At 49.7% G+C, this 135,247-nt stretch overlaps 1 protein-coding gene and 1 pseudogene across 1 annotated transcript; both read right to left on the bottom strand.

The window, feature by feature from the left end:
• Positions 1–56,729: 56,729 nt before the first annotated feature.
• LOC148685811 (spermidine synthase pseudogene) lies at positions 56,730–58,458 on the bottom strand (annotated as a pseudogene).
• A 2,545-nt stretch (positions 58,459–61,003) lies between these two features.
• On the bottom strand, positions 61,004–111,941 carry LOC148685812 (maestro heat-like repeat family member 5). The gene is made up of 17 exons (XM_088669669.1): positions 111,914–111,941; positions 95,375–95,425; positions 93,760–93,875; positions 78,385–78,501; positions 77,418–77,519; positions 74,098–74,238; positions 69,576–69,695; positions 68,812–68,891; positions 68,473–68,626; positions 67,779–67,874; positions 66,766–66,870; positions 66,159–66,294; positions 65,235–65,353; positions 64,559–64,708; positions 63,099–63,253; positions 61,273–61,390; positions 61,004–61,171 (listed from the first exon to the last, which is right to left on the bottom strand). The coding sequence occupies exons 1-17, from the start codon at positions 111,939–111,941 to the stop codon at positions 61,004–61,006; spliced, it is 1,956 nt and encodes a 651-aa protein (XP_088525795.1).
• Between the last annotated feature and the right edge of the window lie 23,306 nt (positions 111,942–135,247).

Raw genomic sequence — 135,247 nt, forward strand, 5'->3', positions numbered from 1 at the left:
TCAGAAAGCATTCACGACACTGCCGGAATTTTGTCTATTTTAATTGATTTTAGTTTCTGTTCTCTTCCATCCCGGCAAATTTAAATTGATTGCTGTTCCAGCAGCCTGAGAATTTAAATGGATTGCTTTCGTTGTTGCCCAGTCAGTTACACCCCTCTGCTTATACTTAGGTTCAGGACATTACACGGGTTTAATGTTATTTACAAGGCCATTTAATTTTTACCATTTAATTCCAATGGTGTGTTAGCTTCCTGCAGTGTTTCTCGATTTATTTAGTCCTCCTCCTGTAGGGGCTTATGCATTGCAGGTTTGATTCCCATGTGGGACAGCTGCTTATTCCTGCATTGCAGGGGGTTGGACTAGATGACCCACAGAGTCCCTTCCAAATCTACAGTTCTATTGAACTCATTTTCCCAGCATACATATACTTTACTGTCTTTTTAATCAAAGCAACCTTGTGGCACCTTAAAAAAATTCAAGGTGTGGTCTCCTTTCTGAAAAGTAAAGGGTCCCACCCCCACCTTCAAGGGGCAGAGGGAATGAAATGCTTTTTTAAAGGGACCTACTAAAGCTGGTGGGGTAAAACATGTTCACTTAGAATAGCAGTTCTGCCCTAACTATGTCTACTCAGAAGTAAGCCCCATTGAACTCAATGGGACTTGCTCCCAAGTAAGTGGGGTTTAAGATTGCTGCTTCTCTGTTCAAATGGGAGTTTTTATTGCATCATCATGGGACAACCCCCGTGCATGTTTCCAGAGAGATAAGTAAGTCCTGCTGTGTTGGATGTGAGGCCTGATCTTTTGGGAATACAGTTGAGGATTGCTGAATCTGCAAAATTCCTACTGCCGCTTCCTGGAGAGTAAGGCCCACTGAATTCCACAGGGCCTACTTCTGAGAAGACATGGTTAGGATTGCAGCATTCAAGGTATTTGGTAGTATTCGGATTCAGGGAAAAACAGGTTTGATTGGCAGGGGAGCAATAAAACAAAGCTGGTACGTTGCATTTTTTAAGGGTAGTATTTTGTGTTTGTGTGTAACCTCCTCTTTGCCACTTCAGTTGTGGAGAGTGTGAGAGAACCTGACTTGCAATGGGCAAAACGGAAGGTGAGGAGGCCACAGTTTTCCAGTAACAATTGGCCAGCCTGATTGTGCAAGTCCAAGGAAGAAGAGGCAAGCCTGCTCTTTCCTCCCAGCCCTACTGCCAGGAGAATTGCTACTTCTCTTTTCCTTTCTCTTGTGGGGCTTTGCCTTTCAATAGCTGCCTAGCAGGCAGGAATGCTACGGTTCACCATTCCTTCAAGCAAGGGGACTGACTGCACCTGTTGAGTTTCTGGCTGCAAGAAACTTAACCCAGAAGGTGGCAGCCTGCATCTCTTGAGTGCATTCAAAAGAGAATTCTTTCTTCTCCTTGGATCCCATCCTTCCTGCCAAGGAGCTTCCCTGTGTCCCCACCCACATTGAATTCTAACAAAAACAATAATATGAAGCAGGTTAGGTTGCACTGTAGTTCAGCTGCAATAATTGAGGGTGGATTTGAACTCTGACCTCCTTGGTCAAAAAGTCTTCTGCGTGCTACATTAACTCTGTTTTAGAACCATTCACATTTAAAGTTGTGGGTTTCAAGTTTCCAGAACAGCTTCACCCACATTAGCTTGGCAATTTGGGCACCAGACCCCCCCCCTGTAATATTGACCAGTTCTGTACTATATGCAGAGTGTGTTGAGAGGAAGAGCGCCGTCAAAGGTAACACGGGGGGGGGGGGGAGGTGAGGCTCCCTTGGGTGCTTTACATGCCACTCAACAGAGTGGGGGGGTCACACAAATTTTTTTTGCACCCGGGTACCAGTTTACCTTGCTACTCCCCTGCTCTAAGGTACTACTGGACTATTTATATATATATTTTTCTATATTTCAGCTGCGTCAGACCAACACGGCTACCTACCTGAATCTAGACAATTCAACAGTTGGTCTGTGAGCCTTTAGAAAAGGCTCTCCTATACTGAGATGCTTAAATGTTTCTTGGGTTGCCCTTCAGTCTTCCTGCCACTTGCCACCTTTTCCTGCCTCTCCAGTGTGTCCTGCCCCACCCTTTCAGAACCCCTGTGCTGGGGGGGGGTCCCCCTCCAACTCCACCATTCTACAATCCCAGAGGGACCCTTCCCAGGTAAGAGCCAGGCCCAGAACCTGGCTGATGCTCAGTTTTGGGACAGTTTTGGGACCCTTTATTTCACTAGGCAGACCTCCCCAACATCTGTGCCTGTGCACGACTCTCCCGGCTCAGCGAAATGTCCGGCGACCGATCTGGATAAGTGCTTCCTCCCTGCCCTTTTCTGCCCACCAGGCTGCTGCTCTGCTCTTGGCTCTCAAAGGTTCAGGGGGACCGGCTGACCCACAAGATTGCCAAAGCTCACCTGCTTCCACTCGGCTGCCTCCTTCAGTGGAATCGGCACTATTCCAGGTGCCCCATAATCCCTGTCCGGCATTTGCAAGATCTTGATCTGTTGGTGTGGCAGCACCTGCCCTGTGGAACTCCCTGCCTCTTGAGATCAAGCAGGTGCCTTTGCTGCACTCTTCTGAGCACCTGCTAAAATCATCCTTGTCTAGGCCAGCCAGCCTGAATGTTAAGAAATGCTGGTGTGAATGTTAATCCATTTTAACTTGTTGTGTGTCTGCCTGATTTTCCTGTTTTATCTTTTCGTAACTGCTTTGATGTTGATGTTGTTGTTTTTAGAAAACAAAAACAGTGTATAAATTTTGTGAACTAAATAACGGGTCCCCATTTGTCAGCTCCCTTGCTGTGCATATGTGTGTGTGTGTGTGTGTGTGTGTGTGTGTGTGTGTGTTGTGTGTTTGTGTGAAGCTAGAGCAGCTGCTTTGCATTCAGAACATGCAAGTTTCAGTCCCCTGTCTGAAATTTGGGAGAGCTGCTGCCAGTCAGTGGAGGAAATATGGAGCTAGATTAGAGGGAAGGACCCAGCTGGAGGGGAAAGGGTGGTCTGGAGCACCAGGCTTCTCCTCAGTATTTTAAAATGACAGTTGTTTCTAGTGGTTGGGAGGGGAAATATAACACCGCTGTGCGTCCTTGGCTCCATTTCTCAGATGCAGCAGCCCCCCCCCTCTTCTTTGCCAGAAGTCCTGCCTTTTGGGTCAGAAGGCTGGTTGTGGGGGGAATAACACAACACAGTCTTCTTGAAAAGTAAGAACAACATTTTACTCTCATTCAGGGGACAGCAATAATATTGTGGTTACATGTAGCATCCCAGGGATTTATTGTAATCTGTTTAGTACAGATCTGGCCAAAAGGGCATCCTGCATTCCTCTTTGGCAACATCCTTCCTACCATAAAGATCCAAAGTGCCTTTGACGTAGATCTGCTATCTTTCACAGGTTCCTGTGTGTTTTACTGCTTTACAATTTCCTGCCTCTGTTCACATGCTTTGTAGTATTTAATTTTGGATTGCCACCTTGATTATAATAAAAATAGCCTGCAGGGGGAGGAGAGGACTTCATTCTTGTTCTCTCTCTCAGGGCTTCTTGCTGGTCAAAAGCTCTCTTTGTCTGTCTTTCTTTTCCCCTTTTCCTATACTCATGAGTAGACTCCCACAGTTACAGTGCAAAGAAGTGTGAGCTACATCAGCCTTTCTGCTTGTGGGCTCCATCCTATGTGAAGGTTGAGCCATGTGCTGGCTAAGAGCCAGGAGAGCCCAAGAGGAAAAGAGGAGGAGCGTAAGGGTCCAAGAGAGAGATGGTTGGGTGGCCAGCCCTTTTATTGGGTTAGCTAGGGACATGCCCACCTACCTGGTCACATACAGGGGGAGGTCATGCACAAGAAGTCCTCCCTGTCTGGAGCCACATTCCCCTGGGGGTCCATTCCAGGCAACAAGAAAAGGTTGTACTTGACTGCTATAGTAGGATCAGATCTAAAATGACTGATCCTCTTTTTTTTTTTGCATAATCAAACTTTATTGAAAAGTAATGTCTTACAGAAAATTTACAGAAGAAAAAAAAAGAAGAGAGGAAAAAAGAAAAGAAAAAATGAAATAAAATAAAAAACATTATCATTTCATCATCTAAGTATCTAATACATCAAAATTCTGCCATTGACTTCCCATCACCATCTGCAACTTGTCTCCTTTATATTCTTTATGTACTGACATTCCTCATCATAATCTTATTATTTTTTTGTACATAATAAAGCTTATTCTACCAATTTGTCTGAGTGTTTGTTATATGCCCATCAATTCAAAACTGCCATGAAGATTCCTTTCCTATTATCAATTTCTTGCATATAATTCCTAAATTTTTCCCACTTTTCCATAAATGCCTGTTTGGATTTTCCCTTTAAACTATCAGTTAGCTGAGCCATTTCCATAAAACCCAATAGCTTAACTTGCCACTCGCCAACTGTGGGGATTTTATCTCCTTTCCAGTTGGCAGCTATCAGCAGGCGGGCTGCCGCCGTCGCATACAGGAAATGCTCTCTGTATTTTACTGGCAGATCTGTGTTCAGGATTCCGAGGAGAAAAGCCTCTGGCTTTTTTGTGAAGTTGATCTTAAGCATTTTTTTCAGCTCCTCATATATCTGATTCCAAAACACTTTAATTTTGCGGCAGGTCCACCACATATGTATCATATCTCCTTTTGCCTCTCCACATCTCCAACATACATTTGCAATGCTTTTATACATTCTAGACAGTCTGGAGGGCGTAAGATACCACCGGTATAACATTTTATACATATTTTCTTTAATCGTATATGATACCGTAAATTTCATATTGTGTTCCCACAGCTTTTCCCATTCCTCCATCATAATTGCATAGCCAAAGTCCTGGGCCCATTTTATCATGACTTCTTTCACTGCTTCGTCCATTACTTCCAGCTCAAGCAGGAGGTGATACATTTTAGATATTGTCTTATTATTACTATTCATCAGATCTTTTTCTAATCTGGACATTTCTGAATTGAATCCTATTTTTTTGTCCTCCTTAAAAGCTTCATTTAATTGATGGTAATCTAACCAACTTACTAATTCATTTTTAACTTCATCATATCCTTTTAATTTAAATTGTTCGTCCTCCTTTATCAGCAGTGATCTATATGTAGCCCATTTGTCCTTATTAGTTTTTTTCCTCACCGCCTTGGCTTCCACCGGCGAAATCCATAAAGGAGTTTTTGGCTCCAAAAGATTTTTATATTCCACCCACACTTTATAAAGGGAACCTCTTATTATGTGGTTACTAAACCCTTTGTGTACCTTAGTCTTGTCATAATGTACATATGCGTGCCAGCCGAACCTTAAATCAAATCCTTCTAAATCCAGCTGACTGGTTCTCTGGAGCAGAAACCAGTCTTTTAACCACGTGAAGCAGGCCGCTTCATAATATAAATTCAGATCGGGGAGACCGAATCCTCCCCTCTCTTTTCTGTCTATAAGCAACTTGTGCTTTATTCTCAGCCTTGCTCCGTGCCAAATGAATCTGGAAATTTCCTTCTGCCATTCTTTTATACATCCTGTATTGCGTATTATTGGGATGTTTTGAAACAGAAAAATCAGTTTTGGTAATATGCTCATTTTTATTACCGAAATCCGTCCCAGAAATGATAATATCAGTTTGTTCCAATTTATCAAATTTCTTTTAATTTCTTCCCATACTTTGGTATAGTTGTCTTGATATAAATTAATATTTTTTGGAGATATCCAGATTCCTAAGTATTTGATTTTGCCACAAAACTTTAGTTGAGTTAACCGTTCAATTTCAATTTTCTCATCCATTGATAAGTTTTTAGCCAGCATTTTAGTTTTGGTGTTATTTAATTTGTACCCCGCCACCTTGCCGAATTCCTCTATTATTTCTAACATTTTCCTTATGCTTTCCTTTGGGTTCTCCGTCGTGACTATCAGATCGTCCGCATAGGCGCGTAGTTTGTACGTCCTCCTACCGAGTGTTACTCCTGTTATTTCCTTTTCTTCTCTGATTTTGTTATTTAGTATTTCCATCACTAGAATAAAAATTAGAGGGGACAGGGGGCAACCCTGTCTGGTCCCTTTATGTATATCACACTCGTTAGAGATATTATTATTTACCAATAATCTTGTCCTTTGTGTGGTGTATATTGCTCTAATTCCGTTACAAAAGAGCTTCCCAAACTCCATTTGCTCCATAGTGGCCCTCATAAATTTCCAAGAGATTTGGTCGAACGCCTTTTCGGCGTCGACCGCTATTAGGACTCCTGGCTTGTCAATTTTCATATCTAAATATTTGATAATATTAATAATATTTCTGATGTTATGTTGCATTAATCGTTTAGGGAGAAAGCCCGCCTGGTCCTCATGAATTATTGTTGTTAGTACATTCTTTAAACGGTCAGCTAAAATGGAAGCAAACAACTTGTAATCGTTATTAAGTAACGAAATTGGTCTGAAGTTTGATGGTAGAGATAAGTCTGTTCCCTGTTTGGGAATTAGAGTTAAATAACTTTCTCCCCATGTTAGAGGCATTTCACCATTTTCTAATACGTTATTCATTATCTCCTTTAATGGATCTGTAACGGTTTCCTCAAGCCTTTTATAATATATTGCCGATAGCCCGTCAGGACCTGGACTCTTCCCTAATTTAGCTTTTTTTATAGCTTGGCTAATTTCAAATGTAGTGATCCGTGCGTTAAGATCTTTAATATACTCCTTGGGAATTTTCCCCAAATTATTTTTTTCCAGATATCCTTTTACTTCTTCATCAGTTTCTTTACCTTCACTATATAATTCCCGATAGAAGTCCAAGAAAATCTTTTCAATCTCTTTTGGGTTAGAAGTGTAATTATCTCCCTGTTTCATTTTATTTATAACTCTCTCATTTTGTCTGTTTTTTAATTGCCAGGCAAGTAACTTGCCTGGCTTATTGGCTTGTTCGAAATTCTTTTGCCTCAACATTTTTATTTTCCACTGGATGTCTTCTTCTAAAATCATTGAGTACTGTGTCTGTAGTATTTTTACATTTTGTTTAATTTTTTCATTCTTTGGGTCTTTATCGAGGTCCACTTCATATTTCCTTATTTCATCCCTGAGTTTTTGTATCTTTTTTTCCTTTTCTTTCTTTTGAATTGCGCTCTGATTGATAAAGAATCCTCTTATCACTGCCTTTCCGGCATCCCATACTGTCGTGATAGGGGTTTCTTTATGCAAATTAAATTTAAAGAATTCTTGAAGAGTCTCTTTAGCTTTCTCAATTATTACCTCATCATACATTAGGGATTCATTTACTTTCCATCTTTTAAATCCAGACATTCCTTTATTTATCCAAACAAGTACAGGGTTATGATCCGATAAGGTTCTGGGCTGAATTTCGGCTTTAGCGATACTTACTGTCAGTTCATTAGGAATCCAAATGGCATCGATCCTGCCTGAGGTCTTATTCGGCTCGGAAAAGTGTGTGTACTCTCTTTTCATTGGATGTTTTGTTCTCCATGCGTCCTTCATATGTAATGTTTCCATCGCTTGGGAAAATATAACCGGTAATTTACTTTGCTTAGAGCTCTTGCCATTCTTTTTATGTGATCTGTCTATATCAGGTGCGATAACCCCATTTAAATCTCCCAACAAGATTGTCTTCTCTGCCACGTATTCTATTAGTTTTTTCTCCAATTTTTGGTAAAATTTCTTTTGTCTCTTGTTTGGTGCGTATATTCCAATTATTACGATCTTTTCTCCTTGTGATGTGATTTCAATGATTACTATCCTCCCTTCCAAATCTTTAAATAACAATTTGGGTTCCAAATAATTTTTGGCATAGATCACCACACCCCCTTTTTTCTTAGTATTATGAGCAGAAATAAATTCCTGCCCTAATTTTTTGTTGGAGAGCACTCTTATATGTTTCTGCATTACGTGGGTTTCCTGAAGACAGATCACATCGATTTTTTGCCTAATTAGTTCATGTTCTACCTTATTTCTTTTTGTCTTTTCATTCAGTCCATTCACATTCCAAGTCAAAAATTTAAGGTTCATTCCTCTATTATTTTTATTTTTATTTTTTATATTTTTAATATTATATTCCCCCCCCTTTTTTTCCCCGATTGCTTTTATTCACTTTATTATGAAGAAAGATAATAGTTTAAAATAAAGAAGAACGATTCACCAAACTACAAATCAGAACCAAATGAAAATATACCAGTTTCAACTCCTGGTTGAATGATTACAATAATAAAGACTTAAAACACAAAAATCCACCTCTCTAGCTCTCTTCCACTTCTACTGGGTATCAGAATCCGAATCCTCCCCTCCTCCACTTGCCCTTCTCACTTTTCCTAATTGTTTCGCATATTTTCTCCAATATTTCGCTGCGTCTTCTGGCACCATGAACTTTCGTCTTTTACCTTTAAAGAAAAACGAAAACCCCTCTGGATATTCCCATCGATGGGTTATCGTTTTCCCTCTCAGTGCTTCTACGTATGGCTTGAATTTTTCCCGTTTTTTCAAGAATCTGGAAGGTATATATTTATGAATAATTACATCGCTCTCATCAATTTGTAATCTTTTTTTGTTACTCATTTGCAGGACTTTATCTCTAATATCTAACGTTTTGAAGGTTACCAAACAATCCCCCGGCCAATTATTTTCCTTTGCAACCTTTGATCTTATTCTAAAAGTCCTGTCTATATGCTGTTCCATTTCATGTTCGCTAATTTCTAACCATTTGGCAAGCTCTAAAGTCACTTTCTTTCCAATTTGCTCATCCGGTTTCTCTGGTATAGCTCTTAATCTCAAGGTGTTCTCTCTTCTATGCATCTCAATCATAGAGACTGCGTCCATCACAGCCTCATGTGTTTGTTTCATTTCAGCCATCTCCTTCCTTACCCGTTCCCCCTCCCTCTTCAATTCCCTGTTTTCATTCTGTAATTTCCTCACTGACTCTTCTAAGCTTATAGTCTTGCCTTTTAGATCTTGCACTATTGTCGTAAGCTCTGCATTTTTTCCCCCAATTCATTCATCTTCTCACTTAATTCTGTTACAATCTTAGCATTCCCGTCTATCTTTTCCCCAAAACTATCCAATTTTCCATTTACATCTTTTTTCATATCGACAATGTCCCTTTTTAAACTTAAAATTAATTCTTTCACGTCCAAATTTGCATCCATATCTGCTCCTGACCCTCTTCTAGCTTGGTTGCCAACGTTCCCTGTTAATGCAGAAGTTGCCAATTTTTTGTTGACCCCCTCTCTTTGGGATCCCATATCTCCCCAACACTCCTTGTGTATATATATATAAACCGGCAACAAAAAAGAAAAGAGAAGAAAGAGGAATGTGAAGTCAAAATCAGGGTGTGTGTGTGTTCACAATGCAGTCTTTTTGGTTTGGCAATGCTTAAAACAAAGAGCTAACCAAAAAATAATTAGTCACAATATATCCGCTGTTAACAGAAGTCTTTAACTTCCTTGACTGTTGGCTGCTCCTCTTGTCCTCTTGCTCACCCAGCAAACTGCTCCAAGAAAAGTTTTTGTTTATTCTCTGGGTGGAGGCTATGGCTGTGAGTTATATAAATTTTAGGTTATTGGATGCCTTATTACCATCTTCCTAGAGGTGGCGCTCTTTCTAAATAGCGTTGTCCTGAGCAAAGATTTTTTCTTGTTCCCGCTGTGACTCAGCAGTTCAGATAAAGTCACTTGCCAATATGATATCCTGTTTAGCCAATAACAAGGAAAAGTTCAAGAAAAGGAAAAGGTTCAAGAATCTTTTAAGCTCTTCTCATAACTGTTCCTCCAAATTCCTTCTTAAGTGCCAGAAATTCCTCCCCAAAATTATTTTCAATACGATTCAATCTCATATGTTTCAGTCATGGTAAGCTTTGGAGGGGAGTAGTATCTTTTACAGTTCAGTCATTTTAAGTCCATCCCATCCGACAGAACTCCAGTGAAAAGAAAGATAATACCTTTCTCAGGAATTACTGCTACAATGTTGTTATCCCGCTTTGTCCTTACCCTCCGTTGACTGCTACAAATTCTCAGGGATTACTGCTACAAATGTGTCTACCGTTCTTCAGGCAGCCCAAAGAGCGAAAAGAGTAACTGTTTTCTTGCAATCTTTGATGTTGTTGAGTTGGTTTTTAAGCAAAGCGGAACGCTGCAGAGGTGATTTCGTGCACCGCCATTAAATTAGCTTGCCGACCTTCTCTTTCTCCCTATAATTCACCGCTTCCCTCGGTCTTTCAAAAGACCTCCGGGCTTGGGAGAGCTGCGTATTACCTTAGGTCGGGTAATTCCCTTGGAGGTTTCACCGCTTGCTTGCTTCGGGTTTTCCTGGCTTTCTCGGCTGGGGCGGGATCTTAAGGTAGGCGTCCCGGGGAGGTTCCTCTCCACCGCGCTTGTCCGCTTGGTGCCGGAGCTTCCCCGACGCTGCTGCCGATCAGTTAGGTCTGGAAACCCTCCACGACCTTTTTGGAGGGGGGCTTTGAAGCCCAATGCCCCCCCTGTCCGCCCTTTTCGAGTGCGCTAGCGAAGAGCGACCCGCCGGCGCGTCCGAAGCTGATCCGCGGGAAACCGGAAGTCTAAAATGACTGATCCTCTTGTTGCTTCTCCCACTTTCTGGACAATGAAGTTGTCTGCAAGGCCAGTGAGGAATCTCTTTGACCTTATACTCTTGGCTGAGTTTGACATCCAACAAATATCAGGATAGTTGGAATCCCCCATTACTACTATCTCACTTCCTTTTGAATGCTTGGCCATCTGTTTCAGGAAGGCATCATCTGTGTCCTCAGTTTGGCTTGGGGATCTATAGTAAACTCCCACAATGAGATCACTGTTATTTTCCTCTCCCTTAATTTTGACCCAGATACTCTCAATATGGCTTTGAAGTTTTAAATCCTGGATCTCTTCACAGGTATACACATCCCTGACATATAACGCTACTCCTCCTCCTTTCCTGTTTGGTCTATTTCTCTTAAATAGATTGTATCCTTCTATTACTACATTCCAATCATGAGACTCATCCCACCAGGTTTCAGTGATGCCTATTATGTCGTATTTAGTTTGCTGTACCAAGAGCTCAAGTTCATCTTGTTTCTTTCCTATGCTCTGTGCATTAGTATACAGACATTGAAGACCATTGATCATTCCCCCATGTCTCTTATTTAAGGATTTTTTCCTCCCACCACTAAGTCTGTGTGCTGTTTGCTCCATTTGGTCCTTGACATTTGGATGATCATCTTCAGCACTTGGTAGACTCCTACCTTCAGGACCACTCTCTCCCCCCCCCCACACACACATAAGTCAGTTTAAAGCCCTCCTGATGAGGTTTTTGAGTCATGGCAAAAACATTCCTCCCAACTTTTGTGAGGTGCAGCCCATCACTTGCCAGAAGTCCATCTTCAAGAAACTGCAGACCGTGATCTAAGAATCCAAACCGTTCCAGCTTGCACAATTTGCGAAGCCAGTTGTTCCACTTCCCCTATTTTCCCCTCTCTCCCTGGGCCACGTTGTTCAAGTGGGAGGACAGATGAGATGACAATTTGTGCATTTAATTGCTTCAACTTCTTGCCCAGAGCCTCATAATCACTTTTGATCTTCTGAAGGCTATGGCTTGCAGTGTCATTGGTTCCCACGTGGACCAAAAGGAAGGGGTATTTGTCGGTGGGATTTATGATTCCTTTCACCTGTTCTGTTACATCTTGGATCTTGGCTCCAGGGAGACAGCACACCTCTCGAGACGTCTTATCAGGCCCACAGATCACTGCTTCTGTACCCCTCAGTAGGGAATCCCCTTTCACCACTACACGCCTCCTCATAAGCTTGGTCAGGATTATTCCATGTGCTCTCCCTGCCAAAGTCACCTGCATACTCTATCTTAAAGCTGAACCTGGCAAAGAATTATTCCCACCTGACCTGCCTCTGATTTACCGTATTTTTTGTTCCATAAGACGCACCTTTTCCCTCCTAAGAAGTAAGAAGAAATGTCTGCGTCTTATGGAGCAAATGCATGGTCCCTGGAGCTGAATTGCCATGGGGCTAAAGGCAGATCGTGCTTTTTTAAAAAAGAAAAAAGAAAGAGCTAAAGGCTAACAAGAGGGAATGAGCGCATTGAAAGGAACCCACTCAGCAGCTGATTGCAAGAGATCGGGGAGGGAGATAAGAGAGCTAGCTCCCTTCCCGGCCCCTTGCCTAGGCCTCAATTGTTGTCTGCAGAGGGAGACATGTGACTGGCTGATTAGATTATCTGTCTGGAAACTGTAGAAATGGGTCCCTTTCCTAGAGAAGCTGCAGAACTGTGAGTTGAACCCCATAAAAACAGGATTCCCCCCCCCTTTGCAAGGAAACTAAGCAACTTTGAGCTGATCCTAAAAAATGGAGCTTTCCCCCTTTGCAAAAAAGATGCACAATTCCACAGTTTCTATCTTTTGTGGTTCTGGCCCTTTGTGGTTCCACATGTATCAGATACTCCTTTGAGGCAAAAACCTTCAGCCTTTAAAAAGTTGCTTGCGCCTCTAAGGTCCAAATGAAAGGTTTCTTGCCTCGCAAGCAATCTGTGATAGGTGCAATTATTTGTGAGTAACTGGGCACAAATTTACAGTAATAATTGCTAAAACCCAGAAGTCTTTGCATGTCCTTCTTCGTCTTGGGCTGCTGCATGGCTCACCTCTGCTCTGCCGTTGCGAAGAGGAAGAGAGACTTCCGGAATGCTGTCAAGGTGTGATGTTCCCTCTTCACAGTAACGCTCCAGTACACTCAGCATGATATTGACAGACTTTATTACATACTAGCTGGCCCTCAGAACCCTCCCCTGCTACTGACGAAGCAGCGCATTCTGGCTCTTCCCTGATGTACTAGTTCGCTGGATGTCCAAACATAGTCTGTTCTTGCTGCTGATTGATTTGGCTCTGAAAAGTGAGTACTGCAAATTGTTTTTCTAATGGGTGTCTTCATCTCCAAACATCTACCAGATTACAACTTTCTACTAAGGAGAATAAAGTTTTGGGTAAATTTCCTTCTTTTGATCTCATTTTTTCCCTTAATCTGTCCATTTCTAACAAGACTACCCAATTCATGTCCCCCATTATATATATTTTTTGATCAACATAGTCAAACAATTTCTCTTCTAAAGGTTTGTAAAATTCAGTCTTACAGCCGTTTGGTACATAAATTCCGACAATTAACAAGCCACGTGACTTGTACTGCAATCACCTTACCTTCCTTTCCTTGAAGATTTCATAGAATCATAGAGTTGGAAGAGACCGCAAGGGCCATCCAGTCCAACCCCCTGCCAAGCAGGAAACACCATCAAAGCATTCCTGACAGCTGGCTGTCAAGCCTCTGCTTAAAGACCTCCAAAGAAGGAGACTCCACCACACTCCTTGGTAGCAAATTCCACTGCCGAACAGCTCTTACTGCCAGGAAGTTCTTCCTAATGTTTAGGTGGAATCTTCTTTCTTGTAGTTTGAATCCATTGCTGCGTGTCCACTTCTCTCGAGCAGCAGAAAACAATCTTTCTCCCTCCTCTATATGACATCTGTGACAAATTGAAGCACTTTTAAAATGTTTATTTCTGCCCGGCTGGCAAAGAGTTAACCCACCTCCAGCCTGACTGACTTAGAACTCTGATGGGGGCGGGGACTGGGCCCGGTTTGAAAGGAGGGAGTGTCGGTTTGGTCAGTGAGGAGGGAGAGGGAGGAAGGTGTGGTGTGGTTTTATGTGGTGGCTTGTATGAAGACAGTTAAGAGGCTAGGAAAACTTAAAGTTAAATGTTTGACTGAGTTTATTTTGTACAACTGGAACAAAGCTAATTAATAAATGACACGTTAAAGAATCACTTATGTTTTTAACACAATAAAACTTCATCTCTGTTTTTGCCAACAAGAGGTCCGTCTGTATTTTTCCAGCGAGGTACCAGGACTCACAGCCGTGGTGACTCAAGAGAGGGCAAAACTCACCTCAGGCAGGGAGGTGGTGGTTTGTGTCCTGAAGTTACACGGAGGAGGCTTAGAAGGGTAACCTGAGGTGCCAAGAAGTTGCCAGAGTGCATAGGGCAAACTTCTACAGTGGGGGAATCCAACTGAGGGAGACCCTTTACTGGAGGCAAGAGGTTATTCCTGGGGGACAGCCTAGAGTTTCTTAAGGTACCAGGCCACGCAAGCTGGAAGGCTCTCCTTACTAAGAAACCCATTAGTAAAAGGGGTTTATATTTTTGAGGCGTCAGGAGAAGAGGGTGGGTGTTTTCCCCTCTGGATTCCTGTGTCGCAGTGATAGTAAGAGAGAGTGGGACACGGGTCGTCACAACATCCTTTAATATATTTGAACATGGCTATCATATTACCCCTTAACCTTCTCTTCTCCAGGCTAAACATACCCAGCTCCCTAAGCTCTTCCTCACATAAGGCATCGTTTCCAGGCCTTTGACTATTTCGGTTGCCCTCCTCTGGATTTCCCATGCTTCAAATTTTTGTTTTATATACAAAACCACCCCCCTCTTCTTACTCCTATCTGAAGATATAAATTCATTCACTAGTGTTTTATTAACCAAAATTCTTCTATGTTTTCTAGCTACATGAGTCTCTTGTAAACAGATAATGTCCAAATTCTTTTTCAACAAAACATGCCCAATTTTATTTCTTTTATTTTTATTGTTTAAACCATTAATGTTTTAATGTCCACAATTTTAATGCCATCTTGGTTTCCTTGAATTTTTGTTAAAAGAAAAGAGAAAAAATCTTTAAACATCTTCTTCTTCCTCCTTATTATCTTTATTATCTTCTTCTAGGTTTGGGGTGGCTGCTGCTGGGTCTTCTTCCTTGCCTAGCTCTTTGTATCTTCTCATAAATTTCTTTATGAGAAATAGTAGAATGAGACTCTTTCCGGGAATTCGCATTTGAATTCAATCTTGTTTTTTCTCAGTATTTGTGTCAGAGTCTTAGGACGCAGACAAGTCAGTGCGCTGAAGAGCAGCAGTTAGGGCCAGACGCAGCTGAGGTAGGCAATCCAGGTCAAGCCAGCAGTCAGGGCCAGGTGAAGCCGAGGTACGCAATCCAGGTCAAAGTCAGCATTAAGGGCCGGATGAAGCCGAGGTAGGCAATCCAGGTCTAAGTCAGCAGTCAGGGCCAGGTGAAGCCGAGGTAGGCAATCCAGGTCAAAGTCAGCAGTCAGGGCCAGACGAAGCCGAGGTAGGCAATCCAGGTCAAAGTTGGCAGTCAGGGCCAGATGAAGCCGAGGTACGCAATCCAGGTCAAGCCAGCAGTCAGGGCCAGATTAAGCCGAGGTACGCAATCCAGGTCAAAGGCAGCAGTCATGGCCAGGTGAAGCCGAGGTAGGCAATCCAGGTCAAAGTAGGCAGTCAGGGCCAGATGAAGCCGAGGTAGGCAATCCAGGTCAAAGTAGGCAGTCAGGGCCAGATGAATCCGAGGTGGGCAATCCAGGTCAAAGTCAGCAGTCAGGGCCAGGTGAAGCCGAGGTACGCAATCCAGGTCAAAGTCCGCAGTCAGGGTCAGATGAAGCCGAGGTACGCAATCCAGGTCAAAGTCCGCAGTCAGGGTCAGATGAAGCCGAGGTACGCAATCCAGGTCAAAGTCAGCAGTCAGGGCCAGATGAAGCCGAGGTAGGCAATCCAGGTCAAGCCAGCAGTCAGGGCCAGGTGAAGCCGAGGTACGCAATCCAGGTCAAAGTCAGCAGTCAGGGCCAGATGAATCCGAGGTAGGCAATCCAGGTCAAAGTCAGCATTAAGGGCCGGATGAAGCCGAGAAATGCAATCCAGGTCAAAGTCGGCGGTCAGGGCCAGATGAAGCCGAGGTAGGCAATGCAGGTGAAAGTCGGCAGTCAAGGCCAGATGAAGCCGAGGTAGGCAATCCAGGTCAAAGTCAGCAGTCAAGGCCAGATGAATCCGAGGTAGGCAATCTAGGTCAAGCCAGCAGTCAGGGCCAGATGAAGCCGAGGTAGGCAATCCAGGTCAAAGTCAGCAGTCAGGGCCAGGTGAAGCCGAGGTACGCAATCCAGGTCAAAGGCAGCAGTCAGGGCCTGGTGAAGCCGAGGTAGGCAATTCAGGTCAAAGTCGGCGGTCAGGGCCAGATGAAGCCGAGGTAGGCAATCCAGGTCAAAGTCAGCAGTCAGGGCCAGATGAAGCCGAGGTAGGCAATCTAGGTCAAGCCAGCAGTCAGGGCCAGATGAAGCCGAGGTAGGCAATGCAGGTCAAAGTCGGCGGTCAAGGCCAGATGAAGCCGAGGTACGCAATTCAGGTCAAAGTCGGCGGTCAGGGCCAGATGAAGCCGAGGTAGGCAATCCAGGTCAAAGTCAGCAGTCAGGGCCAGATGAAGCCGAGGTAGGCAATCCAGGTCAAAATTGGCAGTCAGGGCCAGATGAAGCCGAGGTACGCAATCCAGGTCAAAGTAGGCAGTCAGGGCCAGATGAAGCCGAGGTATGCAATCCAGGTCAAAGGCAGCAGTCATGGCCAGGTGAAGCCGAGGTAGGGAATCCAGGTCAAAGTAGGCAGTCAGGGCCAGATGAAGCCGAGGTAGGCAATCCAGGTCAAAGTCAGCAGTCAGGGCCAGGTGAAGCCGAGGTAGGCAATCCAGGTCAAGCCAGCACTCAGGGCCAGGTGAAGCCGAGGTAGGCAATCCAGGTCAAAGTCAGCAGTCAGGGCCAGATGAAGCCGAGGTAGGCAATGCAGGTCAAAGTCGGCGGTCAGGGCCAGATGAAGCCGAGGAACGCAATCCAGGTCAAAGGCAGCAGTCATGGCCAGGTGAAGCCGAGGTAGGCAATCCAGGTCAAAGTCAGCAGTCAGGGCCAGACGAAGCCGAGGTAGGCAATACAGGTCAAAATCAGCAGTCAGGGCCAGATGAATCCGAGGTAGGCAATCCAGGTCAAAGTCAGCATTAAGGGCCGGATGAAGCCGAGAAATGCAATCCAGGTCAAAGTCGGCGGTCAGGGCCAGATGAAGCCGAGGTAGGCAATGCAGGTCAAAGTCGGCGGTCAGGGCCAGATGAAGCCGAGGTAGGCAATGCAGGTCAAAGTCAGCAGTCAAGGCCAGATGAATCCGAGGTAGGCAATCTAGGTCAAACCAGCAGTCAGGGCCAGATGAAGCCGAGGTAGGCAATGCAGGTCAAAGTCAGCAGTCAGGGCCAGGTGAAGCCGAGGTACGCAATCCAGGTCAAAGGCAGCAGTCAGGGCCAGGTGAAGCCGAGGTAGGCAATCCAGGTCAAAGTCAGCAGTCAGGGCCAGACGAAGCCGAGGTAGGCAATACAGGTCAAAGTCAGCAGTCAGGGCCAGGTGAAGCCGAGGTACGCAATCCAGGTCAAAGTCAGCAGTCAGGGCCAGATGAAGCCGAGGTACGCAATCCAGGTCAAAGTAGGCAGTCAGGGCCAGATGAAGCCGAGGTACGCAATCCAGGTCAAAGTAGGCAGTCAGGGCCAGATGAAGCCGAGGTACGCAATCCAGGTCAAGCCAGCAGTCAGGGCCAGATGAAGCCGAGGTACGCAATCCAGGTCAAAGGCAGCAGTCATGGCCAGGTGAAGCCGAGGTAGGCAATCCAGGTCAAAGTAGGCAGTCAGGGCCAGATGAAGCCGAGGTAGGCAATCCAGGTCAAAGTCAGCAGTCAGGGCCAGGTGAAGCCGAGGTACGCAATCCAGGTCAAAGGCAGCAGTCATGGCCAGGTGAAGCCGAGGTAGGCAATCCAGGTCAAAGTAGGCAGTCAGGGCCAGATGAAGCCGAGGTACGCAATCCAGGTCAAGCCAGCAGTCAGGGCCAGATGAAGCCGAGGTACGCAATCCAGGTCAAAGTCAGCAATCAGGGCCAGAAGAAGCCGAGAAACGCAATCCAGGTCAAGCCAGCAGTCAGGGCCAGATGAAGCCGAGGTAGGCAATGCAGGTCAAAGTCGGCAGTCAGGGCCAGATGAAGCCGAGATAGGCAATGCAGGTCAAAGTCGGCAGTCTGGGCCAGATGAAGCCGAGGTAGGCAATCCAGGTCAAAGTCGGCGGTCAAGGCCAGATGAAGCCGAGGTAGGCAATGCAGGTCAAAGTCGGCGGTCAGGGCCAGATGAAGCCGAGATAGGCAATGCAGGTCAAAGTCGGCAGTCAGGGCCAGATGAAGCCGAGGTAGGCAATCTAGGTCAAGCCAGCAGTCAGGGCCAGATGAAGCCGAGGTAGGCAATGCAGGTCAAAGTCGGCGGTCAAGGCCAGATGAAGCCGAGGTAGGCAATTCAGGTCAAAGTCGGCGGTCAGGGCCAGATGAAGCCGAGGTAGGCAATCCAGGTCAAAGTAGGCAGTCAGGGCCAGATGAAGCCGAGGTAGGCAATCCAGGTCAAAGGCAGCAGTCATGGCCAGGTGAAGCCGAGGTAGGCAATCCAGGTCAAAGTAGGCAGTCAGGGCCAGATGAAGCCGAGGTACGCAATCCAGGTCAAGCCAGCAGTCAGGGCCAGATGAAGCCGAGGTACGCAATCCAGGTCAAAGTCAGCAGTCAGGGCCAGATGAAGCCGAGAAACACAATCCAGGTCAAGCCAGCAGTCAGGGCCAGATGAAGCCGAGGTAGGCAATGCAGGTCAAAGTCGGCAGTCAGGGCCAGATGAAGCCGAGATAGGCAATGCAGGTCAAAGTCGGCAGTCTGGGCCAGATGAAGCCGAGGTAGGCAATGCAGGTCAAAGTCGGCGGTCAGGGCCAGATGAAGCCGAGATAGGCAATGCAGGTCAAAGTCGGCAGTCAGGGCCAGATGAAGCCGAGGTAGGCAATCTAGGTCAAGCCAGCAGTCAGGGCCAGATGAAGCCGAGGTAGGCAATGCAGGTCAAAGTCGGCGGTCAAGGCCAGATGAAGCCGAGGTAGGCAATTCAGGTCAAAGTCGGCGGTCAGGGCCAGATGAAGCCGAGGTAGGCAATCCAGGTCAAAGTAGGCAGTCAGGGCCAGATGAAGCCGAGGTAGGCAATCTAGGTCAAGCCAGCAGTCAGGGCCAGATGAAGCCGAGGTAGGCAATCCAGGTCAAAGTCAGCAGTCATGGCCAGGTGAAGCCGAGGTAGGCAATCCAGGTCAAAGTAGGCAGTCAGGGCCAGATGAAGCCGAGGTAGGCAATCTAGGTCAAGCCAGCAGTCAGGGCCAGGTGAAGCCGAGGTAGGCAATCCAGGTCAAAGTCAGCAGTCAGGGCCAGATGAAGCCGAGGTAGGCAATGCAGGTCAAAGTCGGCGGTCAAGGCCAGATGAAGCCGAGGTAGGCAATGCAGGTCAAAGTCGGCGGTCAGGGCCAGATGAAGCCGAGGTAGGCAATCCAGGTCAAAGTCAGCAGTCAGGGCCAGACGAAGCCGAGGTAGGCAATCCAGGTCAAAGTCGGCAGTCAGGGCCAGATGAAGCCGAGGTACGCAATGCAGGTCAAAGTCGGCAGTCAGGGCCAGATGAAGCCGAGGTACGCAATCCAGGTCAAAGGCAGCAGTCATGGCCAGGTGAAGCCGAGGTAGGCAATCCAGGTCAAAGTAGGCAGTCAGGGCCAGGTGAAGCCGAGGTAGGCAATCCAGGTCAAAGTCAGCAGTCAGGGCCAGATGAAGCCGAGGTACGCAATCCAGGTCAAAGGCAGTAGTCATGGCCAGGTGAAGCCGAGGTAGGCAATCCAGGTCAAAGTTGGCAGTCAGGGCCAGATGAAGCCGAGGTACGCAATCCAGGTCAAGCCAGCAGTCAGGGCCAGATTAAGCCGAGGTACGCAATCCAGGTCAAAGGCAGCAGTCATGGCCAGGTGAAGCCGAGGTAGGCAATCCAGGTCAAAGTAGGCAGTCAGGGCCAGATGAAGCCGAGGTAGGCAATCCAGGTCAAAGTAGGCAGTCAGGGCCAGATGAATCCGAGGTGGGCAATCCAGGTCAAAGTCAGCAGTCAGGGCCAGGTGAAGCCGAGGTACGCAATCCAGGTCAAAGTCCGCAGTCAGGGTCAGATGAAGCCGAGGTACGCAATCCAGGTCAAAGTCCGCAGTCAGGGTCAGATGAAGCCGAGGTACGCAATCCAGGTCAAAGTCAGCAGTCAGGGCCAGATGAAGCCGAGGTAGGCAATCCAGGTCAAGCCAGCAGTCAGGGCCAGGTGAAGCCGAGGTACGCAATCCAGGTCAAAGTCAGCAGTCAGGGCCAGATGAATCCGAGGTAGGCAATCCAGGTCAAAGTCAGCATTAAGGGCCGGATGAAGCCGAGAAATGCAATCCAGGTCAAAGTCGGCGGTCAGGGCCAGATGAAGCCGAGGTAGGCAATGCAGGTGAAAGTCGGCAGTCAAGGCCAGATGAAGCCGAGGTAGGCAATCCAGGTCAAAGTCAGCAGTCAAGGCCAGATGAATCCGAGGTAGGCAATCTAGGTCAAGCCAGCAGTCAGGGCCAGATGAAGCCGAGGTAGGCAATCCAGGTCAAAGTCAGCAGTCAGGGCCAGGTGAAGCCGAGGTACGCAATCCAGGTCAAAGGCAGCAGTCAGGGCCTGGTGAAGCCGAGGTAGGCAATTCAGGTCAAAGTCGGCGGTCAGGGCCAGATGAAGCCGAGGTAGGCAATCCAGGTCAAAGTCAGCAGTCAGGGCCAGATGAAGCCGAGGTAGGCAATCTAGGTCAAGCCAGCAGTCAGGGCCAGATGAAGCCGAGGTAGGCAATGCAGGTCAAAGTCGGCGGTCAAGGCCAGATGAAGCCGAGGTACGCAATTCAGGTCAAAGTCGGCGGTCAGGGCCAGATGAAGCCGAGGTAGGCAATCCAGGTCAAAGTCAGCAGTCAGGGCCAGATGAAGCCGAGGTAGGCAATCCAGGTCAAAATTGGCAGTCAGGGCCAGATGAAGCCGAGGTACGCAATCCAGGTCAAAGTAGGCAGTCAGGGCCAGATGAAGCCGAGGTATGCAATCCAGGTCAAAGGCAGCAGTCATGGCCAGGTGAAGCCGAGGTAGGGAATCCAGGTCAAAGTAGGCAGTCAGGGCCAGATGAAGCCGAGGTAGGCAATCCAGGTCAAAGTCAGCAGTCAGGGCCAGGTGAAGCCGAGGTAGGCAATCCAGGTCAAGCCAGCACTCAGGGCCAGGTGAAGCCGAGGTAGGCAATCCAGGTCAAAGTCAGCAGTCAGGGCCAGATGAAGCCGAGGTAGGCAATGCAGGTCAAAGTCGGCGGTCAGGGCCAGATGAAGCCGAGGAACGCAATCCAGGTCAAAGGCAGCAGTCATGGCCAGGTGAAGCCGAGGTAGGCAATCCAGGTCAAAGTCAGCAGTCAGGGCCAGACGAAGCCGAGGTAGGCAATACAGGTCAAAATCAGCAGTCAGGGCCAGATGAATCCGAGGTAGGCAATCCAGGTCAAAGTCAGCATTAAGGGCCGGATGAAGCCGAGAAATGCAATCCAGGTCAAAGTCGGCGGTCAGGGCCAGATGAAGCCGAGGTAGGCAATGCAGGTCAAAGTCGGCGGTCAGGGCCAGATGAAGCCGAGGTAGGCAATGCAGGTCAAAGTCAGCAGTCAAGGCCAGATGAATCCGAGGTAGGCAATCTAGGTCAAACCAGCAGTCAGGGCCAGATGAAGCCGAGGTAGGCAATGCAGGTCAAAGTCAGCAGTCAGGGCCAGGTGGAGCCGAGGTACGCAATCCAGGTCAAAGGCAGCAGTCAGGGCCAGGTGAAGCCGAGGTAGGCAATCCAGGTCAAAGTCAGCAGTCAGGGCCAGACGAAGCCGAGGTAGGCAATACAGGTCAAAGTCAGCAGTCAGGGCCAGGTGAAGCCGAGGTACGCAATCCAGGTCAAAGTCAGCAGTCAGGGCCAGATGAAGCCGAGGTACGCAATCCAGGTCAAAGTAGGCAGTCAGGGCCAGATGAAGCCGAGGTACGCAATCCAGGTCAAAGTAGGCAGTCAGGGCCAGATGAAGCCGAGGTACGCAATCCAGGTCAAGCCAGCAGTCAGGGCCAGATGAAGCCAAGGTACGCAATCCAGGTCAAAGGCAGCAGTCATGGCCAGGTGAAGCCGAGGTAGGCAATCCAGGTCAAAGTAGGCAGTCAGGGCCAGATGAAGCCGAGGTAGGCAATCCAGGTCAAAGTCAGCAGTCAGGGCCAGGTGAAGCCGAGGTACGCAATCCAGGTCAAAGGCAGCAGTCATGGCCAGGTGAAGCCGAGGTAGGCAATCCAGGTCAAAGTAGGCAGTCAGGGCCAGATGAAGCCGAGGTACGCAATCCAGGTCAAGCCAGCAGTCAGGGCCAGATGAAGCCGAGGTACGCAATCCAGGTCAAAGTCAGCAATCAGGGCCAGAAGAAGCCGAGAAACGCAATCCAGGTCAAGCCAGCAGTCAGGGCCAGATGAAGCCGAGGTAGGCAATGCAGGTCAAAGTCGGCAGTCAGGGCCAGATGAAGCCGAGATAGGCAATGCAGGTCAAAGTCGGCAGTCTGGGCCAGATGAAGCCGAGGTAGGCAATCCAGGTCAAAGTCGGCGGTCAAGGCCAGATGAAGCCGAGGTAGGCAATGCAGGTCAAAGTCGGCGGTCAGGGCCAGATGAAGCCGAGATAGGCAATGCAGGTCAAAGTCGGCAGTCAGGGCCAGATGAAGCCGAGGTAGGCAATCTAGGTCAAGCCAGCAGTCAGGGCCAGATGAAGCCGAGGTAGGCAATGCAGGTCAAAGTCGGCGGTCAAGGCCAGATGAAGCCGAGGTAGGCAATTCAGGTCAAAGTCGGCGGTCAGGGCCAGATGAAGCCGAGGTAGGCAATCCAGGTCAAAGTAGGCAGTCAGGGCCAGATGAAGCCGAGGTAGGCAATCCAGGTCAAAGGCAGCAGTCATGGCCAGGTGAAGCCGAGGTAGGCAATCCAGGTCAAAGTAGGCAGTCAGGGCCAGATGAAGCCGAGGTACGCAATCCAGGTCAAGCCAGCAGTCAGGGCCAGATGAAGCCGAGGTACGCAATCCAGGTCAAAGTCAGCAGTCAGGGCCAGATGAAGCCGAGAAACACAATCCAGGTCAAGCCAGCAGTCAGGGCCAGATGAAGCCGAGGTAGGCAATGCAGGTCAAAGTCGGCAGTCAGGGCCAGATGAAGCCGAGATAGGCAATGCAGGTCAAAGTCGGCAGTCTGGGCCAGATGAAGCCGAGGTAGGCAATGCAGGTCAAAGTCGGCGGTCAGGGCCAGATGAAGCCGAGATAGGCAATGCAGGTCAAAGTCGGCAGTCAGGGCCAGATGAAGCCGAGGTAGGCAATCTAGGTCAAGCCAGCAGTCAGGGCCAGATGAAGCCGAGGTAGGCAATGCAGGTCAAAGTCGGCGGTCAAGGCCAGATGAAGCCGAGGTAGGCAATTCAGGTCAAAGTCGGCGGTCAGGGCCAGATGAAGCCGAGGTAGGCAATCCAGGTCAAAGTAGGCAGTCAGGGCCAGATGAAGCCGAGGTAGGCAATCTAGGTCAAGCCAGCAGTCAGGGCCAGATGAAGCCGAGGTAGGCAATCCAGGTCAAAGTCAGCAGTCATGGCCAGGTGAAGCCGAGGTAGGCAATCCAGGTCAAAGTAGGCAGTCAGGGCCAGATGAAGCCGAGGTAGGCAATCTAGGTCAAGCCAGCAGTCAGGGCCAGATGAAGCCGAGGTAGGCATTCCAGGTCAAAGTCAGCAGTCAGGGCCAGGTGAAGCCGAGGTAGGCAATCCAGGTCAAAGTCAGCAGTCAGGGCCAGATGAAGCCGAGGTAGGCAATGCAGGTCAAAGTCGGCGGTCAAGGCCAGATGAAGCCGAGGTAGGCAATGCAGGTCAAAGTCGGCGGTCAGGGCCAGATGAAGCCGAGGTAGGCAATCCAGGTCAAAGTCAGCAGTCAGGGCCAGACGAAGCCGAGGTAGGCAATCCAGGTCAAAGTCGGCAGTCAGGGCCAGATGAAGCCGAGGTACGCAATGCAGGTCAAAGTCGGCAGTCAGGGCCAGATGAAGCCGAGGTACGCAATCCAGGTCAAAGGCAGCAGTCATGGCCAGGTGAAGCCGAGGTAGGCAATCCAGGTCAAAGTAGGCAGTCAGGGCCAGGTGAAGCCGAGGTAGGCAATCCAGGTCAAAGTCAGCAGTCAGGGCCAGATGAAGCCGAGGTACGCAATCCAGGTCAAAGGCAGTAGTCATGGCCAGGTGAAGCCGAGGTAGGCAATCCAGGTCAAAATTGGCAGTCAGGGCCAGATGAAGCCGAGGTACGCAATCCAGGTCAAAGGCAGCAGTCATGGACAGGTGAAGCCGAGGTAGGCAATCCAGGTCAAGCCAGCAGTCAGGGCCAGATGAAGCCGAGGTAGGCAATCCAGGTCAAAGTCGGCGGTCAGGGCCAGATGAAGCCGAGGTAGGCAATCCAGGTCAAGCCAGCAGTCAGGGCCAGATGAAGCCGAGGTAGGCAATCCAGGTCAAGCCAGCAGTCAGGGCCAGATGAAGCCGAGGTAGGCAATGCAGGTCAAAGTCGGCAGTCAAGGCCAGATGAAGCCGAGGAACGCAATCCAGGTCAAAGTCGGCAGTCAGGGCCAGATGAAGCCGAGGTAGGCAATGCAGGTCAAAGTCGGCGGTCAGGGCCAGATGAAGCCGAGGTAGGCAATGCAGGTCAAAGTCGGCGGTCAAGGCCAGATGAAGCCGAGGAACGCAACCCAGGTCAAAGTCGGCAGTCAGGGCCAGATGAAGCCGAGGAACGCAACCCAGGTCAAAGTCGGCAGTCAGGGCCAGATGAAGCCGAGGTAGGCAATGCAGGTCAAAGTCGCCGGTCAGGGCCAGATGAAGCCGAGGTAGGCAATGCAGGTCAAAGTCGGCGGTCAGGGCCAGATGAAGCCGAGGTAGGCAATCCAGGTCAAAGTCAGCAGTCAGGGCCAGATGAAGCCGAGGTAGGCAATGCAGGTCAAAGTCGGCGGTCAAGGCCAGATGAAGCCGAGGAACGCAACCCAGGTCAAAGTCGGCAGTCAGGGCCAGATGAAGCCGAGGTAGGCAATGCAGGTCAAAGTCGGCGGTCAGGGCCAGATGAAGCCGAGGTAGGCAATGCAGGTCAAAGTCGGCGGTCAGGGCCAGATGAAGCCGAGGTAGGCAATCCAGGTCAAAGTCAGCAGTCAGGGCCAGATGAAGCCGAGGTACGCAATCCAGGTCAAAGGCAGCAGTCATGGCCAGGTGAAGCCGAGGTAGGCAATCCAGGTCAAAATTGGCAGTCAGGGCCAGATGAAGCCGAGGTACGCAATCCAGGTCAAGCCAGCAGTCAGGGCCAGATGAAGCCGAGGTACGCAATCCAGGTCAAAGTCAGCAGTCAGGGCCAGATGAAGCCGAGGTACGCAATCCAGGTCAAAGGCAGCAGTCATGGCCAGGTGAAGCCGAGGTAGGCAATCCAGGTCAAAGTAGGCAGTCAGGGCCAGATGAAGCCGAGGTAGGCAATCCAGGTCAAGCCAGCACTCAGGGCCAGGTGAAGCCGAGGTAGGCAATCCAGGTCAAAGTCAGCAGTCAGGGCCAGATGAAGCCGAGGTACGCAATCCAGGTCAAAGGCAGCAGTCATGGCCAGGTGAAGCCGAGGTAGGCAATCCAGGTCAAAGTAGGCAGTCAGGGCCAGATGAAGCCGAGGTACGCAATCCAGGTCAAGCCAGCAGTCAGGGCCAGATGAAGCCGAGGTACGCAATCCAGGTCAAAGTCAGCAGTCAGGGCCAGATGAAGCCGAGAAACACAATCCAGGTCAAGCCAACAGTCAGGGCCAGATGAAGCCGAGGTAGGCAATGCAGGTCAAAGTCGGCAGTCAGGGCCAGATGAAGCCGAGATAGGCAATGCAGGTCAAAGTCGGCAGTCTGGGCCAGATGAAGCCGAGGTAGGCAATGCAGGTCAAAGTCGGCGGTCAAGGCCAGATGAAGCCGAGGTAGGCAATCCAGGTCAAAGTAGGCAGTCAGGGCCAGATGAAGCCGAGGTAGGCAATCCAGGTCAAAGTCAGCAGTCAGGGCCAGGTGAAGCCGAGGTAGGCAATCCAGGTCAAAGTCAGCAGTCAGGGCCAGATGAAGCCGAGGTACGCAATCCAGGTCAAGCCAGCAGTCAGGGCCAGATGAAGCCGAGGTACGCAATCCAGGTCAAAGGCAGCAGTCATGGCCAGGTGAAGCCGAGGTAGGCAATCCAGGTCAAAGTAGGCAGTCAGGGCCAGATGAAGCCGAGGTAGGCAATCCAGGTCAAAGTCAGCAGTCAGGGCCAGGTGAAGCCGAGGTAGGCAATCCAGGTCAAAGTCAGCAGTCAGGGCCAGATGAAGCCGAGGTACGCAATCCAGGTCAAAGGCAGCAGTCATGGCCAGGTGAAGCCGAGGTAGGCAATCCAGGTCAAAGTAGGCAGTCAGGGCCAGATGAAGCCGAGGTACGCAATCCAGGTCAAGCCAGCAGTCAGGGCCAGATGAAGCCGAGGTACGCAATCCAGGTCAAAGTCAGCAGTCAGGGCCAGATGAAGCCGAGAAACACAATCCAGGTCAAGCCAGCAGTCAGGGCCAGATGAAGCCGAGGTAGGCAATGCAGGTCAAAGTCGGCAGTCAGGGCCAGATGAAGCCGAGATAGGCAATGCAGGTCAAAGTCGGCAGTCTGGGCCAGATGAAGCCGAGGTAGGCAATGCAGGTCAAAGTCGGCGGTCAAGGCCAGATGAAGCCGAGGTAGGCAATGCAGGTCAAAGTCGGCGGTCAGGGCCAGATGAAGCCGAGATAGGCAATGCAGGTCAAAGTCGGCAGTCAGGGCCAGATGAAGCCGAGGTAGGCAATCTAGGTCAAGCCAGCAGTCAGGGCCAGATGAAGCCGAGGTAGGCAATGCAGGTCAAAGTCGGCGGTCAAGGCCAGATGAAGCCGAGGTAGGCAATCCAGGTCAAAGTCGGCAGTCAGGGCCAGATGAAGCCGAGGAAGCAAACCAGGTCAAGCCAGCAGTCAGGGCCAGATGAAGCCGAGGTAGGCAATCCAGGTCAAGCCAGCAGTCAGGGCCAGATGAAGCCGAGGTAGGCAATGCAGGTCAAAGTCGGCGGTCAAGGCCAGATGAAGCCGAGGAACGCAACCCAGGTCAAAGTCGGCAGTCAGGGCCAGATGAAGCCGAGGTAGGCAATGCAGGTCAAAGTCGGCGGTCAGGGCCAGATGAAGCCGAGGTAGGCAATGCAGGTCAAAGTCGGCGGTCAGGGCCAGATGAAGCCGAGGTAGGCAATCCAGGTCAAAGTCAGCAGTCAGGGCCAGATGAAGCCGAGGTAGGCAATCCAGGTCAAAGTCAGCAGTCAGGGCCAGATGAAGCCGAGGTAGGCAATCCAGGTCAAAGGCAGCAGTCATGGCCAGGTGAAGCCGAGGTAGGCAATCCAGGTCAAAATTGGCAGTCAGGGCCAGATGAAGCCGAGGTACGCAATCCAGGTCAAGCCAGCAGTCAGGGTCAGATGAAGCCGAGGTACGCAATCCAGGTCAAAGGCAGCAGTCATGGCCAGGTGAAGCCGAGGTAGGCAATCCAGGTCAAAATTGGCAGTCAGGGCCAGATGAAGCCGAGGTACGCAATCCAGGTCAAGCCAGCAGTCAGGGCCAGATGAAGCCGAGGTACGCAATCCAGGTCAAAGGCAGCAGTCATGGACAGGTGAAGCCGAGGTAGGCAATCCAGGTCAAGCCAGCAGTCAGGGCCAGATGAAGCCGAGGTAGGCAATGCAGGTCAAAGTCGGCAGTCAGGGCCAGATGAAGCCGAGATAGGCAATGCAGGTCGGCAGTCAGGGCCAGATGAAGCCGAGGTAGGCAATCCAGGTCAAAGTCAGCAGTCAGGGCCAGATGAAGCCGAGGTAGGCAATCCAGGTCAAGCCAGCAGTCAGGGCCAGATGAAGCCGAGGTAGGCAATCCAGGTCAAAGTCGGCAGTCAGGGCCAGATGAAGCCGAGGTAGGCAATGCAGGTCAAAGTCGGCAGTCAAGGCCAGATGAAGCCGAGGAATGCAATCCAGGTCAAAGTCGGCAGTCAGGGCCAGATGAAGCCGAGAAAGGCAATGCACGTCAAAGTCGGCAGTCAGGGCCAGATGAAGCCGAGGTAGGCAATGCAGGTCAAAGTCGGCGGTCAAGGCCAGATGAAGCCGAGGAACGCAACCCAGGTCAAAGTCGGCAGTCAGGGCCAGATGAAGCCGAGGTAGGCAATGCAGGTCAAAGTCGGCGGTCAGGGCCAGATGAAGCCGAGGTAGGCAATGCAGGTCAAAGTCGGCGGTCAGGGCCAGATGAAGCCGAGGTAGGCAATCCAGGTCAAAGTCAGCAGTCAGGGCCAGATGAAGCCGAGGTACGCAATCCAGGTCAAAGGCAGCAGTCATGGCCAGGTCAAGCCGAGGTAGGCAATCCAGGTCAAAATTGGCAGTCAGGGCCAGATGAAGCCGAGGTACGCAATCCAGGTCAAGCCAGCAGTCAGGGCCAGATGAAGCCGAGGTACGCAATCCAGGTCAAAGTAGGCAGTCAGGGCCAGATGAAGCCGAGGTACGCAATCCAGGTCAAGCCAGCAGTCAGGGCCAGATGAAGCCGAGGTACGCAATCCAGGTCAAAGGCAGCAGTCATGGCCAGGTGAAGCCGAGGTAGGCAATCCAGGTCAAAGTAGGCAGTCAGGGCCAGATGAAGCCGAGGTAGGCAATCCAGGTCAAAGTCAGCAGTCAGGGCCAGGTGAAGCCGAGGTAGGCAATCCAGGTCAAAGTCAGCAGTCAGGGCCAGATGAAGCCGAGGTACGCAATCCAGGTCAAAGGCAGCAGTCATGGCCAGGTGAAGCCGAGGTAGGCAATCCAGGTCAAAGTAGGCAGTCAAGGCCAGATGAAGCCGAGGTAGGCAATCCAGGTCAAGCCAGCACTCAGGGCCAAGTGAAGCCGAGGTAGGCAATCCAGGTCAAAGTCAGCAGTCAGGGCCAGATGAAGCCGAGGTACGCAATCCAGGTCAAAGGCAGCAGTCATGGCCAGGTGAAGCCGAGGTAGGCAATCCAGGTCAAAGTAGGCAGTCAGGGCCAGATGAAGCCGAGGTACGCAATCCAGGTCAAAGTCAGCAGTCAGGGCCAGGTGAAGCCGAGGTAGGCAACCCAGGTCAAAGTCGGCAGTCAGGGCCAGATGAAGCCGAGGTAGGCAATGCAGGTCAAAGTCGGCGGTCAGGGCCAGATGAAGCCGAGGTAGGCAATGCAGGTCAAAGTAGGCAGTCAGGGCCAGATGAAGCCGAGGTAGGCAATCCAGGTCAAAGTCAGCAGTCAGGGCCAGGTGAAGCCGAGGTAGGCAATCCAGGTCAAAGTCAGCAGTCAGGGCCAGATGAAGCCGAGGTACGCAATCCAGGTCAAAGGCAGCAGTCATGGCCAGGTGAAGCCGAGGTAGGCAATCCAGGTCAAAGTAGGCAGTCAGGGCCAGATGAAGCCGAGGTAGGCAATCCAGGTCAAGCCAGCACTCAGGGCCAGGTGAAGCCGAGGTAGGCAATCCAGGTCAAAGTCAGCAGTCAGGGCCAGATGAAGCCGAGGTACGCAATCCAGGTCAAAGGCAGCAGTCATGGCCAGGTGAAGCCGAGGTAGGCAATCCAGGTCAAAGTAGGCAGTCAGGGCCAGATGAAGCCGAGGTACGCAATCCAGGTCAAGCCAGCAGTCAGGGCCAGATGAAGCCGAGGTACGCAATCCAGGTCAAAGTCAGCAGTCAGGGCCAGATGAAGCCGAGAAACACAATCCAGGTCAAGCCAACAGTCAGGGCCAGATGAAGCCGAGGTAGGCAATGCAGGTCAAAGTCGGCAGTCAGGGCCAGATGAAGCCGAGATAGGCAATGCAGGTCAAAGTCGGCAGTCTGGGCCAGATGAAGCCGAGGTAGGCAATGCAGGTCAAAGTCGGCGGTCAAGGCCAGATGAAGCCGAGGTAGGCAATCCAGGTCAAAGTAGGCAGTCAGGGCCAGATGAAGCCGAGGTAGGCAATCCAGGTCAAAGTCAGCAGTCAGGGCCAGGTGAAGCCGAGGTAGGCAATCCAGGTCAAAGTCAGCAGTCAGGGCCAGATGAAGCCGAGGTACGCAATCCAGGTCAAGCCAGCAGTCAGGGCCAGATGAAGCCGAGGTACGCAATCCAGGTCAAAGGCAGCAGTCATGGCCACGTGAAGCCGAGGTAGGCAATCCAGGTCAAAGTAGGCAGTCAGGGCCAGATGAAGCCGAGGTAGGCAATCCAGGTCAAAGTCAGCAGTCAGGGCCAGGTGAAGCCGAGGTAGGCAATCCAGGTCAAAGTCAGCAGTCAGGGCCAGATGAAGCCGAGGTACGCAATCCAGGTCAAAGGCAGCAGTCATGGCCAGGTGAAGCCGAGGTAGGCAATCCAGGTCAAAGTAGGCAGTCAGGGCCAGATGAAGCCGAGGTACGCAATCCAGGTCAAGCCAGCAGTCAGGGCCAGATGAAGCCGAGGTACGCAATCCAGGTCAAAGTCAGCAGTCAGGGCCAGATGAAGCCGAGAAACACAATCCAGGTCAAGCCAGCAGTCAGGGCCAGATGAAGCCGAGGTAGGCAATGCAGGTCAAAGTCGGCAGTCAGGGCCAGATGAAGCCGAGATAGGCAATGCAGGTCAAAGTCGGCAGTCTGGGCCAGATGAAGCCGAGGTAGGCAATGCAGGTCAAAGTCGGCGGTCAAGGCCAGATGAAGCCGAGGTAGGCAATGCAGGTCAAAGTCGGCGGTCAGGGCCAGATGAAGCCGAGATAGGCAATGCAGGTCAAAGTCGGCAGTCAGGGCCAGATGAAGCCGAGGTAGGCAATCTAGGTCAAGCCAGCAGTCAGGGCCAGATGAAGCCGAGGTAGGCAATGCAGGTCAAAGTCGGCGGTCAAGGCCAGATGAAGCCGAGGTAGGCAATCCAGGTCAAAGTCGGCAGTCAGGGCCAGATGAAGCCGAGGAAGCAAACCAGGTCAAGCCAGCAGTCAGGGCCAGATGAAGCCGAGGTAGGCAATCCAGGTCAAGCCAGCAGTCAGGGCCAGATGAAGCCGAGGTAGGCAATGCAGGTCAAAGTCGGCGGTCAAGGCCAGATGAAGCCGAGGAACGCAACCCAGGTCAAAGTCGGCAGTCAGGGCCAGATGAAGCCGAGGTAGGCAATGCAGGTCAAAGTCGGCGGTCAGGGCCAGATGAAGCCGAGGTAGGCAATGCAGGTCAAAGTCGGCGGTCAGGGCCAGATGAAGCCGAGGTAGGCAATCCAGGTCAAAGTCAGCAGTCAGGGCCAGATGAAGCCGAGGTAGGCAATCCAGGTCAAAGTCAGCAGTCAGGGCCAGATGAAGCCGAGGTAGGCAATCCAGGTCAAAGGCAGCAGTCATGGCCAGGTGAAGCCGAGGTAGGCAATCCAGGTCAAAATTGGCAGTCAGGGCCAGATGAAGCCGAGGTACGCAATCCAGGTCAAGCCAGCAGTCAGGGTCAGATGAAGCCGAGGTACGCAATCCAGGTCAAAGGCAGCAGTCATGGCCAGGTGAAGCCGAGGTAGGCAATCCAGGTCAAAATTGGCAGTCAGGGCCAGATGAAGCCGAGGTACGCAATCCAGGTCAAGCCAGCAGTCAGGGCCAGATGAAGCCGAGGTACGCAATCCAGGTCAAAGGCAGCAGTCATGGACAGGTGAAGCCGAGGTAGGCAATCCAGGTCAAGCCAGCAGTCAGGGCCAGATGAAGCCGAGGTAGGCAATGCAGGTCAAAGTCGGCAGTCAGGGCCAGATGAAGCCGAGATAGGCAATGCAGGTCGGCAGTCAGGGCCAGATGAAGCCGAGGTAGGCAATCCAGGTCAAAGTCAGCAGTCAGGGCCAGATGAAGCCGAGGTAGGCAATCCAGGTCAAGCCAGCAGTCAGGGCCAGATGAAGCCGAGGTAGGCAATCCAGGTCAAAGTCGGCAGTCAGGGCCAGATGAAGCCGAGGTAGGCAATGCAGGTCAAAGTCGGCAGTCAAGGCCAGATGAAGCCGAGGAATGCAATCCAGGTCAAAGTCGGCAGTCAGGGCCAGATGAAGCCGAGAAAGGCAATGCACGTCAAAGTCGGCAGTCAGGGCCAGATGAAGCCGAGGTAGGCAATGCAGGTCAAAGTCGGCGGTCAAGGCCAGATGAAGCCGAGGAACGCAACCCAGGTCAAAGTCGGCAGTCAGGGCCAGATGAAGCCGAGGTAGGCAATGCAGGTCAAAGTCGGCGGTCAGGGCCAGATGAAGCCGAGGTAGGCAATGCAGGTCAAAGTCGGCGGTCAGGGCCAGATGAAGCCGAGGTAGGCAATCCAGGTCAAAGTCAGCAGTCAGGGCCAGATGAAGCCGAGGTACGCAATCCAGGTCAAAGGCAGCAGTCATGGCCAGGTCAAGCCGAGGTAGGCAATCCAGGTCAAAATTGGCAGTCAGGGCCAGATGAAGCCGAGGTACGCAATCCAGGTCAAGCCAGCAGTCAGGGCCAGATGAAGCCGAGGTACGCAATCCAGGTCAAAGTAGGCAGTCAGGGCCAGATGAAGCCGAGGTACGCAATCCAGGTCAAGCCAGCAGTCAGGGCCAGATGAAGCCGAGGTACGCAATCCAGGTCAAAGGCAGCAGTCATGGCCAGGTGAAGCCGAGGTAGGCAATCCAGGTCAAAGTAGGCAGTCAGGGCCAGATGAAGCCGAGGTAGGCAATCCAGGTCAAAGTCAGCAGTCAGGGCCAGGTGAAGCCGAGGTAGGCAATCCAGGTCAAAGTCAGCAGTCAGGGCCAGATGAAGCCGAGGTACGCAATCCAGGTCAAAGGCAGCAGTCATGGCCAGGTGAAGCCGAGGTAGGCAATCCAGGTCAAAGTAGGCAGTCAAGGCCAGATGAAGCCGAGGTAGGCAATCCAGGTCAAGCCAGCACTCAGGGCCAAGTGAAGCCGAGGTAGGCAATCCAGGTCAAAGTCAGCAGTCAGGGCCAGATGAAGCCGAGGTACGCAATCCAGGTCAAAGGCAGCAGTCATGGCCAGGTGAAGCCGAGGTAGGCAATCCAGGTCAAAGTAGGCAGTCAGGGCCAGATGAAGCCGAGGTACGCAATCCAGGTCAAAGTCAGCAGTCAGGGCCAGGTGAAGCCGAGGTAGGCAACCCAGGTCAAAGTCGGCAGTCAGGGCCAGATGAAGCCGAGGTAGGCAATGCAGGTCAAAGTCGGCGGTCAGGGCCAGATGAAGCCGAGGTAGGCAATGCAGGTCAAAGTCGGCAGTCAGGGCCAGATGAAGCCGAGATAGGCAATGCAGGTCAAAGTCGGCGGTCAAGGCCAGATGAAGCCGAGGAAGACAATGCAGGTCAAAGTCGGCGGTCAGGGCCAGATGAAGCCGAGATAGGCAATGCAGGTCAAAGTCGGCAGTCAGGGCCAGATGAAGCCGAGGTAGGCAATGCAGGTCAAAGTCGGCGGTCAAGGCCAGATGAAGCCGAGGTAGGCAATCCAGGTCAAAGTCGGCAGTCAGGGCCAGATGAAGCTGAGGTAGGCAATCCAGGTCAAGCCAGCAGTCAGGGCCAGATGAAGCCGAGGTAGGCAATCCAGGTCAAGCCAGCAGTCAGGGCCAGATGAAGCCGAGGTAGGCAATGCAGGTCAAAGTCGGTAGTCAAGGCCAGATGAAGCCGAGGAACGCAATCCAGGTCAAAGTCGGCAGTCAGGGCCAGATGAAGCCGAGATAGGCAATGCACGTCAAAGTCGGCAGTCAGGGCCAGATGAAGCCGAGGTAGGCAATGCAGGTCAAAGTCGGCGGTCAAGGCCAGATGAAGCCGAGGAACGCAACCCAGGTCAAAGTCGGCAGTCATGGCCAGATGAAGCCGAGGTAGGCAATGCAGGTCAAAGTCGGCGGTCAGGGCCAGATGAAGCCGAGGTAGGCAATGCAGGTCAAAGTCGGCGGTCAGGGCCAGATGAAGCCGAGGTAGGCAATCCAGGTCAAAGTCAGCAGTCAGGGCCAGATGAAGCCGAGGTACGCAATCCAGGTCAAAGGCAGCAGTCATGGCCAGGTGAAGCCGAGGTAGGCAATCCAGGTCAAAGTAGGCAGTCAGGGCCAGATGAAGCCGAGGTAGGCAATCCAGGTCAAGCCAGCACTCAGGGCCAGGTGAAGCCGAGGTAGGCAATCCAGGTCAAAGTCGGCAGTCAGGGCCAGATGAAGCCGAGGTACGCAATCCAGGTCAAAGGCAGCAGTCATGGCCAGGTGAAGCCGAGGTAGGCAATCCAGGTCAAAGTAGGCAGTCAGGGCCAGATGAAGCCGAGGTACGCAATCCAGGTCAAAGTCGGCAGTCAGGGCCAGATGAAGCCGAGGTAGGCAATGCAGGTCAAAGTCGGCAGTCAAGGCCAGATGAAGCCGAGGAATGCAATCCAGGTCAAAGTCGGCAGTCAGGGCCAGATGAAGCCGAGAAAGGCAATGCACGTCAAAGTCGGCAGTCAGGGCCAGATGAAGCCGAGGTAGGCAATGCAGGTCAAAGTCGGCGGTCAAGGCCAGATGAAGCCGAGGAACGCAACCCAGGTCAAAGTCGGCAGTCAGGGCCAGATGAAGCCGAGGTAGGCAATGCAGGTCAAAGTCGGCGGTCAGGGCCAGATGAAGCCGAGGTAGGCAATGCAGGTCAAAGTCGGCGGTCAGGGCCAGATGAAGCCGAGGTAGGCAATCCAGGTCAAAGTCAGCAGTCAGGGCCAGATGAAGCCGAGGTACGCAATCCAGGTCAAAGGCAGCAGTCATGGCCAGGTCAAGCCGAGGTAGGCAATCCAGGTCAAAATTGGCAGTCAGGGCCAGATGAAGCCGAGGTACGCAATCCAGGTCAAGCCAGCAGTCAGGGCCAGATGAAGCCGAGGTACGCAATCCAGGTCAAAGTAGGCAGTCAGGGCCAGATGAAGCCGAGGTACGCAATCCAGGTCAAGCCAGCAGTCAGGGCCAGATGAAGCCGAGGTACGCAATCCAGGTCAAAGTCAGCAGTCAGGGCCAGGTGAAGCCGAGGTAGGCAATCCAGGTCAAAGTCAGCAGTCAGGGCCAGGTGAAGCCGAGGTAGGCAATCCAGGTCAAAGTCAGCAGTCAGGGCCAGATGAAGCCGAGGTACGCAATCCAGGTCAAAGGCAGCAGTCATGGCCAGGTGAAGCCGAGGTAGGCAATCCAGGTCAAAGTAGGCAGTCAAGGCCAGATGAAGCCGAGGTAGGCAATCCAGGTCAAGCCAGCACTCAGGGCCAAGTGAAGCCGAGGTAGGCAATCCAGGTCAAAGTCAGCAGTCAGGGCCAGATGAAGCCGAGGTACGCAATCCAGGTCAAAGGCAGCAGTCATGGCCAGGTGAAGCCGAGGTAGGCAATCCAGGTCAAAGTAGGCAGTCAGGGCCAGATGAAGCCGAGGTACGCAATCCAGGTCAAAGTCAGCAGTCAGGGCCAGGTGAAGCCGAGGTAGGCAACCCAGGTCAAAGTCGGCGGTCAAGGCCAGATGAAGCCGAGGTAGACAATGCAGGTCAAAGTCGGCGGTCAGGGCCAGATGAAGCCGAGATAGGCAATGCAGGTCAAAGTCGGCAGTCAGGGCCAGATGAAGCCGAGGTAGGCAATGCAGGTCAAAGTCGGCGGTCAAGGCCAGATGAAGCCGAGGTAGGCAATGCAGGTCAAAGTCGGCGGTCAAGGCCAGATGAAGCCGAGGTAGGCAATCCAGGTCAAAGTCGGCAGTCAGGGCCAGATGAAGCTGAGGTAGGCAATCCAGGTCAAGCCAGCAGTCAGGGCCAGATGAAGCCGAGGTAGGCAATCCAGGTCAAGCCAGCAGTCAGGGCCAGATGAAGCCGAGGTAGGCAATGCAGGTCAAAGTCGGTAGTCAAGGCCAGATAAAGCCGAGGAACGCAATCCAGGTCAAAGTCGGCAGTCAGGGCCAGATGAAGCCGAGATAGGCAATGCACGTCAAAGTCGGCAGTCAGGGCCAGATGAAGCCGAGGTAGGCAATGCAGGTCAAAGTCGGCGGTCAAGGCCAGATGAAGCCGAGGAACGCAACCCAGGTCAAAGTCGGTAGTCATGGCCAGATAAAGCCGAGGTAGGCAATGCAGGTCAAAGTCGGCGGTCAGGGCCAGATGAAGCCGAGGTAGGCAATGCAGGTCAAAGTCGGCGGTCAGGGCCAGATGAAGCCGAGGTAGGCAATCCAGGTCAAAGTCAGCAGTCAGGGCCAGATGAAGCCGAGGTACGCAATCCAGGTCAAAGGCAGCAGTCATGGCCAGGTGAAGCCGAGGTAGGCAATCCAGGTCAAAGTAGGCAGTCAGGGCCAGATGAAGCCGAGGTAGGCAATCCAGGTCAAGCCAGCACTCAGGGCCAGGTGAAGCCGAGGTAGGCAATCCAGGTCAAAGTCGGCAGTCAGGGCCAGATGAAGCCGAGGTACGCAATCCAGGTCAAAGGCAGCAGTCATGGCCAGGTGAAGCCGAGGTAGGCAATCCAGGTCAAAGTAGGCAGTCAGGGCCAGATGAAGCCGAGGTACGCAATCCAGGTCAAGCCAGCAGTCAGGGCCAGATGAAGCCGAGGTACGCAATCCAGGTCAAAGTCAGCAGTCAGGGCCAGATGAAGCCGAGAAACACAATCCAGGTCAAGCCAGTAGTCAGGGCCAGATGAAGCCGAGGTAGGCAATGCAGGTCAAAGTCGGCAGTCAGGGCCAGATGAAGCCGAGATAGGCAATGCAGGTCAAAGTCGGCAGTCTGGGCCAGATGAAGCCGAGATAGGCAATGCAGGTCAAAGTCGGCAGTCTGGGCCAGATGAAGCCGAGGTAGGCAATGCAGGTCAAAGTCGGCGGTCAAGGCCAGATGAAGCCGAGGTAGGCAATGCAGGTCAAAGTCGGCGGTCAGGGCCAGATGAAGCCGAGATAGGCAATGCAGGTCAAAGTCGGCGGTCAAGGCCAGATGAAGCCGAGGTAGGCAATCCAGGTCAAAGTCGGCAGTCAGGGCCAGATGAAGCCGAGGTAGGCAATCCAGGTCAAGCCAGCAGTCAGGGCCCGATGAAGCCAAGGTAGGCAATCCAGGTCAGTCAGGAGTCAGGGCCAGATGAAGCCGAGGTAGGCAATGCAGGTCAAAGTCGGCGGTCAAGGCCAGATGAAGCCGAGGTAGGCAATCCAGGTCAAAGTCGGCAGTCAGGGCCAGATGAAGCCGAGGTAGGCAATCCAGGTCAAGCCAGCAGTCAGGGCCAGATGAAGCCAAGGTAGGCAATCCAGGTCAAGCCAGCAGTCAGGGCCAGATGAAGCCAAGGTAGGCAATGCAGGTCAAAGTCGGCGGTCAAGGCCAGATGAAGCCGAGGAACGCAACCCAGGTCAAAGTCGGCAGTCAGGGCCAGATGAAGCCGAGGTAGGCAATGCAGCTCAAAGTCGGCGGTCAGGGCCAGATGAAGCCGAGGTAGGCAATCCAGGTCAAAGTCAGCAGTCAGGGCCAGATGAAGCCGAGGTACGCAATCCAGGTCAAAGGCAGCAGTCATGGCCAGGTGAAGCCGAGGTAGGCAATCCAGGTCAAAATTGGCAGTCAGGGCCAGATGAAGCCGAGGTACGCAATCCAGGTCAAGCCAGCAGTCAGGGTCAGATGAAGCCGAGGTACGCAATCCAGGTCAAAGGCAGCAGTCATGGCCAGGTAAAGCCGAGGTAGGCAATCCAGGTCAAAATTGGCAGTCAGGGCCAGATGAAGCCGAGGTACGCAATCCAGGTCAAGCCAGCAGTCAGGGCCAGATGAAGCCGAGGTACGCAATCCAGGTCAAAGGCAGCAGTCATGGACAGGTGAAGCCGAGGTAGGCAATCCAGGTCAAGCCAGCAGTCAGGGCCAGATGAAGCCGAGGTAGGCAATGCAGGTCAAAGTCGGCAGTCAGGGCCAGATGAAGCCGAGATAGGCAATGCAGGTCGGCAGTCAGGGCCAGATGAAGCCGAGGTAGGCAATCCAGGTCAAAGTCGGCAGTCAGGGCCAGATGAAGCCGAGGTAGGCAATCCAGGTCAAGCCAGCAGTCAGGGCCAGATGAAGCCGAGGTAGGCAATGCAGGTCAAAGTCGGCAGTCAGGGCCAGATGAAGCCGAGGTACGCAATCCAGGTCAAAGTCGGCAGTCAGGGCCAGATGAAGCCGAGGAACGCAATCCAGGTCAAAGTCGGCAGTCAGGGCCAGATGAAGCCGAGATAGGCAATGCACGTCAAAGTCGGCAGTCAGGGCCAGATGAAGCCGAGGTAGGCAATGCAGGTCAAAGTCGGCGGTCAAGGCCAGATGAAGCCGAGGAACGCAACCCAGGTCAAAGTCGGCGGTCAGGGCCAGATGAAGCCGAGGTAGGCAATCCAGGTCAAAGTCAGCAGTCAGGGCCAGATGAAGCCGAGGTACGCAATCCAGGTCAAAGGCAGCAGTCATGGCCAGGTGAAGCCGAGGTAGGCAATCCAGGTCAATATTGGCAGTCAGGGCCAGATGAAGCCGAGGTACGCAATCCAGGTCAAGCCAGCAGTCAGGGCCAGATGAAGCCGAGGTACGCAATCCAGGTCAAAGTAGGCAGTCAGGGCCAGATGAAGCCGAGGTACGCAATCCAGGTCAAGCCAGCAGTCAGGGCCAGATGAAGCCGAGGTACGCAATCCAGGTCAAAGTCAGCAGTCAGGGCCAGATGAAGCCGAGAAACACAATCCAGGTCAAGCCAGCAGTCAGGGCCAGATGAAGCCGAGGTAGGCAATGCAGGTCAAAGTCGGCAGTCAGGGCCAGGTGAAGCCGAGATAGGCAATGCAGGTCAAAGTCGGCGGTCAAGGCCAGATGAAGCCGAGGTAGGCAATGCAGGTCAAAGTCGGCGGTCAAGGCCAGATGAAGCCGAGGTAGGCAATCCAGGTCAAAGTCGGCGGTCAGGGCCAGATGAAGCCGAGGTAGGCAATCCAGGTCAAAGTCAGCAGTCAGGGCCAGATGAATCCGAGGTAGGCAATCTAGGTCAAGCCAGCAGTCAGGGCCAGATGAAGCCGAGGTAGGCAATCCAGGTCAAAGTCAGCAGTCATGGCCAGGTGAAGCCGAGGTAGGCAATCCAGGTCAAAGTAGGCAGTCAGGGCCAGATGAAGCCGAGGTAGGCAATCTAGGTCAAGCCAGCAGTCAGGGCCAGATGAAGCCGAGGTAAGCATTCCAGGTCAAAGTCAGCAGTCAGGGCCAGGTGAAGCCGAGGTAGGCAATCCAGGTCAGTCAGGAGTCAGGGCCAGATGAAGCCAAGGTAGGCAATGCAGGTCAAAGTCGGCGGTCAAGGCCAGATGAAGCCGAGGTAGGCAATGCAGGTCAAAGTCGGCGGTCAGGGCCAGATGAAGCCGAGGTAGGCAATCCAGGTCAAAGTCAGCAGTCAGGGCCAGACGAAGCCGAGGTAGGCAATCCAGGTCAAAGTCGGCAGTCAGGGCCAGATGAAGCCGAGGTACGCAATCCAGGTCAAAGTCGGCAGTCAGGGCCAGATGAAGCCGAGGTACGCAATCCCGGTCAAAGGCAGCAGTCATGGCCAGGTGAAGCCGAGGTAGGCAATCCAGGTCAAAGTAGGCAGTCAGGGCCAGGTGAAGCCGAGGTAGGCAATCCAGGTCAAAGTCAGCAGTCAGGGCCAGATGAAGCCAAGGTAGGCAATCCAGGTCAAGCCAGCAGTCAGGGCCAGATGAAGCCGAGGTAGGCAATGCAGGTCAAAGTCGGCGGTCAAGGCCAGATGAAGCCGAGGAACGCAACCCAGGTCAAAGTCGGCAGTCAGGGCCAGATGAAGCCGAGGTAGGCAATGCAGGTCAAAGTCGGCGGTCAGGGCCAGATGAAGCCGAGGTAGGCAATGCAGCTCAAAGTCGGCGGTCAGGGCCAGATGAAGCCGAGGTAGGCAATCCAGGTCAAAGTCAGCAGTCAGGGCCAGATGAAGCCGAGGTAGGCAATCCAGGTCAAAATTGGCAGTCAGGGCCAGATGAAGCCGAGGTACGCAATCCAGGTCAAGCCAGCAGTCAGGGTCAGATGAAGCCGAGGTACGCAATCCAGGTCAAAGGCAGCAGTCATGGCCAGGTGAAGCCGAGGTAGGCAATCCAGGTCAAAATTGGCAGTCAGGGCCAGATGAAGCCGAGGTACGCAATCCAGGTCAAAGGCAGCAGTCATGGACAGGTGAAGCCGAGGTAGGCAATCCAGGTCAAGCCAGCAGTCAGGGCCAGATGAAGCCGAGGTAGGCAATGCAGGTCAAAGTCGGCAGTCAGGGCCAGATGAAGCCGAGATAGGAAATGCAGGTCGGCAGTCAGGGCCAGATGAAGCCGAGGTAGGCAATCCAGGTCAAAGTCGGCAGTCAGGGCCAGATGAAGCCGAGGTAGGCAATCCAGGTCAAGCCAGCAGTCAGGGCCAGATGAAGCCGAGGTAGGCAATGCAGGTCAAAGTCGGCAGTCAGGGCCAGATGAAGCCGAGATAGGCAATGCAGGTCAAAGTCGGCAGTCAAGGCCAGATGAAGCCGAGGAACGCAATGCAGGTCAAAGTCGGCGGTCAAGGCCAGATGAAGCCGAGGAACGCAACCCAGGTCAAAGTCGGCGGTCAGGGCCAGATGAAGCCGAGGTAGGCAATCCAGGTCAAAGTCAGCAGTCAGGGCCAGATGAAGCCGAGGTACGCAATCCAGGTCAAAGGCAGCAGTCATGGCCAGGTGAAGCCGAGGTAGGCAATCCAGGTCAAAATTGGCAGTCAGGGCCAGATGAAGCCGAGGTACGCAATCCAGGTCAAGCCAGCAGTCAGGGCCAGATGAAGCCGAGGTAGGCAATCCAGGTCAAAGTAGGCAGTCAGGGCCAGATGAAGCCGAGGTACGCAATCCAGGTCAAGCCAGCAGTCAGGGCCAGATGAAGCCGAGGTACGCAATCCAGGTCAAAGGCAGCAGTCATGGCCAGGTGAAGCCGAGGTAGGCAATCCAGGTCAAAGTAGGCAGTCAGGGCCAGATGAAGCCGAGGTAGGCAATCCAGGTCAAAGTCAGCAGTCAGGGCCAGATGAAGCCGAGGTACGCAATCCAGGTCAAAGGCAGCAGTCATGGCCAGGTGAAGCCGAGGTAGGCAATCCAGGTCAAAGTAGGCAGTCAGGGCCAGATGAAGCCGAGGTAGGCAATCCAGGTCAAGCCAGCACTCAGGGCCAGGTGAAGCCGAGGTAGGCAATCCAGGTCAAAGTAGGCAGTCAGGGCCAGATGAAGCCGAGGTACGCCATCCAGGTGAAAGGCAGCCGTCAGGGCCAGATGAAGCCGAGGTACGCAATCCAGGTCAAAGTCAGCAGTCAGGGCCAGATGAAGCCGAGAAACACAATCCAGGTCAAGCCAGCAGTCAGGGCCAGATGAAGCCGAGGTAGGCAATGCAGGTCAAAGTCGGCAGTCAGGGCCAAATGAAGCCGAGATAGGCAATGCAGGTCAAAGTCGGCGGTCAAGGCCAGATGAAGCCGAGGTAGGCAATGCAGGTCAAAGTCGGCGGTCAGGGCCAGATGAAGCCGAGATAGGCAATGCAGGTCAAAGTCGGCAGTCAGGGCCAGATGAAGCCGAGGTAGGCAATCTAGGTCAAGCCAGCAGTCAGGGCCAGATGAAGCCGAGGTAGGCAATGCAGGTCAAAGTCGGCGGTCAAGGCCAGATGAAGCCGAGGTAGGCAATCCAGGTCAAAGTCGGCAGTCAGGGCCAGATGAAGCCGAGGTAGGCAATCCAGGTCAAGCCAGCAGTCAGGGCCAGATGAAGCCGAGGTAGGCAATCCAGGTCAAGCCAGCAGTCAGGGCCAGATGAAGCCGAGGTAGGCAATGCAGGTCAAAGTCGGCAGTCAAGGCCAGATGAAGCCGAGGAACGCAATCCAGGTCAAAGTCGGCAGTCAGGGCCAGATGAAGCCGAGATAGGCAATGCACGTCAAAGTCGGCAGTCAGGGCCAGATGAAGCCGAGGTAGGCAATGCAGGTCAAAGTCGGCGGTCAAGGCCAGATGAAGCCGAGGAACGCAACCCAGGTCAAAGTCGGCAGTCAGGGCCAGATGAAGCCGAGGTAGGCAATGCAGGTCAAAGTCGGCGGTCAGGGCCAGATGAAGCCGAGGTAGGCAATGCAGGTCAAAGTCGGCGGTCAGGGCCAGATGAAGCCGAGGTAGGCAATCCAGGTCAAAGTCAGCAGTCAGGGCCAGATGAAGCCGAGGTACGCAATCCAGGTCAAAGGCAGCAGTCATGGCCAGGTGAAGCCGAGGTAGGCAATCCAGGTCAAAATTGGCAGTCAGGGCCAGATGAAGCCGAGGTACGCAATCCAGGTCAAGCCAGCAGTCAGGGCCAGATGAAGCCGAGGTACGCAATCCAGGTCAAAGTAGGCAGTCAGGGCCAGATGAAGCCGAGGTACGCAATCCAGGTCAAGCCAGCAGTCAGGGCCAGATGAAGCCGAGGTACGCAATCCAGGTCAAAGGCAGCAGTCATGGCCAGGTGAAGCCGAGGTAGGCAATCCAGGTCAAAGTAGGCAGTCAGGGCCAGATGAAGCCGAGGTAGGCAATCCAGGTCAAAGTCAGCAGTCAGGGCCAGGTGAAGCTGAGGTAGGCAATCCAGGTCAAAGTCAGCAGTCAGGGCCAGATGAAGCCGAGGTACGCAATCCAGGTCAAAGGCAGCAGTCATGGCCAGGTGAAGCCGAGGTAGGCAATCCAGGTCAAAGTAGGCAGTCAGGGCCAGATGAAGCCGAGGTAGGCAATCCAGGTCAAGCCAGCACTCAGGGCCAGGTGAAGCCGAGGTAGGCAATCCAGGTCAAAGTCAGCAGTCAGGGCCAGATGAAGCCGAGGTAGGCAATCCAGGTCAAAATTGGCAGTCAGGGCCAGACGAAGCCGAGGTAGGCAATCCAGGTCAAAGTCGGCAGTCAGGGCCAGGTGAAGCCGAGGTACGCAATCCAGGTCAAAGGCAGCAGTCATGGACAGGTGAAGCCGAGGTAGGCAATCCAGGTCAAGCCAGCAGTCAGGGCCAGATGAAGCCGAGGTAGGCAATGCAGGTCAAAGTCGGCAGTCAGGGCCAGATGAAGCCGAGATAGGCAATGCAGGTCGGCAGTCAGGGCCAGATGAAGCCGAGTTAGGCAATCCAGGTCAAAGTCGGCAGTCAGGGCCAGATGAAGCCGAGGTAGGCAATCCAAGTCAAGCCAGCAGTCAGGGCCAGATGAAGCCGAGGTAGGCAATCCAGGTCAAGCCAGCAGTCAGGGCCAGATGAAGCCGAGGTAGGCAATGCAGGTCAAAGTCGGCTTTCAAGGCCAGATGAAGCCGAGGAACGCAATCCAGGTCAAAGTCGTCAGTCAGGGCCAGATGAAGCCGAGATAGGCAATGCACGTCAAAGTCGGCAGTCAGGGCCAGATGAAGCCGAGGTAGGCAATGCAGGTCAAAGTCGGCGGTCAAGGCCAGATGAAGCCGAGGAACGCAACCCAGGTCAAAGTCGGCAGTCAGGGCCAGATGAAGCCGAGGTAGGCAATGCAGGTCAAAGTCAGCGGTCAGGGCCAGATGAAGCCGAGGTAGGCAATGCAGGTCAAAGTCGGCGGTCAGGGCCAGATGAAGCCGAGGTAGGCAATCCAGGTCAAAGTCAGCAGTCAGGGCCAGACGAAGCCGAGGTAGGCAATCCAGGTCAAAGTCGGCAGTCAGGGCCAGATGAAGCCGAGGTACGCAATGCAGGTCAAAGTCGGCAGTCAGGGCCAGATGAAGCCGAGGTACGCAATCCAGGTCAAAGGCAGCAGTCATGGCCAGGTGAAGCCGAGGTAGGCAATCCAGGTCAAAGTAGGCAGTCAGGGCCAGGCGAAGCCGAGGTAGGCAATCCAGGTCAAAGTCAGCAGTCAGGGCCAGATGAAGCCGAGGTACGCCATCCAGGTGAAAGGCAGCAGTCATGGCCAGGTGAAGCCGAGGTAGGCAATCCAGGTCAAAGTAGGCAGTCAGGGCCAGATGAAGCCGAGGTACGCAATCCAGGTCAAGCCAGCAGTCAGGGCCAGATGAAGCCGAGGTACGCAATCCAGGTCAAAGTCAGCAGTCAGGGCCAGATGAAGCCGAGAAACACAATCCAGGTCAAGCCAGCAGTCAGGGCCAGATGAAGCCGAGGTAGGCAATGCAGGTCAAAGTCGGCAGTCAGGGCCAGATGAAGCCGAGATAGGCAATGCAGGTCAAAGTCGGCGGTCAAGGCCAGATGAAGCCGAGGTAGGCAATGCAGGTCAAAGTCGGCGGTCAGGGCCAGATGAAGCCGAGATAGGCAATGCAGGTCAAAGTCGGCAGTCAGGGCCAGATGAAGCCGAGGTAGGCAATCTAGGTCAAGCCAGCAGTCAGGGCCAGATGAAGCCGAGGTAGGCAATGCAGGTCAAAGTCGGCGGTCAAGGCCAGATGAAGCCGAGGTAGGCAATCCAGGTCAAAGTCGGCAGTCAGGGCCAGATGAAGCCGAGGTAGGCAATCCAGGTCAAGCCAGCAGTCAGGGCCAGATGAAGCCGAGGTAGGCAATCCAGGTCAAGCCAGCAGTCAGGGCCAGATGAAGCCGAGGTAGGCAATGCAGGTCAAAGTCGGCAGTCAAGGCCAGATGAAGCCGAGGAACGCAATCCAGGTCAAAGTCGGCAGTCAGGGCCAGATGAAGCCGAGATAGGCAATGCACGTCAAAGTCGGCAGTCAGGGCCAGATGAAGCCGAGGTAGGCAATGCAGGTCAAAGTCGGCGGTCAAGGCCAGATGAAGCCGAGGAACGCAACCCAGGTCAAAGTCGGCAGTCAGGGCCAGATGAAGCCGAGGTAGGCAATGCAGGTCAAAGTCGGCGGTCAGGGCCAGATGAAGCCGAGGTAGGCAATGCAGGTCAAAGTCGGCGGTCAGGGCCAGATGAAGCCGAGGTAGGCAATCCAGGTCAAAGTCAGCAGTCAGGGCCAGATGAAGCCGAGGTACGCAATCCAGGTCAAAGGCAGCAGTCATGGCCAGGTGAAGCCGAGGTAGGCAATCCAGGTCAAAATTGGCAGTCAGGGCCAGATGAAGCCGAGGTACGCAATCCAGGTCAAGCCAGCAGTAAGGGCCAGATGAAGCCGAGGTACGCAATCCAGGTCAAAGTAGGCAGTCAGGGCCAGATGAAGCCGAGGTACGCAATCCAGGTCAAGCCAGCAGTCAGGGCCAGATGAAGCCGAGGTACGCAATCCAGGTCAAAGGCAGCAGTCATGGCCAGGTGAAGCCGAGGTAGGCAATCCAGGTCAAAGTAGGCAGTCAGGGCCAGATGAAGCCGAGGTAGGCAATCCAGGTCAAAGTCAGCAGTCAGGGCCAGGTGAAGCTGAGGTAGGCAATCCAGGTCAAAGTCAGCAGTCAGGGCCAGATGAAGCCGAGGTACGCAATCCAGGTCAAAGGCAGCAGTCATGGCCAGGTGAAGCCGAGGTAGGCAATCCAGGTCAAAGTAGGCAGTCAGGGCCAGATGAAGCCGAGGTAGGCAATCCAGGTCAAGCCAGCACTCAGGGCCAGGTGAAGCCGAGGTAGGCAATCCAGGTCAAAGTCAGCAGTCAGGGCCAGATGAAGCCGAGGTAGGCAATCCAGGTCAAAATTGGCAGTCAGGGCCAGACGAAGCCGAGGTAGGCAATCCAGGTCAAAGTCGGCAGTCAGGGCCAGGTGAAGCCGAGGTACGCAATCCAGGTCAAAGGCAGCAGTCATGGACAGGTGAAGCCGAGGTAGGCAATCCAGGTCAAGCCAGCAGTCAGGGCCAGATGAAGCCGAGGTAGGCAATGCAGGTCAAAGTCGGCAGTCAGGGCCAGATGAAGCCGAGATAGGCAATGCAGGTCGGCAGTCAGGGCCAGATGAAGCCGAGGTAGGCAATCCAGGTCAAAGTCGGCAGTCAGGGCCAGATGAAGCCGAGGTAGGCAATCCAAGTCAAGCCAGCAGTCAGGGCCAGATGAAGCCGAGGTAGGCAATCCAGGTCAAGCCAGCAGTCAGGGCCAGATGAAGCCGAGGTAGGCAATGCAGGTCAAAGTCGGCAGTCAAGGCCAGATGAAGCCGAGGAACGCAATCCAGGTCAAAGTCGGCAGTCAGGGCCAGATGAAGCCGAGATAGGCAATGCACGTCAAAGTCGGCAGTCAGGGCCAGATGAAGCCGAGGTAGGCAATGCAGGTCAAAGTCGGCGGTCAAGGCCAGATGAAGCCGAGGAACGCAACCCAGGTCAAAGTCGGCAGTCAGGGCCAGATGAAGCCGAGGTAGGCAATGCAGGTCAAAGTAGGCAGTCAGGGCCAGATGAAGCCGAGGTAGGCAATGCAGGTCAAAGTCGGCGGTCAGGGCCAGATGAAGCCGAGGTAGGCAATCCAGGTCAAAGTCGGCAGTCAAGGCCAGATGAAGCCGAGGTAGGCAATCCAGGTCAAAGTCAGCAGTCAGGGCCAGATGAATCCGAGGTAGGCAATCCAGGTCAAAGTCAGCAGTCAGGGCCAGATGAATCCGAGGTAGGCAATCCAGGTCAAAGTCAGCAGTCAGGGCCAGGTGAAGCCGAGGTAGGCAATCCAGGTCAAAGTCAGCAGTCAGGGCCAGGTGAAGCCGAGGTAGGCAATCCAGGTCAAAGTCAGCAGTCAGGGCCAGGTGAAGCCGAGGTAGGCAATCCAGGTCAAAGTCAGCAGTCAGGGCCAGACGATGCCGAGGTAGGCAATCCAGGTCAAAGTCAGCAGTCAGGGCCAGACGATGCCGAGGTAGGCAATCCAGGTCAAAGTCGGCAGTCAGGGCCAGATGAAGCCGAGGTACGCAATCCAGGTCAAAGTAGGCAGTCAGGGCCAGATGAAGCCGAGGTACGCAATCCAGGTCAAAGTAGGCAGTCAGGGCCAGATGAAGCCGAGGTAGGCAATCCAGGTCAAAGTCAGCAGTCAGGGCCAGACGATGCCGAGGTAGGCAATCCAGGTCAAGCCAGCACTCAGGGCCAGGTGAAGCCGAGGTACGCAATCCAGGTCAAAGGCAGCAGTCATGGCCAGGTGAAGCCGAGGTAGGCAATCCAGGTCAAAATTGGCAGTCAGGGCCAGATGAAGCCGAGGTACGCAATCCAGGTCAAGCCAGCAGTCAGGTCCAGATGAAGCCGAGGTAGGCAATGCAGGTCAAAGTCGGCAGTCAGGGCCAGATGAAGCCGAGATAGGCAATGCAGGTCAAAGTCGGCAGTCAGGGCCAGATGAAGCCGAGGTAGGCAATCCAGGTCAAAGTCAGCAGTCAGGGCCAGACGAAGCCGAGGTAGGCAATCCAGGTCAAAGTCGGCAGTCAGGGCCAGATGAAGCCGAGGTACGCAATCCAGGTCAAAGTCGGCAGTCAGGGCCAGATGAAGCCGAGGTACGCAATCCAGGTCAAAGTCGGCAGTCTTGGCCAGGTGAAGCCGAGGTAGGCAATCCAGGTCAAAGTAGGCAGTCAGGGCCAGATGAAGCCGAGGTAGGCAATCCAGGTCAAAGCCAGCAGTTAGGGCCAGATGAAGCCGAGGTAGGCAATGCAGGTCAAAGTCGGCGGTCAGGGCCAGATGAAGCCGAGGTAGGCAATCCAGGTCAAAGTCGGCAGTCAAGGCCAGATGAAGCCGAGGAACGCAATCCAGGTCAAAGTCGGCAGTCAAGGCCAGAAGAATCTGAGGAACGCAATGCAGGTCAAAGTCGGCGGTCAGGGCCAGATGAAGCCGAGGTAGGCAATCCAGGTCAAAGTCGGCGGTCAGGGCCAGATGAAGCCGAGGAACACAATCCAGGTCAAAGTCGGCAGTCAAGGCCTGAAGAAGCCCAGGTAGGCAATGCAGGTCAAAGTCGGCGGTCAGGGCCAGATGAAGCCGAGGTAGACAATGCAGGTCAAAGTCGGCGGTCAAGGCCAGATGAAGCCGAGGAACGCAATCCAGGTCAAAGTCGGCAGTCAGGGCCAGATGAAGCCGAGGTAGGCAATCCAGGTCAAAGGCAGCAGTCATGGCCAGGTGAAGCCGAGGTACGCAATCCAGGTCAAAAGCAGCAGTCATGGCCAGGTGAAGCCGAGGTAGGCAATCCAGGTCAAATTAGGCAGTCAGGGGCAGATGAAGCCGAGGTACGCAATCCAGGTCAAGCCAGCAGTCAGGGCCAGATGAAGCCGAGGTACGCAATCCAGGTCTAAGGAAGCAGTCATGGCCAGGTGAAGCCGAGGTAGGCAATCCAGGTCAAAGTCAGCAGTCAGGGCTAGATGAAGCCGAGGTAGGCAATCCAGGTCAAAGTCAGCAGTCAGGGCTAGATGAAGCCGAGGTAGGCAATCCAGGTTAAAGTCAGCAGTCAGGGCCAGATGAAGCCGAGGTAGGCAATCCAGGTCAAAGGCAGCAGTCATGGCCAGGTGAAGCCGAGGTAGGCAATCCAGTTCAAAGTAGGCAGTTAGGGCCAGATGAAGCCGAGGTACGCAATCCAGGTCAAGCCAGCAGTCAGGGCCAGATGAAGCCGAGGTACGCAATCCAGGTCAAAGGCAGCAGTCAAGGCCAGGTGAAGCCGAGGTACGCAATCCAGGTCAAGCCAGCAGTCAGGGCCAGATGAAGCCGAGGTACGCAATCCAGGTCAAAGTCAGCAGTCAGGGCCAGATGAAGCCTAGAAACACAATCCAGGTCAAGCCAGCAGTCAGGGCCAGATGAAGCCGAGGTAGGCAATGCAGGTCAAAGTCGGCAGTCAGGGCCAGATGAAGCCGAGATAGGCAATGCAGGTCAAAGTCAGCAGTCAGGGCCAGATGAAGCCGAGGTAGGCAATGCAGGTCAAAGTCGGCGGTCAGGGCCAGATGAAGCCGAGGTAGGCAATCCAGGTCAAAGTCGGCAGCCAAGGCCAGATGAAGCCGAGGAACGCAATCCAGGTCAAAGTCGGCAGTCAAGGCCAGAAGAAGCCGAGGAACGCAATGCAGGTCAAAGTCGGCGGTCAGGGCCAGATGAAGCCGAGGTAGGCAATCTAGTTCAAAGTCGGCGGTCAGGGCCAGATGAAGCCGAGTAACACAATCCAGGTCAAAGTCGGCAGTCAAGGCCAGAAGAAGCCGAGGTAGGCAATGCAGGTCAAAGTCGGCAGCCAAGGCCAGATGAAGCCGAGGTACGCAATCCAGGTCAAAGGCAACAGTCAAGGCCAGGTGAAGCCGAGGTACGCAATCCAGGTCAAAGTCAGCAGTCATGGCCAGATGAAGCCGAGGTACGCAATCCAGGTCAAAGTCAGCAGTCAGGGCCAGATGAAGCCGAGAAACACAATGCAGGTCAAGCCAGCAGTCAGGGCCAGATGAAGCCGAGGTAGGCAATGCAGGTCAAAGTCGGCGGTCAGGGCCAGATGAAGCCGAGGTAGGCAATCCAGGTCAAAGTCGGCAGTCAAGGCCAGATGAAGCCGAGGAACGCAATCCAGGTCAAAGTCGGCAGTCAAGGCCAGAAGAAGCCGAGGAACGCAATGCAGGTCAAAGTCGGCGGTCAGGGCCAGATGAAGCCGAGGTAGGCAATCCAGGTCAATGTCGGCGGTCAGGGCCAGATGAAGCCGAGGTAGGCAATCCAGGTCAAAGTCGGCAGTCAAGGCCAGATGAAGCCGAGGAACGCAATCCAGGTCAAAGTCGGCAGTCAAGGCCGGATGAAGCCGAGGTAGGCAATCCAGGTCAAAGTCAGCAGTCAGGGCCAGATGAATCCGAGGTAGGCAATCCAGTTCAAAGTCAGCAGTCAGGGCCAGATGAATCCGAGGTAGGCAATCCAGGTCAAAGTCAGCAGTCAGGGCCAGGTGAAGCCGAGGTAGGCAATCCAGGTCAAAGTCAGCAGTCAGGGCCAGGTGAAGCCGAGGTAGGCAATCCAGGTCAAAGTCAGCAGTCAGGGCCAGGTGAAGCCGAGGTAGGCAATCCAGGTCAAAGTCAGCAGTCAGGGCCAGACGATGCCGAGGTAGGCAATCCAGGTCAAAGTCGGCGGTCAGGGCCAGATGAAGCCGAGGAGCACAATCCAGGTCAAAGTCGGCAGTCAAGGCCAGAAGAAGCCGAGGTAGGCAATGCAGGTCAAAGTCGGCAGTCAGGGCCAGATGAAGCTGAGGTAGGCAATCCAGGTCAAAGTCAGCAGTCAGGGCCAGACGAAGCCGAGGTAGGCAATCCAGGTCAAAGTCGGCAGTCATGGCCAGGTCAAAGCCAGCAGTCAGGGCCAGATGAAGCCGAGGTACACAATCCAGGTCAAAGGAAGCAGTCATGGCCAGGTGAAGCCGAGGTAGGCAATCCAGGTCAAAGTAGGCAGTCAGGGCCAGGTGAAGCCGAGGTACGCAATCCAGGTCAAGCCAGCAGTCAGGGCCAGATGAAGCCGAGATAGGCAATCCAGGTCAAAGGCAGCAGTCATGGCCAGGTGAAGCCGAGGTAGGCAATCCTGGTCAAAGTAGGCAGTCAGGGCCAGATGAAGCCGAGGTACGCAATCCAGGTCAAGCCAGCAGTCAGGGCCAGATGAAGCCGATGTACGCAATCCAGGTCAAAGGCAACAGTCAAGGCCAGGTGAAGCCGAGGTACGCAATCCAGGTCAAAGTCAGCAGTCATGGCCAGATGAAGCCGAGGTACGCAATCCAGGTCAAGCCAGCAGTCAGGGCCAGATGAAGCCGAGGTACGCAATCCAGGTCAAAGTCAGCAGTCAGGGCCAGATGAAGCCGAGAAACACAATCCAGGTCAAGCCAGCAGTCAGGGCCAGATGAAGCCGAGGTAGGCAATGCAGGTCAAAGCCAGCAGTCAGGGCCAGATGAAGCCGAGGTAGGCAATGCAGGTCAAAGTCGGCGGTCAGGGCCAGATGAAGCCGAGGTAGGCAATCCAGGTCAAAGTCGGCAGTCAAGGCCAGATGAAGCCGAGGAACGCAATCCAGGTCAAAGTCGGCAGTCAAGGCCAGAAGAAGCCGAGGAACGCAATGCAGGTCAAAGTCGGCGGTCAGGGCCAGATGAAGCCGAGGTAGGCAATCCAGGTCAAAGTCGGCGGTCAGGGCCAGATGAAGCCGAGGAACGCAATCCAGGTCAAAGTCGGCAGTCAGGGCCAGATGAAGCCGAGATAGGCAATGCAGGTCAAAGTCGGCGGTCAAGGCCAGATGAAGCCGAGGAACGCAATCCAGGTCAAAGTCGGCAGTCAGGGCCAGATGAAGCCGAGATAGGCAATGCAGGTCAAAGTCGGCGGTCAAGGCCAGATGAAGCCGAGGAACGCAATCCAGGTCAAAGTCGGCGGTCAGGGCCAGATGAAGCCGAGGTAGGCAATGCAGGTCAAAGTCGGCAGTCAGGGCCAGATGAAGCTGAGGTAGGCAATCCAGGTCAAAGTCAGCAGTCAGGGCCAGACGAAGCCGAGGTAGGCAATCCAGGTCAAAGTCGGCAGTCGGGGCCAGATGAAGCCGAGGTAGGCAATCCAGGTCAAAGGCAGCAGTCATGGCCAGGTGAAGCCGAGGTAGGCAATCCAGGTCAAAGTAGGCAGTCAGGGCCAGATGAAGCCGAGGTACGCAATCCAGGTCAAGCCAGCAGTCAGGGCCAGATGAAGCCGAGGTACACAATCCAGGTCAAAGGAAGCAGTCATGGCCAGGTGAAGCCGAGGTAGGCAATCCAGGTCAAAGTAGGCAGTCAGGGCCAGATGAAGCCGAGGTACGCAATCCAGGTCAAGCCAGCAGTCAGGGCCAGATGAAGCCGAGGTACGCAATCCAGGTCAAAGGCAGCAGTCATGGCCAGGTGAAGCCGAGGTAGGCAATCCTGGTCAAAGTAGGCAGTCAGGGCCAGATGAAGCCGAGGTACGCAATCCAGGTCAAGCCAGCAGTCAGGGCCAGATGAAGCCGAGGTACGCAATCCAGGTCAAAGGCAGCAGTCAAGGCCAGGTGAAGCCGAGGTACGCAATCCAGGTCAAAGTCAGCAGTCATGGCCAGATGAAGCCGAGGTACGCAATCCAGGTCAAAGTCAGCAGTCAGGGCCAGATGAAGCCGAGGTACGCAATCCAGGTCAAGCCAGCAGTCAGGGCCAGATGAAGCCGAGGTACGCAATCCAGGTCAAAGGCAGCAGTCAAGGCCAGGTGAAGCCGAGGTACGCAATCCAGGTCAAAGTCAGCAGTCAGGGCCAGATGAAGCCGAGGTACGCAATCCAGGTCAAAGTCAGCAGTCAGGGCCAGATGAAGCCGAGAAACACAATCCAGGTCAAGCCAGCAGTCAGGGCCAGATGAAGCCGAGGTAGGCAATGCAGGTCAAAGCCAGCAGTCAGGGCCAGATGAAGCTGAGGTAGGCAATGCAGGTCAAAGTCGGCGGTCAGGGCCAGATGAAGCCGAGGAACGCAATCCAGGTCAAAGTCGGCAGTCAAGGCCAGAAGAAGCCGAGGAACGCAATGCAGGTCAAAGTCGGCGGTCAGGGCCAGATGAAGCCGAGGTAGGCAATCCAGGTCAAAGTCGGCGGTCAGGGCCGGATGAAGCCGAGGAACACAATCCAGGTCAAAGTCGGCAGTCAAGGCCAGAAGAAGCCGAGGTAGGCAATGCAGGTCAAAGTCGGCGGTCAGGGCCAGATGAAGCCGAGGTAGGCAATGCAGGTCAAAGTCGGCGGTCAAGGCCAGATGAAGCCGAGGAACGCAATCCAGGTCAAAGTCGGCAGTCAGGGCCAGATGAAGCCGAGATAGGCAATGCAGGTCCAGGCAGCAGTCAGGGCCAGGTGAAGCCGAGGAAGGCAGGCTGGATGGTGGCGGAGGCAGGAGGGCAGCGGAGGTTGGAGGATAGAGGAGGTTGGAGCACAGAGCAGGCTGAAGTGCTGCTGCTGTGTCTTCTTCCTAGCTCTTTATATCTCCTCATAAATTTCTTTGTCTCGTCCACATTTTTAAATTGAAACGTCATTTATTTGTAGTAGAATGAGACCCTTTCCGGGAATTCCCATTTGAATTCAATCTCATTTTTTCTCAGTATTTTTGTCAGAGTCTTGTAAGTCTGTTGTTTTTTCAGGAGACGAAGTGGGGTGTCCTTAAATATGATTATCAATTTTCCATCAATACAGAGTCTTTTTTCTCTGTTTTTCTTCAGAATCAGATTCCTCATCTCTCTATCTTTAAATATGATCAAACAATCACCTGGGATTTTTTCTATAGCTTTAGTAGCTTTTGTTTTGATCCTGAAGCATTTTGAATTGTATGTACTACCTCCTCTGCTTCCCTACTTAACCATTGTGCAATCTCATTGGTCAATTTCCCCATGATATTTTCCTCTGGTGTGTCCTCCGTATTCCAGCCGTCAGATTCATATACACTTGACCCACATACCCTTCGCAAAAATAAAGCACCCCTAAATGAACCACTGAGGGGAAGGTCCACTTCTCCCCAACAAAAAAATATTTCAAAAGATGGGAAACCTGTGACTGAAACAGAAAACCGAGCCCCTTCCCCTCACGTTGTGCAAGAAAACCTACACAGTGAAGTTGTCGAAGTCTGTACTTTGAGTACGCCCCGGAGACCAGTCCTCCAACAGAGAACAAATCGCCCAAGACCACGGTGCTCCTGAGGGAACCATGCCCAGTTCGGAGATCCCACACCCCACCTCACCCCACTCAGGGTAAGATATCCCAGACCAGGTTCAGAGATCCCAGGGACCCGCGGTCGCACAGGAGATCATGTACCAGCGACCCCCTCCCACCCCGACCAAGGCCACTCCACACACACCCCCACCCCACGGATCGCACCCCCGCCGATCCCACCATCTCCTGTGACCCCCTCCCTCACCGAGCAAACCCACTCCACACCCCACCTCACCCCACTCAGGGTAATACAGTAATACAGAGATGGTGAGGGGTTTGAAGGTGGGAGTTTGTTGGGGGGGGGGGTATCTTACCTGGACACTTCTGTGGAACGTAAGTCTGGGATGTGGTCTGTCTCCCTGGGCAGTCTGGGTGGAGGGGTGGGGTAGATCTGTGACCCAGGCTGTTTTCGTAGGCTGTCTGGGTCCAGCCGAATTGGCGGGGGCGTGATCCGTGGTGTGTGTGTGTGTGTGTGGAGTGGCCTTGATCAGGGCCAGAGGGGGTTGCGGGAGACGGTGGGATCGGTGGGGGTGCAATCTGTGGTGTGTGTGTGTGTGTGGAGTGGGGTTGTTCGGGGTGGGAGGAGGTCATGGGAGGCGGCGGAATCGGCGGGGGCACGATCCGTGGGGTGTGTGTGTGTGTGTGGAGTGGCCTTGGTCGGGGCGGGAGGGGGTCGCTGGTATGTGGCCGTTCCCCATCCCTCCCCATCCCAGGCCTCGCCTGCTACAATGATTCCGCCACCAAGAAGGAGCAGACTAACCTGGGAGACAGACCACATCTAATATCCACCCCACCCCTGGAACTAGTCCGCCTATGAAAACAGCCTGGGTCACAGATCCAACCCACCCCTCCACCCAGACTGCCCAGGGAGACAGACCACATCCCAGACTTACATCCCACAGAAGTGTCCAGGTAAGATACCCCTCCCCCAACAAACTCCCACCTTCAAACCCCTCACCACCTCCGTATTACCGTATTACCCTGAGTGGGGTGAGGTGGGGTGTGGAGTGGGTTTGCTCGGAGAGGCGGCAGGATCGGCGGGGGTGCGATCCGTGGGTGTGTGGAGTGGGCTTGTTCGGGGTGGGAGGGGGTCGCTGGTACAGTGGTGCCTCGCTAGACGAATGCCCTGCTAGACGAAAATTTCGCTTAACGAAAGGATTTTCTGATCGGAGGTTGCCCCGCTATACGATGAGGTTTTCTATGGCCACCGCTTCGTCTTGCGAAGCGTGGCCATAAAAACCTCCGATCAGAAAATCAGGGCATTCATCTAGCGAAAGGGAAACCAGCTGTAGCGTGGAAAGAAGGCAAAGGAAGATGAACTGTCAGCGCCTGTCAGCTGATCTTCCTCTGCCTTCTTACCGAGCTGCAGCTGGTTCCCCTTTGTGTTCCACTGAGCAGCGGAACACAAAGGGTAACTAGCGCGGGAAGAAGGGGGGAGAAGCGGAGGAACAGATCCGTTCCTCCGCTTTCCCCCACCACCACCCCGCCCGACAGAGCCTGCATTTGACGGGGCTTCCGAACCCCCATCAGATGTCGCCTTTGTCGGGCGGGGGGGGGGGGAGGCGAAGGAACTATCCTGTGCCTTTCTCCCATGCCGCCTTGTCCCCCGGAGCCGAAGTGCAGCGATGCGGGAGCTTTTCGCCGTTTGCCTTCTCCGAGCCAAGGGGGAGGCAGACGGCGACAAGTTCCCACAGCACCGCAATTCGGCTCCGTCCCCTGGAGTGCAGCGCTGCAGGGGCTTTTTGCCGGCTGCCTTCCCCTTGGCTTGGGGAAGGTAGCCAGCGAGAAGTCCCCGCTTTCTCCCGCTCGCCTCGGCGGCGGCGCTAAAACAGCCGATCCCGGGCCAGCTTGAGGGCGAGTGCAGCACGCTTTCTCTTGTTAGCCCCGTCCGCTGCGCTCGCCCTGTCCTATGCCAGCTCTGTCGGGCGCTTCTTCGCCCGACAGAACCGGCATAGGATGGGGCTTCCGAACCCCCGTCCTATGGCGGCTCTGTCAGGTGGGGTGGGGGGGAAAGCGGACTCTGCTTTCCCCTCACCCCGCCTGACACAGAGCAGATCAGACGGGGCTTCTCTAGATCAGACAACAGGGCAGCAGGGGGAGAGGAACGAAATTGTTCTTCTCCGCCTGCTGCTGAGCCTGCACAGATCCCGGGGTTCGGAGAAGCTCTTGCAGCACTTGTCCGAACCCCGGGATCTGTCCTTGCTGTCGGCGGCAGGGGGAGAGGAAGGAAGGAAGAGAAAGGGCTGCTTTCTCTTCCTTCGTTCCCCCCCCCCCCAACAGAGCCTGCATCTGATGGGGGTTTGGAAGCCCCGTCAAATGCCGGCTCTGTTGGGCGAGGCGGGGGGGGGAAGAACCTCTGCTTCTCCCCCCCCCCCACGCCACCTGGCACACACCTCTTTTGGCTCAGGGAAGGCAGGCAGGCAAGAGAGCAAGCCCCTGCCTGCCTTCCGTGAGCCAAGAGAGCAAGTACCGTGCCGCCGCCAGGCCCCCGGAGCCCATAGGAACGCATTAATTGACTTTTAATGCATTCCTATGGGAAATGGTGCCTCGCTAGACGAAATTTTCATAGGACGAATTGAGTCCTGGAACGAATTAATTTCGTCTAGCGAGGCACCACTGTACGTAATCTCCTGTGTGACCGCGGGTCCCTGGGGAACGGTCTGGTCTCGGGTGTGGAATGTCCGAACTGGGCATGGTTCCGTCAGGAGCGCCGTGGTCTCGGGTGGTTTGTTCTCTGTTGGAGGAGTGGTCTCCGGGGCGTGAGGGATTGTGGGAGTATGTTTGTCCGTTGTTAGTTGAATGTCCACTGGGGGTGCAATTTTTTTGACCACAAATCCATGTTTTTACCTGTGTTAGGTGTGTCAGCTGGTCAGTGTAAGTGCATGGTTACCTGCCCTCATGTGACCCTGAGGTTGTGGCCAAATTTCAGGGCGAACGGATAAGTGCTTGTGGGAGAAAAGTGGGGAATAACACACACGCACCTTCACCATTTATATATATATATAGATGAAGAAAGTGTTGAAAAACACATTTGTTAAGAAAGCAGAAGCTTTTTTTACTTGGAATAATTAGAGAGGAACTACTTAAGAAAGATATTACGTTTTTTCTGTATGCCACAACAGCAGCTAGAATAGTATTAGCAAGAAATTGGAAAACTGAAGATTTACCTATGGTGGACAACTGGCAGTTGAAGCTGATAGAATTTATGGAACTGTCCGAGCTGACTGGGAGACTCCGTGACCAGAGGGAAGAGTCGGTGGAAGAAGATTGGAAGAAATTTAAAGTTTATTTAGGAAATAATGGTAAGATTAGCAGTGTTTAATAAAAGATTTGGAAGTATAAAGAGGTTGTAGATGAGGATTAGTTGAGTTATTATTGTATATTAAGACTTAGTTAAGTTATTGTATTAATATTTTTGGGAGAGATAAAAAAAAGGTTTTATTGTACAACGTGAGGGGAAGGGGCTCGATTTTCTGTTGTATATGAATCTGACTTACATTTCTCCCATTGAGGAGTATCAAGCTTTGTTTTCACTGGGGCTGAAAGTTTCTTTCTTTTCTTTTCTTTTTTAATTTGATTCCGTTTACTATACAAAGAGGTTAACGGTTCTCTACAGACAACTCTGGTCTTTGTCTGTAGCTCACCCAATTAAAACGCCGCCAAGAGATCCCGCTGATGGGCTCAGGAATCGAGGCAGGCAGGCAGGCAGGCAGGGGGCATGTGACCCAAACCACCTGATCAGGCAAGGAGGAAAGAGTTGTGGGCATTCCGTGGAGCTGGGGGGCAAGGGGGAGCAAGGCAAGGGAAAAGATATCCAACTATGCCAGCTCCCACCCCACCCAATGCCAATCCCCATGCCCCCTCCAAAGGCAGAGCATCAAACCATTGTGCCTGGTCTTTCCCAACTAGATGGCAACCACTTTCAAGGGAAATAAATGGTCAGTTATAAATAGGGCATTTTCAGGGTGGGGTTTTCAGGCTCTACATTCATGCTCCACAGGCTGGAGAGACGAGTTCAAGCAATGGCCCAATAGCAAAGCCTGAGCTAGGTAGGTGGGGGTGGGGGGTTGTTTGGAAGAGGGGTCCTGCGGCTGGGTGCAAACCCAGAGTCCTTTCCTTTTTTAAAATACCTAATTGGAATGAATGTTTAGCTGGCAGGCTAGAGGCCGCAAGGCAAGCGAGGACCATGTCAGGCCGCCCGCCCGCCTGCCAGAGGCGATCCGCTAGGTGGATGAGGCTTCTGGGGTTTTCCGTCCCGCCGGGCCATCCGAGGCCAGAGGTGGATCTGCGTCGGGGTTCTCAGAGCCTTTCGTGCAAATTCAGGCAGGACAAAGGCTGCCCGGTGGACACCTGAGTTATACTTCAGATTCCTTGCTTCCACTTCCTTCTGGGACAACTGTTGGACAGGGTCCCTGAAATTAGGGTTTCAATTCTTGCTGCAGAGCATGAAGCCGATCTGTCCACTGGGGTAGGTCGGGGTGGTGCAGTAGGCGTACTCGGCCACGGGGAACAGCGACTTGCAGAACTGCCACATCTCCTTTAGGAGGTCCAGGTGCAGCCACTGGCATTCGCCTTGGCAGCAGAGAATGCCGTCGTCCCGCAGAGCTGTCTTCTTTGAAGAGGCTTTCTGCAGGACCCATGGGGTCGGAAGGGTCTGTGATTATCACATCCAAAGCCTTCTGGTTCTGCATCATGAATTCGAAGCCGTCCCCAACATGCAAGGTAAGTTTTGGGCTAGAATATCCCACGGCCATCCCTGGGAGGTACTTCTTAGATGCTTGGATCACATCCTCGTCGATTTCGCACTGTACCATGGACTCCACGGAAGGGTGCTGGACCACTTCCCGCAAGACTCCTCCATTGCTGCCCCCAATGATGAGCACCTTCTGTGGGTTTGGGGGACTGCACAAGGGAAGGTTAGCGATCATTTCCTGGTACAAAAACTCGTCCCTCTCTGGGCACTGGGTGACTCCATCAAGGACCAAGACGTTCCCGTATGTTTTGCTCCTGAAGACCAGGATCTCCTGGAAGGGCGACCGCTGGTGATGCAGGACCTCCTGGACTTGCAGAGAGAGGGCCTGCCCAGCCCAGAGGCTGCACGTCTCGCGGAACCAGCCCTCTTGGATGACGACTGCTGGGGCTGCTGTCTCCTCCTCTGCCTCCCCTCCAGCTGCTGCCCTTCCTCCTCCTCCTCTGCCTCCCAAGCTAAGCTCCATGGCCAGCCAAACTGGGGAAGGTGAAGCGGCTGCCCCTCTGCTCCACTCTGCCTCGCCTCCGCAAGCGCAGGCCACCTCGGGGCTGAAGGTTTCTGAGACAGGGTTTTCTCGTGAGGAGATGAGGAACGGCGAGAACCAACACCAGATATGCAGGATTTCCCTGCTGAGATAGTCTTCAGAAAAGATGATTGAGTTCCTGGCCCTGGAGATTCTGCCCTCAGACCAGATGAGGCGCTAGGGCACAGAAGCATCCGAATCTGATTCGGATTCGCACATCCCCTGTTGGAGCATAAAAAGTGCATTTTTTATTATCTATTCATAATTCTTCTATAAAAAATATAGTCCATACACTATATGTATGGCCGCCTCTCTGGAGCTCGCTCGCTCGCTCAAGGGCTGCTGACTGTGCGCTCGCCCACCAATTGGACAAAGGGGCGCTTCTCCTGGAAACTGGCCCCTCTCCATGGGTGGAAGGGGAGCTGGCGCCCTGCTCCGGGTGCAAGGAGCGCCAGGCCAGCCGAGCAGAGCTGGTTTGTGCTTGTGACGACGAAGCGCAGCATTGAGGGAAAGGCGCCTGCCTTCTCTCCGCGAAACTCACCGGCAACCCCCCCCAACCCGTCGCGCATTTACAAGAGCTCAAGCGGCTCCCTCTGAGGATTCCCTTTCCCTTCTGGGCCGGCGGGATACCTGCCTTCCTCGCTCGGCTGCTGCCCCCCCCCGCCCCATGCTGGGTACGCCCATGAGCAGGAGCGCCTCTTTCCCCGTTTCCGACACTCACAGCAAAATAAAATGCCATTCCAATGGCTGTCTCTTTTCGGTTGCGGCGATGTACATATTTTCCGGCCTCTTTGAATATTCTTTTATAGGTTTTTTTTGAAGATGCCGCCAAAGTCCTGTAACATCAAAATAAGAGACAAAGGATGCACAAGCCTGAAGCTGGCACAACAACAACAACAACAACAACAACAACAACAACAACAACAACAACAACATTACTTGCACCCCGCCCACCTGATTGGGTTGCTCCAGTCACTACCCTCTGCTCCTCTCCAATTTCACCCAAGTCGTATCCCAATATCTAGCTCTCCTTCAAGGAAGGGATGCTTGAGAGTGCATGGCTTGTTGTTGTTATTGTTTAGTCGTTTAGTCGTGTCTGACTCTTCGTGACCCCATGGACCAGAGCACGCCAGGCACTCCTGTCTTGCACTGCCTCCAGATGTTTAGAAAGCTGGTGCAAATGTTAATCTGGTTTTAGGTAAAGGTAAAGGGACCCCTGACCATTAGGTCCAGTCGTGACCGACTCTGGGGTTGCGCGCTCATCTCGCATTATTGGCCGAGGGAGCCGGCGTATAGCTTCCAGGTCATGTGGCCAGCATGACAAAGCCGCTTCTGGCAAACCAGAGCAGCACATCGAAACGCCGTTTACCTTCCCGCTGGAGCGGTTCCTATTTATCTACTTGCATTTTGACGTGCTTTCGAACTGCTAGGTTGGCAGGAGCTGGGACCAATCTGGTTTTAGTCTATTGTTATTTTAATTTTTCAAAAGTCTCAAATTATTGTTGTTAGTTTTTCTAATCGATATTTTCTTATCTTTTCTTTTCAGCCGCTTTGAGGTTTGTTTTACTACAACCAACAGCACATACATTTTCTGAAATAAGTCAAAAGTTTATCCCCATTTCCCAGAAAGCAGGCCTGGGGGGGGGGGCTGCTCTTCTTGCCTCACCTGCCAGTCCTTTTCACCTTCTTACCTTGCAAGAAGACGGATGCCTTCGAAAAAGTTTTCTTTATGTGCCAGCATGTCCCAGCAGCTTTCTAAGTGGAACATTTCTCCGTCTGTGATGCCTCCAAAACGGCCAACCAGATATTTCATGGCCTGCACTGTGGTCCTGAGTCAAGTGAAGAAACCAAGAATATTGTACTATTTATTTTTCCATTTTAAAAATTTGCATACTGCCCTTCACCCGTAGATCTCAGGGCAGTTCACAACATAAAAATACAAGATAAGAAGCACAAAATAAATAAGAAAAACATGAACAAACCAAACCAATAACCCCTCTCCCTCTCACAAACACAGTTGAAAGGGCGTAGGATGTTAATCTGCCAATGGCCTGGTTGAAAAGGAACCTTTTTGCCTGGCATCTAAAGGTATATAATGAAGGCACCAGGCAAACCTCCCTGGGGAGAGCGTTGCACTAATGGGAGCCACCACAGAAAAGACCCCTTCTTCTTTTGCCACCCTCCAGACTTCTCGTGGAGGAGGCACATGACGAGGGGCCTCTGATGATGATCACAAGGTCTGGGGAGGTTCATCTGGGGAGTTTGAGGTCCTTGACATCTTGCAGTCTTGAGCTGCTTGGCCTGATGGATCCAACCACAACCATCGCCCTCTGCACCCTCCCACATGGTTCCAGCACAAGCTGCAACCTTTCGGCTGTGATGGAGACTTAAGGTTTCCTGAGACGTGAGTCTCACCCCACCAAAATCAGCCCATCCAACATCCTTTCCCATCCTAGTGTCCTTCAGGTGTTTTGGACTACAACTCCCATCTTCAGCCCAGTTGGTGGGAGTTGTGGTCCAAAACGACTGAAGAGTACAGGAGTTGGGGAAGCCTGGGTCTCTTAGCTACCTAACCTTAGCAGAACCTCCATGTCCAAAGGAGGCCTATCTCTTGGGGGGAGGGCTGAGCCATCACGGCTATGGGTCAGGCTGACAAGCGCCCAGAGAGAGAAGGGAGGGCCACCCCAAATGCATTAGTAGGTCCCTTACGCCAGCGGATCGAGGCAGGAAGAGGGGCCTGTGATGGTACTGCTGCTCTTTTCCAGGACAAAGCTGAGGCGGAGGCTGAGTGCCAGCAGGATCCTGGGGAAGTTCTGTTCCAGCAGCCCCGAAGCCTCCGGTAAGGTGAGTATCCGGGACAGAGCGCTGGTAGCCTGGAGGGACAAAGACAGGAGAACGTCATTCAGCAGAGGTCATCGTCAAATCTCCCAACTTTCTATGCAGGAAGCAACATAGAAACTGAATGGTTTCCTACCGCTGTTGGAACTTGCGGATTGGAGCCCTTCCCCAGGATCCTCCTCAGCATAGGTTTAATTAGCTGGCTGCTGGCATACTGGTTGCTGACCAAAGTTCTCCAGACCGCTGTGGCTCTTCTGCAATTTTTAAAAAGAGATTTTTTCTTTCCCCCCTTTTCTTAAAAAAAGTCAGGTCAGCCCCCCCCCCTTTAAGCTTTATATTGCACATACATACATTAAATTCAGCTCTCCCCATTTCCACCTCACAAAAGCTTTGCACATTGGCAAAGCAATCTCCCCTAATTCCTATATGTTATTTCCCCGTAACACACTCATCTCTTTTTTTCCCCCCATGTTAAAAATAAACTTTATTCAAGAAACTTTTAAAAAGAATTATACACACACCAGGGGATAAACATAAATACACATTTAAGCCACCCAACATAAATTAATCAACATAAATAGACAAACCAAATTGATCAAAACTCGCTGGGCAAATTAAATCTTTCAAACTGTAAATAATATACAATATCAAATTAAACAAACGTAACATAACATAACATAACTCATCCCCAAATCAAATCATAACACATAAACATACGCACATAAAATCAATTCATTTTAAATTAAAATTGGCTTCCAATCGCCAATATATCGTTTCCCTTACTATCATCCCTTAATTTGCTTTGCCTCTTATTAATTCAAATTGATTTATTCCTGCATGTTTTCTCTACTCAAAGCAAATCAATAACTCTGTTTCAATATTTTCTTCCACATATCTCCATTCTGCTTCTGTTCTCTGTTTTGGTATATTCCTCATTGCCGCCGTCATCCTTGCCAAATTCATAAACTCTACTACTTTAATTTGCCACTCTTGGATTGTTGGTATTCCGGTTCCTTTCCATTTTTGAGCTAATACTAATCTCGCTGCATCACAAGCATACAAAAAAATATTAACTCTATCTCTAGGGATATTTTCTGGGATTAAACTTAATAAGAAATATTCAGGGGGTTTTTCAAATGTGACTTTTAACATTCTCTTCAATTTCTCATATATATCATTCCAAAATTTATTTATTTCTTTACACTCCCATCAAATGCCACCTGTATACAAGCTTCATCATGTTTTCTTTAATTCCTGAACACGCTGTAAATCTCATTGTTGATCTCCACAATTTATCCCACTGTGTTTTGTAAATTGGTCTTCCTAAATCCTGGGCCCACTTTGTCATTACAGATTTTATCTCTTCATCTTTTAATTCCCACTCTAATAAAAATTTATACATCTTGGATAGCGGTTTAACCATATTATCAATCAGAATTTCTTGTAATTTAGATTTCCCCCCAATAAATCCTATTTCTTTATGGTTTTTTAAAATAAACTTTGTATTTGGAGATAATGTAACCAGCTAGCACAATGATGTTTTGTCTGTTCATATGGTTTTATTACAAATTGATCTCCTTCCTCCTTCACTATCAATTCTTGATAGGTTGGCCATTTTCCACTTTTACCTCGGCCGCTCATCATCGTCATCTCCAATGGCAACGCCCACCAGGGCGTCTTTGTCTCTAATAAATTTTTGTATTCATCCCAGATTTAAAATACCAATTTTTTAAATTATATGATCCGTGAAACTTTTATCATTCCCTCTGCTTTCCTGTAATAAGTATGCGTGCCAGCCTTTGTTATTCCTAAATCCCTCCAATTCCAAGAGCTCTTGATTTTCTAATACCATCCACTCTCTCATCCATCAAAAACAAGCGGAGGCTTAATATAATTTAAGATCAGGGACCCCCCAACCACCTCTCTCCTTAATGTCCGTTAATAATTTTAAGAGGCCCTTACTCATCCCAGTCAGTGGAGCAGTCTAACAGGCTGTCAAGCACTGGGGTCAGCCGCTTCGCCGCAATGTTGGCTACTGCTGTAAGGGCCTCGTCCTTTGTTCGGGCGTCTGGGATGCTCGGGAGATGGTGGTAGATCTCCCTGATGATCATGGGCAGCTGGAAGAAGATAAAAGAAGACCAGGATGAGAAAGTGAGGTGGACCTGAAAGAAAGCGAGGGATTTCGGAGAAATGATATATGATGAGAAAAACAAACAAACAAAACAAAACTGAAGCTTTTGGGGTTATAGGGTCAGAAGTTCCAAAAAAGATGGTGAAGTTATTTGTGTATCCTGTTTCTCCTAAAATAAGACATACCCATAAAATAAGCCATAGCAGGATTTCTAAGCAATTGTGCAATATAAGCCATACTCTGAAAATAAGACATAGTGATAGGCGCAGTTCTGGAGGGCGCCAAGGAAGAGGCTAGGCTGGACATATAATTAAAAAATAAGACATCCCCTGAAAATAAGCCACCGTGTTGTTGTTTTTTGAGGAAAAATAAATATAAGACGGTGTCTTATTTGTGGAGAAACACGGGTATGTGACTACAGCAGCTAGGATTCTCTATGCACAGAAATGGGAAAACGCTCTAAGTCCCCTGACATACGATATCCCAGTGAGGCTGAACTGGCAGCAGCAGGAAGAGATAGCAAACCCTGCGACCGAAGATGAAAGAGAGCCAGGATCAAGCAGGGTTTTCTTTCTTTCTTTACAGCCCATGGAGGGGGAGGGAACACAAAGTAAAGAGACGCAGGAAAGTGAACAGGCAAGTTCACAGACCGTGCAAGGGTTAAGTTCCGAGTCAGGGGAGGGGCAAAGACCTGAGCCCCCTCGTGATTACGTGAACGTAGGTGGAAGGTCGGAAAAGAAGCCGCGAATCAACGATACAGATTGAAATGCCCAGTTGTGTAAATAGCAAGAAATAAAAGCTATAGAACGACATTGCCACTACTGTTTGTGTGTGAAGAGAGCAACTATGAGACCCTGACAGTGGAGGGGGGGAGAGGAAAAATTATTAGGTACTGGAATTTAATGACTACAGTATTCGTTTGTTTGCTTGAAAATGTGTATTTAGATTTTCAATACATGTAGCTTACAAAAGAGAACCACAAAAGAAATAGAAAACAGATCCAAGAGCCGGCTTGACTCATCTCTCCTGTTAACCCTAGGAATAGCAGTGGTCCATTGACCTCAGTGTTGTCTACATTCTGTTTCCTTTGCATTGACATGGACAGGGTGGAAGAATGTACTTAAAATACTGCCATTTTGGAAGCCAAACTGCAGCAGAATGGAAACAGAGGCGCCCGCCACAGACGTGGAAACCAATGCCTTCTTACTACCCAGAAACAAGCTAATTCTACGTTCAAAGAAAATGTTTCACTGGTAGGAAACCTGCTCTCTGCCTCTGTTTTGAGCCTTACCTCTTCCATTTCCATCCCGCATTCCTCAAGGAAGGAACTCAGCAGGACTCCTGCGGCCTGCGAGGTGGCTCTGCCTTCTACTGTCAAGTTGTCAATCGCCATCAGCACAACCTCGTTGATCTGGCTGGGCGTGAGGTGCTCCCCAAAGGCCTGGCACAAAGAAGAAAGAAGAGGGAGTTTTCTTCTGCTCCACATCTGGCCACTTTTCAGTAGACCACGGGCGCCTTCACAAACAAAGTGACCTATCTATCCACTCTGCCTTGCAGAGGGTTGAACTAGATGACCCCCAGGATCCCTTCCAACTCTCCAATTCTGATGGTTCTCTCTCCTCCCCATTTTATCCTCATGAGGTACTTTAGACCGAGAGGCTGTGACGGACCCCGTGAGTTTTCTGGCTGAGTGGGGATTTGAACAGGCTTCCTCAACCTTGGCCCTCCAGATGCTTTTGGCCTACAACTCCCATGATCCCTAGCTAGCAGGACCTGTGGTCAGGGATGGTGGGAATTGTCGTCTCAAAGCATCTGGAGGGCCGAGTTGGGGGAAGCCTGCCCTAGGTGGTGTGGGCTGCCTGAGGAGGTTGGTGGGGCAGGGCCCCATTTGCCCGAATGGACAAACCTCTGCTATCTGGGAGCTGGCTGCGGTCTTAGCAAGAAAGAGTACAAAAAGCCACACCTACCTTGGCCACTTTGGTGATGTCATCGATGTAAATGGAGGGGCCAGAGATGAAAAAGTCCTCTCTGGCCCACTTCACCACGTGGCCCTTCCTCTGCAGCTCCCTGCTCCGCACTTCCTTTCCTAAGAAGGGTCATACAAAAGAACACAGCATTAGTGCTCCCTGCTCAAAACCTCAAAAAAATTTCACCTCAAAAATTATAAATCAGAACTAAAAGGCAACCCAAAGGAGTGGGGTGGTTATGGAGCTCTATGGTTGCAGCATTGGGGGGGGGGGTTCCGTTTAGAAAAACGGCGAGGAAGAGGAGACGCAATGTATGGCAAGGGGGAAGTGGGGAGAGAGAAAGCTTTCTCTCTCTCCCTCCTAACATGAGAACTCCGGGGCCTCCAATGAAACTGAAGTTTCAGGATGGTCCTCCTTCTTGCAGTGCACAGCTAAACTTTGGAACTCCTTGCCACAGGAGCCATTGATGGCCATGGACCAAGATGGCTTTCAAAGAAGATGAGGCAAATTCATGGAAGAGAAGGCTACCCATGGCTATTAGCCATGATGGCTATGCTCTGCCTCCGCAGTCAGAGGCAGCAAAGCACAGGAGAAGAAAGAGCTCTTGAGTTCGAATTCTGATTGCTGGTTTCCCACAGGATGCTGGACTGGGGTGGGCCACTGGTCTGATCCAGAAGGCTTTTCTTATGTTCCTAAGCAGTGAATCCCTCCCCTCAGACTGCCCTCTCATCTCTGGCCAACGGGGTGTTTGCTTTAGGCCAGTGCTGGCACGAATTCTGGCCCTCCTGAACTCCCATCAACCCCAGCGGCAGCCAGCATGGGCAACACTCAGGGATGTTGGGAGTTGGAGCAGCCGCTGTCGGGCTACAGATCTCCCACCCTGTGGCCTATAAGAAACACACCCTTTCCCAGCATCCCACTCACCCATTCTGGATATCAAAATGTAATGGAGGTGGTACAAGGCCTCCGCGGATTGCGGCCCAATGTCCTTCCCGTTGTCTGCCAGGTGCAGGGATAAAAGTGCCACCAGCTGCCCCAGAAGGGGGAAATCCTGGGATATCTAGGAGGTGGAGAGAGAGAGAGAGGTGCACAGTCAGCCCTCGCCCCACACAGCCCAGCAAGAGAAAACCATCTGCCATGCTTTCAGTTGGCAAAGGTGGCAGAGGGGCGCAGAGCAAGAGACCTGTGCTTAGGTGGCCCACCCAAGGGCTTTTTTTCCAGCCAGAACTCACTGGAACTCAGTCCTGGAACCTCTCAGGTAGGCCTTGATGCCATTATAAGAGAATGAGGGAGGTGAGTTCATGGTGATTCCTCGGGTTAAGAACTTTACTTTAGGATGAGAACAGAAATGGCGCAGCGGCAGCAGGAGGCCCCATTAGCTAAAGTGGTAACTCAGGTTAAGAACAGTTGCAGGTTAAGAACGGACCTCCAGAACAAATTAAATTCTTAACCGGAGGTACCACAGTATAGAAATGTAATACATTAAAAATAAATAAATCTGAAATTTCGGCATTAAGCCTTGGTCACTCACATCAAAGTTTAAATGCTCGGAAACATATTTCATGAGAAAGCTGGTGGTCTTCACAGCTCTTTCCCGCTCGTAGATTTTGGGGGAGTCTATCCAGCTATTTGTGTGCTGCGGGAGAGAAATAATAATCATCACATGGACGGACAAGCATTAATCCGGGTTTGCAAATTCACAAAGCTTTAGCTACTGGCTGGATCAATCATGCTGGGACCATAGAGGGGACAAATTGCAAAAAGGGGTTGTTTTGTAAAGGAGAAAGTTTGCTCAATTTGGTCTCCTTTGTTGTTGTTGTTGTTGTTGTTGTTGTTGTTGTTGTTGTTGTTGTTGTTGTTGTTATATACCCCACCTTTTTCCCTGACAGGGACTCAAGGCAGCTTACAAACAAAATAAGAACAACTTGAGATATAGAAAAAATAAGCCATTAAAAGAAACACATTGAACATTAATAGAATTAGAAATTAATTCACTCTTGGCTTGTTTTTGTTTTATTGTGTATTTTGTGTTCTCATTTTGTATTTTCATGTTGTGAACTGCCCTGCGATCTGCCATTTGTGTGTTTGTGTGTGTGATAATTACAATAATATAACATCCACCTCAGCCCAGCCGTAGCCATGGAATGCAGGCCGCATCCTTAGCCCAAGCCCAGCCATTCATGCACCAACCTTGGTGTTGCCCACAGGGAATGATGAATGGCAGCTGGTCCTTTGGGTTTTCAGACAGAGAGTCTTTTCCCAGCCCCACCTGGAGATGCTGAGGATTGAACCTGGGACCTTGAGCATCCAAAACAGATGCTCTGCCCCTGAGCCACGGCCTTTCCCCTCATGCCATCAGCAGAGGACATACGGTATCTTTGAATGTGTGCCTTGCACAAGCATTCCTAGCAGAACAGAGGCCCAGTTCACCATCAGCATCCAGAACCAGTGAGTTGGCCACAGGTGCCCCCCCCCATGCAATCATTTCAAGGGGGTCTGTCCTCCTGCCGGGGATCTGCTCTGACATCTTGGGGACTCCCTTACCTCCAATATCTGCTGCAGGGTCTTCAGGGAGGGGGCCTCCGACAGCAAGCTGCTCAGCATGTTTATGCATGCATTGACTGTCTGCTGGTAAAAGTCCTGAAAGGAGAAAAGCAAAAGCCATTAAAAGCTGAAGACCCCCATGGAAATCCCATGTGCTCTGGACTCCAACCACTCCTGACTCTTGGGCCAAGGGCAGCCCATCTGGAGAAGCACACATTCTTCAACTCTATTTCTTTTCAAAGAAAGAAAAGTCTTTTTGCAGCCCGTAGCCAGAACGAAAAATGAGGGGAAGAGCCACAGGGGTGGCTCTTGTGGTAAGACTTTATTTCTATACCACCTGTCCATTGCCCAGGTGAGGGAACACCTTTTAAATGGCACACAGAATCAAGAGAGTCACAGCAAGCTTCAGCAGATCCAGCTAGGGACCCAGTATATTAGGGCTATTGCAATAGGGCAGCCTTGGCCACCAGCTGCTCAGCCAATTTGTAACAAAGCTTATGCAGGGCTCCAAAGACAGCGCCCAAAGAGTCCTAAACATCCAACGTTCTTTGACATACATCAAGAAAGGTTACAGGTCATGGGATATAAAGATAGAGGACTCCACACTGGGCTCAACTTCCTTGGGGTGTTCCAAACCATTTGGCCCTAACTATCGTACTTCCACCTTCATTTGTAGCTTACACAGCTCAGGCACTTGAACCTGGCAACCCCATATTCCTCCATTCCTATCCCTAGAAGCAGAAAGTTCAGTTACCTGGCTCTGTGTAACGGGCAAAGCGAAGACCTTTTTTATTGTGCTCTGCAGTAGCCTACTCCGCAGGAGCTGGTTGGTGGGTGGTCTCAAGGCACTGAAGAGGAAAGAGAAAGGAGGGGAGAGGAAATGATCAGCACCCAGCAGTCCATCAACCTGGTGAGGAAATAGGCACTGTGTCTGGCCAAGGGGTACAATTTCAGGGTATGGCAAGGGAAGTGCCAGGAATAGGTGGGGCAGTGACAAGCTATAGGGAGACTAGAAGTACCTCCCCATACTTACGTCATCTGTGCGACGGTCTCCATCGCCTGGCGGAGGAGGTAAGTTGAAAACGGCACCGCCGGCTCCGCTTTGATAATTTCCTGTGGTGGGGAAGCACACAGCAGCATGTCAGAGACCTGGAGGCTCCATCCCAGCTACCACCACACCAAGACCAAGACCTGAATTGTGCTCCCTCTCCAGCCCAGCCCACTTGACACCTTCTTTGCAATTGGCAAGTGGGTCCTCCTAGGGCCAGGGGAGAAGAGTGGGCTTCCTGGATCTGGGAATCAGATCCATCTTTCCTCATAAGAACATCAGACCAGCCTTCTGGACCAGGCCAATGGCCCATCTAGTCCAGCATCCTGTTCTCACAGCGGCCAACCAGACGTCTGTGTGAAACCAGGGAGCAGACCATGAGCACAAGAGCCCTCTCCCCGCCTGTGGCTTCCAGCAACTGATATTCAGAAACATTGCATCCTTCCTCTGTGGAGGTAGAACATAGCAATCATGGCTGGTAGCCATCGACAGCCCTCTCCTCCTGGGAGAACCTAGCCTCTTTTACTCAGGCACTGGTGACATCCTGCTGAGGTTGCCACAATGTAGGGCTGCCTTTAAAGAGGGTTTGCAGCAGAACGTGACCACTCAGAGCTAGACCTACACCGCTATTTAAAACACGAGAGAAGGGGGGGTGCTACCCTGCACCCCCTCTCTGCACACATACACACACACACACACACAGTGGAAAACCCCCAGGAGATCCCCCTCTTTTTTTCTTTTTAACTCACTATGATAGAGCTGGTGACCTCTTCCTTGTGGGGGAAGATGTTATATCCCAAATTTAATTCCACAAGTGCCTTGGTGGTTAGAATCGCTGCCTTGATGAAGCTCCTTTTCAGAGTCTCGTCCTAAAAGGAGAAGAGATTTTATTAAATTGAGATTGAATCAAAATCACAAGGAAACATAAAGTCACACTGACCCTAACCCTAATTCTAATCCTTACCCTAACACTAACTCAATCCTGAAAATAACCCAGAAATGGTATTGTTAGATCTTAGAATCATAGAATCGGAAGAGACCACAAGGGCCATCCAGTCCAACCCCCTGCCAAGCAGGAAACACCATCAAAGCATTCCTGACAGCTGGCTGTCAAGCCTCTGCTTAAAGACCTCCAAAGAAGGAGACTCCACCACACTCCTTGGTAGCAAATTCCACTGCCGAATAGCTCTTACTGTCAGGAAGTTCTTCCTAATGTTTAGGTGGAATCTTCTTTCTTGTAGTTTGAATCAGTTGCTCCGTGTCCGCTTCTCTGGAGCAGCAGAAAACAATCTTTCTCCCTCCTCTATATGACATCCTTTTATATATTTGAACATGGCTATCATATCACCCCTTAACCTTCTCTTCTCCAGGCTAAACATACCCAGCTCCCTAAGCCGTTCCTCATAAGGCATCGTTTCCAGGCCTTTGACCATTTTGGTTGCCCTCTTCTGGACATGTTCCAGCTTGTCAGTATCCTTCTTGAACTGTGGTGCCCAGAACTGGACACAGTACTCCAGGTGAGGTCTGACCAGAGCAGAATACAGTGGTACTATTACTTCCCTTGATCTAGATGCTATACTCCTATTGATGCAGCCCAGAATTGCATTGGCTTTTTTAGCTGCTGCATCACACTGCTGACCCATGTCAAGTTTGTGGTCTACCAAGACTCCTAGATCCTTTTCACATTTATTGCTCTCAAGCCAGGTGTCACCCATCCTGTATTTGTGTCTTTCATTTTTTTTGCCCAAGTGTTGTACTTTACATTTCTCCTTGTTAAAATTCATCTTGTTTGCTTTGGCCCAGTTGTCTAATCTGTTCAGGTCATTTTGAAGTGTGATCCTGTCCTCTGGGGTATTAGCCACCCCTCCCAATTTGGTGTAGTCTGCAAACTTGCTCAGGATGCCCTCAAGCCCATCATCCAAGTCATTGATAAAGATGTTGAATAAGACTGAGCCCAAGACAGAACCCTGTGGCACCCCACTAGTCACTACTCTCCAGGATGAGGAGGAGCCATTGATGAGCACCCTTTGGGTTCGGTCAGTAAGCCAGTTACAAATCCACTGAATAGTAGCATTGTCTAGCCCTCATTTTACCAGCTTCTTTACAAGAATATCATGGGGCACCTTGTCAAAGGCCTTGCTGAAATCAAGATAGGCTACATCCACAGCGTTCCCTTCATCTACCAGGCTTGTAATTCTGTCAAAAAATGAGATCAGATTAGTCTGACATGACCTATTTTTCAGGAACCCATGCTGACTTTTAGTGATCACAGAGTTTCTTTCTAGGTGCTCACAGACCGTTTGCTTAATGATCTGCTCTAGAATCTTTCCTGGTATTGATGTCAGGCTGACTGGGCGGTAATTGTTTGGGTCCTCTCTTTCCCCCTTTTTGAAAATAGGGACAGCATTTGCCATCCTCCAGTCTGCTGGAACTTCACCTGTTCTCCAGGAATTTTCAAAGATTATTCCCAGTGGTTCTGAAATCCCCTCTGCCAGTTCTTTTAATACTCTTGGATGTAGTTCATCTGGCCCTAGAGACTTGAATACATCTAAACTAGCCAAGGATTCTTGTACTACCTCCTTACTTATTCTGGGCTGTGTTTCCCCTGCTGAATCATCTGCTCCATATTCTTCAGGTCGGGCATTGTTTTCTTTTTTGGAGAAGACTGAGGCAAAGAAGGCATTGAGGAGTTCTGCCCATTCTCTGTCCCCTGTCTGCATTTCACCATATTCTCCTCTAAGTGACCCCACTGTTTCCTTGTTCTTCCTTTTGCTACGGACATACCCATAAAAGCCCTTTTTGTTGCTTTTAACCTCTCTGGCGAGCCTGAGTTCATTCTGTGCTTTAGCTTTTCTGACTTTGTCTCTACATGTGCTGGCTATATGTTTGAATTCCTCTCTGGTGATTTCCCTTTTCCATTTTTTGTACATATCCCTTATGATATGATATGATCGTGAAGCTGAGGCTCCAATACTTTGGCCACCTCATGAGAAGAGAAGAATCCTTGGAAAAGACCCTGATGTTGGGAAAGATTGAGGGCACTAGGAGAAGGGGACGACAGAGGACAAGATGGTTGGACAGTGTTCTCGAAGCTACGAACATGAGTTTGACCAAACTGCGGGAGGCAGTGCAAGACAGGAGTGCCTGGCGTGCTCTCGTCCATGGGGTCACGAAGAGTCGGACACGACTAAACGACTAAACAAATCCCTTATGAATCTTAACTCAGTTAAAAGTTCTTTAGACAGCCACCCTGGCTTCTTTAGGCACCTTCCATGTTTCCGTCTCATTGGTATTGCCTGAAGTTGTGCCTTTAATATCTCCTTTTTAACAAACTCCCAACCATCATGAACTCCCTTCCTTTTTAGTATTTCTGTCCATGGGATCTCACCCAGCGTTTCCCTAAGTTTTCTGAAGTCGGCTTTCTCAAAGTCTAGGATTTGAGTCTTAGTATGCTTGGTTGCTCCTTTCCGCTGAACAATAAACTCCAGAAGAGCATGATCCTGCCACTTCTACCCCACTAACCAGGTCATCACTATTGGTTAGGACCAGATCTAAAATGGCTGATCCTCTCGTTGCTTCTCCCACTTTCTGGACAATGAAATTGTCGGCAAGGCCTGTGAGGAATCTGTTCGACCTTATGCTCTTGGCTGAGTTTGACATCCAACAAATATCAGGATAGTTGAAATCCCCAATTACTACTATCTCACTTCCTTTTGAATACTTGGCCATTTGTTCCAGGAAGGCATCATCTGTGTCCTCAGTTTAGCTTGGGGATCTATAGAAAACTCCCACAATGTGTATCTGAAGAAGTGTGCATGCACACGAAAGCTCATACCAATAACAAACTTAGTTGGTCTCTAAGGTGCTACTGGAAGGAATTGTTTTATTTTGTTTTGACTACGTCAGACCAATACGGCTACCTACCTGTAACTTCCCACAATGAGATCACTGTTATTTTTCTCTCTTAATTTTGACCCAGATACTCTCAACTTGGCTTTGAAGTTTTAAATCCTGGATCTCTTCACAGGTATACACATCCTTGACATATAACGCTACTCCTCCTCCTTTCCTGTTTGGTCTATTTCTCTGAAATAGATTGTATCCCTCTATTTCTACATTCCAATCATGAGACTCATCTCACCAGGTTTCAGTGATGCCTATTATGCCGTATTTAGTTTGATGTACCAAGAGTTCAAGTTCATCTTGTTTATTTCCCATGCTCTGTGCATTAGTATACAGACATTGAAGACCATTGATCATTCCCCCATGTCTCTTATTTAAGGATTTTTTCCTCCCACCACTAGGTCTGCGTGCTGTTTGCTCCATTTGGTCCTTGACAATCCAAGAGGCAGAAGCCCTTCTGCTCCCTCCTCAGTTGCTGCACTCCAAGCACTCCAAGATAATAAACTTCATGTAAAATTGCTGTTTTAGGGGTTGTTTTTAAAAGTCTGAAACAGATTAATCCATTTTGCATTGCTTTCTATGGGTAAGCATGCCTTGGTTTTGGAACGCTTTGGTTTTAGAACGGGCTTCCAAAACGGATTAAGTTTGAGAACCAAGGTACCACTCTAATACCCCATTTGTGGAGTCAGTATACACCCCAGTCTACATCCCTTTGCTGGATGAAGCCAGAGACTCTGCCCTAGGGCACAGTCTGAAGGCATGTGGTGCAAGGACCTTGACGGAGCTCAGGAGGTCTGCTCAGTGCCGGGATGGGGACCACTTGGGAAACAGTGGCACACCTCCTGGAGTCCTTTGACAGGAGAAAGGCAGGGTATACCGTATTTTTCCGTGTATAAGACACCCCCTATTTTTGGGGAGTCCAAATTAAGAAAATGAGGGGAGGATTGCCCAAAGTTGCTGAGCTTTCGGGGGGGGATTACCCACAGTTGTTCAATTATTTGGGGGGGGCTTTCAAAAAATGGCTCACCCGCTGGACTTATGCTGCCGCAAATGTGTCGCAAAACCCACCTATTGTCTGTCCCCTCGCCGGCAGAAACCACCAATCACCTTCCCAATTGCTGCAGCAACAGCCAATCAACCCCGCCCCTTGCTGCAGCCACCAGTAACACGCACAAGAGCCGCTGACAATCTCCGGCTTGCAGCGGCAACCAATCTCACGTTCCCCCTATGCACTATCTGTGTATAAGATGATCCTCATTTTGAAACATCCTTTTTTTAATTCCAAAAACACCTCGTCTTTTACATGGAAAAGTACGGTATAGCCGAGAGAACGAACAACAGGAATCTGTGGGGAAAGGAGAGCCCTACCTTCCTGGTGTTCTGGAATTGGAAGAGGAGCTCCTCCACGATGACCTCGATGAAGCACAGCAGGTCTTCTGGCCGTGCCCCAAGAGCCATCTGGCCATAGCAAAGCATGACGGTGAGACTGCCATTCCTCTCCCCTGTCTTCTGGAAGGAAAGGGAGGCGAAAGTGAGTTTGGAAACCTTCATCGCAATAGGAGGCAAACCACCACTTAGTTGGGACCTCTTAGCAGCTGGGAAAATCTGAGTAGTCAGTAAGTTGCTGTGCATCGGGATCTTCCTGCCTAAATGTGGAACCTGACATTTGACCCTCTTGAATTTCATTTTGTGAGTTTGGGCCCAGTAATCCAATCTGTGAAGGTTATCTTGAATCCCAATTCTGTCTTCTGCAGCACTGGCTACCCTTCCCAGTTTGGTGTCATCTGCAAATTTGTTGAGCACCCCCTCGATTCCTTTGTCCAGGTCATTTGTTAAAAAAAAGTTGGACAACAACGGGCCCAGGACAGAACCCAGTGACACCCCACTGGTCACTTTCCCCCCAGGATGATGAGGAACCATGAAGGAGTTCTCTTTGGGTTCGGTCAGTCAACCAGTGAGAAAGTGCAGGACAGTGTAGTGTAGACTGACCACCAGTGCTCTCTTCCACGGGAGCTGCTTTTTTAAAATTAAAATGAACCAGGTGGATCTGCACCTCTTCTCCATAGGGAGGGTTGGAAAATTTCCTTTGTCATTTCCCAACTCACAGAAAAAATCCAGGGGCAAGACACTCCTGGGTTTCATTTCTCTTGGTTGGCAGAGCACAAGAGAGTTCAGGGCTGCATTCCGATGTTTTGGACTCTAGCTCCCATTGGCCTCAGCCAGCATGGCCACTGGTCAGGAGGGATGGGAGCTGCAGTCTGTAGCATCTGGAGGGCACCATTTTGGTCACCTCCCCCGTGATAAACTATGGTTGATTATTGTGTGAATGAGCCTTGGACTCATCGGCTCCTGCTCCCTTCTCCTCTAGCACAGTTGCAAAAAGGAGGCTGGAAGCTTTTTCCTCCAAGTTTAACTAACCACAGTTTAGTGATGCCCGGATCAGGACACACTGCGGTTAATCTTAACAAAGGCTAACTGAAACAAGCCAACTTCTAACCATGGATTAGGAAACTGGCTCCTTTGAACAAATCACAGTGAATATTAACCATAGTTTGGGGCGTTTGAAGTAACACTAGATGGAAGTTAACAGAAAATGGAAGGAAAAGGTTCTGATCTCCTTCCAGCTGGCTTGGAGAATTGGAGAGTCAGGGGCACATGACTCCAAGGCCCCCTTAGGTTATGGAACTGTAATAATAATAATAACAATAATAATAATAATAATAATAATAATAATAATAATAATAATAATAATAATTTATTTACACCCCGCCCATCTGGCTGGGTTTCCCCAGCCACTCTGGGCGGCTTCCAATAAAAAGATAAAATAAAATAATCTATTAAAAATTAAAATCCTCCCTAAACAGTGCTGCCTTCAGATGTCCTCTAAAAGTCTGGCAGTTGTTTTTCTCTTTGACATCTGGTGGGAGGGCATTCCACAGGGCGAGCACCACTACCGAGAAGGCCCTCTGCCTGGTTCCCTGCAACTTGGCTTCTCGCAACGAGGGAACCGCCAGAAGGCCCTCGGCACTGGACCTCAGTGTCCGGGCAGAACGATGTTAGATCTCCACGCAGTTACTATGCCTTTGTAATAATTCACTTAATTATTATATGGAGGTGAACACAGAGAGTGATATATGGAGGTGAACACAGAGAGTGATACTCAACTATGCTTTCCTCCAAGGAGACCTATGGAAATGAATGGGCCTAACTTAGTCATGTTCATTCAATTCAATGGGTCTACTCTAAAGCACACTTGAATGTGGCCAGCAGGCACTCCCAGAAGGCAGAAGAACCCTTACACGAGAGCAACTTGGTCAGCTCCCCTGCCCCCGAAATGCACCCCCCTTTTTTTTTAAAAAAAAAGCTACTTGCAGCTGAAACCTCTCCCCTCTTTCTTTCTCTCTGCCTCTCCCAACCTGCCGGCTGCCTTCTCTCTTGGGTTTGGCTCCCTCCCCTCTTCCAAACTCTAAGAGGCTCTTCATTCAAAACCACAGAGAACCCCTGCAACTTCCTGACAGCAGAGCACTCTCCCTTGGGAGGTTGTGGATGACCATCTGTCAGGGATGCTTTAGTTGAGATTCCTGCATTGCAGGGGGTTGGACTAGATGACCCTTGGGGGTCATCGTCCCCATTAGCTTCCACTATTGAAGAAATGCCAACCAGCCATCTGACAACCAACCTAAAAACATGAGTCACTCTACTTTTGTATTGCTTGTACTTTTGTGATGACCAATGAAGAAAAAAAGGAGAGTATGGATTTGATATCCCGCTTTATCACTACCCGAAGGAGTCTCATACCGGCTAACAATCTCCTTTCCCTTCCTCCCCCACAACAAACACTCTGTGAGGTGAGCGGGGCTGAGAGACTTCAGAGAAGTGGGACTAGCCCAAGGTCACTGTTATGTACTGAGCTGAATCCTAGAACAATAGGATCCAGAATGCAGCAGTCTGCTTGGTCCGCAGGAGCCGCCCAATCCAGCTCCAGGTGGAAGTGAATCAGAAACCTGATTGGCCTGCAGGAGCAGCCCTGAAGTAGGCAATCACGCAAGGCCCATTGTGTATATAGGAGACGTTTTGGTGAAAGAGCCATTCTTCCCTTCTTCCTGCTACTACAAGCAGAATAAAGAGCATGAAATTCACTCTCGACTCCGCAGCTGCATGTGGAGCAGCGGGGACCTGAACCCGGTTCACCAGATTACGAGTCCACCGCTCTTGACCACTACACCACACTGGCTGATGAATCCCTTTGACTGACTGACTGACTGATTGACTGAGCAAAGGGATCAAATCAGATCTAGGGTCCGGCTCTAGGTGCAGTCCCGGTGGCCTGCACAAGACGGCCCTGAGGATGAATGAGACATACCCCCCAGAGGAAGTTTTCTGGCCTTCCATACTGAGAGGATGAGCAGATCCTATTGCCTTTTGGGAATGGTAAGGATCCCATCCCTTGAAAAAGAGCATATTTTGAAATGGGGCAGGATGAATTCTCTTCCAACGCAGCTCTGTTTTTCTAGATCAGAGGAACCCAGGGTCTGTTTCATATACTTTGGCTATGAAAGATTGGGATGGGTCCTTAGTGGCTATTTACATCCACGCCAATTCAAAACACATGGATGGGGAAGGGGCACCAGGCTGGGGGCGGCTAACCTACACGCTTGCTCTGCTCCTTCCTCACTTGACACCCTTACCTCCGACATCTCAGCCTTGCTTGTGTGCCCGAACTCCCGAACTCCCCTGAAAATCTGTGCGAGATGTCCGTACGCTGCCACGTTAATGGCCTCCGAAATGCCCTAGGGAGAATGATGCACATCAAACGTCAAAGATGCACAATCTAAAGCAGGGTGCTCCAATTTTTCATAGCAAGTGGGCCGCAAGAGTAGATCAGCACAGAACCTGTGGGCCGCACACTGACTTGTCGTGTGGGAGAGGGGAGCAAGGCCAAAATTTGACACCCACACACCACCACCCCCGACCCACATGCTGCCTTCCCAAAGGTAGGCAGGTGAGGCTCTGGGTTTGGGGAAGGAGGCACGAGGCTCTGGCAGGACCTAGAGCCTTCCCAGCGTCTTCTTCCCAAAGCTGGGAAAGAGCTAACTAGGCTTTGGGAAGGAAGCTGGAGGACTCCAGGACCCTGGCAGGTCACACATGCCTCCTTCCCAAAGCCCAGGGCAAGGCCTACAGGTGTGTATGGGTGCCTCAAAGGTTGCTGAGGGCTGCCCAGAAAGGCATTAAGGGCCACATGTTGGCTGCTCTGAGCTAACCCCAAATTAAACCAATCTGCCCCAGATGTATAGAATGCTGAAAAGCGGTTCCTACTATGTATAAGGGGCTTTGAGGGTGTGACTGGGGGGGGCACGAAAACCTTGGAGGGTGGTGTAGTTGGAGGAACGAAGGTCACGAGCAGAGACAATTCAGGAAAGAAGGACAGAGGGCTGGTGGGGACTGGCTGGCGGAGTAAGAGTGGTGGGCACCTAGAGCCTGGATCGTGGTGGTGGGACACTGGGGAGCAGCCTGGGGGAGGGACGAGCTGGGAGGCGCTTGAAGCAGGAGGTTGGAGCCATCAAGGAGGGTTCTGAGGAAGGAGGCTCTTCCAGGAGAAGGCTGGAGGTTGAGAGTCTCGGTGGGACCCCCCGGACATCCCACACATTCACTCACCTGTCTGTCTGCCTCCTCTTCCAGAGGCAACGTCAGCAGTAACTGCAAGTACTGGCGGACTGTCTCTGTGCTCCTGGAATCCCGCAGTTTGAGTCCATAGTATCGATAGAGGGCATTCTAAGGGTTGGGGAAGGTTTGGGTGAGTCACAGTGAGGAGACCCCACCAATAGAATTTCCATTTTACCTTGTGAAAATGTCAGGCAAGACTAAATAATAATAATAGATTGCAAGTACTAGACAATTGTTTGAATGATTTGTATGCAATTTTACACGTTTACACATAGTTTTCTTACCACGCAAAACTACATTCTATTAATTTAACCACATCTTCTGAATTCCGAGTCATGTTACAACTCTTTAAAGGTAAAGGTAAGGGGACCCCTGACAATTAAGTCCAGTCGCGGACGACTCTGGGCTTGCAGCGCTCATTTGGCTTTAGAGGCCAAGGGAACCAGCGTTTGTCTGCTTTCGCAGACAGTTTTTCCGGGTCATGTGGCCAGCATAACTAAGCCACTTCTGGCCAAACCAGAGCAGTGCACAGAAACACTGTTTACCTTCCCACCAGAGCGGTACTTATTTATCTACTTGCACTGTGTGCTTTCGAACTGCTAGGTTGGCAGGAGCTGGGACAAAACAAAGGGAGCTCACCCCGTCGAGGGGATTCAAACCACCGACCTTCCGACCGGCAAGCCCAAGCAGCACAGTGGTTTAACCCACAGCGCCACCCGCACCCCTATTACAACAATTTGTTGTTGTTTAGTTGTTTAGTCGTGTCCGACTCTTTGTGATCCCATGGACCAGAGCACGCCAGGCACTCCTGTCTTCCACTGCCTCCTGCAGTTTGGTCAGACTCATGTTGGCAGCTTCAAGAACAAGAAGGCCGATTGCCGGAGAACTGATGCTTTTGAATTATGGTGCTGGAGGAGACTCTTGAGAGTCCCATGGACTGCAAGAAGATCATAGAATCATAGAATCATAGAGTTGGAAGAGACCACAAGGGCCATCCAGTCCAACCCCCTGCCAAGCAGGAAACACCATCAAAGCATTCCTGACAGCTGGCTGTCAAGCCTCTGCTTAAAGACCTCCAAAGAAGGAGACTCCACCACACTCCTTGGTAGCAAATTCCACTGCCGAATAGCTCTTACTGTCAGGAAGTTCTTCCTAATGTTTAGGTGGAATCTTCTTTCTTGTAGTTTGAATCCGTTGCTCCGTGTCCGCTTCTCTGGAGCAGGAGAAAACAATCTTTCTCCCTCCTCTATATGACATCCTTTTATATATTTGAACATGGCTATCATATCACCCCTTAACCTTCTCTTCTCCAGGCTAAACATACCCAGCTCCCTAAGCCGTTCCTCATAAGGCATCGTTTCCAGGCCTTTGACCATTTTGGTTGCCCTCTTCTGGACATGTTCCAGCTTGTCAGTATCCTTCTTGAACTGTGGTGCCCAGAACTGGACACAGTACTCCAGGTGAGGTCTGACCAGATCAGAATACAGTGGTACTATTACTTCCCTTGATCTAGATGCTATACTCCTATTGATGCAGCCCAGAATTGCATTGGCTTTTTGAGCTGCTGCATCACACTGCTGACTCATGTCAAGTTTGTGGTCTACCAAGACTCCTAGATCCTTTTCACATGTACTGCTCTCAAGCCAGGTGTCTCCCATCCTGTATTTGTGCCTTTCATTTTTTTTGCCTAAGTGTAGTACTTTACATTTCTCCTTGTTAAAATTCATCTTGTTTGCTTTGGCCCAGTTGTCTAATCTGTTAAGGTCATTTTGAGGTGTGATCCTGTCCTCTGGGGTATTAGCCACCCCTCCCAATTTGGTGTAGTCTGCAAACTTGCTCAGGATGCCCTCAAGCCCATCATCCAAGTCATTGATAAAGATGTTGAACAAGACTGGGGCCAAGACAGAACCCTGTGGCACCCCACTAGTCACTACTCTCCAGGATGAGAAGGAGCCATTGATGAGCACCCTTTGGGTTCGGTCAGTAAGCCAGTTACAAATCCACTGAATGGTAGCATTGTCTAGCCTGCATTTTACCAGCTTCTTTACAAGAATAGCATGGGGCACCTTGTCAAAGGCCATGCTGAAATCAAGATAGGCTACATCCACAGCGTTCCCTTCATCTACCAGGCTTGTAATTCTGTCAAAAAATGAGATCAGATTCGTCTGACATGACTTATTTATGAGAAACCCATGCTGACTTTTAGTGATCACAGAGTTTCTTTCTAGGTGCTCACAGACTGTTTGCTTAATGATCTGCTCTAGAATCTTTCCTGGTATTGATGTCAGGCTGACTGGGCGGTAATTGTTTGGGTCCTCTCTTTCCCCCTTTTTGAAAATAGGGACAACATTTGCCCTCCTCCAGTCTGCTGGAACTTCACCTGTTCTCCAGGAATTTTCAAAGATTATTCCCAGTGGATCAATGCCTTGTCGTGGCGAAGGGGCTTGAATAACTCAGAGAAGCTATGAGCTATGCCATGCAGGGCCACCCAAGATGGACAGGTCATAGTGGAGAGTTTTGACTAAACGTGATCCACCTGGAGAAGGAACTGGCAAGCCACTCCAGTAACCCTGCCAAGAAAACTCCATGGACAAAAACGTCTACTTCTGCTTCATTGACTATGCAAAAGCCTTTGACTGTGTCGACCACAGCAAACTATGGCAAGTTCTTAAAGAAATGGGAGTGCCTGATCACCTCATCTGTCTCCTGAGAAATCTCTATGTGGGACAAGAAGCTACAGTTAGAACTGGATATGGAACAACTGAGTGGTTCAAAATTGGGAAAGGAGTACGACAAGGTTGTATATTGTCTCCCTGCTTATTTAACTTATATGCAGAATTCATCATGCGAAAGGCTGGACTAGATGAATCCCAAACCGGAATTAAGATTGCCGGAAGAAATATCAACAACCTCAGATATGCAGATGACACAACCTTGATGGCAGAAAGTGAGGAGGAATTAAAGAACCTTTTAATGAGGGTGAAAGAGGAGAGCGCAAAATATGGTCTGAAGCTCAACATCAAAAAAACCAAGATCATGGTCATTGGTCCTATCACCTCCTGGCAAATAGAAGGGAAAGAAATGGAGGCAGTGAGAGATTTTACTTTCTTGGGCTCCTTGATCACTGCAGATGGTGACAGCAGTCACGAAATTAAAAGACGCCTGCTTCTTGGGAGAAAAGCAATGACAAACCTAGACAGCATCTTAAAAAGCAGAGACATCACCTTGCCGACAAAGGTCCGTATAGTTAAAGCTATGGTTTTCCCAGTAGTGATGTATGGAAGTGAGAGCTGGACCATAAAGAAGGCTGATCGCCGAAGAATTGATGCTTTTGAATTATGGTGCTGGAGGAGACTCTTGAGAGTCCCATGGACTGCAAGAAGATCAAACCTATCCATTCTTAAGGAAATCAGCCCTGAGTGCTCCCTGGAAGGACAGATCGTGAAGCTCAGGCTCCAATACTTTGGCCACCTCATGAGAAGAGAAGAATCCTTGGAAAAGACCCTGATGTTGGGAAAGATTGAGGGCACTAGGAGAAGGGGACGACAGAGGACAAGATGGTTGGACAGTGTTCTCGAAGCTACGAACATGAGTTTGACCAAATTGCGGGAGGCAGTGCAAGACAGGAGTGCCTGGCGTGCTATGGTCCATGGGGTCACGAAGAGTCGGACACGACTAAACGACTAAACAACAACAACATTCCCAGTGGTTCTGAAATCACCTCTGCCAGTTCTTTTAATACTCTTGGATGTAGTTCATCTGGCCCTGGAGACTTGAATACTAAACTAGCCAAGTATTCTTGTACTACCTCCTTACTTATTTTGGGCTGTGTTTCCCCTGCAAACCTATCCAGATCAAAACTATCCAGTCTTAAGGAAATCAGCCTTGAGTGCTCACTGGAAGGACAGATCCTGAAGCTGAAGCTCCAATACTTTGGCCACCTCATGAGAAGAGAAGACTCCCTGGAAAAGACCCTGATGTTGGGAAAGATGGAGGGCACAAGGAGAACGGGAGAACAGAGGACGAGATGGTTGGACAGTGTTCTTGAAGCTACAAACATGAGTGGAGCTTGCTCTGCTTGATATGAGACAAAAATCCAATGTCCTTAGAATAAGAGATTTGCCAGAAAAGGAGGGAGAACAGGATTTTACAACGTACAGTACCATAGCTGCCAAGTTATCCCTTTTTTACAGGGATTTTCCCTTATGCTGAATAGGCTTCCTCGCGAGAAAAGTGAAAACTTGGCAGCTATGTACGGTACATAGCCAAGACATTGGCAGACTAGATGGGGGAGAGTCAGGAATTTTTGATGGAATCAATAGAGAGTTACAGCATTCGATCTAATAGATCACGAGAAAGAGGTCAGGCTGCAAACTGCTTGGTGGTAACATTTACTTCTAAGAAAATTAAAGATGCTATCCTGCAGAAAAGCTATGAAAGCAGTCTCTCGGATGATGGGTCTCAAGTGACTATGTACAAGGAAACCCCCCAATCGTAAGGCAACAACATCACAGATACCAGTTCATAACAAATGGTCTGAAAAAAGCCAACCTAAGATTCAGATGGGAATTTCCAGAAGGACTTTCCTCTAAATTTAAAGGTAAAAAACACAGGTTGGCAACTGAAGACCAAGCACATGAATACTGTCGCATATACGGCAAAGATTTTGAATTTGATCAGCCATAATAAAGGACAAAAGTGGTAAGGACCTAACAGAAGCAGAAGACATCAAGAAGAGGTGGCAAGAATACACAGAGGAATTATACCAGAAAGATATGGAGGTCTCGTACACCCCAGGTAGTGTGGTTGCTGACCTTGAGCCAGACATCTTGGAGAGTGAAGTCAAATGGGCCTTAGAACGCACTGCTAATAACAAGGCCAGTGGAAGTGAAGATATTCCAGCTGAACTATTTAAAATTTTAAAAGATGATGCTGTTAAGGTGCTACACCCAATATGCCAGCAAGTTTGGAAAACTCAGCAATGGCCAGAAGATTGGAGAAGATCAGTCTACATCCCAATTCCAAAGAAGGGCAGTGCCAAAGAATGCTCCAACTACCGCACAATTGCGCTCATTTCACACGCTAGCAAGGTTATGCTTAAAATTCTACAAGGCAGGCTTAGGCAGTATGTGGACCGAGAACTCCCAGAAGTGCAAGCTGGATTTCGAAGGGGCAGAGGAACCAGAGACCAAATTGCAAACATGCGCTGGATTATGGAGAAAGCTAGAGAGTTCCAGAAAAACATCTACTTCTGCTTCATTGACTATGCAAAAGCCTTTGGCTGTGTCGACCACAGCAAACTATGGCAAGTTCTTAAAGAAATGGGAGTGCCTGATCACCTCATCTGTCTCCTGAGAAATCTCTATGTGGGACAAGAAGCTACAGTTAGAACTTGATACAAAACAACTGATTGGTTCAAAATTGGGAAAGGAGTACGACAAGGCTGTATATTGTCTCCCTGCTTATTTAACTTATATGCAGAATTCATCATGCGAAAGACTGGACTGGATGAATCCCAAACTGAAATTAAGATTGCCGGAAGAAATATCAACAACCTCAGATATGCAGATGACACAACCTTGATGGCAGAAAGCGAGGAGGAATTAAAGAACCTTTTAATGAGGGTGAAAGAGGAGAGCGCAAAATATGGTCTGAAGCTCAACATCAAAAAAACCAAGATCATGGCCACTGGTCCCATGACCTCCTGGCAAATAGAAGGGGAAGAAATGGAGGCAGTGAGAGATTTTACTTTCTTGGGCTCCTTGATCACTGCAGATGGTGACAACAGTCACGAAATTAAAAGACGCCTGCTTCTTGGGAGAAATGCAATGACAAACCTAGACAGCATCTTAAAAAGCAGAGACATCACCTTGCCGACAAAGGTCCTTATTGTTAAAGCTATGGTTTTCCCAGTAGTGATGTATGGAAGTGAGAGCTGGACCATAAAGAAGGCTGATCGCCGAAGAATTGATGCTTTTGAATTATGGTGCTGGAGGAGACTCTTGAGAGTCCCATGGACTGCAAGAAGACCAAACCTCTTCATTCTGAAGGAAATCGGCCCTGAGTGCTCACTGGAAGGACGGATCCTGAAGCTGAGACTCCAAGACTTTGGCCACCTCATGAGAAGAGAAGACTACCTGGAAAAGACCCTGATGTTGGGAAAGATGGAGGGCACTAGGAGAAGGGGACGACAGAGGACGAGATGGTTGGACAGTGTTCTCGAAGCTACGAACATGAGTTTGACCAAACTGCGGGAGGCAGTGGAAGACAGGAGTGCCTGGCGTGCTCTGGTCCATGGGGTCATGAAGAGTCGGACACAACTAAACGACTAAACAACAACAACATTCAGGCCCAAATCTCCAAAGGGAGCAGAAGGAGGGGCAGGCGGTGCCATGGGGGGTGGGGACATAGTTAATTCAAATAATCAGGAAAGAGGAGAAGTTAGGCTAAACATCATCATCTACAATACTCAGGACTTACCCTGTTATATCCAGCCTGGGATGTCTTCTGCTGTGCAGGGACAGCAGCTCTGAGGCTGGAGGCAGGTGTAACCTGGGACAAGGCAGAAGAAAATGGTCATGTTTATTGCCTAGAGAACAGTTGCCATTTATTTGCCACTTATCTTCTCTAAAAAAAACCCCACATGCCTAGAAACAGACTTCTTGCAAAAATCATTTGGAGTAAAATCTATTGCAATCAATTCTTTTTTTTTAAGTAACACTCCTTTTTTAAGTAATAATTTTTATTGATTTTATGCACTAGTAACAAAAGAGAAAAACAAGCAAACAAACAAACAAAAGAAAAGAAAAAAACAGCAAAAAAATTAACACCTATAATTTTACCATTCCTTACATTCTCCTTTTCAATATATAGGGACTTGCCTCATTCTCCCCCTCTGAGCTACATTGTCCATTTTTTAACATTCAGCAGGTTCCTCTTCTAAAACCATACATTTCAAAAAAGAATTTCTTTAATCATATTTTCCTTTTTTTAAAAACAAAACAAAAACCATTTATTAAATTTTCCAATTACAAACCAATTATATCACATCAATTATTTCAGATTATACAATTACATATCAATTAAACCAAATATTATGCCAAATCATAACTTTTTTGACTTCCCATGCTTCAAAGTCTGGGGATTCCTCTAGTTATTACCTCCTCTTTTGTCGCAGCTTTTGAGATAAACATCCTAATTTCTCATTTGTTCCAAATATTTAGGACTGTCCGTCACGGAAGGTGTTAAGTACATCTTAAGGTATAGAAAATAAAAAGTTCTCCTCCCTTTTCGTTCCGTCCAAATCATTCTTTTTTCCTTGATGTGGTATTCCCTCGATTCTCTTATCACTCAGCAGCTGGAATTCCTGGCAGTATCTTCCCCCCCGTCTTTTGAAGCATGTCCATGAATTTAAATCCAATTATTTCTCTTAAATCATGGAACTTGCGCTCAAACAGGGTGGCCTCCAGGAGTTCTGGCCCCCATGGGTGCTCGGCCCAGCCCCCCCCCATAGAATCATAGAATCATAGAGTTGGAAGAGACCACAAGGGCCATCCAGTCCAACCCCCTGCCAAGCAGGAAACACCATCAAAGCATTCTTCACATATGCCTGTCAAGCCTCAAAGCATTCAAAGCATTATTGACATATGCCTGTCAAAGACCTCCAAAGGAGGAGACTCCACCACACTCCTTGGTAGCAAATTCCACTGCCGAACAGCTCTTACTGTCAGGAAGTTCTTCCTAATGTTTAGGTGGAATCTTTTTTCTTGTAGTTTAAATCCATTGCTCCGTGTCCGCTTCTCTGGAGCAACAGAAAACAGTCTTTCTCCCTCCTCTATATGACATCCTCTTATATATTTGAACATGGCTATCATATCACCCCTTAACCTTCTCTTCTCCAGGCTAAACATACCCAGCTCCCTAAGCCGTTCCTCATCATAAGGCATCGTTTCCAGGCCTTTGACCATTTTGGTTGCCCTCTTCTGGACACGTTCCAGCTTGTCAATATCCTTCTTGAACTGTGGTGCCCAGAACTGGACACAGTACTCCAGGTGAGGTCTGACCAGAGCAGAATACAGTGGTACTATTCCTTCCCTTGATCTAGATGTTATATTCCTATTCAGGGCTGGCTCTACGGCCAGGCTGGGTGGCGCAGGGTGCCACGGCGCTGGCCCGCCAGGGGGCGCCACGCAGCTGCGCTGCCCATCCGCCGGCCGCTCCGCCGCGCAGCAAGCCCGCCCGCCCGTTGCGCAGCAGTGTCCTTGATGACCACGCTGCACGCTGAGCCCGCCCGCCCGCCCGTCGCGCTGGAAAACGGGGCGGCGGTGGGCGGCGGTGGGCGGCGGAGGGATCCATCGCACCATGGCGCCAGGGCGCCAAAGGTGCTTAAGACGGCCCTGCTCGTATTCATGCAGCCCAGAATTGCATTGGCTTTTTTAGCTGCTGCATCACACTGCTGACTCATGTCAAGTTTGTGGTCTACCAAGACTCCCAGATCCTTTTCACATGTACTGCTCTCAAGCCAGGTGTCTCCCATCCTGTAAATGTGCCTCTCATTTTTTTTGCCCAAGTGTAGTACTTTACATTTCTCCTTGTTAAAATTCATCTTGTTTGCTTTGGCCCAGTTGTCTAATCTGTTAAGGTCATTTTGAAGTGTGATCCTGTCCTCTGGGGTATTAGCCACCCCTCCCAATTTGGTGTAGTCTGCAAACTTGCTCAGGATGCCCTCAAGCCCATCATCCAAGTCATTGATAAAGATGTTAAATAAGACTGGGCCCAAGACAGAACCCTGTGGCACCCCACTAGTCACTACTCTCCAGGATGAGGAGGAGCCATTGATGAGCACCCTTTGGGTTCGGTCAGTAAGCCAGTTACAAATCCACTGAATGGTAGCATTGTCTAGCCCGCATTTTACCAGCTTCTTTACAAGAATATCGTGGGGCACCTTGTCAAAGGCCTTGCTAAAATCAAGATAGGCTACATCCACAGCATTCCCTTCATCTACCAGGCTTGTAATTCTGTCAAAAAAATGAGATCAGATTCGTCTGACATGACTTATTTTTCAGAAACCCATGCTGACTTTTAGTGATCACAGAGTTTCTTTCTAGGTGCTCACAGACCGTTTGCTTAATGATCTGCTCTAGAATCTTTCCTGGTATTGATGTCAGGCTGACTGGGCGGTAATTGTTTGGGTCCTCTCTTTTCCCCTTTTTGAAAATAGGGACAACATTTGCCCTCCTCCAGTCTGCTGGAACTTCCCGTTCTCCAGGAATTTTCAAAGATTATTGCCAGTGGTTCTGTAATCACCTCTGCCAGTTCTTTTAATTCTCTTGGATGTAGTTCATCTGGCCCTGGAGACTTGAATACTAAACTAGCCAAGTATTCTTGTACTACCTCCTTACTTATTCTGGGCTGTGCTTCCCCTGCTGAATCATCTGCTCCATATTCTTCAGGTCGGGCATTGTTTTCATTTTTGGAGAAGACTGAGGCAAAGAAGGCATTGAGGAGTTCTGCCCTTTCTCTCCAGCACCATATGCCTGTTGTCTATGGTGCTGGAGGAGACTCTTGAGAGTCCCATGGACTGCAAGAAGATCAAACCTATCCATTCTTAAGGAAATCAGCCCTGAGTGCTCCCTGGAAGGACAGATCGTTAAGCTGAGGCTCCAATACTTTGGCCACCTCATGAGAAGAGAAGAATCCTTGGAAAAGACCCTGATGTTGGGGAAGATTGAGGGCACTAGGAGAAGGGGACGACAGAGGACAAGATGGTTGGACAGTGTTCTCGAAGCTACGAACATGAGTTTGACCAAACTGCGGGAGGCAGTGCAAGACAGGAGTGCCTGGCGTGCTATGGTCCATGGGGTCACGAAGAGTCGGACACGACTAAACGACTAAACAACAACAAGCCCTTTCTCTGCCCCCTGTTTGCATTTCACCATCTTCTCCTCTAAGTGACCCCACTGTTTCCTTGTTCTTCCTTTTGCTACGGACATACCCATAAAAGCCCCTTTTGTTGCTTTTAACCTCTCTAGCAAGCCTGAGTTCATTCTGTGCTTTAGCTTTTCTGACTTTGTCTCTACATGTGCTTTGTCTCTACATGTGCCCCGAAAGATTGGGGTGGGTTAGGGGGCATCCGCGGGCCAGCAGCCCCTCCCATCAAACCCGGGAGGGTGGGGAGACTGCTTTACTCCCCTAGCAGCCGCCAAATTCCCCATGGAGGTCGGGGATGATGGTACGGGTCAGCCATAACTCCTGACGAGCACGAGCGGAAGTCTTATCTTTCTAACCTAAATACAATTTCTGTTATATTGCCTAAAGCCTATACACTGCTTCCTTAAAGATTAATTAGATCTTGCACTATTTCTTTAAATAGTCTCTAAATTTCTTCCAGTCTTCTTTGACCGTCTCCTCCTTCTGGTCGCGGATCCTTCCGGTCATCTTGGCAAGTTCCATATAGTCCATCATCTTCATCTGCCAGTCATCAATGGTGGGTATTTCTTGAGATTTCCAAGATTTAGCTATTAATAATCTAGCTGCAGTTGTGGCATACAAAAAGAATATACCATCTTTTGGGGGGATCTCATCTCCAACTATTTCAAACAAAAAGGCCTCTGGGTTTTTTTTAAAAGGTATTCTTGAAAACCTTTTCATTATAGATTAGTAACACTCCAAACAAGATGGAATAAAGCCTCTGGACTGAGAAACACCCCATTCATTTAAAGCACTTTGTTTCCTGCCATGAACCGACAGAACCTAGGCATTGTGGCTATTCCTATTCTTTATTAAATTCCTGTACTGCCCTTCTTCCAAAGATCACAGGACGGTTCACAATATAAAAGCACCAAAATACATACCATAATGACAAACAGAAAAAAGACCACCCCCAGTCTTCTGATTGATTCATTTTTCTGTTGCCTAAAGTATTTGCTTGCGTGCTCTGCCAAATGCACATGCCTCACATGCCTGGCAAAGAAACTGCTCTTGAGAGCCTGAACTGTCGGGCTCCCGACAGTTCAGGCAGAGGCAAACTCGGCCCTCCAGCTGTTTTGGGACTACAATGCCCATCATTCCTGACCACTTGTCCTATTAGCTAGGGATGATGGGACTTGTAGTCCCCAAACAGCTGGAGGGCCGAGTTTGCCTATCCCTGTGATAGTTCATGGCAGTTCCCCTCAACTTGAACCCTTCTACATGCTCTCACCAGCCCCAGCCAGCATATGGTCCAGAACATTTAGATGGCACCAGGTTGGGGGATCCTGGTTCACGCTGCGTAACATCAGACCAGGGTGAATAAAAATTAATGATAAAAAAAATCAGATTTCTTTGATTTAAATCGGATTTTTTTTATAAAACAACAACAATAAATTGGATTTCTATAATAACATGCTTTTGGAGGAAAAATCTTTCGAAAGATAGTTTTCTGTTTAAGTTGCATTATAGTCCAAAGGCTATTCACTGGGAAATAAGGATTTGTTTTAAGTTTTTCATATGTGCTAAAATTCAGTCTCCCCTTCATGGATCAATACCTTGTCGCGGCGAAGGGGCTTGAATAACTCAGAGAAGCTATGAGCTATGCCATGCAGGGCCACCCAAGATGGACAGGTCATAGTGGAGAGTTTTGACTAAACGTGATCCACCTGGAGAAGGAACTGGCAAGCCACTCCAGTATCCCTGCCAAGAAAACTCCATGGACAAAGACAACAGGCATATAAAAGTTATGACGCTGGAAGATGAGCCCCTCAGGTCGGAAGGCGTCCAACATGCTACTGAGGAAGAGCGGAGGACAAGTACAAGTAGATTCAGAGCTGATGAAGCGGCTGGGCCAAAGCTGAAAGGTCGCTCAGTTGCGGATATGCCTGGAAGCGAAAGGAAAGTCCGATGCTGTAAAGAAAAGTATTGCATAGGAACCTGGAATGTAAGAACCGTGGATAATGGTAAGCTGGATGTGGTGAAAAATGAGATGGCAAGAATAAATATTGACATCCTGGGCATCAGTGAACTAAAATGGAAGGGAATGGGTGAATTCAGTTCGGGTGACTATCATATCTACTACTGTGGGCAAGAATCCCGTAAAAGAAATGGAGTGGCCCTTATAGTCAACAAAAGAGTGGCGAAAGCTGTAATGGGATGCAATCTCAAAAATGACAGAATGATCTCAATACGAATCCAAGGCAGACCTTTTAACATCACAGTAATCCAAGTTTATGCACCAACTACCGGTGCTGAAGAAAGTGAAATTGACCAATTCTATGAAGACTTACAACACCTTCTAGAAATGACACCAAAGAAGGATGTTCTTCTCATTACAGGGGATTGGAATGCTAAAGTAGGGAATCAAGAGATAAAAGGAACAACTGGCAAGTTTGGCCTTGGAGTTCAAAATGAAGCAGGGCAAACACCTGGAGCTGACTGTAACTCAGATCATCAGCTTCTTATAGCAAAATTCCAGCTTAAACTGAAGAAAGTAGGAAAAACCACTGGGCCAGTAAGATACAATCTAAATCAAATCCCTTATGAATACACAGTGGAAGCGAGGAACAGGTTTAAGGATTTAGATTTGGTGGACAGAGTGCCGGAAGAACTATGGATGGAGGCTCGTAACATTATACAGGAGGCAGCAACGAAAACCATCCCAAGGAAAAGGAAATGCAAGAAAGCAAAATGGCTGTCCAACGAGGCATTACAAATAGCGGAGGAGAGGAGGCAAGCAAAATGCAAGGGAGATAGGGAAAGATACAGGAAACTGAATGCAGATTTCCAAAAAATAGCAAGGAGAGACAAGAGGGTCTTTTTAAATGAGCAATGCAAAGAAATAGAGGAAAACAACAGAATGGGGAAAACCAGAGATCTGTTCAAGAAAATTGGAGATATGAAAGGAACATTTCGTACAAAGATTACCGTAATAAAGGACAAATCAAGACAAATGGGTTACACCTGCCATCATTGGTAAATTGCTAATTGGAGCCTTATTTCCATTGGTGGGAAAACGGAACCCCACCTGACCCTTTCCCCATAACTTGGGAGTTCTAGCATTAGAACTTCGCATTTTGCCACTTGCAATTTTGCCAGAGCTTCTGCCAGTATGAAGCTGTGAGAAGAGAAGGGGGGCCTGCGGGCTGCGCCTTCTGAAAGCTTTACAACAAGATATATCTGCGTAACCGTATGTATCCTTTAGTTAGAGCAATTTGTATGCTTATGTTTATTATTTGCTATCTCTGTAACCTCACAAGAAATGTGCACTGCTATTTTTAACTTGTATGTTTTACACTTTTTAATAAAGCCTTGAAAAGGTATGTTTTGGTTTGGACCTTGAGTATTGTTCAGGGTGGGGCAACTAGTCCGGTCCCTTGACCATTTGGTCGCATACTGAGTGTTGGGCTGCACAAGTGAGTGTGCCTGGGTTTGAGTAAAGAAACCGAACCAGTTGAATTTCTGCCTGCTCTACTAAGAGTAGTCAGAGGCTTGCAACCTTGTAACAAGGCGGAGAGCTATCCCTTTTAGACTCTCTGGCCAGGTGCAAGTGAGAAAGGGTGGTGGTAGCAAACTACTGGGAAATTTTGACTACGGCTCACAAGAGAAGCGCCGAGTTGTGTGTTTCCCACAAGCTGCTCAAGTCAGGAGATTGGCTGGGACGGGCAAGTGAGAGCCACCGACCATTACAGTCTCCCTGCTTATTCAACTTATATGCAGAATTCATCATGCGAAAGGCTGGACTAGATGAATCCCAAGCCGGAATTAAGATTGCCGGAAGAAATATCAACAACCTCAGATATGCAGATGACACAACCTTGATGGCAGAAAGTGAGGAGGAATTAAAGAACCTTTTAATGAGGGTGAAAGAGGAGAGCGCAAAATATGGTCTGAAGCTCAACATCAAAAAACCCAAGATCATGGCCACTGGTCCCATCACCTCCTGGCAAATAGAAGGGGAAGAAATGGAGGCAGTGAGAGATTTTACTTTCTTGGGCTCCTTGATCACTGCAGATGGTGACAGCAGTCACGAAATTAAAAGACGCCTGCTTCTTGGGAGAAAAGCAATGACAAACCTAGACAGCATCTTAAAAAGCAGAGACATCACCTTGCTGACAAAGGTCCGTATAGTTAAAGCTATGGTTTTCCCAGTAGTGATGTATGGAAGTGAGAGCTGGACCATAAAGAAGGCTGATCGCCGAAGAATTGATGCTTTTGAATTATGGTGCTGGAGGAGACTCTTGAGAGTCCAATGGACTGCAAGAAGATCAAATCTATCCATTCTTAAGGAAATCAGCCTTGAGTGCTCCCTGGAAGGACAGATCGTGAAGCTGAGGCTCCAATACTTTGGCCACCTCATGAGAAGAGAAGAATCCTTGGAAAAGACCCTGATGTTGGGAAAGATGGAGGGCACAAGGAGAAGGGGACGACAGAGGACGAGATGGTTGGACAGTGTTCTCGAAGCTACGAACATGAGTTTGACCAAACTGCGGGAGGCAGTGGAAGACAGGAGTGCCTGGCGTGCTATGGTCCATGGCGTCACGAAGAGTCAGACACGACTAAACAACTAAACAACAACAACAACAACAACAACAAAATTCCGTCTATTTTTTTTAAAAAAATGTTTAACCACATCAGTTAACAAACATGAATACATATGCTATAATCTTATTGTTTTAGTTAAATAAATTGTTTAAATTGTTATTAAGGAAATGATTGTTCATCTCCTTCCAATAAAGTATAGCAGAAAAGTTGCCCAAATATACACAGTTAACTTATTAAACCTCACAATAATTTCATGATTATCTGTCTATGCATTTCTAACAGTATAACTAAAGCAGAAATAATAATTTAAATAATAATTTATTATTTATACCCCACCCATCCGGCTGGGCTTCCCCAGGCACTCCGGGCTGCTTCCAACAGAAATATTAAAATACAATAATCTATTAAACATTAAAAGCTTCCCTAAACAGGGCTGCCTTCAGATGTCCTCCAAAAGTCTGGTAGTTGTTTTTCTCTTTGACATCTGGTGGGAGGGCGTTCCACAAGGCGGGTGCCACTACTGAGAAGGCCCTCTGCCGGGTTCCATGTAACTTGGCTTCTCGCAGCGAGGGAACCGCCAAAAGGCCCTCGGTGCTGGACCTCAGTGTCCGGGCAGAACGATGGGGGTGGAGACGCTCCTTCAGGTATACTGGACTGAGGCCGTTTAGGGCTTTAAAGGTCAGCACCAACACTTTGAATTGTGCTCAGAAACGTACTGGGAAATTTTTGGTATAACTGTAAAAACTACTCTGAAAATTTATTATTCCCAAAATGAAACCTTCATCTGGTTGTAAATATTAAGCAAGAATGTAAAATCAAGTCTTACTGACTAGTGATTTGAATCACACACACCTGGGGAGGTTGCCGGAGGTGTTGGAGGATGGTGTCCAAAATTTCCCTCTCACCCATCATCTCTTCCGGCATCTTCTTCCCCGCCCACAAATACTCGAAGTTTTCATCTGAGAGTTCTTGAGAAAGAGAGAGAGAGAGAGAGAGAGAGGTGAGTAAATGAAGCGGCCGAGAGGGAAAGGTACCATATTTTCCCGTGTATTTGCCCAGAGTTGTTGAGCTTTTTCTGGGGGGGGGGGTAGCCATTAACCGCTCACCCGCAAACCAATCTCATGCATCAACCAAGTCACCTATCGTCTGCCCCATTGCCACAGCAACAGCCCATCGACAACAGCCAAGAAACAGCAGACAAATCACCGCTGGAAATCTCCTCCTGGCGGTTACAACCAACCGCCGCCCGTCCCCCCTCAGCACTACCCATGTAGAAGAGGAACCCCCATTTGGGGGATAAAAAACCTCGTCTTCTACACGAAAAAAGAGGGCCAGTTCTTTGTCAGGGGGCTTCTCGACTGTTGCAATGAGTGGGTGCATGCCACATGTGAACAGGGATCATAGAACTGTAGCGCCTGAAGGGACCTGTGGGGTCACCTAGTCCAACCCCCAGCAACGCAGAACAGGGTCAGCCACCCGGAAGTCCCTGCTCCATGTGACACGCCTCTTCCAAAGGAGGGGGGGGGCAAGAGAGTGTTGCAAAGAAGAGGAGGAAGAAGATTGGAATGCTCCACAAGTGTGAGATGTGGGAACAGGATTCAGAAGTGGACCAAGGGCGCCTCGAGGGAGAACCAGAGGATATTGTTGCTCTCCTAGTGAGAGAGGGAGGGCAATGTACACTCTGGGAAAATGGGAAGGGAGGTGGAGGATGTTGGGAAACAGGTGGAAAAGGGAAGAAACAGCAAAGCTGTCTTTAAAAAGTCTGGGGAAAGGGTGGGAGTGGGTTAAAAAATTTAAATGCTTGATGTTAGGACGGATTGATTGGAAAGGTCCGAGACTGGAATGAATTACGGAATTCGCTGAGCCACCTGGGAAATCTAGATCCAGGAGAGGGGGGGGATGAAATTATTTTTAGTTTGTTTAAAGGTATTATGAGAGAAGTGGTAATATTATAAATTGTGAATCATTGTTGGTAAAAAGTATAAGCTAAGGGGAGAAATAATAGCAAGATTAGATATTGGAATTTTTTTAGAGATATGAATTAATTGTTTGGATGTTAATAATATAAATTGGGGGTTTGTAGATTGGTATTGAATTGAAAGGTATAGAGAGAATTGTAATAAGAGGTTTAAAATATTGTGAAAACTGCTGAAAGGTTAATTTTAATAGGGACCCAATGAGGGTCCACAATGCAATGAAAAAGTTAAGAGTAATATTCTTTTCTTCTTCTTTTGTCTTTCTTGCATTTTTGCTGTTGTTGTTTGTTTTTGTGTTTCTTTTTATGTGTTGATGAACTATTTTGTATGGGTGGATTATTAATGTGAATTGACTGTTTTTGTTCTTTTTATAAAATTAATAAATATATTTCCCCAAAAAAAGAGGGGGGGGGACCAAGAGAGACCCTGGCCTCGTAGGATGGAGGCATTGCCAAGGGGAACCCAAAAGGGATCTGGTTCTGTCTACTCACCTGGCAATGCTGGCCCAGAGGTCTCGGCTTTCCTACCGGTAGGAGCCTCTGCTGCCGATGTTGAAGGCAATGCCAGTGTGGACGGGCACTGCCCCTCCTGCTGCTGCCGCCGCTGCTGCCCCTCCTGCTGCCGTTGCTGCCCCTCCTGCTGCTGCTGCTGCTCCTCCTGCAGCTGCTGCTCCTCCTCCTGCTGCTGCTGCTCTTGCTGCTGCTGCTGCTCTTGCTGCAGCTGCTGCCCCTCCTGCTGGCATTGCTGCCCCTCCTGCTGCTGTTGCTGCAGCTGCTGCCCCTCCTGCTGGCACTGCTGCCCCTCCTGCTGCTGTTGCTGGCGCTGCTGCCCCTCCTGCTGGTACTGCTGCTGCTGCTGCTGGCGCTGCTGCTGTTGTTGCCGCCGCTGCTGCCCCTCCTGCTTGCGCTGCGGGTGCTGCTGTTGTTGCTGCCGCTGCTGCCCCTCCTGCTGGCGCTGCGGCTGCGGCTGTTGTTGCTGCCGCTGCTGCCCCTCCTGCTGGCGCTGCGGCTGCGGCTGTTGTTGCTGCCGCTGCTGCCCCTCCTGCTGGCGCTGCGGCTGTGGCTGTTGTTGCTGCCGCTGCCGCCCCTCCTGGGCAGGATAGATTTTGTTTCGGTTTTTGAATTTTCTCCAAATAAACGACATCCTGCAAGAAAGAAAGGAAACGGCCCGCATAAGTCAATGGAAAGTGAAAAGGCCTGAAGTTCGACCTTGAAATCCAGGCCATTTCAGGAGGTGTTTGGACCCGGTGTCACCTGTGTCCTTGGACTCCAGGTCTGGGCGGATGGAAGCCAGGGAGGGGCCTGGCAAGAAGGGCAGCTGGAAGGGGCTGATTTGCCCCTTGAAAGCCCTCCAAGGCCTCGGGCCCACGGGGTCGCCTCTCCTGCTGTGCCCCAGAGGATCCAGCTGGCCTTTCCCCCAAGACGGAGCTGCTCCGCCAGGCCGTGGGGCAGGACGCAGGTGGACTTTCTTTCCTCTGCAATTGTTATTATACAGCCTATTAAGTTTGCCTGTTGTTTCAATTGGATTGAATGATCAGCCGTTACAGCAACTTAAACCCACCTGATTCCAACCTATCTATCACACTCTTCCACCAATTGGTGCTCTGTGATCTAGACAAACTTGAAAAGAGCCCCCCACTCTTTGGTGGGTATCTCCATTGGAAGTCATTTCAATTGATATTTATAAAGATAATTATGAACAAAAATCTAGAATGGAATAAAAAGGTACAATCTGGAAATATGGAGTAGGATGAATTTATCATTCTTAGGAAGAATTGTGGCAATCAAGATGAACGCATTGCCAAAAATGTTGTTTGTATTCCAGACAATTCCGCTTTCCAAAATGGCAAAAAGATATTTCAAAATTCATCTGGAAAGGGAAGGACCCAAGGATAAAATATAAAATACAGCCATAAAGACAGAGGAGGATTCTCCCAGATTTTAAACTTTATTAAGAAGTGGGCTGGGTTACTTGGTTCCGGGATTGGATCAAATTAGAAAATACAGATTTGTTTTCTTTTGTTTTTCCTTTTTCCTTTTTCATCAAATTTAATACAGATACCAAAAGAAAAATTACAAATAAGTACAAATAAACCTCAGTAAGGTAAAGGTAAAGGGGCCCCTGACCATCAGGTCCAGTTGTGATCGACTCTGGGGTTGCAGCTCTCATCTCGCTCTATAGGCCGAGGAAGCCGGCGTTTGTCCGTAGACAGTATCCGGGTCATGTGGCCAGCATGCAAAGCTGCTTCTGGCGAACCAGAGCAGCGCATGGAAACGCCGTTTACCTTCCCGCCGGAGCGGTCCCTATTTATCTACTTGCACTTTGATGTGCTTTCGAACTGCTAGGTGGGCAGGAGCTGGGACCGAACAACAGGAGCTCACCCTGTGGCAGGGATTCGAACCACCGACCTTCTGATCAGCAAGCCCTAGACACTGTGGTTTAAGCCACAGCACCACCTGGGTCCCTAAACCTCAGTAAAGACATATACAAATATAAAAAATTACATAAAAAGATATTACACCAAACCTTCCCCCTATCCCACCCACCACCTTATCATAAACAAATAATCCAATTTAACATATATTAAACTAAAATGCGACTTGCTTCCATCTATGCTGGACTTTGATTATACATATGTTGTCTTTTTTGTTGTGTTGTTATACTGTACTTTATTTTATAATATATTTTATGTTTATTTTGTTTTATTCCCCCCCCTTACAAGCTTTACCATACATATACCATTATTTCTGTCTCTGAACAATGTTTCAACTATCCTGATATTTGTTGGATGTCAAACTCAGCCAAGAGCATAAGGTCGAACAGATTCCTCACTGGCCTTGCAGACAATTTCATTGTGGGGTAGAAGTGGCAGGATCATTAGGTGGGAGTGGTCATGCTCTTCTGGAGTTTATTATTCAGCGGAAAGGAACAACCAAGCATACTAAGACTCAAATCTAGACTTTAAGAAAGCCGACTTCAGAAAACTTAGGGAAACGCTGGGTGAAATCCCATGGACAGTAATACTAAAAGGGAAGGGAGTTCATGATGGTTGGGAGTTTGTTAAAAAGGAGATATTAAAAGCACAACTTCAGGCAATACCAATGAGATGGAAACATGGAAGGTACCTAAAGAAGCCAGGGTGGCTATCTAAAGAACTTTTAACTGAGTTAAGATTTAAAAAGGATATGTACAAAAAATGGAAAAGGGGGGAAATCACCAGAGAGGAATTCAAACATATAGCCAGCACGTGTAGAGACAAAGTCAGAAAAGCTAAAGCACAGAATGAACTCAGGCTCGCCAGAGAGGTTAAAAGCAACAAAAAGGGCTTTTATGGGTATGTCCGTAGCAAAAGGAAGAACAAGGAAACAGTGGGGTCACTTAGAGGAGAAGATGGTGAAATGCAGACAGGGGACAGAGAATGGGCAGAACTCCTCAATGCCTTCTTTGCCTCAGTCTTCTCCAAAAAAGAAAACAATGCCCAGCCTGAAGAATATGGAGCAGATGATTCAACAGGGGAAACACAGCCCAGAATAAGTAAGGAGGTAGTACAAGAATCCTTGGCTAGTTTAGATGTATTCAAGTCTCCAGGGCCAGATGAACTACATCCAAGAGTATTAAAAGAACTGGCAGAGGTGATTTCAGAACCACTGGGAATAATCTTTGAAAATTCCTGGAGAACAGGCGAAGTTCCAGCAGGCTGGAGGAGGGCAAATGTTGTCCCTATTTTCAAAAAGGGGAAAAGAGAGGACCCAAACAATTACCGCCCAGTCAGCCTGACATCAATACCAGGAAAGATTCTAGAGCAGATCATTAAGCAAACAGTCTGTGAGCACCTAGAAAGAAACTCTGTGATCACTAAAAGTCAGCATGGGTTTCTGAAAAATAAGTCATGTCAGACTAATCTGATCTCATTTTTTGACAGAATTACAAGCCTGGTAGATGAAGGGAATGCTGTGGATGTAGCCTATCTTGATTTCAGCAAGGCCTTTGACAAGGTGCCCCATGCTATTCTTGTAAAGAAGCTGGTAAAATGCGGGCTAGACAATGCTACCATTCAGTGGATTTGTAACTGGCTTACTGACCGAACCCAAAGGGTGCTCATCAATGGCTCCTCCTCATCCTGGAGAGTAGTGACTAGTGGGGTGCCACAGGGTTCTGTCTTGGGCCCAGTCTTATTCAACATCTTTATCAATGACTTGGGTGATGGGCTTGAGGGCATCCTGAGCAAGTTTGCAGACGACACCAAATTGGGAGGGGTGGCTAACACCCCAGAGGACAGGATCACACTTCAAAATGACCTGAACAGATTAGACAACTGGGCCAAAGCAAACAAGATGAATTTTAACAAGGAGAAATGTAAAGTACTACACTTGGGCAAAAAAAAAAAAAAAATGAAAGGCACAAATACAGGATGGGTGAAACCTGGCTTGAGAGCAGTACATGTGAAAAGGATCTAGGAGTATTGGTAGACCACAAACTTGACATGAGTCAGCAGTGTGATGCAGCAGCTAAAAAAGCCAATGCAATTCTGGGCTGCATCAATAGGAGTATAGCATCTAGATCAAGGGAAGTAATAGTACCACTGTATTCTGCTCTGGTCAGACCTCACCTGGAGTACTGTGTCCGGTTCTGGGCACCACAGTTCAAGAAGGATACAAACAAGCTGGAACGTGTCCAGAAGAGGGCAACCAAAATGGTCAAAGGCCTGGAAACAAAGCCTTATGAGGAACGGCTTAGGGAGCTGGGTATGTTTAGCCTGGAGAAGAGAAGGTTAAGGGGTGTGATATGATAGCCATGTTCAAATATATAAAAGGATGTCATATAGAGGAGGGAGAAAGATTGTTTTCTGCTGCTCCAGAGAAGCGGACACGGAGCAATGGATTTAAACTACAAGAAAGAAGATTCCACCTAAACATTAGGAAGAACTTCCTGACAGTAAGAGCTGTTCGACAGTGGAATTTGCTGCCAAGGAGTCTGGTGGAGTCTCCTTCTTTGGAGGTCTTTAAGCAGAGGCTTGACAGGCATATGTCAAGAATGCTTTGATGGTGTTTCCTGCTTGGCAGGGGGTTGGACTGGATGGCCCTTGTGGTCTCTTCCAACTCTATGATTCTATGATTCTTTGTATATATTTTTAAACATTCCCAATTCTTTAATAGACTTTGTTTTGATTGTCCTCTAATAAGTTCTGTCAATTTTGCTGTTTCTGTGTATTCAATAAACTTATTTTGCCATTCAATTATTGCTGGTATTTTATTTCCTTTCCAATTCCTCGCAAGACGGCCTTCTTAAAAGAGCAATGCAAAGAAATAGAGGAAAACAATAGAATGGGGGAAACCAGAGATCTGTTCAAGAAAATTGGAGATATGAAAGGAACATTTTGTACAAAGATTACCATAATAAAGGACAAAAGTGGTAAGGACCTAACAGAAGCAGAAGACATCAAGAAGAGGTGGCAAGAATACACAGAGGAATTATACCAGAAAGATATGGAGGCCTCGTACACCCCAGGTAGTGTGGTTGCTGCTGACCTTGAGCCAAGCATCCTGGAGAGTGAAGTCAAATGGGCCTTAGAAAGCACTGCTAATAACAAGGCCAGTGGAAGTGATGATATTCCAGCTGAACTATTTAAAATTTTAAAAGATGATGCTGTTGAGGTGCTACACCGATTATGCCAGCAAGTTTGGAAACTCAGCAATGGTCAGAGGATTGGAGAAGATCAGTCTACATCCCAATTCCAAAGAAGGGCAGTGCCAAAGAATGCTCCAACTACCGCACAATTGCGCTCATTTCACATGCTAGCAAGGTTATGCTTAAAATTCTACAAGGCAGGCTTAGGCAATATGTGGACCAAGAACTCCCAGAAGTGCAAGCTGGATTTCGAAGGGGCAGAGGAACTAGAGACCAAATAGCAAACATGCGCTGGATTATGGAGAAAGCTAGAGAATTCCAGAAAAACATCTACTTCTGCTTCATTGACTATGCAAAAGCCTTTGATTGTGTCGACCACAGCAAACTATGGCAAGTTCTTAAAGAATTGGGAGTGCCTGATCACCTCATCTGTCTCCTGAGAAATCTCTATGTGGGACAAGAAGCTACAGTTAGAACTGGATATGGAACAACTGATTGGTTCAAAATAGGGAAAGGAGTACGACAAGGCTGTATATTGTCTCCCTGCTTATTTAACTTATATGCAGAATTCATCATGCGAAAGACTGGACTGGATGAATCCCAAACTGAAATTAAGATTGCCAGAAGAAATATCAACAACCTCAGATATGCAGATGACACAACCTTGATGGCAGAAAGTGAGGAGGAATTAAAGAACCTTTTAATGAGGGTGAAAGAGGAGAGTGTAAAATATGGTCTGAAGCTCAACATAAAAAACCCCAAGATCATGGCCACTGGTCCCATCACCTCCTGGCAAATAGAAGGGGAAGAACTGGAGGCAGTGAGAGATTTCACTTTCTTGGGCTCCATGATCACTGCAGATGGTGACAGCAGTCACGAAATTAAAAGACGCCTGCTTCTTGGGAGAAAAGCAATGACAAACCTAGACAGCATCTTAAAAAACAGAGACATCACCTTGCCTACAAAGGTCCATATAGTTAAAGCTATGGTTTTCCCAGTAGTGATGTATGGAAGTGAGAGCTGGACCATAAAGAAGGCTGATCGCCGAAGAATTGATGCTTTTGAATTATGGTGCTGGAGGAGACGCTTGAGAGTCCCATGGACTGCAAGAAGATCAAACCTATCCATTCTGAAGGAAGCCAGCCTTCAGTGCTCACTGGAAGGACAGATCCTGAAGCCGAGGCTCCAATACTTTGGCCAGCTCATGAGAAGAGAAGACTCCCTGGAAAAGACCCTGATGTTGGGAAAGATGGAGGGCACTAGGAGAAGGGGACGACACAGGACGAGATGGTTGGACAGTGTTCTCGAAGCTACGAACATGAGTTTGACCAAACTGCGGGAGGCAGTGGAAGACAGGAGTGCCTGGCGTGCTCTGGTCCATGGGGTCACGAAGAGTCGGACATGACTTAACGACTAAACAACCACTACAACAATTCCTCGCTACGAGCACTCTTGCCACTATGAGCACAAATTCTCTTATTTGTGGGGATCTCATTTGTAACTAATCCCAGCAAATATGCTTCTGGCTTTTTTAAAAATGACTTTTTATAAATCTTTTTTATTTCTTCATGGGCCTCATTCCAGAAAGGTCTTATTTCTTTGCACCCCCACCAAATATGATACATTGATCCTACCTTCCTCCCCCACAACAAACACTCTGTGAGGTGAGTGGGGCTGAGAGACTTCCGTGAAGTGTGACTAGCCCAAGGTCACCACCCAGCAGCTGCATGTGGAGGAGCGGAGACGCGAACTCAGTTCCCCAGATTACGAGTCTACCGCTCTTAACCACTACACCACACTGGTTCTCTTTCAGATCTGGCAAAGAGATAGAAACTGTGCCACTAAGAAAAAAAAACCCTGTGCCAATGCTAAGGCTGAGGTTCAAAGAAGAACCAGAGAACTAAAAAACACCTGGTGGATAAAAGAAAAGCTCAAGAGATCCAGCACTTAGCTGATACTCATGATGCACAGAGTTTCTTCAAAGCCACAAAGACCATCTATGGGCCAATAAATCATGGCATATGCCCCCTACGCTCAGCAGACGGTAACACACTTCTAAAAGATAAAGAAGCTATTGCACTGCCCTGGAAAGAACATTACCAACATCTCCTTAACTGCAGCTCCCCCGTAGCTGCTGAGGTCTTCTCACAAATGCCACAAAACAAGTTAGAGATGAGCTTGCAGCATCTCCAAATCTGGGAGAGTTGTGTACAGCTATTAAATACCAGATGAAAAACAACAAAGCCAGTGGACCTGACGGGATACCTTCCGAAATCTTCAAAGTGGGCGGAATTGAACTTACACAACAACTTCACAAGCTCATTGAAAAAATCTGGGAAAGAGAAGAAATCCCAGCAGACTTCAGAGACGCCAAAATTATCAATCTCTTTTAAAAAGGTGACAGAACTGATTGTGGACACTACTGAGGCATCTCTCTATTAGCTGCGGCCGGCAAAATTCTTGCAAGGATCTTAGCAAACCGTCTCGTAACAATATCCGAGGTGACCCTTCCTGAATCCCAAAATGGTTTTCAGTCTTCTAGGGAAACAGTGGACATGATTTTCACTGCTTGACAGCTTCAAGAAAAATGCAGAGAGCAAAACCAACCCTGTATATGGTGGTTATTGACTTGACTAAGGCTTTTGACACTGCAAATCGTAATGCCCTATGGACTGTCCTTCTGAAAATTGGCTGCCCAGATAAATTTGTAAACATCATTCGGCTCCTCCATGATCATATGACAGAAACAATCGCAGATAACAATGGCTCTCAAAGTGAACCATTCACAGTGGGAGCAGGTGTTAAACAGGGTTGTGTTATTGCCCCGACTCTATTCATTATTTTCATTGCCATGATCCTACACTTTGTCAATGGGAAACTTCCCACCAGAGTAGAAATCATATATCGAACAGAGATGGAAAGCTCTTCAATCTGAGCAGGCTGAAAGTGAAGAGTAAGGTTACCGTAACTTCCATCATAGAGCTTCAGTATGCTGATGACAATGTAGTGTGTGCACGCTCAGAGGATGACCACCAAACCATCCTAAATATCTTTGCAGAAGCTTACGAAAAGCTTGGCCTATCACTCAACATCCAAAAAACCAAAGTGCTGCACCAACAAGTACAAAATAACCCCTCTGCAGCGCCACAAATCTAACTCAATGGTGTAACATTGGAAAATGTCAATCACTTCTCCTACCTAGGCAGTTACCTTGCCACAAGGGCCAACATTGATGCCAAAATCCAGCATCGCCTGAGCTCTGCAAGTGCGGCTTTCTCCCGATTGAAGTGCAGTGTTTGAGGACCGGGACATTTGCAGGGAAACCAAAATGCTTGTTTACAAAGCTACTGTACTGCCAACCTTACTATATGCTTGTGAAACATGGACCACTTATAAACACCATCTCAAACTCCTCAAAAGATTCCATCAATGGTGTCTCCGAAAATTTTTACACATCACTTGGGAAGACAGGCGAACTAATATCAGTGTACTGGAAGAAGCAAAGATCACCAGTGTCGAAGCAATGATTCTTCAACATCAACTTCGTTGGACTGGTCATGTTGTGCGGATGCCTGATGATCGTCTTCCAAAGCAACTACTCTATTCCAAACTTTAAAATGGAAAGTGCAATGCTGGTGGTCAACAAAAGAGGTTCAAAGACTCTTTCAAGGCAAATCTAAAGAAAGGTAGTATAAACACTGACAATTGATAAACACTGGCCTGCGAGCGCTCCAGTTGGAGAACAGCCTTTACCAAAGGTGTCAGCAAATATAGTCCAGCAAATAAAGAGAGAGAAAATAACCCAGGAATGCACTTTAAATAAAAGGACATAATAATAATAACAACAACAACAATAATAATAACATATTTATTATTTACACCCTGCTCATCTGGCTGGGCTTCCCCTGCCACTCTGGGTGGCTTCCAACAAACATTAAAATACATCAAATATCACAGATTAAAAACTTCCCCAAACAGGGCTGCCTTTAGGTATTTTCTAAATGTCAGGTAGTTGTTTATCTCTCTGGCCTCTGATGGGAGGGCGTTCCACAGGGCGGGTAGACACATTCTACTCATGTAGACCAGGCATCCCCAAACTTCGGCCCTCCAGATGTTACGGGACTACAATTCCCATCATCCCCGGCCACTGGTCCTGTTAGCTAGGGATCATGGGAGTTGTAGGCCAAAACATCTGGAGGGCCGCAGTTTGGGGATGCCTGATGTAGACACATTCTACTCATGTCAAAACACCAGGCAGGGCCCACAAACAACCCAGAGATACATTTTAAATAAAAGGACCCATTCTACTCGTGTCAAAACACGCTGCCCAGGTTAACAACCAAAGGAAGCCCATTGGATATTACCTCTCACCACTAACTCCTCGACTCCTCAGAACTCTCACAGAAGAGGGCCCCTCCTCCCCAGCTTTCCTAGGCATGAGGTCACAGCAGCATTGTGACATCATCAGGGGGGAAATTGCAGTAAAAACAGCACAGCACAGGCCATTTCATTAAAAGCACATTTTAAATTTATATTCCATGTACTGTATGCTTTGGTTACCATTGAATTGTAGAGTCAAAAGGGACCCTGAGTGTCATCCAGTCCAACCCCCTGAAATGCAGGAATCTTTTGCGCAACATGGGGCTCAAACCCACGACCCTGACATTACAAGTCTCGTGCTCTATCAACTGAGCTGGAGTCTTGTTCAAAATTTTAGGCCTTTATAGATCCCTGCAGCCTTATAGCAAAGGATCCTCAGATTATTGGAATTCTTTTTTTAAATACAGTTATAAAATATTTTGTACTTCTTTGTTTTTACCACCTGAGGGACTGATTTGTTTCGGGGTGGGGGCTCCAGATCAGCTGGCTTTGCTCTGATCGTTCCTTTTTTAAGCCCCCTGTTTCCTCTCATTCGTTTGAGCAGCTTGCCCTGTTTTGCTGTCCGGAGGCCTAGCACGTGGCGCTGGGGAGTTTATTGTTGCCAGGGTTAGGGCTGCCTGGCCGTCTCCATCTTGAGGTTGGCCACATGGTCCGGCAGCGGCAGCCATTTTAAGAGTGGCACATTTTTAGGTCCCCAGCGCTGTTGGCTTTTGGAGTTCTTGCTAGCGAATTACAATGGTGCGGACGGACTGCCTTTCACAAGCAGGCTCTTTTGAGCTTGCATATTTTATCTCTCTTTCATTTTGCTTCTTTGCCTTATTCTGTGCTTGTTTAATTTGATTTAGGCTTGCTCAATACCAGAGGGCTATAGTACTGGGGGCTGGTTCTTCAATCACAGCGAACACTGCTTCTCTGGTTACAGGTAGGTAGCCGTGTTGGACTTACGTAGTCGAAACAAAATAATAAAAAATCCTTCCAGCAGCACCTTAAAGACCAACTAAGTTTTTATTTTGGTATGAGCTGTCGTGTGCATGCACACTTCTTCAGATACACTGAAATAGAAGTCCGCAGACGCTATATGTAGAAAAAGGGTGGGGAGGGGGTATCACTCAGAAGGGTGGTGGAAATGGGTGATTGACTGACTGATAGCTGTTGACGACTAAACGACTGTAAATGGTCTTGCATGAAAAAGCAAGGGGTGAGATGGCTGAAGATTGCTTTATCATGTATAATGAGTTAAGAATCCAACGTCTCTGTTCAAATCAACGTCTCTGACATCAGGAATTACAAGACAGAGAAACCAGTAGGAGAACACTTCAATCTCCCAGGACATTCTATACAAGATCTCAAAGTAGCTGTCAGTCTTACTACAAAAGAATTTCAGAAATAAACTGGAAAGAGAAGTTGCTGAATTGCAACTTATCACCAAGCTTAAAACCACGGAGAGACCTGGTTTGAACAGAGACGTTGGATTCTTAACTTATTATACATGATAAAGTGATCCCCTTGCTTTTTCATGCAAGACCATTTGCAGTCGTTTACAGTCATCAACAGCTATCAGTCAGTCAATCAATCAATCACCCATTTCCACCACCCTTCTGGGGACTTCTATTTCAGTGTATCTGAAGAAGTGTGCATGCACACGGAAAGCTCATACCAAAATAAAAACTTAGTTGGTCTTTAAGGTACTGCTTCTCTGGGTCCTAGTGCCCCAACTAGTTTTCAAGATTCCACTTCTACCATGAGTCTATTGCTGGCAGTGGCTGCTTCTCCCTAGCAAAGAAACTTATATAGTCAATTAAACACTGCTTATATTCCCACTTATTTATTTGATGGTCTCATTTGGTGTTTCTAGTGCCACTTAATCATAGGCAATTTTACATTTCAGAAAGCATTCACGACACTGCCGGAATTTTGTCTATTTTAATTGATTTTAGTTTCTGTTCTCTTCCATCCCGGCAAATTTAAATTGATTGCTGTTCCAGCAGCCTGAGAATTTAAATGGATTGCTTTCGTTGTTGCCCAGTCAGTTACACCCCTCTGCTTATACTTAGGTTCAGGACATTACACGGGTTTAATGTTATTTACAAGGCCATTTAATTTTTACCATTTAATTCCAATGGTGTGTTAGCTTCCTGCAGTGTTTCTCGATTTATTTAGTCCTCCTCCTGTAGGGGCTTATGCATTGCAGGTTTGATTCCCATGTGGGACAGCTGCTTATTCCTGCATTGCAGGGGGTTGGACTAGATGACCCACAGAGTCCCTTCCAAATCTACAGTTCTATTGAACTCATTTTCCCAGCATACATATACTTTACTGTCTTTTTAATCAAAGCAACCTTGTGGCACCTTAAAAAAATTCAAGGTGTGGTCTCCTTTCTGAAAAGTAAAGGGTCCCACCCCCACCTTCAAGGGGCAGAGGGAATGAAATGCTTTTTTAAAGGGACCTACTAAAGCTGGTGGGGTAAAACATGTTCACTTAGAATAGCAGTTCTGCCCTAACTATGTCTACTCAGAAGTAAGCCCCATTGAACTCAATGGGACTTGCTCCCAAGTAAGTGGGGTTTAAGATTGCTGCTTCTCTGTTCAAATGGGAGTTTTTATTGCATCATCATGGGACAACCCCCGTGCATGTTTCCAGAGAGATAAGTAAGTCCTGCTGTGTTGGATGTGAGGCCTGATCTTTTGGGAATACAGTTGAGGATTGCTGAATCTGCAAAATTCCTACTGCCGCTTCCTGGAGAGTAAGGCCCACTGAATTCCACAGGGCCTACTTCTGAGAAGACATGGTTAGGATTGCAGCATTCAAGGTATTTGGTAGTATTCGGATTCAGGGAAAAACAGGTTTGATTGGCAGGGGAGCAATAAAACAAAGCTGGTACGTTGCATTTTTTAAGGGTAGTATTTTGTGTTTGTGTGTAACCTCCTCTTTGCCACTTCAGTTGTGGAGAGTGTGAGAGAACCTGACTTGCAATGGGCAAAACGGAAGGTGAGGAGGCCACAGTTTTCCAGTAACAATTGGCCAGCCTGATTGTGCAAGTCCAAGGAAGAAGAGGCAAGCCTGCTCTTTCCTCCCAGCCCTACTGCCAGGAGAATTGCTACTTCTCTTTTCCTTTCTCTTGTGGGGCTTTGCCTTTCAATAGCTGCCTAGCAGGCAGGAATGCTACGGTTCACCATTCCTTCAAGCAAGGGGACTGACTGCACCTGTTGAGTTTCTGGCTGCAAGAAACTTAACCCAGAAGGTGGCAGCCTGCATCTCTTGAGTGCATTCAAAAGAGAATTCTTTCTTCTCCTTGGATCCCATCCTTCCTGCCAAGGAGCTTCCCTGTGTCCCCACCCACATTGAATTCTAACAAAAACAATAATATGAAGCAGGTTAGGTTGCACTGTAGTTCAGCTGCAATAATTGAGGGTGGATTTGAACTCTGACCTCCTTGGTCAAAAAGTCTTCTGCGTGCTACATTAACTCTGTTTTAGAACCATTCACATTTAAAGGTGTGGGTTTCAAGTTTCCAGAACAGCTTCACCCACATTAGCTTGGCAATTTGGGCACCAGACCCCCCCCTGTAATATTGACCAGTTCTGTACTATATGCAGAGTGTGTTGAGAGGAAGAGCGCCGTCAAAGGTAACACGGGGGGGGGGGGAGGCGAGGCTCCCTTGGGTGCTTTACATGCCACTCAACAGAGTGGGGGGGTCACACAAATTTTTTTTGCACCCGGGTACCAGTTTACCTTGCTACTCCCCTGCTCTAAGGTACTACTGGACTATTTATATATATATTTTTCTATATTTCAGCTGCGTCAGACCAACACGGCTACCTACCTGAATCTAGACAATTCAACAGTTGGTCTGTGAGCCTTTAGAAAAGGCTCTCCTATACTGAGATGCTTAAATGTTTCTTGGGTTGCCCTTCAGTCTTCCTGCCACTTGCCACCTTTTCCTGCCTCTCCAGTGTGTCCTGCCCCACCCTTTCAGAACCCCTGTGCTGGGGGGGGGTCCCCCTCCAACTCCACCATTCTACAATCCCAGAGGGACCCTTCCCAGGTAAGAGCCAGGCCCAGAACCTGGCTGATGCTCAGTTTTGGGACAGTTTTGGGACCCTTTATTTCACTAGGCAGACCTCCCCAACATCTGTGCCTGTGCACGACTCTCCCGGCTCAGCGAAATGTCCGGCGACCGATCTGGATAAGTGCTTCCTCCCTGCCCTTTTCTGCCCACCAGGCTGCTGCTCTGCTCTTGGCTCTCAAAGGTTCAGGGGGACCGGCTGACCCACAAGATTGCCAAAGCTCACCTGCTTCCACTCGGCTGCCTCCTTCAGTGGAATCGGCACTATTCCAGGTGCCCCATAATCCCTGTCCGGCATTTGCAAGATCTTGATCTGTTGGTGTGGCAGCACCTGCCCTGTGGAACTCCCTGCCTCTTGAGATCAAGCAGGTGCCTTTGCTGCACTCTTCTGAGCACCTGCTAAAATCATCCTTGTCTAGGCCAGCCAGCCTGAATGTTAAGAAATGCTGGTGTGAATGTTAATCCATTTTAACTTGTTGTGTGTCTGCCTGATTTTCCTGTTTTATCTTTTCGTAACTGCTTTGATGTTGATGTTGTTGTTTTTAGAAAACAAAAACAGTGTATAAATTTTGTGAACTAAATAACGGGTCCCCATTTGTCAGCTCCCTTGCTGTGCATATGTGTGTGTGTGTGTGTGTGTGTGTGTGTGTGTGTGTGTGTGTGTTGTGTGTTTGTGTGAAGCTAGAGCAGCTGCTTTGCATTCAGAACATGCAAGTTTCAGTCCCCTGTCTGAAATTTGGGAGAGCTGCTGCCAGTCAGTGGAGGAAATATGGAGCTAGATTAGAGGGAAGGACCCAGCTGGAGGGGAAAGGGTGGTCTGGAGCACCAGGCTTCTCCTCAGTATTTTAAAATGACAGTTGTTTCTAGTGGTTGGGAGGGGAAATATAACACCGCTGTGCGTCCTTGGCTCCATTTCTCAGATGCAGCAGCCCCCCCCCCTCTTCTTTGCCAGAAGTCCTGCCTTTTGGGTCAGAAGGCTGGTTGTGGGGGGAATAACACAACACAGTCTTCTTGAAAAGTAAGAACAACATTTTACTCTCATTCAGGGGACAGCAATAATATTGTGGTTACATGTAGCATCCCAGGGATTTATTGTAATCTGTTTAGTACAGATCTGGCCAAAAGGGCATCCTGCATTCCTCTTTGGCAACATCCTTCCTACCATAAAGATCCAAAGTGCCTTTGACGTAGATCTGCTATCTTTCACAGGTTCCTGTGTGTTTTACTGCTTTACAATTTCCTGCCTCTGTTCACATGCTTTGTAGTATTTAATTTTGGATTGCCACCTTGATTATAATAAAAATAGCCTGCAGGGGGAGGAGAGGACTTCATTCTTGTTCTCTCTCTCAGGGCTTCTTGCTGGTCAAAAGCTCTCTTTGTCTGTCTTTCTTTCCCCCTTTTCCTATACTCATGAGTAGACTCCCACAGTTACAGTGCAAAGAAGTGTGAGCTACATCAGCCTTTCTGCTTGTGGGCTCCATCCTATGTGAAGGTTGAGCCATGTGCTGGCTAAGAGCCAGGAGAGCCCAAGAGGAAAAGAGGAGGAGCGTAAGGGTCCAAGAGAGAGATGGTTGGGTGGCCAGCCCTTTTATTGGGTTAGCTAGGGACATGCCCACCTACCTGGTCACATACAGGGGGAGGTCATGCACAAGAAGTCCTCCCTGTCTGGAGCCACATTCCCCTGGGGGTCCATTCCAGGCAACAAGAAAAGGTTGTACTTGACTGCTATAGTAGGATCAGATCTAAAATGACTGATCCTCTTTTTTTTTTTGCATAATCAAACTTTATTGAAAAGTAATGTCTTACAGAAAATTTACAGAAGAAAAAAAAAGAAGAGAGGAAAAAAGAAAAGAAAAAATGAAATAAAATAAAAAACATTATCATTTCATCATCTAAGTATCTAATACATCAAAATTCTGCCATTGACTTCCCATCACCATCTGCAACTTGTCTCCTTTATATTCTTTATGTACTGACATTCCTCATCATAATCTTATTATTTTTTTGTACATAATAAAGCTTATTCTACCAATTTGTCTGAGTGTTTGTTATATGCCCATCAATTCAAAACTGCCATGAAGATTCCTTTCCTATTATCAATTTCTTGCATATAATTCCTAAATTTTCCCCACTTTTCCATAAATGCCTGTTTGGATTTTCCCTTTAAACTATCAGTTAGCTGAGCCATTTCCATAAAACCCAATAGCTTAACTTGCCACTCGCCAACTGTGGGGATTTTATCTCCTTTCCAGTTGGCAGCTATCAGCAGGCGGGCTGCCGCCGTCGCATACAGGAAATGCTCTCTGTATTTTACTGGCAGATCTGTGTTCAGGATTCCGAGGAGAAAAGCCTCTGGCTTTTTTGTGAAGTTGATCTTAAGCATTTTTTTCAGCTCCTCATATATCTGATTCCAAAACACTTTAATTTTGCGGCAGGTCCACCACATATGTATCATATCTCCTTTTGCCTCTCCACATCTCCAACATACATTTGCAATGCTTTTATACATTCTAGACAGTCTGGAGGGCGTAAGATACCACCGGTATAACATTTTATACATATTTTCTTTAATCGTATATGATACCGTAAATTTCATATTGTGTTCCCACAGCTTTTCCCATTCCTCCATCATAATTGCATAGCCAAAGTCCTGGGCCCATTTTATCATGACTTCTTTCACTGCTTCGTCCATTACTTCCAGCTCAAGCAGGAGGTGATACATTTTAGATATTGTCTTATTATTACTATTCATCAGATCTTTTTCTAATCTGGACATTTCTGAATTGAATCCTATTTTTTTGTCCTCCTTAAAAGCTTCATTTAATTGATGGTAATCTAACCAACTTACTAATTCATTTTTAACTTCATCATATCCTTTTAATTTAAATTGTTCGTCCTCCTTTATCAGCAGTGATCTATATGTAGCCCATTTGTCCTTATTAGTTTTTTTCCTTACCGCCTTGGCTTCCACCGGCGAAATCCATAAAGGAGTTTTTGGCTCCAAAAGATTTTTATATTCCACCCACACTTTATAAAGGGAACCTCTTATTATGTGGTTACTAAACCCTTTGTGTACCTTAGTCTTGTCATAATGTACATATGCGTGCCAGCCGAACCTTAAATCAAATCCTTCTAAATCCAGCTGACTGGTTCTCTGGAGCAGAAACCAGTCTTTTAACCACGTGAAGCAGGCCGCTTCATAATATAAATTCAGATCGGGGAGACCGAATCCTCCCCTCTCTTTTCTGTCTATAAGCAACTTGTGCTTTATTCTCGGCCTTGCTCCGTGCCAAATGAATCTGGAAATTTCCTTCTGCCATTCTTTTATACATCCTGTATTGCGTATTATTGGGATGTTTTGAAACAGAAAAATCAGTTTTGGTAATATGCTCATTTTTATTACCGAAATCCGTCCCAGAAATGATAATATCAGTTTGTTCCAATTTATCAAATTTCTTTTAATTTCTTCCCATACTTTGGTATAGTTGTCTTGATATAAATTAATATTTTTTGGAGATATCCAGATTCCTAAGTATTTGATTTTGCCACAAAACTTTAGTTGAGTTAACCGTTCAATTTCAATTTTCTCATCCATTGATAAGTTTTTAGCCAGCATTTTAGTTTTGGTGTTATTTAATTTGTACCCCGCCACCTTGCCGAATTCCTCTATTATTTCTAACATTTTCCTTATGCTTTCCTTTGGGTTCTCCGTCGTGACTATCAGATCGTCCGCATAGGCGCGTAGTTTGTACGTCCTCCTACCGAGTGTTACTCCTGTTATTTCCTTTTCTTCTCTGATTTTGTTATTTAGTATTTCCATCACTAGAATAAAAATTAGAGGGGACAGGGGGCAACCCTGTCTGGTCCCTTTATGTATATCACACTCGTTAGAGATATTATTATTTACCAATAATCTTGTCCTTTGTGTGGTGTATATTGCTCTAATTCCGTTACAAAAGAGCTTCCCAAACTCCATTTGCTCCATAGTGGCCCTCATAAATTTCCAAGAGATTTGGTCGAACGCCTTTTCGGCGTCGACCGCTATTAGGACTCCTGGCTTGTCAATTTTCATATCTAAATATTTGATAATATTAATAATATTTCTGATGTTATGTTGCATTAATCGTTTAGGGAGAAAGCCCGCCTGGTCCTCATGAATTATTGTTGTTAGTACATTCTTTAAACGGTCAGCTAAAATGGAAGCAAACAACTTGTAATCGTTATTAAGTAACGAAATTGGTCTGAAGTTTGATGGTAGAGATAAGTCTGTTCCCTGTTTGGGAATTAGAGTTAAATAACTTTCTCCCCATGTTAGAGGCATTTCACCATTTTCTAATACGTTATTCATTATCTCCTTTAATGGATCTGTAACGGTTTCCTCAAGCCTTTTATAATATATTGCCGATAGCCCGTCAGGACCTGGACTCTTCCCTAATTTAGCTTTTTTTATAGCTTGGCTAATTTCAAATGTAGTGATCCGTGCGTTAAGATCTTTAATATACTCCTTGGGAATTTTCCCCAAATTATTTTTTTCCAGATATCCTTTTACTTCTTCATCAGTTTCTTTACCTTCACTATATAATTCCCGATAGAAGTCCAAGAAAATCTTTTCAATCTCTTTTGGGTTAGAAGTGTAATTATCTCCCTGTTTCATTTTATTTATAACTCTCTCATTTTGTCTGTTTTTTAATTGCCAGGCAAGTAACTTGCCTGGCTTATTGGCTTGTTCGAAATTCTTTTGCCTCAACATTTTTATTTTCCACTGGATGTCTTCTTCTAAAATCATTGAGTACTGTGTCTGTAGTATTTTTACATTTTGTTTAATTTTTTCATTCTTTGGGTCTTTATCGAGGTCCACTTCATATTTCCTTATTTCATCCCTGAGTTTTTGTATCTTTTTTTCCTTTTCTTTCTTTTGAATTGCGCTCTGATTGATAAAGAATCCTCTTATCACTGCCTTTCCGGCATCCCATACTGTCGTGATAGGGGTTTCTTTATGCAAATTAAATTTAAAGAATTCTTGAAGAGTCTCTTTAGCTTTCTCAATTATTACCTCATCATACATTAGGGATTCATTTACTTTCCATCTTTTAAATCCAGACATTCCTTTATTTATCCAAACAAGTACAGGGTTATGATCCGATAAGGTTCTGGGCTGAATTTCGGCTTTAGCGATACTTACTGTCAGTTCATTAGGAATCCAAATGGCATCGATCCTGCCTGAGGTCTTATTCGGCTCGGAAAAGTGTGTGTACTCTCTTTTCATTGGATGTTTTGTTCTCCATGCGTCCTTCATATGTAATGTTTCCATCGCTTGGGAAAATATAACCGGTAATTTACTTTGCTTAGAGCTCTTGCCATTCTTTTTATGTGATCTGTCTATATCAGGTGCGATAACCCCATTTAAATCTCCCAACAAGATTGTCTTCTCTGCCACGTATTCTATTAGTTTTTTCTCCAATTTTTGGTAAAATTTCTTTTGTCTCTTGTTTGGTGCGTATATTCCAATTATTACGATCTTTTCTCCTTGTGATGTGATTTCAATGATTACTATCCTCCCTTCCGAATCTTTAAATAACAATTTGGGTTCCAAATAATTTTTGGCATAGATCACCACACCCCCTTTTTTCTTAGTATTATGAGCAGAAATAAATTCCTGCCCTAATTTTTTGTTGGAGAGCACTCTTATATGTTTCTGCATTACGTGGGTTTCCTGAAGACAGATCACATCGATTTTTTGCCTAATTAGTTCATGTTCTACCTTATTTCTTTTTGTCTTTTCATTCAGTCCATTCACATTCCAAGTCAAAAATTTAAGGTTCATTCCTCTATTATTTTTATTTTTATTTTTTATATTTTTAATATTATATTCCCCCCCCCTTTTTTTCCCCGATTGCTTTTATTCACTTTATTATGAAGAAAGATAATAGTTTAAAATAAAGAAGAACGATTCACCAAACTACAAATCAGAACCAAATGAAAATATACCAGTTTCAACTCCTGGTTGAATGATTACAATAATAAAGACTTAAAACACAAAAATCCACCTCTCTAGCTCTCTTCCACTTCTACTGGGTTATCAGAATCCGAATCCTCCCCTCCTCCACTTGCCCTTCTCACTTTTCCTAATTGTTTCGCATATTTTCTCCAATATTTCGCTGCGTCTTCTGGCACCATGAACTTTCGTCTTTTACCTTTAAAGAAAAACGAAAACCCCTCTGGATATTCCCATCGATGGGTTATCGTTTTCCCTCTCAGTGCTTCTACGTATGGCTTGAATTTTTCCCGTTTTTTCAAGAATCTGGAAGGTATATATTTATGAATAATTACATCGCTCTCATCAATTTGTAATCTTTTTTTGTTACTCATTTGCAGGACTTTATCTCTAATATCTAACGTTTTGAAGGTTACCAAACAATCCCCCGGCCAATTATTTTCCTTTGCAACCTTTGATCTTATTCTAAAAGTCCTGTCTATATGCTGTTCCATTTCATGTTCGCTAATTTCTAACCATTTGGCAAGCTCTAAAGTCACTTTCTTTCCAATTTGCTCATCCGGTTTCTCTGGTATAGCTCTTAATCTCAAGGTGTTCTCTCTTCTATGCATCTCAATCATAGAGACTGCGTCCATCACAGCCTCATGTGTTTGTTTCATTTCAGCCATCTCCTTCCTTACCCGTTCCCCCTCCCTCTTCAATTCCCTGTTTTCATTCTGTAATTTCCTCACTGACTCTTCTAAGCTTATAGTCTTGCCTTTTAGATCTTGCACTATTGTCGTAAGCTCTGCATTTTTTTCCCCAATTCATTCATCTTCTCACTTAATTCTGTTACAATCTTAGCATTCCCGTCTATCTTTTCCCCAAAACTATCCAATTTTCCATTTACATCTTTTTTCATATCGACAATGTCCCTTTTTAAACTTAAAATTAATTCTTTCACGTCCAAATTTGCATCCATATCTGCTCCTGACCCTCTTCTAGCTTGGTTGCCAACGTTCCCTGTTAATGCAGAAGTTGCCAATTTTTTGTTGACCCCCTCTCTTTGGGATCCCATATCTCCCCAACACTCCTTGTGTATATATATATAAACCGGCAACAAAAAAGAAAAGAGAAGAAAGAGGAATGTGAAGTCAAAATCAGGGTGTGTGTGTGTTCACAATGCAGTCTTTTTGGTTTGGCAATGCTTAAAACAAAGAGCTAACCAAAAAATAATTAGTCACAATATATCCGCTGTTAACAGAAGTCTTTAACTTCCTTGACTGTTGGCTGCTCCTCTTGTCCTCTTGCTCACCCAGCAAACTGCTCCAAGAAAAGTTTTTGTTTATTCTCTGGGTGGAGGCTATGGCTGTGAGTTATATAAATTTTAGGTTATTGGATGCCTTATTACCATCTTCCTAGAGGTGGCGCTCTTTCTAAATAGCGTTGTCCTGAGCAAAGATTTTTTCTTGTTCCCGCTGTGACTCAGCAGTTCAGATAAAGTCACTTGCCAATATGATATCCTGTTTAGCCAATAACAAGGAAAAGTTCAAGAAAAGGAAAAGGTTCAAGAATCTTTTAAGCTCTTCTCATAACTGTTCCTCCAAATTCCTTCTTAAGTGCCAGAAATTCCTCCCCAAAATTATTTTCAATACGATTCAATCTCATATGTTTCAGTCATGGTAAGCTTTGGAGGGGAGTAGTATCTTTTACAGTTCAGTCATTTTAAGTCCATCCCATCCGACAGAACTCCAGTGAAAAGAAAGATAATACCTTTCTCAGGAATTACTGCTACAATGTTGTTATCCCGCTTTGTCCTTACCCTCCGTTGACTGCTACAAATTCTCAGGGATTACTGCTACAAATGTGTCTACCGTTCTTCAGGCAGCCCAAAGAGCGAAAAGAGTAACTGTTTTCTTGCAATCTTTGATGTTGTTGAGTTGGTTTTTAAGCAAAGCGGAACGCTGCAGAGGTGATTTCGTGCACCGCCATTAAATTAGCTTGCCGACCTTCTCTTTCTCCCTATAATTCACCGCTTCCCTCGGTCTTTCAAAAGACCTCCGGGCTTGGGAGAGCTGCGTATTACCTTAGGTCGGGTAATTCCCTTGGAGGTTTCACCGCTTGCTTGCTTCGGGTTTTCCTGGCTTTCTCGGCTGGGGCGGGATCTTAAGGTAGGCGTCCCGGGGAGGTTCCTCTCCACCGCGCTTGTCCGCTTGGTGCCGGAGCTTCCCCGACGCTGCTGCCGATCAGTTAGGTCTGGAAACCCTCCACGACCTTTTTGGAGGGGGGCTTTGAAGCCCAATGCCCCCCCTGTCCGCCCTTTTCGAGTGCGCTAGCGAAGAGCGACCCGCCGGCGCGTCCGAAGCTGATCCGCGGGAAACCGGAAGTCTAAAATGACTGATCCTCTTGTTGCTTCTCCCACTTTCTGGACAATGAAGTTGTCTGCAAGGCCAGTGAGGAATCTCTTTGACCTTATACTCTTGGCTGAGTTTGACATCCAACAAATATCAGGATAGTTGGAATCCCCCATTACTACTATCTCACTTCCTTTTGAATGCTTGGCCATCTGTTTCAGGAAGGCATCATCTGTGTCCTCAGTTTGGCTTGGGGATCTATAGTAAACTCCCACAATGAGATCACTGTTATTTTCCTCTCCCTTAATTTTGACCCAGATACTCTCAATATGGCTTTGAAGTTTTAAATCCTGGATCTCTTCACAGGTATACACATCCCTGACATATAACGCTACTCCTCCTCCTTTCCTGTTTGGTCTATTTCTCTTAAATAGATTGTATCCTTCTATTACTACATTCCAATCATGAGACTCATCCCACCAGGTTTCAGTGATGCCTATTATGTCGTATTTAGTTTGCTGTACCAAGAGCTCAAGTTCATCTTGTTTCTTTCCTATGCTCTGTGCATTAGTATACAGACATTGAAGACCATTGATCATTCCCCCATGTCTCTTATTTAAGGATTTTTTCCTCCCACCACTAAGTCTGTGTGCTGTTTGCTCCATTTGGTCCTTGACATTTGGATGATCATCTTCAGCACTTGGTAGACTCCTACCTTCAGGACCACTGTCTCCCCCCCCCCCACACACATAAGTCAGTTTAAAGCCCTCCTGATGAGGTTTTTGAGTCATGGCAAAAACATTCCTCCCAACTTTTGTGAGGTGCAGCCCATCACTTGCCAGAAGTCCATCTTCAAGAAACTGCAGACCGTGATCTAAGAATCCAAACCGTTCCAGCTTGCACAATTTGCGAAGCCAGTTGTTCCACTTCCCCTATTTTCCCCTCTCTCCCTGGGCCACGTTGTTCAAGTGGGAGGACAGATGAGATGACAATTTGTGCATTTAATTGCTTCAACTTCCTGCCCAGAGCCTCATAATCACTTTTGATCTTCTGAAGGCTATGGCTTGCAGTGTCATTGGTTCCCACGTGGACCAAAAGGAAGGGGTATTTGTCGGTGGGATTTATGATTCCTTTCACCCGTTCTGTTACATCTTGGATCTTGGCTCCAGGGAGACAGCACACCTCTCGAGACGTCTTATCAGGCCCACAGATCACTGCTTCTGTACCCCTCAGTAGGGAATCCCCTTTCACCACTACACGCCTCCTCATAAGCTTGGTCAGGATTATTCCATGTGCTCTCCCTGCCAAAGTCACCTGCATACTCTATCTTAAAGCTGAACCTGGCAAAGAATTATTCCCACCTGACCTGCCTCTGATTTACCGTATTTTTTGTTCCATAAGACGCACCTTTTCCCTCCTAAGAAGTAAGAAGAAATGTCTGCGTCTTATGGAGCAAATGCATGGTCCCTGGAGCTGAATTGCCCAGGGGCTAAAGGCAGATCGTGCTTTTTTAAAAAAGAAAAAAGAAAGAGCTAAAGGCTAACAAGAGGGAATGAGCGCATTGAAAGGAACCCACTCAGCAGCTGATTGCAAGAGATCGGGGAGGGAGATAAGAGAGCTAGCTCCCTTCCCGGCCCCTTGCCTAGGCCTCAATTGTTGTCTGCAGAGGGAGACATGTGACTGGCTGATTAGATTATCTGTCTGGAAACTGTAGAAATGGGTCCCTTTCCTAGAGAAGCTGCAGAACTGTGAGTTGAACCCCATAAAAACAGGATTTCCCCCCCCCCCTTTGCAAGGAAACTAAGCAACTTTGAGCTGATCCTAAAAAATGGAGCTTTCCCCCTTTGCAAAAAAGATGCACAATTCCACAGTTTCTATCTTTTGTGGTTCTGGCCCTTTGTGGTTCCACATGTATCAGATACTCCTTTGAGGCAAAAACCTTCAGCCTTTAAAAAGTTGCTTGCGCCTCTAAGGTCCAAATGAAAGGTTTCTTGCCTCGCAAGCAATCTGTGATAGGTGCAATTATTTGTGAGTAACTGGGCACAAATTTACAGTAATAATTGCTAAACCCCAGAAGTCTTTGCATGTCCTTCTTCGTCTTGGGCTGCTGCATGGCTCACCTCTGCTCTGCCGTTGCGAAGAGGAAGAGAGACTTCCGGAATGCTGACAAGGTGTGATGTTCCCTCTTCACAGTAACGCTCCAGTACACTCAGCATGATATTGACAGACTTTATTACATACTAGCTGGCCCTCAGAACCCTCCCCTGCTACTGACGAAGCAGCGCATTCTGGCTCTTCCCTGATGTACTAGTTCGCTGGATGTCCAAACATAGTCTGTTCTTGCTGCTGATTGATTTGGCTCTGAAAAGTGAGTACTGCAAATTGTTTTTCTAATGGGTGTCTTCATCTCCAAACATCTACCAGATTACAACTTTCTACTAAGGAGAAGAAAGTTTTGGGTAAATTTCCTTCTTTTGATTTCATTTTCCCCCTTAATCTGTCCATTTCTAACAAGACTACCCCATTCATGTCCCCCATTATATATATTTTTTGATCAACATAGTCAAACAATTTCTCTTCTAAAGGTTTGTAAAATTCAGTCTTACAGCCGTTTGGTACATAAATTCCGACAATTAACAAGCCACGTGACTTGTACTGCAATCACCTTACCTTCCTTTCCTTGAAGATTTCATAGAATCAGAGAGTTGGAAGAGACCGCAAGGGCCATCCAGTCCAACCCCCTGCCAAGCAGGAAACACCATCAAAGCATTCCTGACATATGCCTGTCAAGCCTCTGCTTAAAGACCTCCAAAGAAGGAGACTCCACCACACTCCTTGGTAGCAAATTCCACTGCCGAACAGCTCTTACTGCCAGGAAGTTCTTCCTAATGTTTAGGTGGAATCTTCTTTCTTGTAGTTTGAATCCATTGCTGCGTGTCCACTTCTCTGGAGCAGCAGAAAACAATCTTTCTCCCTCCTCTATATGACATCCTTTAATATATTTGAACATGGCTATCATATTACCCCTTAACCTTCTCTTCTCCAGGCTAAACATACCCAGCTCCCTAAGCTCTTCCTCACATAAGGCATCGTTTCCAGGCCTTTGACTATTTCGGTTGCCCTCCTCTGGATTTCCCATGCTTCAAATTTTTGTTTTATATACAAAACCACCCCCCTCTTCTTACTCCTATCTAACATATAAATTCATTCCCTAGTGTTTTATTAACCAAAATTCTTCTATGTTTTCTAGCTACATGAGTCTCTTGTAAACAGATAATGTCCAAATTCTTTTTCAACAAAACATGCCCAATTTTATTTCTTTTATTTTTATTGTTTAAACCATTAATGTTTTAATGTCCACAATTTTAATGCCATCTTGGTTTCCTTGAATTTTTGTTAAAAGAAAAGAGAAAAAGTCTTTAAACATCTTCTTCTTCCTCCTTATTATCTTTATTATCTTCTTCTAGGTTTGGGGTGGTTGCTGCTGGGTCTTCTTCCTTGCCTAGCTCTTTGTATCTTCTCATGAATTTCTTTATGAGAAATAGTAGAATGAGACTCTTTCCGGGAATTCCCATTTGAATTCAATCTTGTTTTTTCTCAGTATTTGTGTCAGAGTCTTAGGACGCAGACAAGTCAGTGCGCTGAAGAGCAGCAGTTAGGGCCAGACGCAGCTGAGGTAGACAATCCAGGTCAAAGTCAGCAGTCATGGCCAGGTGAAGTCGAGGTACGCAATCCAGGTCAAAGTCAGCATTAAGGGCCGGATGAAGCCGAGAAATGCAATCCAGGTCAAAGTCGGCGGTCAGGGCCAGATGAATCCGAGGTAGGCAATCTAGGTCAAGCCAGCAGTCAGGGCCAGATGAAGCCGAGGTAGGCAATCTAGGTCAAGCCAGCAGTCAGGGCCAGATGAAGCCGAGGTAGGCAATCCAGGTCAAAGTCAGCAGTCAGGGCCAGGTGAAGCCGAGGTAGGCAATCCAGGTCAAAGTCAGCAGTCAGGGCCAGACGAAGCCGAGGTAGGCAATCCAGGTCAAAGTCGGCAGTCAGGGCCAGATGAAGCCGAGGTAGGCAATCCAGGTCAAAGTCAGCAGTCAGGGCCAGATTAAGCCGAGGTACGCAATCCAGGTCAAAGGCAGCAGTCATGGCCAGGTGAAGCCGAGGTAGGCAATCCAGGTCAAAGTAGGCAGTCAGGGCCAGATGAAGCCGAGGTAGGCAATCCAGGTCAAAGTCAGCAGTCAGGGCCAGGTGAAGCCGAGGTACGCAATCCAGGTCAAAGTCAGCAATCAGGGCCAGATGAAGCCGAGAAACACAATCCAGGTCAAGCCAGCAGTCAGGGCCAGATGAAGCCGAGGTAGGCAATGCAGGTCAAAGTCGGCGGTCAAGGCCAGATGAAGCCGAGGTAGGCAATTCAGGTCAAAGTCGGCGGTCAGGGCCAGATGAAGCCGAGGTAGGCAATCCAGGTCAAAGTCAGCAGTCAGGGCCAGATGAAGCCGAGGTACGCAATCCAGGTCAAAGGCAGCAGTCATGGCCAGGTGAAGCCGAGGTAGGCAATCCAGGTCAAAATTGGCAGTCAGGGCCAGATGAAGCCGAGGTACGCAATCCAGGTCAAGCCAGCAGTCAGGGCCAGATGAAGCCGAGGTACGCAATCCAGGTCAAAGGCAGCAGTCATGGCCAGGTGAAGCCGAGGTAGGCAATCCAGGTCAAAGTAGGCAGTCAGGGCCAGATGAAGCCGAGGTAGGCAATCCAGGTCAAAGTCAGCAGTCAGGGCCAGGTGAAGCCGAGGTAGGCAATCCAGGTCAAGCCAGCACTCAGGGCCAGGTGAAGCCGAGGTAGGCAATCCAGGTCAAAGTCAGCAGTCAGGGCCAGATGAATCTGAGGTAGGCAATCTAGGTCAAGCCAGCAGTCAGGGCCAGATGAAGCCGAGGTAGGCAATCCAGGTCAAAGTCAGCAGTCAGGGCCAGGTGAAGCCGAGGTACGCAATCCAGGTCAAAGGCAGCAGTCAGGGCCAGGTGAAGCCGAGGTAGGCAATCCAGGTCAAAGTCAGCAGTCAGGGCCAGACGAAGCCGAGGTAGGCAATACAGGTCAAAGTAGGCAGTCAGGGCCAGATGAAGCCGAGGTACGCAATCCAGGTCAAAGTAGGCAGTCAGGGCCAGATGAAGCCGAGGTACGCAATCCAGGTCAAGCCAGCAGTCAGGGCCAGATGAAGCCGAGGTAGGCAATCCAGGTCAAAGTCAGCAGTCAGGGCCAGATGAAGCCGAGGTACGCAATCCAGGTCAAAGGCAGCAGTCATGGCCAGGTGAAGCCGAGGTAGGCAATCCAGGTCAAAGTAGGCAGTCAGGGCCAGATGAAGCCGAGGTACGCAATCCAGGTCAAGCCAGCAGTCAGGGCCAGATGAAGCCGAGGTACGCAATCCAGGTCAAAGTCAGCAATCAGGGCCAGATGAAGCCGAGAAACACAATCCAGGTCAAGCCAGCAGTCAGGGCCAGATGAAGCCGAGGTAGGCAATGCAGGTCAAAGTCGGCAGTCAGGGCCAGATGAAGCCGAGATAGGCAATGCAGGTGAAAGTCGGCAGTCTGGGCCAGATGAAGCCGAGGTACGCAATCCAGGTCAAAGTCAGCAATCAGGGCCAGATGAAGCCGAGAAACACAATCCAGGTCAAGCCAGCAGTCAGGGCCAGATGAAGCCGAGGTAGGCAATGCGGGTCAAAGTCGGCGGTCAAGGCCAGATGAAGGCAATTCAGGTCAAAGTCGGTAGGCAATTCAGGTCAAAGTCGGCGGTCAGGGCCAGATGAAGCCGAGGTAGGCAATCCAGGTCAAAGTCAGCAGTCAGGGCCAGATGAAGCCGAGGTACGCAATCCAGGTCAAAGGCAGCAGTCATGGCCAGGTGAAGCCGAGGTAGGCAATCCAGGTCAAAATTGGCAGTCAGGGCCAGATGAAGCCGAGGTACGCAATCCAGGTCAAGCCAGCAGTCAGGGCCAGATGAAGCCGAGGTACGCAATCCAGGTCAAAGGCAGCAGTCATGGCCAGGTGAAGCCGAGGTAGGCAATCCAGGTCAAAGTAGGCAGTCAGGGCCAGATGAAGCCGAGGTAGGCAATCCAGGTCAAAGTCAGCAGTCAGGGCCAGGTGAAGCCGAGGTAGGCAATCCAGGTCAAGCCAGCACTCAGGGCCAGGTGAAGCCGAGGTAGGCAATCCAGGTCAAAGTCAGCAGTCAGGGCCAGATGAATCCGAGGTAGGCAATCTAGGTCAAGCCAGCAGTCAGGGCCAGATGAAGCCGAGGTAGGCAATCCAGGTCAAAGTAGGCAGTCAGGGCCAGGTGAAGCCGAGGTACGCAATCCAGGTCAAAGGCAGCAGTCAGGGCCAGGTGAAGCCGAGGTAGGCAATCCAGGTCAAAGTCAGCAGTCAGGGCCAGACGAAGCCGAGGTAGGCAATACAGGTCAAAGTAGGCAGTCAGGGCCAGATGAAGCCGAGGTACGCAATCCAGGTCAAAGTAGGCAGTCAGGGCCAGATGAAGCCGAGGTACGCAATCCAGGTCAAGCCAGCAGTCAGGGCCAGATGAAGCCGAGGTAGGCAATCCAGGTCAAAGTCAGCAGTCAGGGCCAGATGAAGCCGAGGTACGCAATCCAGGTCAAAGGCAGCAGTCATGGCCAGGTGAAGCCGAGGTACGCAATCCAGGTCAAAGTCGGCAGTCAGGGCCAGATGAAGCCGAGGTAGGCAATCCAGGTCAAAGGCAGCAGTCAGGGCCAGATGAAGCCGAGGTACGCAATCCAGGTCAAAGGCAGCAGTCATGGCCAGGTGAAGCCGAGGTAGGCAATCCAGGTCAAAGTAGGCAGTCAGGGCCAGATGAAGCCGAGATAGGCAATGCAGGTCAAAGTCAGCAATCAGGGCCAGATGAAGCCGAGAAACACAATCCAGGTCAAGCCAGCAGTCAGGGCCAGATGAAGCCGAGGTAGGCAATGCAGGTCAAAGTCGGCAGTCAGGGCCAGATGAAGCCGAGATAGGCAATGCAGGTGAAAGTCGGCAGTCTGGGCCAGATGAAGCCGAGGTAGGCAATGCAGGTCAACGTCGGCGGTCAAGGCCAGATGAAGCCGAGATAGGCAATGCAGGTCAAAGTCGGCAGTCAGGGCCAGATGAAGCCGAGGTAGGCAATCTAGGTCAAGCCAGCAGTCAGGGCCAGATGAAGCCGAGGTAGGCAATGCAGGTCAAAGTCGGCGGTCAAGGCCAGATGAAGCCGAGGTAGGCAATTCAGGTCAAAGTCGGCGGTCAGGGCCAGATGAAGCCGAGGTAGGCAATCCAGGTCAAAGGCAGCAGTCATGGCCAGGTGAAGCCGAGGTACGCAATCCAGGTCAAAGGCAGCAGTCATGGCCAGGTGAAGCCGAGGTAGGCAATCCAGGTCAAAGTAGGCAGTCAGGGCCAGATGAAGCCGAGGTAGGCAATGCAGGTCAACGTCGGCGGTCAAGGCCAGATGAAGCCGAGATAGGCAATGCAGGTCAAAGTCGGCAGTCAGGGCCAGATGAAGCCGAGGTAGGCAATCTAGGTCAAGCCAGCAGTCAGGGCCAGATGAAGCCGAGGTAGGCAATGCAGGTCAAAGTCGGCGGTCAAGGCCAGAGGAAGCCGAGGTAGGCAATTCAGGTCAAAGTCGGCGGTCAGGGCCAGATGAAGCCGAGGTAGGCAATCCAGGTCAAAGTCAGCAGTCAGGGCCAGATGAAGCCGAGGTACGCAATCCAGGTCAAAGGCAGCAGTCATGGCCAGGTGAAGCCGAGGTAGGCAATCCAGGTCAAAATTGGCAGTCAGGGCCAGATGAAGCCGAGGTACGTATTCCAGGTCAAGCCAGCAGTCAGGGCCAGATGAAGCCGAGGTACGCAATGCAGGTCAAAGTCGGCAGTCAGGGCCAGATGAAGCCGAGGTACGCAATCCAGGTCAAGCCAGCAGTCAGGGCCAGATGAAGCCGAGGTAGGCAATGCAGGTCAAAGTCGGCAGTCAGGGCCAGATGAAGCCGAGATAGGCAATGCAGGTCAAAGTCGGCAGTCAAGGCCAGATGAAGCCGAGGTAGGCAATGCAGGTCAAAGTCGGCAGTCAGGGCCAGATGAAGCCGAGATAGGCAATGCAGGTCAAAGTCGGCAGTCAGGGCCAGATGAAGCCGAGGTAGGCAATGCAGGTCCAAGTCGGCAGTCAAGGCCAGATGAAGCCGAGGTAGGCAATGCAGGTCAAAGTCGGCGGTCAGGGCCAGATGAAGCCGAGGTAGGCAACCTAGATCAAGCCAGCGGTCAGGGCCAGATGAAGCCGAGGTAGGCAATGCAGGTCAAAGTCGGCGGTCAAGGCCAGATGAAGCCGAGGTAGGCAATTCAGGTCAAATTCGGCGGTCAGGGCCAGATGAAGCCGAGGTAGGCAATCCAGGTCAAAGTAGGCAGTCAGGGCCAGATGAATCCGAGGTAGGCAATCTAGGTCAAGCCAGCAGTCAGGGCCAGATGAATCCGAGGTAGGCAATCCAGGTCAAAGTCAGCAGTCATGGCCAGGTGAAGCCGAGGTAGGCAATCCAGGTCAAAGTAGGCAGTCAGGGCCAGATGAAGCCGAGGTAGGCAATCTAGGTCAAGCCAGCAGTCAGGGCCAGATGAAGCCGAGGTAGGCAATCCAGGTCAAAGTCAGCAGTCAGGGCCAGATGAATCCGAGGTAGGCAATCCAGGTCAAAGTCAGCAGTCAGGGCCAGATGAAGCCGAGGTAGGCAATGCAGGTCAAAGTCGGCGGTCAAGGCCAGATGAAGCCGAGGTAGGCAATGCAGGTCAAAGTCGGCGGTCAGGGCCAGATGAAGCCGAGGTAGGCAATCCAGGTCAAAGTCAGCAGTCAGGGCCAGATGAAGCCGAGGTACGCAATCCAGGTCAAAGGCAGCAGTCATGGCCAGGTGAAGCCGAGGTAGGCAATCCAGGTCAAATTCGGCGGTCAGGGCCAGATGAAGCCGAGGTAGGCAATCCAGGTCAAAGTAGGCAGTCAGGGCCAGATGAATCCGAGGTAGGCAATCTAGGTCAAGCCAGCAGTCAGGGCCAGATGAATCCGAGGTAGGCAATCCAGGTCAAAGTCAGCAGTCATGGCCAGGTGAAGCCGAGGTAGGCAATCCAGGTCAAAGTAGGCAGTCAGGGCCAGATGAAGCCGAGGTAGGCAATCTAGGTCAAGCCAGCAGTCAGGGCCAGATGAAGCCGAGGTAGGCAATCCAGGTCAAAGTCAGCAGTCAGGGCCAGATGAATCCGAGGTAGGCAATCCAGGTCAAAGTCAGCAGTCAGGGCCAGATGAAGCCGAGGTAGGCAATGCAGGTCAAAGTCGGCGGTCAAGGCCAGATGAAGCCGAGGTAGGCAATGCAGGTCAAAGTCGGCGGTCAGGGCCAGATGAAGCCGAGGTAGGCAATCCAGGTCAAAGTCAGCAGTCAGGGCCAGACGAAGCCGAGGTAGGCAATCCAGGTCAAAGTCGGCAGTCAGGGCCAGATGAAGCCGAGGTACGCAATCCAGGTCAAAGTCGGCAGTCAGGGCCAGATGAAGCCGAGGTACGCAATCCAGGTCAAAGGCAGCAGTCATGGCCAGGTGAAGCCGAGGTAGGCAATCCAGGTCAAAGTAGGTAGTCAGGGCCAGGTGAAGCCGAGGTAGGCAATCCAGGTCAAAGTCAGCAGTCAGGGCCAGACGAAGCCGAGGTAGGCAATCCAGGTCAAAGTCGGCAGTCAGGGCCAGATGAAGCCGAGGTAGGCAATCCAGGTCAAAGTCAGCAGTCAGGGCCAGATTAAGCCGAGGTACGCAATCCAGGTCAAAGGCAGCAGTCATGGCCAGGTGAAGCCGAGGTAGGCAATCCAGGTCAAAGTAGGCAGTCAGGGCCAGGTGAAGCCGAGGTAGGCAATCCAGGTCAAGCCAGCACTCAGGGCCAGGTGAAGCCGAGGTACGCAATCCAGGTCAAAGTCCGCAGTCAGGGTCAGATGAAGCCGAGGTACGCAATCCAGGTCAAAGTCAGCAGTCAGGGCCAGATGAAGCCGAGGTACGCAACCCAGGTCAAAGTCAGCAGTCAGGGCCAGATGAAGCCGAGGTAGGCAATCCAGGTCAAGCCAGCACTCAGGGCCAGGTGAAGCCGAGGTAGGCAATCCAGGTCAAGTCAGCAGTCAGGGCCAGGTGAAGCCGAGGTACGCAATCCAGGTCAAAGGCAGCAGTCATGGCCAGGTGAAGCCGAGGTAGGCAATCCAGGTCAAAATTGGCAGTCAGGGCCAGATGAAGCCGAGGTACGCAATCCAGGTCAAGCCAGCAGTCAGGGCCAGATGAAGCCGAGGTAGGCAATCCAGGTCAAAGTCAGCAGTCAGGGCCAGATGAATCCGAGGTAGGCAATCCAGGTCAAAGTCAGCATTAAGGGCCGGATGAAGCCGAGAAATGCAATCCAGGTCAAAGTCGGCAGTCAGGGCCAGGTGAAGCCGAGGTAGGCAATGCAGGTCAAAGTCGGCGGTCAGGGCCAGATGAAGCCGAGGTAGGCAATTCAGGTCAAAGTCAGCAGTCAAGGCCAGATGAATCCGAGGTAGACAATCTAGGTCAAGCCAGCAGTCAGGGCCAGATGAAGCCGAGGTAGGCAATCCAGGTCAAAGTCAGCAGTCAGGGCCAGGTGAAGCCGAGGTACGCAATCCAGGTCAAAGGCAGCAGTCAGGGCCAGGTGAAGCCGAGGTAGGCAATCCAGGTCAAAGTCAGCAGTCAGGGCCAGACGAAGCCGAGGTAGGCAATACAGGTCAAAGTCAGCAGTCAGGGCCAGGTGAAGCCGAGGTAGGCAATCCAGGTCAAGCCAGCACTCAGGGCCAGGTGAAGCCGAGGTACGCAATCCAGGTCAAAGTCAGCAGTCAGGGCCAGATGAAGCCGAGGTACGCAATCCAGGTCAAAGTAGGCAGTCAGGGCCAGATGAAGCCGAGGTACGCAATCCAGGTCAAAGTAAAATAAAAAAATTCCTTCAGTAGCACCTTAAAGACCAACTAAGTTTTTATTTTGGTATGAGCTTTCGTGTGCATGCACACTTCTTCAGATACGTAGGCAGTCAGGGCCAGATGAAGCCGAGGTACGCAATCCAGGTCAAAGTCGGCAGTCAGGGCCAGATGAAGCCGAGGTACGCAATCCAGGTCAAAGGCAGCAGTCATGGCCAGGTGAAGCCGAGGTAGGCAATCCAGGTCAAAGTAGGTAGTCAGGGCCAGGTGAAGCCGAGGTAGGCAATCCAGGTCAAAGTCAGCAGTCAGGGCCAGACGAAGCCGAGGTAGGCAATCCAGGTCAAAGTCGGCAGTCAGGGCCAGATGAAGCCGAGGTAGGCAATCCAGGTCAAAGTCAGCAGTCAGGGCCAGATTAAGCCGAGGTACGCAATCCAGGTCAAAGGCAGCAGTCATGGCCAGGTGAAGCCGAGGTAGGCAATCCAGGTCAAAGTAGGCAGTCAGGGCCAGGTGAAGCCGAGGTAGGCAATCCAGGTCAAGCCAGCACTCAGGGCCAGGTGAAGCCGAGGTACGCAATCCAGGTCAAAGTCCGCAGTCAGGGTCAGATGAAGCCGAGGTACGCAATCCAGGTCAAAGTCAGCAGTCAGGGCCAGATGAAGCCGAGGTACGCAACCCAGGTCAAAGTCAGCAGTCAGGGCCAGATGAAGCCGAGGTAGGCAATCCAGGTCAAGCCAGCACTCAGGGCCAGGTGAAGCCGAGGTAGGCAATCCAGGTCAAGTCAGCAGTCAGGGCCAGGTGAAGCCGAGGTACGCAATCCAGGTCAAAGGCAGCAGTCATGGCCAGGTGAAGCCGAGGTAGGCAATCCAGGTCAAAATTGGCAGTCAGGGCCAGATGAAGCCGAGGTACGCAATCCAGGTCAAGCCAGCAGTCAGGGCCAGATGAAGCCGAGGTAGGCAATCCAGGTCAAAGTCAGCAGTCAGGGCCAGATGAATCCGAGGTAGGCAATCCAGGTCAAAGTCAGCATTAAGGGCCGGATGAAGCCGAGAAATGCAATCCAGGTCAAAGTCGGCAGTCAGGGCCAGGTGAAGCCGAGGTAGGCAATGCAGGTCAAAGTCGGCGGTCAGGGCCAGATGAAGCCGAGGTAGGCAATTCAGGTCAAAGTCAGCAGTCAAGGCCAGATGAATCCGAGGTAGACAATCTAGGTCAAGCCAGCAGTCAGGGCCAGATGAAGCCGAGGTAGGCAATCCAGGTCAAAGTCAGCAGTCAGGGCCAGGTGAAGCCGAGGTACGCAATCCAGGTCAAAGGCAGCAGTCAGGGCCAGGTGAAGCCGAGGTAGGCAATCCAGGTCAAAGTCAGCAGTCAGGGCCAGACGAAGCCGAGGTAGGCAATACAGGTCAAAGTCAGCAGTCAGGGCCAGGTGAAGCCGAGGTAGGCAATCCAGGTCAAGCCAGCACTCAGGGCCAGGTGAAGCCGAGGTACGCAATCCAGGTCAAAGTCAGCAGTCAGGGCCAGATGAAGCCGAGGTACGCAATCCAGGTCAAAGTAGGCAGTCAGGGCCAGATGAAGCCGAGGTACGCAATCCAGGTCAAAGTAAAATAAAAAAATTCCTTCAGTAGCACCTTAAAGACCAACTAAGTTTTTATTTTGGTATGAGCTTTCGTGTGCATGCACACTTCTTCAGATACGTAGGCAGTCAGGGCCAGATGAAGCCGAGGTACGCAATCCAGGTCAAAGGCAGCAGTCATGGCCAGGTGAAGCCGAGGTAGGCAATCCAGGTCAAAGTAGGCAGTCAGGGCCAGATGAATCCGAGGTAGGCAATCCAGGTCAAAGTCAGCATTAAGGGCCAGATGAAGCCGAGGTACGCAATCCAGGTCAAAGGCAGCAGTCATGGCCAGGTGAAGCCGAGGTAGGCAATCCACGTCAAAGTAGGCAGTCAGGGCCAGATGAATCCGAGGTAGGCAATTCAGGTCAAAGTCGGCAGTCAGGGCCAGATGAAGCCGAGGTACGCAATCCAGGTCAAAGGCAGCAGTCATGGCCAGGTGAAGCCGAGGTAGGCAATCCAGGTCAAAGTAGGCAGTCAGGGCCAGATGAAGCCGAGGTACGCAATCCAGGTCAAAGTCAGCAATCAGGGCCAGATGAAGCCGAGAAACACAATCCAGGTCAAGCCAGCAGTCAGGGCCAGATGAAGCCGAGGTAGGCAATCCAGGTCAAGCCAGCAGTCAGGGCCAGATGAAGCCGAGGTAGGCAATCCAGGTCAAAGGCAGCAGTCATGGCCAGGTGAAGCCGAGGTAGGCAATCCAGGTCAAAGTAGGCAGTCAGGGCCAGGTGAAGCCGAGGTAGGCAATGCAGGTCAAAGTCGGCGGTCAGGGCCAGATGAAGCCGAGGTAGGCAATTCAGGTCAAAGTCAGCAGTCAAGGCCAGATGAATCCGAGGTAGACAATCTAGGTCAAGCCAGCAGTCAGGGCCAGATGAAGCCGAGGTAGGCAATCCAGGTCAAAGTCAGCAGTCAGGGCCAGGTGAAGCCGAGGTACGCAATCCAGGTCAAAGGCAGCAGTCAGGGCCAGGTGAAGCCGAGGTAGGCAATCCAGGTCAAAGTCAGCAGTCAGGGCCAGACGAAGCCGAGGTAGGCAATACAAGTCAAAGTCAGCAGTCAGGGCCAGGTGAAGCCGAGGTAGGCAATCCAGGTCAAGCCAGCACTCAGGGCCAGGTGAAGCCGAGGTACGCAATCCAGGTCAAAGTCAGCAGTCAGGGCCAGATGAAGCCGAGGTACGCAATCCAGGTCAAAGTAGGCAGTCAGGGCCAGATGAAGCCGAGGTACGCAATCCAGGTCAAAGGCAGCAGTCATGGCCAGGTGAAGCCGAGGTAGGCAATCCAGGTCAAAGTAGGCAGTCAGGGCCAGATGAATCCGAGGTAGGCAATCCAGGTCAAAGTCAGCATTAAGGGCCAGATGAAGCCGAGGTACGCAATCCAGGTCAAAGGCAGCAGTCATGGCCAGGTGAAGCCGAGGTAGGCAATCCACGTCAAAGTAGGCAGTCAGGGCCAGGTGAAGCCGAGGTAGGCAATCCAGGTCAAAGTCAGCATTAAGGGCCAGATGAAGCCGAGGTACGCAATCCAGGTCAAAGGCAGCAGTCATGGCCAGGTGAAGCCGAGGTACGCAATCCAGGTCAAGCCAGCAGTCAGGGCTAGATGAAGCCGAGGTAGGCAATCCAGGTCAAAGTCAGCAGTCAGGGCCAGGTGAAGCCGAGGTAGGCAATACAGGTCAAAGTCAGCAGTCAGGGCCAGGTGAAGCCGAGGTAGGCAATCCAGGTCAAGCCAGCACTCAGGGCCAGGTGAAGCCGAGGTACGCAATCCAGGTCAAGCCAGCAGTCAGGGCCAGATGAAACCGAGGTACGCAATCCAGGTCAAAGGCAGCAGTCAGGGCCAGGTGAAACCGAGGTAGGCAATCCAGGTCAAAGTAGGCAGTCAGGGCCAGATGAAGCCGAGGTAGGCAATCCAGGTCAAAGTCAGCAGTCAGGGCCAGATGAAGCCGAGGTAGGCAATCCAGGTCAAAGTCAGCAGTCAGGGCCAGGTGAAGCCGAGGTAGGCAATCCAGGTCAAAGTCAGCAGTCAGGGCCAGATGAAGCCGAGGTACGCAATCCAGGTCAAAGGCAGCAGTCATGGCCAGGTGAAGCCGAGGTAGGCAATCCAGGTCAAAGTAGGCAGTCAGGGCCAGATGAAGCCGAGGTACGCAATCCAGGTCAAAGTCAGCAATCAGGGCCAGATGAAGCCGAGAAACACAATCCAGGTCAAGCCAGCAGTCAGGGCCAGATGAAGCCGAGATAGGCAATGCAGGTCAAAGTCGGCGGTCAGGGCCAGATGAAGCCGAGATAGGCAATGCAGGTCAAAGTCGGCAGTCAGGGCCAGATGAAGCCGAGGTAGGCAATTCAGGTCAAAGTCGGCGGTCAAGGCCAGATGAAGCCGAGGTAGGCAATTCAGGTCAAAGTCGGGGGTCAGGGCCAGATGAAGCCGAGGTAGGCAATGCAGGTCAAAGTCAGCAGTCAGGGCCAGATGAAGCCGAGGTACGCAATCCAGGTCAAAGGCAGCAGTCATGGCCAGGTGAAGCCGAGGTAGGCAATCCAGGTCAAAATTGGCAGTCAGGGCCAGATGAAGCCGAGGTACGCAATCCAGGTCAAGCCAGCAGTCAGGGCCAGATGAAGCCGAGGTACGCAATCCAGGTCAAAGTAGGCAGTCAGGGCCAGATGAAGCCGAGGTACGCAATCCAGGTCAAGCCAGCAGTCAGCGCCAGATGAAGCCGAGGTACGCAATCCAGGTCAAAGGCAGCAGTCATGGCCAGATGAAGCCGAGGTAGGCAATCTAGGTCAAGGCAGCAGTCAGGGCCAGATGAAGCCGAGGTAGGCAATCCAGGTCAAAGTCAGCAGTCAGGGCCAGATGAAGCCGAGGTAGGCAATCCAGGTCAAGCCAGCACTCAGGGCCAGGTGAAGCCGAGGTAGGCAATCCAGGTCAAAGTCAGCAGTCAGGGCCAGATGAAGCCGAGGTACGCAATCCAGGTCAAAGGCAGCAGTCATGGCCAGGTGAAGCCGAGGTAGGCAATCCAGGTCAAAGTAGGCAGTCAGGGCCAGATGAAGCCGAGGTACGCAATCCAGGTCAAGCCAGCAGTCAGGGCCAGATGAAGCCGAGGTACGCAATCCAGGTCAAAGTAGGCAGTCAGGGCCAGATGAAGCCGAGGTGCGCAATCCAGGTCAAGCCAGCAGTCAGGGCCAGATGAAGCCGAGGTAGGCAATCCAGGTCAAAGGCAGCAGTCATGGCCAGGTGAAGCCGAGGTAGGCAATCCAGGTCAAAGTAGGCAGTCAGGGCCAGATGAAGCCGAGGTAGGCAATCCAGGTCAAGCCAGCAGTCAGGGCCAGATGAAGCCGAGGTAGGCAATCCAGGTCAAAGGCAGCAGTCATGGCCAGGTGAAGCCGAGGTAGGCAATCCAGGTCAAAGTAGGCAGTCAGGGCCAGATGAAGCCGAGGTAGGCAATCCAGGTCAAAGTCAGCAGTCAGGGCCAGGTGAAGCCGAGGTAGGCAATCCAGGTCAAGCCAGCACTCAGGGCCAGGTGAAGCCGAGGTAGGCAATCCAGGTCAAAGTCAGCAGTCAGGGCCAGGTGAAGCCGAGGTACGCAATCCAGGTCAAAGGCAGCAGTCAGGGCCAGGTGAAGCCGAGGTACGCAATCCAGGTCAAAGGCAGCAGTCAGGGCCAGGTGAAGCCGAGGTAGGCAATCCAGGTCAAAGTCAGCAGTCAGGGCCAGACGAAGCCGAGGTACGCAATCCAGGTCAAAGTCGGCAGTCAGGGCCAGACGAAGCCGAGGTACGCAATCCAGGTCAAAGTAGGCAGTCAGGGCCAGATGAAGCCGAGGTACGCAATCCAGGTCAAGCCAGCAGTCAGGGCCAGATGAAGCCGAGGTACGCAATCCAGGTCAAAGGCAGCAGTCATGGCCAGGTGAAGCCGAGGTAGGCAATCCAGGTCAAAGTCAGCAGTCAGGGCCAGGTGAAGCCGAGGTAGGCAATCCAGGTCAAGCCAGCACTCAGGGCCAGGTGAAGCCGAGGTAGGCAATCCAGGTCAAAGTCAGCAGTCAGGGCCAGATGAAGCCGAGGTACGCAATCCAGGTCAAAGTAGGCAGTCAGGGCCAGATGAAGCCGAGGTACGCAATCCAGGTCAAGCCAGCAGTCAGGGCCAGATGAAGCCGAGGTACGCAATCCAGGTCAAAGTCAGCAATCAGGGCCAGATGAAGCCGAGAAACACAATCCAGGTCAAGCCAGCAGTCAGGGCCAGATGAAGCCGAGGTAGGCAATGCAGGTCAAAGTCGGCGGTCAGGGCCAGATGAAGCCGAGATAGGCAATGCAGGTCAAAGTCGGCAGTCAGGGCCAGATGAAGCCGAGGTAGGCAATCTAGGTCAAGCCAGCAGTCAGGGCCAGATGAAGCCGAGGTAGGCAATGCAGGTCAAAGTCGGCGGTCAAGGCCAGATGAAGCCGAGGTAGGCAATTCAGGTCAAAGTCGGCGGTCAGGGCCAGATGAAGCCGAGGTACGCAATCCAGGTCAAAGGCAGCAGTCATGGCCAGGTGAAGCCGAGGTAGGCAATCCAGGTCAAAGTAGGCAGTCAGGGCCAGATGAAGCCGAGGTAGGCAATCCAGGTCAAGCCAGCACTCAGGGCCAGGTGAAGCCGACGTAGGCAATCCAGGTCAAAGTCAGCAGTCAGGGCCAGATGAAGCCGAGGTACGCAATCCAGGTCAAAGGCAGCAGTCATGGCCAGGTGAAGCCGAGGTAGGCAATCCAGGTCAAAGTAGGCAGTCAGGGCCAGATGAAGCCGAGGTACGCAATCCAGGTCAAGCCAGCAGTCAGGGCCAGATGAAGCCGAGGTACGCAATCCAGGTCAAAGTCAGCAGTCAGGGCCAGATGAAGCCGAGAAACACAATCCAGGTCAAGCCAGCAGTCAGGGCCAGATGAAGCCGAGGTAGGCAATGCAGGTCAAAGTCGGCAGTCAGGGCCAGATGAAGCCGAGATAGGCAATGCAGGTCAAAGTCGGCAGTCAGGGCCAGATGAATCCGAGGTAGGCAATCTAGGTCAAGCCAGCAGTCAGGGCCAGATGAAGCCGAGGTAGGCAATCCAGGTCAAAGTCAGCAGTCAGGGCCAGGTGAAGCCGAGGTACGCAATCCAGGTCAAAGGCAGCAGTCAGGGCCAGGTGAAGCCGAGGTAGGCAATCCAGGTCAAAGTCAGCAGTCAGGGCCAGACGAAGCCGAGGTAGGCAATACAGGTCAAAGTCAGCAGTCAGGGCCAGGTGAAGCCGAGGTACGCAATCCAGGTCAAAGGCAGCAGTCATGGCCAGGTGAAGCCGAGGTAGGCAATCCAGGTCAAAGTAGGCAGTCAGGGCCAGATGAAGCCGAGGTAGGCAATCCAGGTCAAAGTCAGCAGTCAGGGCCAGGTGAAGCCGAGGTAGGCAATCCAGGTCAAAATTGGCAGTCAGGGCCAGGTGAAGCCGAGGTACGCAATCCAGGTCAAGCCAGCAGTCAGG

Source organism: Zootoca vivipara, chromosome 5 (assembly GCF_965207765.1).
Source record: "Zootoca vivipara chromosome 5, rZooViv2.hap1.1, whole genome shotgun sequence".
In the NCBI taxonomy this organism is placed as follows: Eukaryota; Metazoa; Chordata; class Lepidosauria; order Squamata; family Lacertidae; genus Zootoca; species Zootoca vivipara.

Coding starts and splice junctions, on each gene's coding strand:
- LOC148685812 (XM_088669669.1), bottom strand. CDS start 111,941: ATGGATTTCGCCGGTGGAAGCCAAGGCG. Junction 74,239..77,417: donor GCAAGGCTGAGATGTCGGAG/GTAAGGGTGTCA, acceptor CTTTCCTTCCAG/AAGACAGGGGAGAGGAATGG. Junction 66,871..67,778: donor CCCTGCAGCAGATATTGGAG/GTAAGGGAGTCC, acceptor TCTCTCCCGCAG/CACACAAATAGCTGGATAGA.